The 144,179-nt window shown below is 37.3% G+C and overlaps 1 protein-coding gene and 1 long non-coding RNA gene across 6 annotated transcripts; both read left to right on the top strand.

Annotated features, from left to right (window-relative positions):
- Positions 1-39,112: 39,112 nt before the first annotated feature.
- LOC128144455 (uncharacterized) lies at positions 39,113-103,954 on the top strand. The gene is made up of 4 exons (XR_008236086.1): positions 39,113-39,353; positions 40,402-40,518; positions 100,881-100,929; positions 103,309-103,954. It is a non-coding gene; the product is annotated as an uncharacterized LOC128144455 (long non-coding RNA).
- A 6,006-nt stretch (positions 103,955-109,960) lies between these two features.
- TANK (TRAF family member associated NFKB activator) lies at positions 109,961-143,795 on the top strand. 5 transcript variants are annotated; one of them, XM_052792210.1, is made up of 11 exons: positions 109,961-110,081; positions 110,779-110,912; positions 114,801-114,947; positions 118,015-118,123; positions 118,966-119,078; positions 126,704-126,883; positions 128,204-128,280; positions 130,447-130,565; positions 132,194-132,777; positions 137,120-137,288; positions 138,684-143,795. In XM_052792210.1, the coding sequence occupies exons 3-10, from the start codon at positions 114,849-114,851 to the stop codon at positions 137,285-137,287; spliced, it is 1,449 nt and encodes a 482-aa protein (XP_052648170.1). In that variant the 5' UTR covers positions 109,961-110,081; positions 110,779-110,912; positions 114,801-114,848; the 3' UTR covers position 137,288; positions 138,684-143,795. The 5 variants fall into 5 exon arrangements, with proteins under 5 accessions (XP_052648170.1, XP_052648169.1, XP_052648168.1 ...); XM_052792209.1 differs by lacking the exon at positions 138,684-143,795 and adding an exon at positions 138,483-138,645; XM_052792208.1 differs by lacking the exon at positions 138,684-143,795 and having other exon boundaries at positions 137,120-138,645.
- The last annotated feature ends 384 nt before the right edge of the window (positions 143,796-144,179 follow it).

The raw sequence follows: 144,179 nt of genomic DNA, 5'->3' as shown, positions 1-144,179 counted from the left end.
ATCGTCCTTGCGGAGAGAGGAAAACATTTTGTAATGGCCTATCTGCAACATTTGGTTAACCTTTCTGCTCTGAAGAATTAAATGTAGGAACTTGATACCCTAAATTTAAAAAATTATTTTGAAGGACTTCTTTAAAGAGAAGTTGCATTTTATTTCTAGTTTTATGTGCTCATACCTCTACTTTAACAATCCCTCAGTCATTGCTGTTGAAAATCCAGCTAATAAATAAGAAGTATAGCAAAAAACCCAAAGAATTTCACTTACAAATCATAGTGCTTTTGGCTTTAGCCTTCAAGAAAAATTATATCCGCCACAAGAAGACATTTACTTAGTTATTGACTCTTCTGTGTTTTCAAATCATGGTTCAAACCTTTTAAAAGCCCTTGGAAAGATAAACCCAAGAATACATCAAGTTTAAAGGAAAAAAAAGGTGTGAGGGAGACTATGAATCTGACTAAAGCTACTTTGTTTGCTTGAAGATTGTTTTTCTGTGTCTATATTCTACCTGTGAAGGATAGAGGAATGGTTGTGGCTTTGACAAGCTCATTCATTTTTTTATTAAATTCAAACATTATTTGTAACTGAGCTTTTTTTTTTTTTTTACTGCTATGGAGATACATGTTTGAAAATATTCAGAAACTCCTGTGTCAATGTGTATACTAATTTCCATTGAAAAGCATTTACATGGTTTGTTTCAGTTTCCTTAAATCACTGGGTAGTCTATTAGACTGTGTCTAGTTCCTTTTTCTCTCTTCAGACAAAGGGGGTTTAGGATTCTTTGTAAGATTCTGCACCCAGATTTGGACAATAAACACTGCATTGATGTGTTAGTTACAGTTTGTACGCAACAGACTACACAATTTTTGTCAGCTTAGCAGATGGAGGTTAAAAACAACTGTATGCAGTCATTATCACATACTTATCACATTTTTTGTTCTTTTCTGCATATATCTGAAGTATCTTCAAATACAATTGAAAATATATACAAACTATATAGAAGTATATAACTATATAAAAATATTTACTGTATAAACAGAGACACTGAGGCAAGTAGGGTGAGGGTGAGATTTTTAGATGTGATGCCACTTCATTTCAAACTTTAGACCCTGGGGCCTTGCTGTTCATAGGTTCACAAGATGAAAGCTTTCATTAACATATGGAGTCATCATGTTCAGTACCTTTAAACATCTGTCCTCTTAGATGCTCCTAAAAACCAAGGCATTCAAAATTAAGTACATTATAGTCAGCACTCATTTGTCAAATATGAGCTGTAGGTCTCCACAAATTAAGTTATAAGCAACGTCGGTTACTGTCAACTACATGACCCTCTTATACCATTAACATCAGTTTTAATCAGTGTCCAGCATCCTCACATCTGATCTGTTCCTTCCCAAATCCTCCTGTTGATCTTCTGTCCCTCCAAATTTCTTCATAAACCTGAGGTAAAATTGTGTTCAGTTTACAGTAAGATCTTTTTCCTAATGGTAGTATTAATCCACTCTCCGCATACAAAAAGATTCTTAATGTCCTGTTCCTTTAGAGGAATAGATACCTTTTAGGCAAAAGGCCAGGATCTTAGCCCAGGTCTGCCTCTCAAGCCCCATTCTCACATGGAAAAGCAAGCAGCTCTTGCCTTTTTGCCTGCATCAGTTGCTGGCTGCCAGATTAGCTCCTGGAGGCCAGGGGCATCTGAGCACACTGAATTGGAACTGGATTGACTGTCAGCCAGCTTGAGGAGGAGGGAACCACAAATGTTTTAAAGCCTTTACTTCCTCTTCCAGTTTCCAGTCTTTTGCCAAGGGCAGCTCATTTAGTCTGGGGAATCTAGCCACAGGAATCTGAAATCTATTTAAAGACGTACTTTCATGAAAGGATAGTGATCCTAATTTGATCTTAACTCAAGCACAATTTTAAGTTTGACTTTACCAGGTCCTAAAACCACAGAGTTTTAGATTCCATAAACAAACCAAGCATTACTACCTGCTATGATGGAGTGAACAAAGTGCTTTGTTTGAGACTATAACTGCACTAATCCTGCAGCTTTTGATTCATGAAGAGTTTGCAGTTATTTGCTGTTCCTGGAACTAGACTTGCTTTGGGTTTGTTTAGAGGCCAGACTGGGAACTGTAGGAAGAAATCCTCACAGCTACAGCCTTCCTTTCTAGTTTCTGGGGTATTTCCTTTTCACTTTTTTTCAAGTGGGGAAAGATCAGGAAAGTTAGCTTTTTATTAGTGGAACAACCTCACTCATAAGCTTGGGCTGATAACCATAAAACACCAAACTTGTACTTAAAGTTCTCAAGTGGCCCTCAGTTTTAATTCTAGACAACAGTTGTAAAGTTTTCTGAGCTACTTTGATAACTAATTTTTATTACATGATTATATAAAAGAATATCTAAAACCCACAAAATTTACTTTTTAAAGTTTTCTGCTGTTAAATCATTTGAATAATATGATAGGCCAAATCTCTTAGCCGCTAGAATTATAATTGTAATGAGACTCAATTTAATTAATCCTGAAAAATATAATATTTAGATTTTGCTATGTTTATTAGCCCTGTTTTATATTACTTAACAATTTTAACTAGGTAAAAAACTGTTTGTTCTTCATTTAGGTATTTCCAGATTTAAAGAAAGTAATTATCATGTTAAAGTAACTTACATTTTTTGTTTTAATAATTCCTAAAATCCCTTTGTTTTCCTCAAATCATTTTCATTTCAATGAAAGCAAATATTAAATCAGAAAATTTACTTTAGTTTATAAATAAATGTAATGTCACTTCTATGTCAGAACCAATACCAGAATAACTTACAGTGTGGATTGCTTCATTTTAGTGCTTCACTTTTTGAAAAAAATAATAAATCTGCACTCTATTCTCAAAGATTAAGTAACACGGTCTTTCCAGACAGTATTTCATCAGTTCTCAGATCATTACAGAGAGACAGGCTCTTTGATTAAATGCCTAGGCTGGTGGTGTTCAAACACGCTGCATAATGTAACAAAACAAACAGCAGTAAAACAGTAATGACTGGCAGTAGCATTAGCACAGATTTTTAAATAGAGAAGGAATGTAAAGGTGATCCTTTGCAACAGACAAACAAACACCAATTGTTTCTGAAATTTTAAGTAATTATGGAGATTTTTACAAGTCCAAATATATTTCCAGTGCAGGATATCTCGAAAAAGCTTCTTGAGCTTCACAACATCAGGAGTTTTGATGAGCCAACTGACTACTGATTTCTTTCTCTTATGAGGGCATTCGCATGAAGTAACCATACTTAGATGAAAAATTCCCTGTAAGGTTATTTAAGGGAAAAGGCTCCAAAATTGCAAATGGCTATGGCTTGCTTATCTTTCATTTCCATTTCCTTAGTTTCTCTAATCAGTTTTTCTCTTGATATTTAAAAGGACTTCACTAGGTCACTGAATAAATTTGGCTGTACTAGATTAGAAAAATCTTTCAGAGTGGTTGGCTTCACTGGCCACTGTCTCCAAAGCCATAACTCGTCTCTCAGAAGGTCTACCTACAAAATACGAACATACATAATAACAACAGAGGAGTGCTGCAATGCCTGAACCTCCCTCACATTGTTCTACACTCTGGTTTTCCCCTATCTAGAAAGCCCATACTTCTTTTTCCCCAGCCTCAGAGCGAAAAAGAAATTCTGGGCTCTAATGGCCCAAATAACTTGATACGCAAAGTTATTTCTTTAATGGTTGCAGTAGATCAAGCAGAAGAGAGATGTTGCTTTGGCATACAATAATTTTATAGAACAAAATAAAATGTGGGGACTAGGATAAAGAATCTCCAAGATTTAAAGGCGGTTTGAAACCACTGTACATCATAAGAAGCTCCTATATAGTCAGTTCTTGAATGCCATAAGGATTCCTTCAGTGTCCTTAGCACTCAAAATTTCCTGAGCCGTTTTATACAAATTCAGGAAAATTGTCTGAATCCCAGTGTGAGTAGTGCACTTGCGGTAAATAGTAAAGTGAACTAGCCCATTTCTGGATTGCAGTGATTGTTCGAAGTTCACCAACACAGAAATACCAGCTGAAAAATAGTAGTAATGGAAACTGTAGTGTCTCACGTTTTTCCCAAAGTAAAATGAAGAACACAAAGCCAAACAGGATTACCACCAGCCATTCTCTACCACGAACAATCAATCAAAAGCTAGTACCATTTTCAACGGACATTTCATAGGAGAAAATTATTTTTTAAAAAGAAACATGATTTGCAACATTGCAAAGTTAATGCACTGTTCCAGGACAGAGCCATGCACTGTGGGGTCTCACGTAAAGCGGGAAATATTTGGCTACAGTTTCAGCCTTAGGCCTTGATCCAGAAATTTGATCCATGCGTGTAGACTGCTCAGGCTGGGACTTCTGCACCACTTGGATTCAATTGCATCAGACTTCTGCACCCTTTAAGAGAAGATATGGAAGCAGGGGGTGGAATCTGGCGGGGGGGAATGAGAGAAGAAAGGTACTTTGGGAAGTGATAAGAGTTGAGGAGATTGCATAGCAGATGGGTTGAAATGTTTCAATAGAGGTTAAGGGTTCTGTAAGGGATTCTTTCCCTTTCTCACCATACCCTGAACTGGGATCCCTCCAGGTTCCCCAGTTCTCTGGGATATGAAATGCCACCTCAGACTCCTTAAGCCATGTAGTCCCCATTGTCCACCCCCAAACAACTTCTGCTTTCCTTGTTGTTGTTTTTTTTTATTTTGTATCTTCCTGGGAAGGGGCTGTACTAGACCTGGGCCTATTGCTATCCTTACTGAAAAGAAAGAAGACCAAAAAGAAAGAGAGCTCTGCAGAGGTGGACTTTCTGGTCCTGCAGTTACCAGGATGGCAGCAATAACTGCAGAAGGGAGGACCATCTCCATTTACATCTTTCTTACCCTCTTACCAGCAGCAGTGGAAGAAGGGCTATGCAAACAGAAAATGGATACAATTTCTCCAGGTACTGGTAAAGCTAGCAGTCTCAGGTGCCACAATCTGTTTCTAATTACCTCAATAGAAGTATCAGCTACTTTCTAGCCCTATTAGCAATACATTTTGTCCTTACAGTCAAAAACCCCCAGCCCTGAACAGGTATACACAGTTTCTTAGAACGGTACCATTCTAAAGATTCAGTTCTAACTGTCACCAAGAGAAGAAAGCCAAAGCTTATAAATTTCCCCTTAATGTTTAAGTGATTCAGCAGCTGTCTCGCATGCTCTAGGAACCAGTGCCTTGTAGTGTATGTTGTTTACAGGACTCCAACATTTTGAGCCTCAGCTCAGATGTACTCTGCAGAAGACAACTATATGAACTTGTACAAGACAACTGACATACAAGTGTAAAGATTCTTTACCTCCACCTTATCAGTATCTTTGATAAAACTGCAATAGTACAGCAGGAATAAATGAATCCAAAAAACAGCCAATGGTTGCCCCAAATGCTTCTCCTCTCCAATAAATGACAAACTTGAAAATACAGATTAAAGCAAATAACACCAAATGACCAGTTCATAAAAAAACCAGCATAACTACAAGAATATGACTGGGCAAAAGAACACTGTGTTTTCCATCAATATTTTAAAAGTTCTGCTATTATATATTACCAACACTTGGCCATAATTTGGCTAAACTGAATGGGTTTTTGGTGTCCATCTCTTGTCTAATCTATTTGGGACTTATAAAGCATGCCTGTGCCTAAGTTCTTTATCCAAGTTCCTCAATGAACCAATCTAACAGTACTTTAGACACATAAAACACAGGATGTATTTCACTTTACACAAAAAAATCCACTTATTCAAAAAGCAGAAGGAGAAAGGAGACATTTTTTACAAAGCAGTGTAGAGAACAGCTAGAGAATTTGCCCAGAAAGTAGAAATCTCAGTGTTTCTTTATCCCGAGGAGGCTCAAATTATAGTTTCTGTCTTCTAAGAATGCCTAAATTCTTAGGCTACATGTGTTAAGCTGATATAGAGTATTCTGTGGCCCTCCTCTTGAAGCTGAGATGACATATAAAAAGGAACACTAAATTTGGGGGCCAAAGACAGAAAAAGAGAGGCAGCCAAACTAGCTAAGTGGGTTGATCGCTCCCACATGTTCAAGCTACAGGGTATTGAGAAAGCAAGTTCAACTAACCCAAGGTAGACTAGAAAGTACAAATGGGTAAGACCATGGATAAGGGGTTATGTCTGATGAGGGTGTCTGTAGACTTTCCTTTATCACAGTCCAGGGAGCTTAACTGACCTACAGCAGTTTTCTCTGTTTCTTCCACTATTGGGGAAGTTAAATGTAGTCATGTGAAGTTAACCCTGTGTTTGCTACTGAATAGATTATATTGACCCTGAATTCTGTCCCAAAATAACTTTTTGGAAGTATATGTATGTTTGTGACTTGTTTGGTTAATGCACTTTCAGTGGTCTGGATATTCACTTTCTCATGGTGCCATACAAGTGCCATTGTGACGAACTGCCAAGAAAACAGTAATCATATAATCTGTCTAATAAAGCCAGACATTTCTTAGTTCAGCTTCAGTGCAGAAACAACTTGCCACACCAGCAGCTGAAGCATGCTGTGTCAACAAGATGGAATGTAACTTATTTCATGCTGCAATGTGCATTAGAACAGAAATCAGGGCACAATTACTGCTTGATGTGTGGGGTTCGTTCAGGCGTAAGAGCAGCACTTTGAGAGTGTGCTATGATGGAAAACATCTGGCCCATTTGGTCCTTCACTTGCATAGCCAAGCTGGATATGTCCACCAACAATAAGCCAGCTGGTCATTCCTTTCATAAACACCAGTTAAATATCTGCTGATATTCATTTAGGAAACATGTTAAATGTGAAAGACCTAGGCTCTGTGTAAAGAGAAGCTGTCTTCAAGAAATTTCACCATCCTTTTCTGAATCTAACAAACCGCAAAACTAACACTTTTTGCTGTCAGACATGAGACATGGCATGGTGATGCCTTGGGCACAAATTTTTTTTGAAGCCAGAGGGAACAGGATATTCTGCAACAAAAGAAAGAGCAGAGTTTGCACAGGTTTTGATTAATTTCCCCTCCAATATTGCCAGATAATTTATAGGATAACCACAGGCATGGAATTTTGATAGGTTTTTTGACTGAGGCAAGGAGGGGACAGTTCCATGCAGGAAGGAAAAACAGAAGAATGAAAGTCTGTAGCAAAGAAGAAAACAAATTATGAAGCAAAGAAAAAGTCTCCAAATCCTAGACTCAGAACAGAGAAGGAGAACCTAATAGCTGGGGCACTTCTTGGCTATTTTCTTTTTCTTCATTTTCTTTTAAATTATAGTTTAGCATCTGTCCAAGAGGTTCCCTTTCTCTTCTTAAGTGACAAATCAAAATATTTTACAAAAAAAGGTGGATAAGAAGAGAACAGATATTCTTCTGCAATGTTTAACAACTTTATGAGAATGAAGTCAGGTTGCTGACACTCTATAGCTGTGTTTCCCATTGCAGTGCAGGTTTCTACAGCATTTACTACTTATTATTTAAAATTATTGCTTCAAAAAGAGATCTAATAAAGCTTTGGTCATTTGCCCATGCTGTTATTTATGCTGTTACAAGGTTACCCTAATATTTATACTTTAGTGCACCAGTATACACATATTTTGATTATTATGTGTGATATGGCTTATGACTTTCAGAAAACAAAAAATATGGATAAACATAAATTGTGATGCTGTCACATCTGGAGATTCACACGCTGAAGCACTTCCATCAGATGGAGCTAGAGAGGAGAAAAAAACATTTAGCAAGTGCACTATACCTCTGAAATAAAGCAGATGTGTTTTCAGTCAGCAATGTTGTAACTTAATGTAACTTTTGGCATGACATCTGAAGTGCCAGTGTGCTGTGTTCTGCTTCACAGCCACCCTCACACCACCAGAGATTCCAAAATGGGTTCTGACAGAATTTTTATCCTTTATTTTTGCTGTCTCCTTTCCTTCCCTCCTCATCATACCTTCCCTCTCTCTTCTCCAAAAGTCTTCTAACCACATAATCAAAAGGTAAACAAACTCTTGCTTACACTAAAAACCACACTATAAAATTAAAGAAGCACTAAGAAGGATATTATGGCAAAAAAACATAAAGATGTGAAGGGAAGGCAGGATCATCCTCTTTCACTTGCTTCATGGGAAAAGTGGGAAATAATAATAATAATAATAATAATAATGATGATGATGATGATGATGATGATGATGATGCAGAAAAAGAAGAAGCCATTTTCAGCATATGTATTCCAGTTCCATAAAAATCCTTTCCAGAATTCCTACTAGCTAACACCAATAGTTGCCTTACCAATGACATTGGTAATAACATATGGTGACTAAAATTGAAGGTTCATAAAATAGGTATAGCTATCTGTTAAATAAGCTCAATTGTTCTGGAATAGTTCTCAAAATCCTTTGATAAAGCTGCAGTCCTGTTTAAAAAACATCTGTTCTCAAGATGTCAAGAGGTCAAGGTAGAAAGCAGTTTATGTAGATGTTTTGAAAGGAGATCTATGACCATTTTTTTTCCTCAAAAGAATCATCTGAAGGATGATGAAAACTAGATGTGATCAGTAAAAATGGGTTAAAAGGAAGAGAAAGGGTGAGTTTGTTCAGTTAGAAGCTATAACAGGAGGTATCACCTCCAAGTACATCATTTGAATGCTGAAGTCAAAATCCTAACAATCACGTTTCTTCAATGAATTTGTACTTTCATAACAGAACTCAGAAATACATACTCAATCACTAGAATGTACTTTGGGCTACTGCATTAACAAAATCCCTCACTAGTGTTTGCATTATCTCGCTGGTGCTTTCAGACTCCAACTCTTCATTTGCAGGAAAATTCATAGGTAATGAACAGGCAAATTGGTAAGAATTACTATTTCTTACATAGAGGGACAACAATAGGAATATTTTTCACAAATATCATTTTTGGTCTACTTGTCTTCATGTCACTGTGTTCGTTTTTCATGAACATTATTTCATTTCAACATTATTGAAATCCATTTTAGGAGACTAAATTTTGGGGTCTTAACACAGGTTCGCATAAAAAAAGCATACATATTTTTGTCAAGAAAAAATCAATCAGGGTCACAGCAGAAATGGTTTATAGATACTACCCAATTCATTGGGGAATGGGAAAATATATTTGACTTAAGTGATGAGACAGCTACAATACTACTTGCTAAAGAAAACATGGTGAACCTCAGAAAGCAATTCCTAACTAATTGGGTGACAATTTATTATGTTCAACATTTAAATAATTCTAGATAAACCAGTATATTTGTAAAAGTAGTTAGTTGTTTACAAGTAATTTGGAAAGAATTAAAGATTCCAGCAGAGGAATCTTTAGATAGGGGAATTCTATCTAAATTGTTTGACCAGCCCTAAGGAAAAACTTGCAAAAACACTTTAAGTGCTTATAAGACTGAAGTTCCACTTCCAGGAACCTGAGCCCTTAGGAAACAGAAGACTGTTTTTATCCAAATTTGATGCACCTAGCTTAGCCAGCTCAGCTTCTATAGTCAGTGAAGAGAAAAAGGTTCTTCCACTGGGCAATTCAAGCACTTAAATTAGGTACTTGCCATGGATCAGCACTGGAAGAAAGCTATTTCTCTCCATTAATTATACAGGAAGCCTGAGGAGATTAGCCAGCTAATCAAGCTGGGTGAAGTTAGAAGCCTTAATTCAGTAGGCTGAACTTTCTGCTGTGTTTTCTGCAAGCTACTGGTACTTATGCTTTCAATATATGCCTTAACCACTTTTTTGAAGGGGACATTTTCTATACATGAAACATCTTTAGATGGTAAAGTTTTTGCTGGAAATATTTTAGGAACAATTAACTCCTTCTGAATTTTATATCTGAATTTTACATGCGAGCTCTTCTTTACAGCCATAGATATTTAAATGTAATTTGAACAGATCAATAAGACATTGGAATATGTTAGTATTCCTCCAAAGCAAAATATTTTCCGCCTTCCTATATTCACAGTCTGATGCGTGCTTTAGCATTTTGTGAATATTTTCTTAGAATGTATTGGGTTTGTGTGGCAAGGTTTTGGTAGTGGGGGGGGGCTACAGGGGTGGCTTCTGTGAGAAGCTGCTAGAAGCTTCCCCCATGTCCAATGATAGAGCCAATGCCAGCCGGCTCCAAGACAGACCCGCCACTGGCCAAGGCCGAGCCCATCAGTGATGGTGGTAGTGCCTCTGGGGTAACAGATTAAAGAAGGGGAAGAAGGTGCTGCAGAACAAAAAACTGCAGCTGGAGAGAGGAGTGAGAATATGTGAGAGAAACAACCCTGCAGACCCCCAGGTCAGTGAAGGAGGAGGGGGAGGAGATGCTCCAGGTGCCAGAGCAGAGATTCCCCTGCAGCCCATGGTGAAGACCATGGTGAGGCAGGCTGTCCCCCTGCTGCCCAGGGAGGTCCACGGTGGAGCAGATATCCACCTGCAGCTCGTGGAGGACCCAACACCGGAGCAGGTGGGTTCCCAAAGGAGGCTGTGACCCCGTGGGAACCCCGCACTGGAGCAAGCTCCTGGCAGGACCTGCGGATCTGTGGAGAGAGGAGCCCACAGAGCAGGTTTTCTGGCAGGACTTGTGACCCCACGGGGGACCCACACTGGAGCAGTCTGTGCCTGAAGGACTGCACCCCGTGGAAGAGACCCATGCCGGAGCAGTTCATGAAGAACTGCAGCCTGTGGGAAGGACTCATGCTGGAGAAGTTAGTGAAGGACTGTCTCCCATGGGAGGGACCCCACGCTGGAGCAGGGGAAGAGTGAGGAATCCTCCCCCTGAGGAGGAAGGAGCGGCAGAGACAAGGTGTGAACTGACCACAACCCCCATTCCCTGTCCCCCTGCGCCACTGGGTGGGAGGAGGTAGATAATTCAGGAATGAAGCTGTGCCTGGGAAGAAGGGATAGATGGGGGGAAGGTGTTTTAAGATTTGGGTTTATTTCTCATTAGCCTACTCTGGTGGATTGGTAATAAATTAAGTTAATTTTCCCCAAGTCAAGTCTGTTTCACCTGTGATGGTAATTAGTGAGTGATCTCTCCCTGTCCTTATCTCGACTCATGAGCCTTTTGTTATATTTTCTCTCCCATGTCCAGCTGAGGGTGGGAGTGATAGAGTGGCTTTGGTGGGCACCTGGTGTCCAGCCAGGGACAACCCACCACGTAGAAATAGTAAAGAATCTTGCTAAAGAGGTGCAGTAGATTATTTAGATGAAAATAAGTTATTGGCTTCCACTTTTTTACTTCCAAGGTGTGCCAACAGCAACAGAAAAAGGAGCAATATATTGTCCTACTGGAAAGAACAAAAACGCACACAAAATTCAGAAGAAACCACAAATTCGAGCCCTTATGCCACATAAGTCCTGAATCTCATCTCACTGAAAGCAGTCAAACTTCCACCACTGATTTAAATTAAACCATGTTTCAGTCCTAAATGATAAATCATCTTAAATGGAATTATTTCCTATTTCATGATAATACAAATAACTGTAAAATACACTGGAAATTTGAGGAAAAACAGCCAAGCTCTAATATTTGGACTTTTTCTGAGCAGTATATTACATCTATTGACTGCAGAGGCACAACTGGTTGGAGTGAGAATTCTGGAATCCAGCAGTGTATGGGAAAAAGGAAAAGAAGATGCAGGGACAGTTTCTAATTCATGATAAACAATGCTCTGCCGCATGGTGCTTCCACCAGTTACAGAAGAGTGAAAGAAATCTGTTAAAAAGAGCAGGCCTGTGTAATTTGAAAATAAAGAAACAACACTACAGAAATAACTGGGATACTTGAGAGCTTGGCACTGATCCAGAAAGATTATGCTTATACTAAATGACCAACTGAATGTGACCTCATTATCACCGAGAGAGCTGTCTTGTACACAGACACTTCATACATAAACTTTGGCAACAGCTACCTACCTTGTACTGCCAGTGACACCACAGAAACCAGCCTCAGTATTATCTATTCAATCAGAACATTTAAACAAATATAAATGGCTGACACTTCCACCTTGATCAAAACAGAGTGAACCAGAGTGTTCAGAGAAACACCTTTTGGTAAAGAATGCAAATAAAAGGAAGGGCTATACTTGGTAAATAAATAGGACATATTTAACATAGCATGCTAGGCCTTTATGGTGTGCTTGTTTTCTGATACTACCTGGTCCTTACAACAACATACCTGAGACTTTTAGCTTAGAGCACTGCTTAGAAACCTGACTGGAAAGTTAGGAGTGCTGGGAAAATCAAGACTAAGGATAAAACCAGTTTTTGTCCCTGAGAAGAAATACTCAGAGGCAACTATGATTAGATTAAGGTACCTGAGGTCTTTAGCTCACACTTGCTAAATTAATTGATTATATTCATCTCGGGTTTTTTAAGTTCCCAGCCAAAGTTTATAATGAAAATATTTAAAGCATAGGTTAAGGTTAGTCAATGTAGCAATACTTCCAGGAGTCTATAAAAAGCTTGAAACTGTAGAACTGGGAAGACTGAATTGCTGGCTTCATCCTAATAGACTGTAGTACTTAGTGCTCTGGAGAGACTTCACCAGTGGTCTCCCATCAGAAGACTTTTAAGCACAGCGGCAGATGAAAGAAATGGGGTTACCCATGTAACAACATACATTTTAGCTGTTGGTAAAGCCATTTCAGAGGCTGGCACTCTAGAGTGGAAAGAAACACGGAAACGGTTACCATAACAGAAAATGTGGCTGTGGTTCTCAGGGAAGGGAGGCAGCTCCCTGTAAGTGGTATAAGCAGAAGAGTCTCAAGATGGAACCATACAATGCAAAAATTGCTCTAAAAAGAGTAGAACTTTCATTCTGCTTCTGAGTTGGGACTGGGAGACTAGGCAGGGAGGTAAGCAAAACCCAAGCTAAATCCCTTCAGACAGCAGGCCTATATGTGAGAGAGGTCAAGAAAAAGAGCTGTTTAACGGGGTGTTCTATAGCTAAGGAGCAAGATAAAGATATACTACAAGAGCAAAATGAGGGACTTCAGTAGAGCTAAAGGTGGGGAAAAAATGACGGCTCATTTGGCTTGAGGATGACAATTTCCAAAGATGGAAGAAAGAGTCTCTGGTGAGACTTTTTGGGAGCAGACAACAGGCAGAGTTCTTTAGTTATGTCTGCTGCTTACTTGCCTTTTTAATTCAGGGAAGACTGGAATTTTATTGTTTGCTTGGAGACCAAAACAGAGAAAGTTGTATGCCACCCCAGCAATGAGAATGCGAAGTCAGGTTTTAGGCTAACATCTGCATTAACTTGGTGAAACTCTGGAGCAATATTCTGCTCTTCCTAAATAAGATGAAACAAGGTATACAGCTATAGGTAGGTTTTTTTATTCTTTTTTTTTTCACCTCCTTCACAGAAACTTATCTAAAGCATGGCAACAGAGACCTACTAGAATATATGCTATCCAGACACTTAACTATCAAAGCATCCAATTTATTTTCAACCACACTATAAAAAATAGATTATTCTAATTCTGTCTCACAGTTTGAGCTATATAGATAATATACACAATATTTGAATACATTTCTTGTACAGAAGTGACTGCAAAACAAAAATATTTTATTCAAAATATCTTACCTTTCACAAAACACATTCACATTTTCATTTGTTTTTCTTTTCTTTATGAATTATTATTGTAGGATGCTGATAATTTGTAAAAAGGGAAAATCCCAATAAGTAAATATTTGGTATATCAGATATATTAATACCAAAATATTTGGGTTTATCTTAGAAGTAATTTGTTTAAGTCAAAGTCAGTTATGTCTAATGAGTCTTCTGGGAATTCTAAGAATTATTTTACTTTTTCAGATGCTTCCAAGCTCTATGTTCCTCTAGATGAGGAATATATGTTAATCTTCACTCACATCCCGTTCAATGAAACAATCTGTGTCAGTAAGAGTTATGACTACGTTCTCTACTCAAATTACTTCTTTGACTCATACAGAGAATTTGCTCTACTGGATTCTTTCTGTTTTTTAAGATTATTAAATGCTATCAGACAACAGTAGGCAGCAAGACCTGGAGCTTCTAGGTCTACTGCAAAACACACTAAAATTAATTGGAATAATCCAGCAACTTTAATGAGATTTGGGTCAATCCTTTAAAACTCTATTTGCCTTCAGTGGTAATTTCTTCATACTGGCTGCAGTTTTAAAACATACTTCAAACCTCAGCTGGGGAGACCAGCATTTACATAGGGAATAGATTGCTCTCTGACCACTTTTAGAGCAGCAAATACTGTGGTCAAGCAGTGAAGGGTCAAATCATTGGGGCTGAGGAGATCTGAAGCTTACATTATATATTTTCCTTTTTTTTTTTTTTTTTACTTTGTACTAGCTACAGTTTAGACCCATTAACTGAATGTCCATTTGCAGTTGGAGTGTATTAGATGTGTTGCTATTATGTATCTTCCAGTTTAGTTTCATTCAAAAGGAATTAATTTGCACTCTGAGACTCATCTGCAACATGATGCAAAGTACAGCGAGTAGGGAAAATTGAGACATTCACTGCATTCCTTAACTAAAATGTTACAGGGATAAAAATCAACTTCCTCTTGCCACACATGCTTGTTTTATTTATCAAAGCAGGGGGAACATCCCCTTTTGCTCCAGTAAATGCCCTGACAAATAACATGTTGAGATAACATGATTTCCCACTATTATGCTTTGGGAACATCATATTTAGCAAAGCTCAGAGCTCTAAAAGGTAGGAGTTACAGAGTTAAGGGAAAAAACAAAAAACAACTAAACTGTTCATTACTGCTGCATTTATATATCAGAAAAAGTAGTATGTGTTAAAGTCACAAATATGGTATCCTCTTTGTGAAGGCAAAGTGATTGTTAAATTTTATACATGTAATGCACATTGTATATGTAGCATACATGTAGCGCTGCTTCTGGAAGACCAGCTATGTGTTTAGATGGGGTGTATCACCTAATAACAAATTTGGTGGTAGTTTGCCCTAGACTGGTTTAAGTATCCTGCTATAAGAAGAAGTAGACAGAATGTATCTTACGAACTATCAGAACAAAACTTAAGGAAGTAAGAATCAAGACTGAGATACTCAAAACACATTGTTAAAAAATATGAGTTTTGCTGAACTCTGTAGTTTTGAGAGGTGCAGGAACCTTCCAGGCAACCTTATGTCATGTTAAGCTGTTATTTAATTTCCATTGTTAAAACCAGAAATGTTCTTGGTGGCATTAGCATCCAATTCCACACTTTTGCTGCCATACAGATGTGCAGCAAATCTCTATAGCAGCTAGCAAGTGGTAGAGGATGCTTTAAACTTCCTGTGTGCTCCTTGTCTAAACTGTACATCTGGAGTATTGGAAAGCAGAATTTAAATGGATTTAGAAGTGTTTTGAGGACAGAGTCACTGAGCAGGAGGGGAAAGCAGAGAAAAGTTGGGGCTCATGAACTGACATTTTTATTCCATGGTATTTACAATACCTGAAATATAAGAGAGTACTTAAGATTTTCTCTTTTTTTCTCACCTTTATCCTACTCTCTGCATCTCTCTCTCTCTGCAAAAGGACCCTAACCTCTTTAGCCTACAGTCCAAAACTACAGCCATACTTTCTGAGCTCACATGATAAGGATTAGCCTAATCTTTCATTTTCTCAATATGTGGTTAGGCTGCCAATGCACTCATTCTAACCTGTATCTTTAAAAAAGATTTGTAGGTGGTCACTGAATGTAAAATTCTGTAATCCTTTAACTGCCTGTGAAACATATAGGTCATCAGATACATTTTACAGTAAGTATATAAATGCCATCTGGCAGAATCCTAATGATTTTCTAAGGTATGTGAAAAGGATGTATTTAAAACTACTTTCACATTTTACTGATAAATGTACATGTGCTTGTTAAACTCACATTCTATTTGTTTCCCATTTATATTGTATCCTTACAAATTGTACGACTGGGGATAAAATAAAGCTTTTTCATAATTCATGTGAATTTTTTTTTTTTAATGTTCGAATAAGTATTTAAATTTAACCACCCTTTACTTTTCTTAGAGGACCCATTTTTAATATCTTTAAAGAAAAATACTCTAAAACAATCAACTGGGACTTGAAATTTTTCTTTGGGGGGAATATCATAAATTCTAACCTCTTTTAGTGTTGCAATGGAAAGGAAACAAATACAAATATCACAAGAAAGTGCAGGAAAATACTTTGGATTAATCTAAATATTCCATTTTGATGTGACCGTCTTAAAATTGCATCCAGTAGGCAAACCAATGCAAGATGCTTTCAGAATGTTCTGTTTTGAAATAGTTGGAATAGAATTAATTTAAATTCTTAAAAGAATTTTCTCTCTAAAGAAACTTAGAAGTCTTTGAAAGCTTTCACAAAGCATCCTTCTTCTGATAAATGAGAATTTTCAATTTAAATATTACCAACTATTCCAGCTAACTCCAAATATTAATTTAGCAATAATAAGCTTATGTTTATACAGCCTTCCATCCCAAAGTATTTTATGTTCTCACTTATTGAACTTGTGCATATTTCCATAATTTAATTGTATCTTTGAGCCTTTGTTGAAGCCTTATTTGCATTTAATATCCCTAAATGTCCATTCTGATTTCAATCTATACTTATATTCTCTTTGAAGATCAGAGTTCCAAGCAGTATAATTTCCCTTAATATTATCTGGTTCCAATATCTCTCTGAGAGAAGACATGTTTACTGAAATCTTATACCATTTGTCAAACCTGAGCATTTCTGTGTTGATTATTCTTCCAAATACTAATGCTAGCAAAATCAAAGATGCAATCTTTATGTTTGAGAATGGCAAACACAGATCAGAAGGCTTTTCTAAGCATACAAAGTACATCATTGTTATTTGATGAAGGATATCAACTTTTGTATAAGGCACAACTGCTGAATTTCATGATAGATTATGTATTGTCTGTGGTTTTTCTGAATAGCTATGTATATAAATTAATAAAAATTAATATTCAAGGTGATACCATTATGACATTTTTTGCTTTCCAAGTAATTCCACTACAGAACTAATGCTAACAGGTTGGCTTCTCAGAAGAAATACAAAGAAATTATCATATATACAGCGTCCATTTTGCAAAGGTTTTGTAGACATGAGCATTTTATATTTGCAGCTCAGGAGTCTGAAACCTTAGTATAGTTAAGGCATGCTATTAAAATCCATTCTATCTATCAGCTTCATTCTGAATTGCATATAATGTTTAAGACTAGAATTTTTATTCTGTTTGAAAAATTCAGGTGCAGTAAGAGATGGGCTATGCTAGTTCTGTTCTGATTACTGATTTTAGTGTTATACAAGGAAATTCATTCCTCCCATCATCACTTCCATGACTTCTTACTAAAGCCAGGACACTTTAGACAAATTGCATACCACCCTCATTATATCTCTTTTTACTTGCCTGCCAGTTTACATCAGCCATACCTCAGTGCTTGTTAATATTCACCAAATATATATCAGATAGTCAGAACCTCGGAACCTAAAAGAATTCAAGGGTTGAGTAAGATGTTGAGATCATCAAAGTTACTGCACTGCCCAAAGACCAAATAAACTATCCCTAACATCATTTCTGACAGATGCTTGTCTAACTTCTAGTGAAGGGGATCCACTACATCTCCAAGCTGTCTATCCATGTCCTTAATTATCTTTATTATTAAAATAAATAATCTAACCCTAACATATTCTGAAGACCATTACTTCTTGTACTGCCCCTCACAAACGTGGGAATAGATTCTTCCTTTCCTTCACAGCAGCTCTTTATGTGTTACACTGTTACCAGGTCTCTTAGCTTTCTTTACTCCGGACAAGTAACTTCAGATTTTTCTGGTTTTCGCTTTAGGTTGTGTTTCTTGGACCTGAGCACCTCATTGGTCTCCTCTAGACGCTGACTGGTCACTATCTTTCTACAAGAGTCTTATCTACAGCTGGACACATTATTTCAGCTGTGGCTTTTCTGCTAATGCTTTCTGCTTTAAAGTTCCTTCAGCTTCTGCTGAGCAGAGCGGAAGAACTACTCCACGTCTTGAAGGACAGGATTCTGTTTTCATATCCCTGCATGATGTCTGCCTTTTTCAAACCCAAATGACTGTATTGACTAATATTGGTAGCGATCCAAAATAACTCCTTAGCCCTTTTCTATACAACTGCTACCTAAATACGCCTTTCTCAATCTGTATTTTTGTAGTTGAATAGTCTTTCACATTACCTTACATTTGTCCCTACTGAATCACATGCAATTCATTCTATCACATCTCAAAAACTGTGAAGACCACTTTGCTTTTCAGATGGCTATAATAAGTACTTGGAACTACAATGCTTTATATGGCCTATTTTTCACATCAGAACCCTACTGATAATATTGAAGAGTAACTTTGGATTTAACAGGTTTTGCAGCTACTTCGTGTTGATATCCTACATAACAAGAAATGTTCTGTCATTGCTGTACAGAGAAACTTTGGGTGTCTACTTACTTTAAGGTATAAGATGCAGAACACTTCACATGGGGTTTTTTTGTCCTGAAGTGGAAAATGCTAAACTGGTAGGTTTGAATTCTGTTCCTGTCACTCTTAGTGAATTGTCATGCTCTTCATTCATTTGCTGTACCCGAATTATTACTGAAAACCAATTGTACCTTCTCTGTAAGACCAATCCATTAATATAAAGTAGTGGGACAGATAATGTTGCAGGAATGGAAAATGCTAAACATTCTGCTTCAGAAAGGAATTTAAAATCATAAAAACCTGTAAAAACTCCAATTACTTTTTGGCATATTTTGAAAAGGAGTGTTTCTATTTATTGCTTAGTCCTCTACAGACAGTGTTGCTCACTGCAGTCTCTGTTCCTGTTGCTGAATGCATTCTGGTGAAATGTGACTTTTTTCCTGTTGAGGGCAAGTGTTAATACAAAATGCTATTCCATGAGCTACAGTTACCCACACTGCTAGTCAAGTAGCAGGTTTTTCTACAGCTAGATGTTTCCTACTGACACCTCAGAAATCCCTAAGTGAAAATTGTCTTTATGCAAGAACAAAACAGAACCAAACAAGACAGAAATGAGGTTTTGTAAACAGATGAAAAAGGGAAGTTCTGTCTTGGAAATCCCACAGTATCTAGACTCATAGCTCTCTGTGTTTATGAAGTTTCACTCAAAAGTTATATGTTAATTTGCAAGAGTGTCCCATTGAAAGATAAGGTATTTATAAAATCTTCAGATCACCTCAAATTTTACTGACCAGTAAGCAGACAAAATTTTATACATCTATCACAATCTGGATAGGCTGTCAATGATGAAGTCATCACATGAGGTAAGAAAAAAAAATCCCACAATCCTTCTTGTAGCATGTGGAAACAAAACATAACCAAATATTGGGAGGGTTGATTATATGCTGTAATGAGCTTGTTTACAAAACCAAAAAATACCCCAAAGGTCAGAAACCCACCACTTTTTCTTGAGTTTCTCTGAGGACCAGTTACATCTCTCAAGTGTGCTCTCAACCTGTTCCCATTCTGTACTAGGTTCTGACCAGCTTCATTTTTCAGCAAGATGACCAGGTGTGAAAACATACCATCATCTCGGTGTAAATGGAAAAAATATATGGGTATAAAATCTATAGTGTCCACTCTGGCACCTGGTGGTCTTCTGAAGGGTGCATTGTTGGAAGAGACCAAAGATGAAATGGTACAAATTTTACAACTCCAACACCATGCTTGGATCCCATATCAAGTCTGGGACCATTTCTACCCACTCCACAATGATACCCGATCATCACTGTCCACAAACACCAGACATGGGAACAGTTTAGATGACTGCATCACTATTGTTTATTTAGATCTTCTAGAAGTGCTAAACTTGCCTATAGCTGATCAGTAGAACTACAAGCTCCTAACACTGTTAAGTGCTTCTCCTTTCCATTTGTTTCACTGGCAAAATATATTATCCTAGCTCTCTAACATACAGCTTTCTATTCCTGATAGGAGAAGGGGAATGCCACAGTCCTTGCTAGAAGTATTAGCTTCCCTTCTGTCTCACCCTTATATTAACTGAATAGAAACAGGAGACCAAGTCTATAGGGCACAGTTTATGACTCGCAGCTATGGAATCAAAATTTAAAAATTAAGTACTTTACAATCTGAAGACAAACTGAAAGACATCTACTGATTAATACGACCTGTGTCCTCACACATGTACCAAGCGACTAATCTGCCTCTAGATTATATTCCTAGTTATCCAGGGTAGAATACCTGTCTTCTGCAGTGTTTGCAACATGCTTATTTTTTCCCTACCCCATGTCACAGAAATTAATGGATTTAAAGCCACAGACAGAGGTTACTTGTAAAAATTGCTTTCGGTCTTGTCACTATTTAATATTTAAACTTAAAAACCTTGCTGGAGACATTTAAATGTATGTATGCATCAAATAATTGTGTCTCTTAAGATTGTCATGTGTAGTATTGCATGCCTGCACTACATAAAAGACTTAAGGTTATGTGAGTGAGAATACTGTGACCATGTGATATTGCTGTTTCCAATTCTTACCCTATGGGTTAACAATAAAGGGGATTTTCTCTCTAATTAAGAAGCGGTTAAAAAAACCCCCAAAAACAAACAAATAAATGTTACTTAATTGTAATCTTATCATTTGTCTTGTTCTTTTGTAACGTCCAGATGGGAACAGCCACACAGCAACAAAGCAGTCAAGTCAGGCAGAAAAAACATGAAAGTCCTCAGAATTCTCCAAAAGCAACTGAGTCTGCAGACTCAGTTACTATGTAAACTCTATGCTTCGTAAGTTGTTTAAAGACTTAGTACAAGTGGCTTGTGGTTTAATCTTTTAATTCCATTGCTCCATAAGTTTCCTTGTAGGTTCATTGAGCAAGGAATTCAGACAAAATATTTGGGGCCCTTTTTTCTAAAAGGGGCTGGGTATGGAAAAATGTGCAGTACTGGAGCTCCTAGAATAGTCTGTGAACTAACCTCCAAATTTATGTGACATAAAAGCCATTATCTTTCAGGGATTCTTGTGTTTCAGACTGTGCACATTTACAACATCAGATGCTTGCCATAGGAGACACTCCCTATCAGTGAACATCTGTGGAATGCATTCAAGCAGTTACAGCTAAACATACAAATTTGTGCCACCAGGTCAAAAGGAAAATATGGCAAGGAGGAAATCACTTTCACATTTTTGAAGATGGTTTATAGATGCTGTGCACGGTTGTAAAAAATCTCAGATCCGTGTGCTGAAAATCTTAAAAATATGCACACATACATTCCTGCTTATTCTAATCAGAATTTTAACTTAGATTATAAATAACTCCAGAATTAAAGTAAATCTGGTTTAATGTAGTGTAGCCAGGCTTGGCTAATACCCTGAAGTTAATAGTTATGTATTGAATAACATGGTCATGGTGGATAGGATACATGAAGAAGAGAGAAACATCTACCATGTGGACTTGTATTTGCTTTAGCTTTGGTGAAGGAATACCTAGGCAGTAGCCAGAGGCAGACCACAGGCTGGCAAGAAGGAACTGATAATTTCTGCTTTTGATGAGATGTTTGAAATATATAGGGAAGTTAGTATGTTATATGCTTGAACCTATGTGCTGGGTTTGGCTGGGATAGAGTTCTTCATATTTTACTGTGATTTACATACATTTTATTTGCATATAATTTAAGTTTGTAAACTTGCACAAAATTAATAACAGTATGAAAAAACAGCTATCACAATTTTTTTTAAAGTCTTTAATATTGAAAACATAAGCATTGATGTATTTAATATGAAAAGGTACCTTAGTTTTATCCAAAAGCTGTGTGTCAGTGACAAAACAACAGAGGCTGAAAAGTCAAGATATGACATGATATTTCTCAGATCATATTTAGTAAAATTTTACATTAATATAAAATATTTTAATAAGATATTAAAATCTTTATTAATATAGATATTTAAATATTTTAATTTTGAAACTTTTTAGCCAGTAGAGAACCAACAAGCCCTACAGACTAAGAGGAAAAATTATGCTTTTTTTGTCTCTCTGGAGTTTCTGATTTTTTAAGTAACATACCATAAATATAAGTGAAGTGATTTCACAAGCCTAATCTTGTGCTGAATATTGAGTTTGTCTATCAAATAGATATCAATGCTGTAGTGAAGTCATGCACACACAACTTTGTGTTGCAGATGATACACTGTTCACAGCTGGATCATTCAGAATTAGCATGGCTAATTTTTCTCAAGACAAAATCCATTTCATGCAAGAATTTAGAATATGTCTTCATTTCAAAGTAAATCCATATCATTACTTTGGTGTGGCTTCTACCTAGCCATAAACTATGATTTGCATTTGGGTTATTTAACCTCAAGTTAGCCAAGTCCATGGAGAAGGTTTCATTTGATCTAGTATGGTGCAGACAGAACGTGGGCTGATCCATCTGAACAGCAATGAAGTACCTTCCCTCAGTTCAACTCTGCATGCCCAGAGGAACAGAGAACCTCTTCAAGAATTTTATTGGCAAAAGAAATGTAGAGAACTTTTTAAAATAGTTCACTAGATAGGTCACTATCCTTGTCAGGGTACATGGCATATGCTTGCAGAAATCCCAGTGACATGCACAGGTGAACACAGTATATGTGAAGTAACATAGATGTGCTCATATGTGCCACCAGTGACCTGAGGTAACTCTGCAGTGCGACATGCTCATTATTATGAAGCACATTTCCATCCTCTCATCCAAGCTTTCAGAAGGTAATCTCACCCACCTTCTCTTTTAATGTCACGTTCAACCACCTAAGGTAATTATACAACACTCTACTGAAGTGTAGAAAAGTATTCGTCTAGAAAGGTGGTATTCTTTAGTATGGCATGTTAGCCTGTAAGATAGTTTCAGTTATTATTTTTTTTCTTAGCCACAGTGCCAGTATAAAGTGCATCTTGGAATCAGCAGAGGCTGCTGGTTTTGGAAAATCTGATTATGGAACTTTATCTCTGTTAAATGGGGTTGGTTAGTGATGGTGAAACACTGTAAAAAATCTATGCTCTAGTTACACAGTACAGTTGAACATGCCAGGACAATCTGCCTCAGTGTTCAGCAATTGTTGCAACTGAACCACAAAATGCATGGCAAAGGCGATAAACTCTTACTTACATATCTCAATAAGAGGCTTTATTTTGGCTCTTTTTTGTCAGTCTGAAATATGAATTTTTCCCCCTCAAAGATGATGTCTTGCAGGGCACAAGCCTGTATTGTTTAGTAGGTGTTCATAACAAATAAAACCAATCACCAGTTAGAATATCAAAATGTTTTTCATTAGGTGTTCTTAATGAGTATTGTAAGTTAACGATTGTGTGCAGTTCTAAGATTGTTTCACAACTTAATTTATCAAATATCTATGACATTTTTCAAATTACACTTATCAAATACTTTATTTATATGTGAACTTAAGGAAGGAGATCAGCTTTTTTTATATTCCTATAGTATTCTTCAGCTCAGGATTGCAAAGCATTAACCAACGTTATCCCCAGTTTATAACTGTTAAAGTGGGAGCATTGTGAAGGGTAAATGACCTGAATAGTCGCACGGCAAGTCAGCACCAAACCCAAATCTTCTAAATCTCAGTTCCCTGGACCAGAATATCTCCCTTGGTTTGTGTGGTTAAATTAAAAGAACATACATATAAAATGTCTGGGCTATATCATGCTTCATATTGCCCATAAATTCATACAAAGTTTACAAATGTATCAAAGTTTACAAAGGTATTGTGTATTAAACTCAGGTTTAACACTGAGTTAGAATTCATTTTGCTAAACCCTGTGAACCTCTCATTAGAAACTCAATTGTCTTCCCTTTCCAATCACAGAATTGACTGTTGCTTTGCTAATGGATCTCAGATACCTTTTCCTAAACAATTAATAAGGAATTTCTCCAACATCTTTCAGAAATATGGGTTTTAGCAGTCAGCTAAGAGTCTGTCTTCTAGAATTTAGCCATCTCTGGCTTTCTTGATCTGTATTGTTTTGTACATGTGGTATGCAACCTCTCCTCAGCTGAAAGAAAACATCAGATATAGCTCATCAGACAAGGCACTCTTTTAAAACGGCGGTTAAATAAAAAAAAAAACCCAGAAACATTGTGTGGTGATGCTTTTTAAGGAGTTTGTGATAAACACTGTAGAGAGCCACAGAGCACCATTAGTGCCAAATGGTGTGAGCCATAAGTTCTGCAGCACTGTGCAGCATCACACTAACATTTGTCACTTGCATGTCCCCTTCACTGTTTTTACAGATATTTTGAAAAATGTGCCAATACATGCATAGGTTTCTTGTAAAAACATGCTTATGTATGGATAGTAAATTAAGTATTTTTTTATTTTACATAATTCACCTGATTTGGAAGCACATTCTTGTACATTCTCAGGCAAAACTCCTATCCACCAAGTTAGTCAGGCAAATATAAAAATTAATTTCAAGCCAAGATAATAAGACTTATTTTGAAATGAATTATGAAAACATTTGTTTCTGGCATGGGCACACATTTGTTTTCATGCTGTCAGTTTGGGTTTGACATTAAAATCTCACACACATACAGAATTAGGCTTCAAATATATTTTGTATTTTTCTTGGGTAGGTTTTTTTAAAAATGAGACATTCCTGTGAAATGGTTTGATTTCAACAGAACTGTATTTTTCCAACAATTAAAATATTGCCAGAACATTCTTAACTCTGCTGAGGGGGAAGCAAGGTGAGATAGATAACACTTTTATGTGAAACTTCTGGTTCTCAAAAACCACATACCAAAATACTTTTTTCCTGTTCTCTTTGCTTCTCCAACTGCATTACCACATAAAGACTAAATTCTACTGTCTTTTCCCTCAGAACTTGGCTCTGTGAGCTAAGAAGATTGTCTGTAGGACTGTGAGGCATGAAAAACAAAAAGTGATAACTCTCTATAAAGTGAGGGTATTATGGGATATAAGGATATTATTACACTGCAACCACAAGACAAGCAGTGCTTAGGGAAGTTGTAATGGCATAGTTTCTCCCTTGTGGGAACAAATGTAAGGAGGCTGCCATCAGGGAGAGAATTTTAATTCCCTAACCTTAAGACTACAGCGAATGAACCAAGCCTGGTCACAGTTCAGGTGGTCAGACCTGTACAAGCTTTAACTTGGACACATTGTGTTAGCAGGGAAGATGCAGCAAGAAAGATGTGAGAGTAGCCCAGCAATGCAAGTACATCCTACATTGAACTGTCCCCTTTCTATCGTTACTTCTAAATTAGACTAAATTAGTTCAAATAACAGCTCCACACCCTAGATTCATAGATCATTCAGGTAACAGATAGTCTCTAGAGAGAAGAAAAATTTAAAGCATTGTGGAAGGAAAGAGTAAAACATCTGGAAAATAAAGTAACAGAAGCGAGCCATTCAAATGAGAAAAAAAAATTTCTGTGAAAATAAAGAGTTAATACGAATAAGCAGCTAATCTTGGACTGCAACCCCCATGCTGAAGCTTAGGCTACATTTTACATTTCTGGAATGTATCCTAATTTTTCAAAGTCAAATAGGGAGACTTTCATTCTAACTGCTATATCCGTGCAAAAATCCAACCATAAAAAAGAGATTGCACAACAAGAACTTCATTCTCCACTTTCTGAGTTCAACAGAAAATATTTAAAGAAGAATTATGGTGATTTCATTGAGCTTTATCTAATAGAATTGTTGCTTTGAATTTTTGTACCCTAACATATTCTTTAAAAAATACAATGGAGGAGTTCAATCTGTACATATATTCTTTTATACATTTTTCACATTCACACTTTTCCTATTCATAGCAAAAGGAATTTACTAAACCAACAAATACAGTCTGATATAATTTATGGCATAATCTCACCCTACACCGGTAGGGTATAGAAATGCTGTCCTATCCATTAAACCTCGTAATTTGATGCCACAACTGACTAGTTTTCGGGAGCCCAATTTTTGAAAATATCTTTTCTTTCTTTCTTTCTTTCTTTGTCTGTGAACACAGGGAATGCAGAGTTTACTGTTCATTCAAATATTTGCTATCCTAGGACAGTGTATTCACATTTTTTGCAGATCTTATCTTTACCATTTATGTGACTGATTTGAGATATTTATGTGTCCCTGACTTTCAGCTGAGTGGGAAAGCTGAATTTCAGGATGCAGGAAATAGCATTGCTAGTACAGAAGGTCACCAAATATAATCAGCTCTCAATTACCAGTAGGGGATTATCTGGGTTGTGGATTAACTGTGCCACCCTGAAAGGGAACCTGCTATATGATACATTCACTAAGTCTAGCATGGAGCTGAGCCTTCTGCCCTATCATGCGGTCTCATGCTTCTGACCCAGCAGTAAATGCAGCATGGAATATTTTCCCCCAACTTAATTTTCATATTTTTTTCTGTTAGTTGCACTTTTGTATTACTGAGTTATTCCACCCTCCAGTGCCCTGGGCAATCAAAAACTGAGCGGCTATAGTACAAATTTTGGAGCAATCTGAATAATATCCTGACAAGAAAATGTGCCTAAACAGTATCGTGAGTCACCATAAGCCTTCTACACAATATTAGGAGGACTTTGCAAGCTTCTAGAAAGAAAGGTGGTTATAACTCTCTAGTAGGACATGAGCACAGTTATCTATGTCAAATTAATTCTATATTCAGAAGTATAGAAGTTAGGATCACAGAGAGTGTTAATATGGTTATAACCGTCTGTATGTCCCAAAGGTAAATAACATGTGCATGTGGTGCACTGACATTTTCTTGAGGCATGTTCTTCCTTCTCTGTGCATAATTCTCACCACTTCGGTTTTTCTTTGTAGCTTGCATCTGATTAAAAGATTTCATTTTGCGTAACAATGTGTGAGCAGAACCATAGGTATTACAAATCAGCATATTGACAGTGAAGGAACTCTTGCAATATACAGCCAAAAACTGAGTTCTGGGGTTTTTTTTCCAAGAAAGACGACTAAGCCATGTTACCCTGAAAGTGAGATTTTTCTTAATACTTATTATTCCTTTTGCCTTAAGCATAGAATTACAAAATGTATATTCTGAATTCCAGATATCTAACTGTTAATATGAATTTCAGTTAGATTTCTCCTTAATCTACCAGGATAGGTAGAAAGTGGAAATAATTAAGTCAAAACAGTGCCTTACATGTAGTTAGAACAATAAGAAACAAAAATGGAAGTAGTCTCGCTCAGAAATATATATGACCAGTACCTAATACTTATCACTTTTTCAGGGCAAAAACTGGTTAAAGGAATGAATGATAAATTTTAAGTTTTTTTCTAAAATATAGTCATAGGGTTCACCCATGAAACTGATACTTTGCATATAAAGTTAAAAGGCAGATTTACAAAATCATGTGAGTTACAGTTCTTAGTTTGACACTAATAGCATTAATGCTGAAAGCAAAATAAAATATCCCTGAAACTGGAAACACTACTACATAGAGACCACGTCTGCTTGAATAGGGTATTTTTTATGGTGTAAAGATTATATCAGACAGAAACATACTGATCTAATATCCAGTTTGAAGAGCCATAAAACGTTCTTGATAGTGTGGACAAAGAAAAGTTTATACTGCAAACAATACTGAAAGTTCCTGAATAATCTATGGCTTAGATATGAGTGTTTAGACATTACAAGATGGCTAAAAAAGAAAATAAATCAATAAAAGCTGTGTTCTCTGGCTCATGGTGATAAGATTTATTTACAGCCAAAGGAAGGATGATTCTTTAAGAGAAAAGAGGGGACTCTTGTTTTTCCTCACACTCTTCAGATCAATCCAAGCAACTGAATATCACATATTCATGAATTAATAAAAACTTTAAAGCGCATATCATTAACTTTTTCAGTTTAACAAGGAGTTTTAAGAACAACAACCATTGGCAGTTTTATAGTTTGTTTCTTACTAAAAAGCAGGTTGCTTTAGGCTAGATACAAGCTTTGACGCAGGACTGTTCTCAAGTATCATTAAGAAGAGGGATTTTTTAAAAACCATTGCTATTTCTGGGCAGAAATATTATTGTACATATATAGATATGTATGATATATATTTATAAATATATCCATAACATAACATATAAAATACACCTCTAAAAATATGAGACAGTTCACATGTACACATGCCTCATGTCCAGTCTTGCAATACTGAAGTCAAAGGGAAATTTTGATGGTTAGCGCATAAGATCTGTGGCTGCATATAGAAAAACAAAATTGCGGGTATTTTGTCTACAATATTTTGCCTGACAGTCACACTGTCACTAAGTGTACTTCAGAAAAATGCTTAAATAAATGCCTAACTTCTACTTTGGAACATATATCAGGAGCTGAGAAGTGGTTTCCATCCAACCAGCAATGTTCTGAACCTTGCCATATATGTACTCAGCAAGTGCCTCGTTGAATCAGGGGGTAGGCCAATAACAAAAGATTTATTAAGCAAGATCCTACCGATAATCACACAGAAACAGTAGATTTGTACCAGTGTAAGAGTGCAAAAAATGTCTAATTTTTAAATAACGACTTTAAATATAAGTAGGATCATAATTTATGTTTACATTTTGTATGTTTATATTTTATGGTATGCTTTTAAATTACAAGAGAGAATATGCTTTCTCATAACAAATAAAAATACGTTCTCTCTTGTTCCAACACCTCAATAATTAAAAGATAAACAAGTAAATTACAGTATACAAAAAGTTTTATTCTTACTTTTTGTTTAGTCAGGATTTATTGTTACAAAGTGCCATAAACCTCTGTCATATTATAACTACAAGAAAAGAAAGCTGTTTTTCAAAAGCCAAGGGTAGAAGCTAATCATACTTTTCCTTGTGTGTCTAGTGATCACTTTTTGTTGATATTGGTTAGCAGGAGGAAAACAGCAGAGAAAAAGGCTTTAATTTCATGCCAGCAGTGTTTATTTTGCAGTAGGGCTATAAGTTTTGTGAAGACTGAAAGTATAAAAGTGGAGTGGACTCAATGAACTGAAGAATGCAGTAGGAGGGGAGGTAAGACGAGCTGTAAAACTAATTGGTGTCCAACATGTTTTGGACTGCATTTAATTTTCTTGAGGGGAAGAGAGGTCAAGAATGGAATGAAGTCAATGAGAATAGGAATAAGAAAGTGGAAAGCAAAATGGCCAGCATTAAAAGGTCAGCGAATATCCCAGGGACAGGAAATGAACTTTAAACAAAAGTATAAGGTAGTATTTCTATCCACGTTTGGGAGTTGTTAAAATTAGTATTAAAAGAAGGAAACTTAAATAACCAGATGTTTCTTGTATGAAAGCTTGTTTTAGTCTGCTTTCAATTTATTGGAGGCCTTAGCAAGACCAAGATTTTGTGTGCTACGCAATTAGGAAATGAGTATTTCAGCACAGTGCTAATGTTATTTAAATATTTTAAAAGACTTAGATATTTTAAACTGACTTGCTTCCTGTTACACTTTTATAGTCTTTCTCTTGGAAGAAATCTCCATCCTGAATTGGGAAAGTAAACTTCTCACAAGATTTAATGCAGAATTTAGCCACAGCAGCCAGCCTGCCAGCATCTAGCTAATACAGAGACACTTTGCAGTTACCTTAAGAGTTCTAGGCTATATGCATAAATTCATACATGACCTGTAAAGTCATCAGTTCAGTATATTTTAAATTACCTTATTCAGAGCATCAACTTTTTTCCACAAAGAAACAGTGTTTCATTTGAAATCTTTTCTGCCACTAAAGTTTTGGCTAAAATTGAATCCAGGGGGGCTTTATTCCTGTTCCTGGTTCATTTGTGTGCACATCAGAGAGCAAGAATCTTTTCCCAGTATATTTAGGTTTTCATCCAAAGCCCACTAGTTTTAGCAAGAATCTTTGCTTTGACTTAAACGGGCTTTGAATCAGGATCTTTGTGTTCTGACCTGGCTGGACAGCAAATGTTTTTCTGCTCCAGAGTATGTTTAATTCAAAATATCCACTATTTTTATCACTCCACTTTTCTCTTTCCACCCCAGCACAGCAAGTGATTAATACATGCTGAAATCATATGAAGTAACTCCATTGAAGGCACTTTACTGGTAGCAACAAAAATGGCAGTGAATGGGCCACCAAGAAGCCCAGAAGAATAAGTAGGGTTCCTAGGGCATGAGGGACACGCTATAGCTGGCATCTGAGAAGTAGCACACCCAGGGGAGAATATTTGTTTAATGAACAAAATCTCCCTCTGCCATGCTTGTAAAATATAGGATGCTGCCAAAGCAGCCTCAGCGGTTGGAATTATAAGTTTACTAAGACTGCTTTGTAGTACAACCACCCAATGTAGAAAGCACTAGTCTTTGAAAAACACTTGTAGACCATGTCTGCTTTTATTCAGGCAAAATTTGAGAACATGATGTTACTTATAAATACATCCCCATTTTCAAGTGAAATTTTGATTTCTTTTCCTTTCAGTGAATATAAAACTCAAACCATTGGATCTGAAACCATACAACAGCTTTGAAAACATAATATCATGCTTCCTATAAAAGTTTAAATTACATTAGTCCTAAAAGCTGGGTGTCAGACTTCCAAAGTCTATTTCCTGTGTAGTATGAGCTCATGAAGTGACCTCATAGGGTGAGCAGAGTAATTTATTATCTTTTCTGTTTGAGACATTTCTGATAATACTTCAAAAGGATGAAGATAACAACAAGTACCATATCCAAGGGCTGTGTGGATTTATGTTTACATTCACATGGCATCTTCTCTTGGAGATTTTCCAGAAATTTTACGACAGTATTTTTGTGGAAATTTGGAAAAGCTTACCATGTAAGGATCAGTACCTTTTATGTACCAGTGATGCCTTAGTAAATTTTTTATTTTTTCATTGTGAAGGAAGTATAAAGCATTTGAATGTGAATAGGCCTGCACCAGATTATCTCCTGTGTTTTGCAAGATAAAATTAAGGGAGGCTTACCCTTTAGTCAGATCTGAAGTAAATACTTTATAAAAGGGCAGAAGAATAAGATATACAGCAAGAAACTGGTGAGGGATTTTGCTGAAAAGCATAAAAGGATTACAGTTAGCTAAAAAAAAAAAAAAAAAAAAGAAAACTTTGGAAAAATATTCCCTGCATAGACCTGAAGAACAAAATGGTATGTGTATTTATGGCTCTGAGTTAGTGGAATGTCATCTGATTCCCTTCCCTCTTTCCTCTTCCCTCTTCCCTCTTCCTTCCCCTTTTTCCCTTTTTTTTTCCCTCTTTTTTGACCACATTAAAGGCTTGCAAAACTTCACACAAATTGCCAAAATGCAAGTTGTCTTTTCCTTGGGACTGCTATAGCTCATATCTGCCCTCAAATGTCCCCTGAAGTCTCTTCTCAAATGTAACTCTCTCATGTAAGTATTTGAACCGTTCCTACTTGGTATCAAACACCCATATGGCACTGCAGATGAAAGCTGGACAGATCATTCTTCCTAGACCCGTAGTGGGAGGGAAAATGTCTAGATTTTACTTAATTTGTGTTGCACTTAAGCACATCACAAATTTTTATTACTCTACTATATATTCATATTTAAGTAAGAAGAAGAGTTAAAAGCAATTATTTTAAAAAACTAAATAGATACCTCATTACCTAGCATATGTATCTCACTCAGTGAAGACTAAGAAACCTCAAGGACTAATCTCTTATTAATACACGAGATGTTCACAGAATGCCTGCCAGAACTGGGAAGTCAAGTTTAGATGGAAACTTGGCATGGAGTTACTGGCTTGTCCCTTTGAGGGTTGGGAAGGAAAGGAAAAGAAAAAACTGAATAAAACTGTATTTGCATGCTTGCATGCATGTACATACGAGAAGACTTTTTAACTTCATTTTCTCATTAGAGAACAGTGAAACTGTAAAGATTCCATGTGTGTTCTTATAAACTGTGCTTTTCACACATCTTTTGTTAGACACATGGAATGTTAACTGAAAGGGCTTATCTTAAAAATCAGCAGGGTAGCTGGAATGCAATTTTACAAAACCTGGCTATCTTTCAACAAGAGTGGGTGGATTTTCAATGCAGCAAATGTTTGTGTATTAAAAAGTATTTGCCATGGTGACAAAGCTTGGAGAAACATCCCATTAGCCACAGACGGGAAGCCGTTGCAGATTGTTCTGATTATCCATGCCCAAAACTTAGTCTGGCTCTGTTTATACGGCATTTCCCGATAAAAAAAAAAAAAAATTCAACATACCCCTAAAACCTGAGCAAACTGTTTGCACTTACTTACACATGCCTTGTGCTGTATTTTCTGGCTCAGATTCAACACATGATTAGATTCTTACTTCCCTGGAACTTAAAACATGTGCTTACAGCTAAGCATATGCTTAAATGTTCTGCTGCACTGGGACCTAAGAGGATGTTCCTATATTCCTGGTACAGGCAGGACTCCTTGTGAAACAAATAGGAATTTTAGAATAAAAAGGCCTCTAATCTATAGCTCAATAGAGAGATGAGTAAAACAAGTTAGTAGCAGTTTGTGATGAGGGATGGTATGAGGGACCATGGGAGAGCATGTGGGCATACTTCATGTGTGTGTACAAACAACTTATCTGCATGAGTCTGGGACAGCTGCATTAATCATGGTCCCAGGATGCTGTTACTAAGACTTGTTGTGTTATATCATCATGATTTTGCTATAGAAACCTGGAGCAAAGTAAGACATTTAGCTGCTAGGGGACTGCCATTGTCTCGCTATTCTTACAACATAGCACTTCTGTGCATACAACATTACATTTTTAAGATCAACAGTTTGGGATGTCATACTTAGAGTACAGCATCTCACTGGAAATGTAGGAGTCTCCCTCACTAGAAACATGAAGTTCTCATTTTTGCTCCTCTTGACTAGCAAGATATGGAGCTTGCAGAAGTTAGAACTATCTGTCACCTGCCATAGTGAAAGGAAAGAAAAATCACCATGTCAAATGGTAGCCACTGGAAAATGCTCAATTCTAGCTATAATTAATATGTGCAAGCAGAGTGGTCAGAGCAGCCCTATAAAGTGCATGTGGGATCATTAGAGATGAGAGGGAAAAAAATTACGGGTCAAAACCAATCTGGAATACATGTAAGTGCCCAAGCCAGATGTGAACTCTAGAGGTTTGATACCTCTGGTTCATATGTAATAATCAGAGACGGATTAAAACATTCCAACAGAAGGGTGAAAACTTAGCAGTAAAATGGCTTTAAACACAATTGAAACTGCATATAGCCCGGTCTCTTGAAATACAACACAATGGACATTTTTTATATCGTATATACAGAGGTTCTTCTGCTAATATTCCTGCAGGAATTAAATTAAATAATGGACTTAAATAGTTGAAAGAGTATGTGCCACCTCTTTTATTCTTTTTGGAACATTCACCCAGAGGCATAACCTGGGAAGCTTAAAACGGACCCATTTTACTCCTGTTTTCAGGAACAATGTTTATAGGCAAATGATCTTTTATGTGCTGGAATGAATGACTATGCTATAAAACTAAGTATCCTACAGAACACTGCTTTGAAGTTATACTTGGCTGCCCAAGGTAGATGACAGACAGTGTCAGGAAAAAGGATAAAAAAGCTTAAAGGTCATAGTAAGGTCAAAACAAATAGGTCACAGCAAATTAATCCTTATCATCTGACCAGTGTGGAGCAAGAAAAGAGCAGTGTTCAAGCTCAAATCTGCTAAAATTTAGTGGAAAGGTATAAAACAATTAGTTGCGACACTGACTTCTTTCTTCTCTTCGGTTGCTGCAAATACAAGTTCCCCTTGTGGATAAAAATAAATATAGTTTTAAAATATTCTACTTAATGATTGATGTATCCAGAAAGTGTTTTTTCATCACAGATAAGCTCAGTTGGTCATTTTTTACTTCAGTGCAAGTTTGAGCTGAATAAGAAACACAGGACAATTGAAAATATTTTATTTTTTCAGTGCTAATTTTCATAGAAATTTTTACTTATTTTCAAAATTTGGGTCAAAACTGTGCCATTCTAAGAATCAAATCAATACGATCACAGTTAACATTGGCTTTTGATACGAAAAAATTTAAGAGATTATAAACTTTTCAGAACTCCTTACAGCTTAAACCAATACTGATAAAATGTTACCATTGTTCAGAGTAAGGCTATGATTTTTATTCAAAATGCACAGTAAATTCCTCATGTAGTTTTGAATAAATCTAATAGAATGTTTTATCAGAATATTAGAATACCTAGCCACTATTTTGTAACCTTGCATGTCCATCCCTACTTGTTTTTATCAATGTACTTAGATGTACAAAGCTAAGAACATGCATTCTCTAGATTATATAAGTGATGCTCTTTAGAAACAGCATAAAGGAAATATTATTCCTAAAAATACTTGCACCTAAGCTTAAACTACACAAAACTGAAACTGCAAGTTGACAGGGCTGTAAAGCTTTCTGGAATGGGAGGGAACTGTCATCAGAGTCCTCCTTTCTAACCATACCATCCTCTAATGCTCTCCCTGACTCTCTTTTCTGATCATGCCCACCAGCTGTGGAGGAAAGAGAAAGGAATTTTTCCCACAACCTCCCTCTCTCCTAGGTCTCTGGGAAGCAGGTGGGACTCAGTCTAAGTAAGCTGGAGCAGAACAACAGCTCTGGGTAAAGCTACTCATAGCTGAGAGCCCTACTATGTCAGAGCTTACTCTGCTCTGTTGCGTGTTGCCCCCTCCCCTGTTATCAGACACACTGTGCATACAACCTCCTTCGAACTGCCCATGCCTCTCCTCTCATTTTTCCTTTGCTCCCTTTCTAGCAGCCCACTCAGTTTGTGGACAATTGTTCTCAACCATTTTCTTGCCTGCGGTGTATCTATGACTTAGGAATACTTCAATGGCAGGCCTACATCTCTTTATGCATCTTATAATGTCCACTTAACAGAATGTAATACTCAAAATCCCTCCTGAGCTGAACAAGTACAAAATGAAGTCCTTATTAGCCATTAAATTATCCACTATTACTAAAACCTTCATTAAGATTAACCATAAGTGATTACCCGATGATCTCTTAAGACATGCCAAAGTCTGGAAGAACCAGTCTGGGGACCCTGACATCTAAAAGATTTCGCACGCTTTCAAACTGGCTTCTACCATGCCTACTGCTACCCACTGCAAAGTTCTGAATAAGACAGAAGTCTGTTTGAGACCAGTGAAGGGGTAGTAGAACATCCCAGGTTGTTTAGCTGAAATGGGCCAGCTAGAGGCAGAGTAGATAGACCAGCAGGCATAGGTGGTTCATATTCTGAAGAAAAAGACAAATATAAGCATGGGAAAAGGACACACAACTGAGAAAGGACATTAAAAAAAAAGGCATTCATGTAGTAAACATATCAATCGCCAATCTGATCATTTACTTACATGCTATAACTCTTCCTCCCCAACACTGAATTCCAGAATAACTATGCTTTTTGCTTAATGTATCTCCTAAAGCTTGTAGATATCCCATGAAAGAAGAGAGTTTACATTATTTGTATTACACATTCCTGCAATACAAATTATCAGCTGAAATCTACAGCAGAGCTCCCACTGGCTGAAGAGAGAGCAGACTAGGTCAAACTTTTGAGTAAATGTGAAGGCAGATTACCTTTGGAAAAAAACCAACCACCCCCCAAACCACGACAATTCAATAAAATCACAAATACTCCTTCAAGATTATAGCATTCCAAAGTGGTATTAGAACTTAATTTGTTTTCTGAGAAGGACTTTACATTTATCATGTCTCTGTGATATTTTATATCTGCCAAAATAAAACTGAGCATAAGAGGCTGCATACCGGGAAGTGATAACTTGTGGTGTCACATTTCAGTATATAGTGTCTTAAATATTTATGTGCAAAAGTCATTTAGCTGTAAGCCTGTTTCCTGTTTTAAACCAGATGCTGTTGCATAAGCTAAAAATATTTAAGAAAAGGTCTAGAATGATAAAGGATTTCATTTGTAAATGTACTCTGTACATGGTGTCAAAGGACAATTCTGTGGACTCTTGAAAAAGGAATTAGCTACTCTTGTGTCTGCCTCAGCCTTGACTGAAGGCTGGAGTTTGCTATATGATATTAAATTGGAGCAGGTTAAAGCTCCTCCTAGAAAATATAGGTCTAATTTCAAATGTACAGAATTTAGTCTTAACAATCAATTAAAACAATGCAAAATCTGTCACCAAACAAAATTAAAAACAGCTTTTTCAGCCTTCTGTATCTCAGTATGTCCCTTCAGTTGGGACAAATAAAACTTAAAATCAAAACAACTATGAAGTAGGGCACAGCAGACATTTCACAACTCAAGTAAACTATCTACAATAAATAAAAGCCATCACATTTCACATTGCTGTATGTACACTCTGACGATATTTCTAGTTTCAACTACAATTAACTGCAATGTGTGTAAAGAGAGGCAACAAGCTGCAACTAGGGAATATTTGACATGTGGTAATATGACACTATGATATTAAGGCACTGCCTGTATCAACACTTCCATTTATCTTAGGAGCTACTTTTTTTTTTTTTTTTCTTTCGCACACAAGTATTTGACCCTTACAGCTTCCTCTTCTCCACATTCTGCAGCCTGTTCAGGAACTATGCATTTTTGACAGGAACAGGAAACTCCAGATACACTCCTCTCACCTGCCGTCCATACAATCACAGGCAATAAGATACTCTGCATATTGTGCTTCCAGGAGAAAACAAAGTACTTGCTTGCCCTTGTTGGTACCACAAAATTTCCTCAGCCTGCTGCGGTTGCTGTCCACCTTACCACTATGTCTCAAACCTATAGTCACACACCTGCAATCCCAGGTGACCTACAAATGTTCCCTTCATGGGTGTCATACAGGCCACCCATGTGAAGGAGGGAAGTATGAGCGCAGTTCAGTTTGATCCTACTGTATTTGTAAATCTTTCCTGAAATTAGGTATTATTTCTAGTACATTTTTAGAGGTACAGTATGCACTGGCCAGCTGTCAGTTCACAAACATTTACTACCACTGCCATACCCTGGCAGCTGGCTTGCTGAACCCAGACTGGTTTGCAATGCACCAACAGTGTCTGAAGCAGCCAGAGACGTGAGTGCAATCTCACCCCTTTGATACTGGTATTAGTTCCTCTGAAAGTTTGCTCTGAAATGGAAGATAGAATAAGTTTTTCACACAGTTTCATGTAGAAACTCTGCAGCCAGTTCTGGTCATCCTGTATTTGTATGCAATCCTAGAATGGCACGTTTGTTATCAACACAACTGTTAAGGCCTCCAGAAGGCAAGCTAGCTTTATGTCCTCCTATCTTCTGCAACAAGTAACATCTCCACACCATAAGTATCTCTAAACAACTCACTGAATGTCTATTTTGCTGTATAAACAACTCCTTTGAAAGCAGGAGCAATTAATTCAAAGAATCTGTGGCTTTCTCCTTCATTAGAGGGAAGCAAGAAGATGCAGTGTAAGATCTGCTTCAAAAAAAGTGTGTTGACGAGCTAAGCCTCTTCTGCACATGCTTGTTTAGGTCGACAAGCTCTCCTCTGAATCAATTTTTAAGGCTGCTCCACTTGGTAAAGTGCCAAGAAAAATCACAGAAATCCTAAAGCCAAATATGCCTGGGTTCAGTACCACTGGACCTACGGGAGGGGTGGCAGGGGGGAGAGGGTTGCAATTTTTTTGCCTTTGTTTTTTTCATTGTGTTTGGGGCATGCAATATGTGATGCTCAGCAACCTGAAATCTTGGAAGCAAATTGCATAACATGTGCCTGCCAAGATACAGTACAGTGTAGTGTTTATACATGTCATATAAATCTGATTTGTATAATTAAACCAATAGAAGCTTCCGTACATGGGCAAACCTTAATAAGCTTTCTCTCCAGACGTTTGGCCTTCCAAATGAACATTACAGTAAGGCAAGCTCCTATGTTTAGCACTTACAGAATATAGTATATAGAGCTTACATAGAGCTTAACAGTGTTCAACAGAAGTGCAGAAAAGCTTTAGTATTTTTTATTCAACTAGTTTACTATTTCACTGTCTACAAATACTGAAGCAGCAGAAGGTCCAATACACTCAAAAACCAAAGGTAGCAATTCATGTATAATTTAATTTTAAAGCATTTTGAGACGGTATTCCTACTTTTAAAAATATTTTCATTATATACAGTGTATAGAAGCCTCACGTTATATTATTTCCTCATATTACGCAATGAACAAATTCTTTCAATCAAAATAAGCAACAATATTTTTTTCCTAAAAATAAATATTATTATTCCCTTTTACAAATAGGAGACCAAAGCATGGGGGGATTCAGTCAGCTGCCCAAAATCACTGAAGAAATCTGAAGATTCCTGAACCCTGATTTTGAGTCTGAGTAAAATGTTTTAATAACAATGACATCTTCTCATTTTAAAGTTGTTGTGTCTTTTTAAACTAAGCACTCCATAACAATCAAGAAAAGGCCTGGTCAGTAGCAGATGTGGGAGAAAGGAAAAGGGGATTATGGAGAGCAGCAGCACAAACATTTGCTTTACTCAGAGCAGATGCGTAGGAGTTTAGAAAGATTTTTCAATTCTAAGGCCATAATGAAGTCATAAAACAGTAAAACAGTACAGCTTTTCTTGAAATTTCCAAGTTAGAATGCATTTGCCTTCCTTGGTCTATATTGTAGACCATAATCTTGTAAGCAATAAGTCATTCCCGGTAAGCATACTGCCCATTGCAAAAACAGACTGCATAGAACTTTTCTATGAAGTTGTTAAAAATAATGCAAATAATCATATCCAGAGGGAAGAAAATAACGCGAAAAGCTCACACACCAGATTTGGTTTTTTTTATAGAGTATTTCCAAATTAAGAAAATCTTAGTGAAAATAAATCATATCTTTATGTAAGAGGTGGTGCTTCAGTACATACTGCTCCATGCCTTTTCACGTACAAGAAGAATTTAACAACAGTTCACCACGATATGAGTCTGTCTTGCACCTCAGTGAATTTCTGAGCATTGAGCCTGCTTCTACAGAACTTCTATTGAACCACGCAAATATTTAATCAGCCACTAAAGGCTGTTAGAAAGAAATACTTAGAGGCAGTGTTTTCATTTTGTTTCATAGCACTAATGAAACAGGGAGGAACATGTTTCTGCAGCATCCTTCAGTTTGATGAAATTTAAATTCTCAGTACTTATTCTTGCAAGTGAGGAAAGATCTAAGGACTAGACTCCAAGATTTTACAAGTTGTAATAAAAAGGATTTTATTTTTCTGTCTTTTATTCAGTCAAAGGTCTATTAAAGGCAGTGGTAAGTATACTTTTTTCTGAATAATGATAGCAATAGCCTTTTCAACTATCTCTACTTTGCTTTTATGTATGTATCCATTTACAATATTAAAAAGAACTAATGCAAAATGGAATAGCATATAATGAAGAAATTAAATGTTTTTAAAAAGGATCATGCATTTTAGTCATTATGTCAACAGTTCTCAATATATGCATTTGAAAATCAGAAAATCCTCATCATAGAACAGTGGATAGATTTTAACTTAAATGATACTCTTCTTTGTACGTCTGAGATTTAAATCTGGACCTGTGTCAACTCAGATGTCAGTAAACCATGAGCACTCTTTTAGTTTGTGAAGGTCTGGGGGAGAAGGAAAAAAATGAAAAGATCTACTAACTACATTCACATGAAGTTATTTTTAAGTATATTGTAAATAACTAAAGTGAACCTAACCATTTATACTTGAATCAAGAACAAAAGGAAAATAGAAAGACTGCAGTGTAAAGAAATTTTGAATGTGTGTCAGAACATTGCTTGAAAACCCTGAAAGATCCAAAAGATTTGATCTGTGAAGGGAAATGAAAGAGGAAAAGTCAAAAGCTGTTATTGACAGTTAAGAATAAAAAAATTAAAACAGAAGAAAAACACTGAGAGAAAGGAATGAGTATGACTGATTAAAGCAAACGGTGAGTTTATATTAGCTTTTAATTGCTTCCAGACAAATGCCTTACAGTATATCCTTCAAAGTAATCACAACTCTTGGAAAACACCTTTATACCAATTGATCTTTATATTACATAGTGAGAATTCCACCAACTAACATTAGGGTTGCTACAGAATGAGAAAAATATCAGTAAAGCATACCATATATTGTACAGTTAACCCTCAAAAACCCTAAAAATAAGATGTTTTTCCAAAGATAAGTTATGATCACACAGAGTACAAAAAGATTCTGTGAACACAGAGGTTAAACTACAATAGTCCCAACATACCACAAATTTTGTCTGGTTTATAGCACTCGGAACAGCAGTGTAAGGGCTGTGCTTACATCTGTGATTCTCCTTTCTAGGTGGAGAATGGGGAGCACTCTATGCCCAGCAATGCTGGGTAGACCTGCAATGAGAAATAAGCATGTGTCATGCAAGAGGAAAACCCTAGGAGAATGTTTTAAAGCAGTGTTCCTAAGGTATAATAGCTTTTTCTTGAAATTATATGCTTACATACCATGGCATTCTTCAAGGGAGTTGTGACAAATTTATCAGCTGAAGAAAAAGTTTCCTGCACTTAGCAAACATAATTGCAGGTTTGGTACCTAATGTCAGTGTATAAATCCTTAATTTCTAGCAAGAATGGCTTACACAGGTGAAGTTCACACAAGAAGGCATGCTGGATTTGGGGATTTAATATCTAGGGTTGGTGTGTCCCTTCAGGTATGCTCTTGAATACATAATGGTTCTGAAGGAGATAGGAAAAGAAGGTGTTTCAAGACCTGTTTTTAGACACAGTTTGTTCCAGGGACAGAAATACTACCTGCTTGACTTCAACAAATAGACAAAGCAAACATCTATGTTGAATGAGAATTTCAGTCTTGTTCCCTTTCCACTTCTGCTGCCATTTGCTGTGGAAAGTTTCTTCTGCATTTATATAAAGGTGATGGGATTTGTTTTTCTTACAAACACGAGTTAAAATTCTAGAGCTGTTACAGGTGCTGACGTGGACCTGTTTTAAGAATACTGGCTCTATTAACTTTTTTTTTTTTTTTACTGAAATATCTTCATTTTCCTTTGGCTCACTTATTGTTTCTAAAAAGAATGATTTCGTTTATTTGTACATTCAACAACGAGTGAGACTCTGAGGTGTCACAGACATAGGGCTCAGAAGCTTTTTGGTCACTACCCTTGTGAATAGGGACCTGAAATTCTTAATGGTAAGATAACCATTAGAAAAATCGGTAATTGGAAGAGGTCAGGCACGAGTACTACATTTTGAAAAGACAAGGTCTTAACATTCTCCAGGCATTTTCTGAGAATAATAGTGCTTTGATGAAACTTGGCTATTCATAGTAAATTAAACTGTAGTACCACATCTGTTAGTGTTGTGTGCCATGAAAGTATGGTCTCATGTCAAGGCAGAGAATGCTACAAGGAACTCACTCCAAAGCTTTAGCTTTCTCAAACCATCTCAAAATGCAGGTTTCTGTGCAGTCTCAAGTTCCATACAACCTGCCTGCTAGTCAGATATAAAAGGCAATGGGTCAACACCACTCAATCAGAAGTTGTATTTTGCAGAGATAATCCTTATGTAGGCATTTCTGTGGCATCATTAGTTCAGCAGATCTAAGTTGCTTTAGTTCTCCAAGTTCACCAGTTTAGCTTGTATAATTTTTTGGGCTCGAAGTAGAAGTGCGTGAGACTAAACAGTCCAACACTACCTAGTCAGACTGAGTGTTTTAAAATATTTTTAAAGTAATGCTTTTTAGAAGTGCCTGGATTCCAAGGGTCAGGTAGATATGAAAACCTTCTGTTGAGAAGAAGCAGCAGCTCTTTAACTCTCCATTTAAATCTTTCTCAAAATCAAACAGTGTTTGGATACTTTTAAAAACACATTATAGTCAATTATGTCTATTTAGTGTCCACTGAGTTCAGTAGATAGATTACCACTATATTCAGCAGAATGTTTTTCTGGCTTTTTGTAACTGTTAGTCATAGATTTTGAGAGAAATGTGGTCAAACTTTTTGAACCTTGCAGGACAAATTATGTGTATTTTTTAATTCAAGAACAAATCTAGAAATGGATTATAGAAGACTGTGAAATAGCTGGTCTGTTAAAGCAGCTTTGTGAGAACCTGTGTACTTCCTTTAACTACTTTAGTGTAAGCTGAGTTTTCATCCACTTAAGCTTACATGGTCTGTCCTTCAGAAAGTTACTCTATTTGGCTTTTCTTAGATGTAATCAGAACTGTTCTGTGTTTCCCTAATTGCAAACACATTTCTTTCTCCATGCAATATCCCTAAGTATGCAGCAACCATCTTCTTGCCAAAGCTTTCTGGCATTTTTATTCCAGTTAGAATCCAAATCTACATTTTTCTGTGAGAAAAGCTGTAGGAAAGACTGTAAACAGGATAATTATGTAGCAATACGGTTTTAAATGCAAGTTTTACTTGCACATTATTTTGAATGTAGGGGTTTTTACTTCCTAATGAGTTGTGGAGATGCAATGCTATTGTTCCTGAAGCACATACGTGTTTTCATTAATGTAAATTGCAAGAATTCTGTAAGAGATTTTAAATGGAAGGTATGAGGAAGATAAAAAGATGTGCAGAATGTCACAGAAGTTATGCACAATCATTGCAATCGTCTAAAATCTCTAATCTGTGTCAATTTCATGTGGCCTACTTTATCTCACCCTGTGGAATAGCTCTGGAAAAGAACCAACCAACCAAAAAGCCCATAAAGAATGTAGCCTAGTTTTCTGTGTCCTTTACAGATGCTAGAAGCACCTCATGTTAGAAGATTATTTTCAGAGTTTTGGAAAATATTCATAAACATATTTTCAAGAGGTGAGTTACATCAGAACTCAATCAATAACTGTCACTAACTTTTGATATTTGGAATTAAAACCTCCAGTGATATGCTAGAACAGAGGAAATTTTTTTGCCACAAATTTCCTGGGAGAGTTTTGTAGTCCTCAAGAAAGCTCAAATGGAAGTTAGTGGAAAAGTAGTTGGAGGCTTCCATGTTTTCCTCTTCTTTTGGAGTTATTAAAATATTGATTCATAGAAAGAGAAGAAATCTCGATCATTACATCAGCCATTGCTTATAGAATAAAACTTACTAAGTGTTTTCATTCATGAATCATTTTAAACAACACTCATTTACCTATTAATTAGAGACATTGAATTGAGTGAGCTTCTTATTATCTGTTCCATTTGAAAGGAGAAAAATACAGTAAAACACACTTGAATGTGCATTGTTCAAAGTTGTAAACCAACTGCTTAAAAGTCTTAGCTCAAATTTTGAAATAATACTTTCAAAACATTTAGACTGTTTACTAAACTTGATATATCAAATAAGGACACTCAATTTCAATGGCAAAATTTAAGAGATGATTAAACCCTTTCCTGGTTCTCAATGAGGAACACCTGCAAAATAATTTTAGGTGAAAAATTGTGAACAAAGTAGTTCCTCCTTACAGCTCACAGAATGAAAATGTAGGTGTTTTTGAGCAAAATTCGTCATGTTCTCAGCTGTTCTAATGCCTGGCCAAGTCTTCTTGGATCTGTGATGCTACCCACTAAAAAACATCCTCCTTTTGTTCAAGTGGGTAAACGGCCTTTGCTTTTGAAGTGAAATGATCTGAATTACATTCCACCCCAGGCATTAAGTGTCTGGAAGCTCTGGTGTATAACCTAATGATAAATACTACATTACTGGATAGCCCTTGTGTTAACTAATAACTGAATGACTCCTGAAGGATCAAATTAATACTCTCTTGTTTCCATTAAAGTATTTCCCAAGAATAATGATCAGTTAATTTACTTTTCCCTGAACAAGCCATGATTATATCCAAACTTATCTGTTTCTTCTGGTAAATTCAGTTTTGCATATAGATTAACAACTATTTGTATTTTGTCAGAGAAGCACTCACAGGACTATCTCTCATGCTGCCCAGATTAACTGCTTATGCACACATTTACAGCTTTAAAATTAATTTAAGTACTTATGTATTCTTATTAAATTATGCAGTCATTGCACATCAGTGAAATGAATTGTTCATATCAGCATTAGCAGAAAGTAGTATCATATCAGCAAATAGCAGAAAACTTACTAATAAGTGACTGTGTACATATACAATTTTAAACAGCATTCATTCACCTTTCTTTTAATTATAGATGTTGACTAAGAGATCCTACATTTCTTTTTCTCTTCCACTTGAAGGAAGATAAATAGAATATTCTAACCTCCAAGAGAAAAAAATTAAAAATATTTATCTTCTTTCATCTTGATCCAAGACAGTAAATGTTGAAATATTGTAGGGAGAGATGTAGTTTTATGTACAAAACTATGTCGAAACAGGTCTGGAGCCACTAGCATCTCTCCAACAATACATGTATAAATGTCACAAGGATATTTTTCAAATGTTATTCAAATGTTTTCTGTTTGTATACACTTGCCAACATACCCCAGAGAGGCAGACATGGGAATGAGGATTCGGCTCTATGGGCACAGCTGCTGGCTATAGATAGCCATGAGAACAGAATTTTAAAGATGAACCTAGAACACAGCTATATCCTGATTCTGCTACACTAGACAAACTTTTCCTCACGACTTTTCTATAAACATGGATTCCTGTGTCACACATAACTGGCAGGCAACTGGAGGGAAAAAATCAAGTGGAAAGATAATCTGAATACAAAAGAAACCACCAAACAAATTCCTACACAGGTGAAATATAAAAATACGACCTATATTCAATTCAATGGACTTTACATGGCATTTCCACAACAGAAACAGAAGCAGCTCTTTAAATGCCACAAAGTATATAGAACACAATAAAATGTTTCCCAATACTTAGTATAGTTATTTTGCATTTAAAATGCTGTAGCTAACATGCAAGCCTTGCAAAGCAGTTTACAGACCCTTTCCAAATCTCATGTCATCAATTAGGTAGCTGCAAAACTGTCCTCTTAAATTGCGGGTGTCTAAATAGTAATTTGCAGAGAAGCCACTTAAGTAAGCTGAAGAATGGAAAAGAGAACTGAAGAGATCCTGATCTCCAGTTCTTTCATCTGTCTCCCAGTATCACAATAAGAAATATTAAAGGCAATCAGAAAAAAAGTATTCTAGGTATTACAAGAACCTATAGCTTAAGCTCAATGGTGAAAACAGCTATAGACCATAACAAGTTTCAGTGGTTAAGCTGAATGTATGGAATGTCCTACCAAAACAGATGAAGTTTTATAGATGTAGTTACTTTTTAAATGACAGAGAGAAGCAGCCATTTAAGCCTCTTTCTTTAGATTCAGTATTTCCATTACAAATCAATTTTTTATACATCTTTAATACTTCAACATGTAACTTGGCAACATTGGTGCATAGATCTTTTTTCCAATTAGTATGCTCTGTAGTACAAAAACCTGTACAAAACAAAAGCATTTTGTAACAATATACAAATACTCGTAACACAATCTACTTAGTATGTCAGCTGTACTGAAAGAATTCATGTATTGAATGAACAACAGGGGTTGTTCTCAACTGGGGGTTAATTACACTCTGTATGATGCCTGAGGAACCTGAAGTATGAAAAGACAACAACATATTTAGAATTACTACAGACCTATTGAATGTACAATTACATATTTTCAGTGAACACAGTGAGTTTCAGAGCTTACAAAGTTTTCAGTTTTCTCAGTGATACTGAGAGACCTTTGCATATTCAAGTTTAATGCAACCAGATGAATTAGAAGTACATAGAATGATTGCTTAATATTTGCCAATATTTGAACTTCTCCTACTAGAACATATTTAAACTGCTTTTAGTTTAGTCTGCTTTTCAGGTGTGGACTGATTTTTTTGGGTGTGGGTGCTTCAGGGAATGTCAAGTGTCTTCATAAGAATGATGCTTTTCTTGTTGTGCTTGATTCTTTTGTTTGTTAAGTTGTCTTTAAGGCAGTACTGGCAAGTGAATACATTCTTCAGCCCTGAGCCAGAAAAGACTTATGAACACAGTTAGGTTTATGTACTGTGAGTGGCCTCATTGACTGGTGATTTAGTGCAATGTTTCACAGACTTTTTTTTACTTACGTCCCTTGAGAGGATGTAATAATACAAAACTGGCTTACCATAACTTTTTGCTTTGAAACGAACAGAAGCAAAAATATATGCTCTTAAAACTCATGCAGATTGTATATTCTGAAGGTAAAGTAGTTAGAAATACTTATTATTAAAACAATTGAAGTAAGCACAAAATAACAAATAAATAATACATGCATCTTGTACTCTAGAAAATACAGTGGTTTGCCATCTGTAATTTATATTCACACACCCTGAGTGTAGATACACCCCCATTTCTAGGTTATCCTTTGAGGAAGGGATTATCATAATGTCTGGCTAAATCAAGACCTAGAGGATATTGCTCATATGGTGCATAATGATAACTAAGTGGAATTTTGTGTTCATTTTCTATGGACCATATAAAACCCACAGGAAAAGCTTTCAGTAAGTATGTGGGAAAGCGTTAGTCCCTCTCCACTCAATTCTCTACATAAAAGCAGATTACTCAGAGTTTTATAGGAAAGGAGTGAATGCTGAAGCGTTGCTTGAAATGGCATGAGGCGTTGTATTTCACAATAACAGTCAATTTGATAACAGAAAAGCCAACAGCCAGAGGTGATCGTGACAGCCATGTTACTGTGACTTTAAGTCTACTGGAACTGGGTTTGCTTCCATCCTGGTAAAAATGATGACTCCATTGTCATACCTCTTACCTTTCTAACAAATGTCATTGTTAGCAGGCCAAGAAAATAACAACTCTTTACTGCAACACCTGCTTTCAAATGTCCTTGTTTGTTATGATTCTGAAACATTATTTTCGTGTTCACTCTTGTCTAGAGTGGGGGAATCTAGAAGGGTCAAAAGTCTTACCATCTGGCCTACCCTGGACAAGTCTCATTGTTGCATTTCCTGTACAATATTCACTTAAGTTCTTAGAAAGCGTTTGTGAGTGGCCTGAAAATAAGGGGGGTGTTATGCTAAGTCCATAAGAGACTTCATTTCTACATTAATGAGTAAAGGAAGAGATTAAGGAGGCAAAAGCAAGTGCAGCAAAAAGAGGTGAGGTTCTACTACAACTGCAACACCGTTGCTGCAGTAATTTGACAGTATTCTGGAACTTATCAGATTCTTGCACTGTGTAAAGGATATGTTTGTCCTTGAAAAATACATCACCACATTTGCAGCATTTTTTTAAACAAGTCTTCCTGTCGTCATTATTTCCTTTTATTCTCTGCTTTGAGATGTAATCAATTTAAATTGCAAATGGAATATTTTTACAATTTTTAAATAAAATGTATAAAAGATTTGATTCTTCAAGGTCCTGTGACAGAAGGAAAAAGAAAAAGTTTACATGCAAACTAATACAGGAATAAGAAACTAACTGAAAAAAATCTCTGCATAGCCCATTGATTGTGAGGCTTCCATTCTAGGTGGAATTACTGTACTGTAGTTCCTTTTGTTATGAAAATAGGCCTACAGTATTAACAATGTCTGTAGGGGCTGCATCTAGCAGTTAGTGCTTGCTTTTTATTGAATTCTCTCTCTTCCACAATACTTCAAGAATTTCCTTAAAATAGAAGAAAACTGGAAGTTAGAGACTGTCAAGCTGCTAGAGCATTGCCGCCACCACCACAGAGGAAAGTAACTGGGGGAGCAATATCACAAAGAATGGTATATAATGAACAAATATGTGATTCAATGAAGAGCAGAGTATGTATGGCCTGAGGATGGTAGAGAATCAGACATTACATGGACCTAACTGATAAAGCATTTTCATAATCAAAGAAGCAGTGTTGTACCCTGTCTCACTCATCTTCTCCTTTCTTTCTTTTCCTTTATCTTATTCCTCTCTAATCTGCCATAAACTTTATCATGTAAACACCAGTTAAAGGTAGGTGGAAGACATGTAATGAATTAGCTGCATGATGCTAGTAAATAGCATAAGCAGACTTAATTTAAAGTTCACTGGACTTGCAAGTTCTTTACCGAGTGCAATGTCTGGTAAAGAGTATTTGATGTTAAATGATTCTTAGGAGCTATTATATGAAACTCATAAAAATCTGTCCCTCCTATTGGTGGATAGCAAGGGTGCAACTTTTTTGCCAAAATGGATTTAGGGTGGATTCTGCAAATTTATTTCTTTATTTGGGGATTCAAAATGTTCTTATTTACCAAAAATCCAGAGTAAAAAAGAACAATGACTCTACTACTGACCAAAAGTACTGCATCTTTCACATGGGACAGAAAGCCACGGCTAAACACAGAAATAATAACAGCTCACATTTGTTGACATTCCAGAGCTTGATGTATCAAAATATCATTGGGAACATTATAAGTTTCAATTTGACTATATGCTGTTCCTCCTCTGACAGCAGGCACTCCATCAGTCCTATGGCACACTTCATAGCAAACATATTTCCTAACACCTCATGCTATTGCACTAGTATAGAAAGAAATTACACAGACTTCCAAACTCTTTAATTTTAGAGATTTGGAGGTGGCGTAATAGAAATAGACTTCAACCCTCTAACTTTCAGTGCAGATACAACCTCAAAAACTTAAAGATTCCTTTTCTGTTTGGCTGTCTTTCAGAGCACTTTGATGGTATTTTCTCTTTTGTTTCCACTTCCCAGTCAGCCACAGTACAAAATTCAAAACAATTGTACTGAAAACTAGTTATTTTACTTATATAGACTGATGACAAATTTCTTCAATACATATGGAATACTATTGCTATATGTAATCGGATGTAGTTTAGTTTCTAACTTGACAGTAACAGATATGTAAAACAAATAATCCTGTAACTATATTAAATAATTCAAAGTTCTCAAAAATTTTTAAGATCTCAGCTTGGCCCTTGTTTCTTTTTTCTTAAATTTGTTCATTTTAATTTTGCCTTTAATTACAAAAAGCAAAAGAGTTAAAATTGTCATCTAGTACAATCCAATTTTCAGTAAAATCATGGTGTTTAATTGATTGAAAATCTTTAAAAGCTTTTAAAATATTTTAATGGACTCAGAATGGCTATCTTCAAGAAAATTTACATTTTAGTGAAGAAAATTATATCATTATTGTAAAGTCTTTAGAAAAGATCTGTAACAAACCCATAGGAGACCTTCTGCAATAAAAGAGTAACCACTCACATTATATTTTTTTTACATACAAAAAAGTTATATACTATCTGCTTTCCGCTGACACGCACTTACAAAAATGATCCCACAGAAGTCACTGGGACTTATATATGAATTAGTAATCAACCATATTAATAAGGACTGTACAAATTCAGCTCGTAGTGTATAAAAGCAATAAGGAGATCAGGTTACATTATGAAAGATTTTTTGCTTTCAGGATTAGATAATTGTAAGAGTGCTGCCGAATCAAAAAGATCAAGAACATTGAACTCTTAAGGAACAACTCCACTGAGTGAAAAAGAAAATTAAAAATGAGATACAAATGTAAGGAAGGCAAATTTGTCAGATTATTAATGCAAAGAAGGTAGATTTAGTTGTGTCAGTAGAATTGCTTTTATTTTGAAGAAAAACATATAACTTTCCCTTTTAAAATGGCAGACCTGATCTATCTGCTGAATAAAATCTACAATCTCAACATGGCAATGCTATTTACTAGATTTTTCAAGGAGAGTTCTAATATGTACAGAAAGAACACATCATGATTCAAGTTGACATGAACACCCCAGATATCCTTTTTAATTAACCATATAAAGCACTATAGGAGCAATTCCATACTGATGCCATAGCTCCACCTGAGCTTCTCAGTGATCTGATGTGACAACTGACTTACTGATTTTATCTCACATCCACATTGAAAAGTATACTGTAAAAAGTCAGCTTCCGTAATCCCTTAAATGGAGACAACACAAAGTTTTGAAAATTTTGTTGAAAAATCAAAAATCAAGTTTTTGATAATCAAATAAATAAAATATAACACGGTAAATTAAAATACTTGGAAGTAGCTTACATATACTTCTGAAGGAGGTGGATCAGGACTTGGGGAAGAAATTCCCAGTAGAGCTTCTCTAAGGCTTTAAAACTGGAAACTAAATCTCAGTCTCAATATTGCCCTCTGTGCTGACTTTAATATACTTGATAAAGTATTGTTGAGCCCAAGAGCACAAGTGAACCATGTAGCATTATAACAACTGCCTTCATCCTCCAGAGGCCTACAAAGTGTATGGCCATCCTTTCTCCTCCCTCCCTTCCTTTCTCTACATTTACAGAAGAGCCATTAGGAATGGTGAAGACATGAAACACCTTCATTGTCAACAATGTGAGAATGACATGTCTCCAGTAAAAGATATCATGAAATAAATGCCATTATATATTAATACTACCAGGACTGGAATGAATAGTGGCTGGTTCAAACTGAAACTTAAGCAAGACCTAAGTGAAGCTGTGAGATTAAACAAGAGATTGTCTTTTTCTTTTCCTGAAGGAACTCCATCGTCAAATTGACTCCATTGTCAAATAAGCTTTGTGGGTCAGAGCAACACAGTGGATCAGGTTTGCTAAATGCCAAATATTTAGATTTGAAAAAGGGGTTGAAGGGTGAAAGATGTCTTCTCTTGTCTGTGGGATGCCAAGAAATGATCCTTTTTCTCAGAGGAGTCACCTCACAATGACTCATGCAATACGTTCAGAGCAGGCTAGTGATAGCTGGTAATTAAAAGAGAAGAAATACAAAATCTCCACCTTCTATAAAATAAGTCAGCAGCTTATGACCTTACCAGGACACTTGAGAAAACAATACGTGTATTATTTCATACCTTTCACTGGCTTCCAGTTCACATTTAGTGCCAGTTCAAGGCCATGAACCTACTCCTTAGTATATTCACCTGCTTGATGCCTGCATTACTGACAGACTCATGCTCTATTTATGATCCAGCAAGACAACCATATTCCACTGGCACAACACAATACTGATTACAATTAGTGGCCTGAAAATTTTGAGACATAGTTCAGAGACATATTTGCTGGTTTACTTTTTTTCTCTATTATTAACAAAAAAACCCAAACCATCAATAAATAAAAACAGACAAGCCAACGGGTGATGAAGACTCTGCTAACATCATCTCAGCAACATTCTTCATTACTTAGTAAACACTTTTCTATTATAGCATGCAATCCTTCAGAAACAAGTCTGGCCAAGTAACCTGACTATATATGAATTTACACAAATAAGACTCAGGTTGAAAAACAGAATATGAATGAACCACAATTTTAGAACCATTTTTGTCTTTAACATATAGGTATTTTCCTCTGAGCACACAGCTGCTTCTCTTATGAAGCAAGCTCTCTGGACAGTGGCATCACAGCAGTGAGAAAAAGCACTTACTGTTTCTTAAGCAACCATGTAAATAGGATATAGCCTTTAGGAACAATTTAGGAACAAATTAACTCTGATTCCACTGTAGTATCCAAGGTATGTTTAGTCCACAATAACAGAAAAATTATTAGGAAGTCATTCAGTCAATTTTCCTTCAGAATTATTCTTTACAGCATACTGAAGGAATTTTGTTACTTATTTTCCTTTTATTTGTTTGTACTACCAGTATGGCTTCAATCATTATTTTTATTCAGAAACTATTTTACTAATTGTCAGATTCTCCCTGGTACTCAGCCCAGCATTACTCCTCTGAATCTACATTAGGGTGAACCTCAAAATGTTGGCTTAAGGTAAACTAAGAGTCAGGAACTTATCCAAGCATACCTGTGCAAAGCTTCTGTGGAGTTAGAAACAACCCATAGTCACTTGAAGCTTACAGCCTTTCACATGAGGTTTCAGGAATGACCAAGATTTAATACACAGACATTGATGATTTTTTGTTTCTGCTGAAGCTAGGAAGTGCACAGGAACACAAATTTTAACACAGATTGGTTACAGTCTTCCTAAATTTGGATTTATATTTATTTCAAGCTGCAGTTTCCATATTTAGCCCGAATTTTGATTGGAATTATGTAAATGTAAGCTCACCAGAGACAACTGAGACAAGGAAGACTACAAAAGGTTGCCATTCCCATTTGCAGACTCTTCCCCTCCTAATTTGCTGTTTTCTGGAACCGGTAAGCAAAATCTGACCAACAGGCTGAGCACCAGCGGCTAGGTAGGTTGTGCACCACTGCCATCTTCGGTACAAAGGAGGAATCGCTTATATGACGGTCATTCAAATGAAACGTTGCAATAACTCATTTAAATATAATCAGATGGTTGAAATTTGACAGCAGAATGGAACAGATTTTTCCACTGTTTGCAATGCTACAGAAATCAATAGACACAGCTTTTCTGTGCTGTGTGCATATTTAAAAAAAATATTTGGAGATTGAAGATCCATGCACAATAAATAGGAAAATTAAAATATCTCATATTACATTGCCAAATGATGGGGTAATAGACACAAACATATTGTTCTGTAAAAAACTGCTTTAAGAAGAAAAAGTATGAATTGATTCATTTAGTCAAACACTGCTTGAACAGATGGTGTGATTAACAACTAGTATGTTAGCCATCTCAGGAGCTTACAGAAAAAGTAAACAAATGCCTTTAAAACATATCACTTTATTCCCCAAAAGGTATTTCCATTCATTTATTAGGAAAATGTGAAAATTTATATATTTATGATAGAGCTATGAATGTTTGGAGTATAGTAATCAGACATGGCTGGCGGTTAAAATTATTAAGTTTTGCTCTTAAATGCAGCCTTGAAATCTTGCAAGTTTTGGTTTTCATCTGACCAGCTGAACTTTCACACTGGTTACAATGCACCAATATCTGGGGAAAAAAAGTGGAGGAATATTAATCATTCAGGCCTTAATGAGTGGTCTAGTACAAATCAGTAAGTATTGTATGAGAAGTTGTTCAAAATAGTCCTGGTTTTCATGTAAGGAACATGTTGTGTCATTTTAACAGGGTAAAAGCCTTAAAGACAGCCTGGAGAGTGAGGTTACACATGCACAGAAAATGCCAAAGTCTTTTTTCACCACCAGCAGGAGGCGGAACCAGAAAAAGTTGTTGGCTCATGCTGTCCTTCAACAATTCTCAGGTATTCATGACAGTCAGTATAAATGAGAACAAGCCTTTTGCTCACTCAGATGGACAGGACTGGAAGAGTCCTTCTACACTGTGTTTGTTAGAAGTGTCTTGGACAGTTGGTATATATGAGCTTTGTCCTTGGGTCAGTTTTCAGTGAGGACATTTTGAAATAGAATAAGAAAAAAAAAAAAAGAATTATACTAGCGGCATAGCCGCACTGGGGAATGATACTAACAGCACTGAACAGGAGAATAGAAACAGAACCAGAATTAGTTTTCATTACCATCTAGAAAATGCATCATATGCATAGTTATTGTATTCCACAGCAAAGCAGGAGTCAGGTCAGATCCAAAGGCCACGTGACCTTGTCAATGTGTTGTCAAGTCCAAGCTATGCACTGCCCAGTAGCTCAAACTCAGAGCTGTGCTAGTGCCATCACTCTGGTTTCTATAGAGCCTGAAGAACTTGTTATTGGTGCTTGCATTTGGGCTCAATCTACCATAAACAAGTTCAACATAAAACCATGTACAAAATATTTGAGGAGAAAATTTAAATGTCATCCATAAAATTAATCTTAGAGCAACATATCTTTCCTTCAAGAATGAAGATTGGGTCATCCGTGGCTCAGAAAGGAAGTTGGTCACATTCTTCTGATGTCTCATTGGTTCACAAAGACACCTCTTGGTTATATTATTTAGTCACCCAGGTAGAAAAAGGGAATGTCAGTGTAATTAATATTCTAAGTTACTGCCAGTCAGTTCAGTTTATATAAATGTGTCAAAATTAGGGCCCATAAAGAATGATTCTGTTAACAGAAAAAGAACAAACAATTCTGAAGTAGTTACTAAAAATATATTTGCTTGATTCTAATGTAGCTGGCATGTGAGAAGGAATCACATTATCAAAAACATTTGGAAGACCAGTGTCTGGTAATATTGCCTAATTCTGGCAATACATAGCTTATTTCAACATGTTCTCTGCTGAAAAATGAGTGAATTCATTTAAGGTTTCCTTGCCCTCTCTCATGGTCTTTTCTTAACATTTGCATCAGCCAGAAGATCTGTTTCAGAAACAAAAAGTTTGAAGATATCTTTGTTGTTATTCAACCATAACTGAAAGTTTTTCAGAGAAGACAAAAAATACAGATCAGTGCATTGGGTTGAATTGTCATTGTTTTTATTTTCACAGATCAGCTGTAGAACAGCGATGTGTTTTATGCGGAAAACACAGTAGTAACAGGAATGATGATTCTGAGTATGTGTAAAATGAGAGTCATAACCCCCAGAGCGAAGTTCTAACTTAATAATGGATGATCATTTACTGATAAAAATGCCCCACTAGCTTCACATCTTTCAAGCTGTCCTTTGTCTTGATGCCTATAAATAGATCAACACTAGTGGATTGACAACTACCTCACTTAGTAATATCGTCTTATTATTTCTGTGGTTTTCCCATTTTTTCCTTTCTCTCTGCTGATTTGAACTTTTAGCTTTGGGGTGCAGGGACTACTTCTTGATACATGCTGATATGGTACAAACCCAGAGAGAATGTTTGTGTAATTCTGAGACTCTCAGGCACTTCTTCTATAAATTCATGTCTTAAAATATGCAGATCTAGAATTGTACCCAAAATGTGGGTAGCACAGATGGTGGTATCACATAGTAAGTCTAAAAACAATATACAGGGGAGCTAGAGATGAAAAGCATTATCTAGATTCTGATCAGAACAGGCAGAAGACAGTCATTGTGAAGTGGTATTAAAGTTTCTCATACTTTATACAGCTAATATTTTTTTGGTTTTCCACTGCTGCATTTTTACTTGGTAGAATGGGATTTTTACTGCTGTGTGATACAAAAGTGCTTGCCTAAATCTCTGAGTGCCCTTGGTAGTCTTAAGAATACACTATTAAATAACTGACCCATCAAATGTGAAGCCCCACACAATAGTTTACCTTTACTGCTCAACATTGCACATCAGTGATGTGCAAAGATGAGGGAATAAAAACCCAAACATTTTCAATACATAGGCAAGCAAATGCACATGGTTATAGCTCAAGCAGCATGTGAAGAAATCAGTCAGAGATGCAAAATTCCCTACCAGCCCTCAACTCCATTAAGAAAATTTCCAGTTAGAATGTTTTCAGTGGATTACAACTGCAATAGCTCAAGTAAGGAGATGGGTAGTAAATAATTTACAACAAATAATTTGCAGCTTTACATGTTAAAATATGAAATGCTGATAACTTGGTACAGGTGTAATACTCCGGTTCACAGGGCCAAAATTTATTAATTTTCACGATAAGGTAGTCTCCAAACCTCATTTATGTATCAGGACCCTACTTTAAAATGAATCATGTAAACTGACACAAAATTTATTCTTCCTAGAGTATATCAGTTCCAAAGTGAAAATATCGTGATCTTGTGTGTTTGGGCACTATCATAACTTTCTGAGGTTTTAAAAAGTGGGGAAAAGCTGAGATTCATAAACTTCCACATACTTACCTACTAAGGAAATCCAGCAGGCTTTTCATATGCTCTTTTGTAGGATATGTGCCAGATATTGGAAGAAAAGAAAGAAGGAAAGTTATAGAGATGGGAAATTATAATATCATTCACTGGCACTATAAAGAATCAAACTTCACCCTTGCTAGCCAGATCTTCCTGGGCTTTCTTTTTAATCATTGGAAAATTAAAAACCTCCCTTAGAAGTGAAGGCCTTTCTCTGATTCTGGAGGAGCATGTCTCTCTTCACTGTCTATATAGCAAAGCCGATGGGATTAGCCTAGCAAGGGCTCCACACTTTGGCCCACGCTTTACCATTGAAATGTTTGCTTCTTCTAGCACTTTTCTATCCTTTGTCAAAAAACTTTTCCAGTTTTCCTTGTTGTGACACTTTGGAAGCATAACTTTGTCCCCCCTGCCTCAGCTTCCTTCATTTGGCAAAACAGGAAATAAAATTTTCATTTCTGAGAGCTGAATTTGTGTTCTGCAAAGTAAATACAATGCAGATTTCAAGTATGTTTATGCAGTAGTTCTCAACTCCTCTCTGACCAGGACTTCTTCTGATTTCTTACTATGATCTGAAACTCATACCTTGCTTGCAACAACCAACTAACACTCAGACTGGCAATCATAGCACAGGTAGGTCTGCCAAATGGTCGTGGAACCTCACCTCCCTCCTTGAGATAAATGTTCTTTCCGTGAGAATTCTGAACCTCTGAATCTGAAGTGCACTTACAGCTTCCTACTCCTACCTGCATTCCAGGCTTATAACGAAGTGTTCTGTTGAATTGGGTAAATTCACTTCAAAATCTGAAGTGTCATTTCATGAGTATGTGCTGCTGACAGAAAAGTTGAGCCATAAGCAACAATCTTTAGTATAATATTATATTAAAGCGACTTAAAAAAGGAGAAGGTTTCAAAAATTATCTTGTTTGCTCAATGACTGTAGTTTTTCCACTTTATTTTGACAATGAGCTAAATTTCATCTTTCTTTCCCCTTCCCTAGAAAAATGTACTCTATCTAAGCAAATGTAAGTTACTTTAAGATGAATGAAATAAAATAAAATCAACAACCTCGCTTTAAAATGCAGTTCTTGAAAAAGCCTGGAGTCAGAACAACACTACTGCTAAAATTAAGAGGAGATCTCTTTGTTCCAGCTTTCCGTATCCCTGTAGTTCACCACCACTCTCATGTGCAGGGTTTCTAATACCATGCAACACCTTCTCATGCTTGTATTTACACAGGAGAGGCAGCACTCACTAAACAGTTTCTGCAAGCCTAAACCTTGCCTGAGAAGCTGCGCAGCACATGAATCTTCTGGGCCAATTTGTGAGTGACAAGGGACCCCGTGTTACTAATCCAACACATCAGTTATCGGCTGCCCCCTAGTGCAGATTTTTACGCTACACTCCCAATCTTCAAACCCTAATTCATCTTTCACACCTACTGCGTATCCTCTAAACTAAACTGAGAATAAAGCACGTTTGCTTGCTGGGAGCGAATTATCCCAAATTCCCTTTGTCTTGCTTCATTCTAGCAAAAAAGTTCAATGCATATGTATGTATGAAATGGAAGAGCTGAGAAATCTCCCATTAACACAGGTATTTCTCTCCCACCTTTCTGCTTCCCTTCATAAATCCAAAAGCCACTTAAAATTTAAAGCCAGATTGTTTTCCCCCAACACAAAACAAAAAAGCAAAATACCAATTGCCGTATCATTTTAAAAAATCAAACCATTCTGTATTATCCTTCTGAGCATACCGGAATCATGCTGGTTGCTTAGTTCAGGAGTCAGCTGCTATCTGCAAAGGGAAACCTGATCCCTGATCTCCACTGTTAAGCTTAAACCCTCTTCCAAAGAGCTGCTATTGCAAATAGACACCTGCAGACAAGCGTGTAAGCTTGAGGTCAAATTAGATCCAGTTCTAACTTAGTGCAGGAAGTTTGTCATGCAGTTTAAGTACACTAGATCACAGACAGATGTTTATCAAATTCCACAGGAATTAATTATAGCCAAACATTATAGCCAGCTTTACCTCATCTTCTTTGTCTCTACTTTATGACTGAATCTGGATGAGTGATACTGCTATAGCATGTGTGTTTGGCATCACAATCAAGTTGATCTACCATTCTTTCGGACTTCTGAGATGACAAAAATACAGCAAAGCTGTAGGTATGGATTCAAGAGCAGTTACAATTGCAAAATCTGCTCACATGAAATTCAGGATCACAGATAACTTTCCATCGGCTAGAAGCCATACTAGAGTTCAGTGACTCCCACACAACAGAGCACAGCAGATCAAACTCCTGCTCTGGAAGCAAAAGCAGTATGTCTGCATCATCATGGCACTGAGCTGGAGCCAGGGCTTACTACTGGGAGTCAGATTTTACTGAAGTGCAAAATCATGCTAACGCAGCTGGTCGGTTTGTAGACAGGTCAGCACTAGTTCAGGGCTATCTGCACTGCATTTAATTGCATAGCGCAGACATTCCCTGAGGAACCTCCCTTCCCTTTATTTTAAGTCCTTTAAATTTACATCTTTGAACATAGCAGGATCATACAGACACTTACTGACATCCACTTAACCATCCAATGTGAAGAACTGCCCTGTCCCACAATGCAGTCACCAGATATGAAATTCATATAATAAGACTAAATGAAATTTTTCTTAAAGGGAAAGCGATTTTAAGGAAACTTGGATTAGCTATCTGTACTGTAGACCTGTAATTACTGAAGAAATAATGGAGAAACTGACAGTGGTTTCACTGTTACATCTCCAATGATCAATAAACTAGATTGCTCAATGGCAAAAATGACTATACAGCAAGATTGCTACTTTACAAGAAATGCTATGCCACCATCATGACTGACTAAATGCTACTTAAGCACAGCTAAAATAACAGATACCTTTCATGAAGACATGGAGCACATAAATTCTCAGATACCAAAAAAGAGCATAATTATTATCCTGGTGGCATCAAAGCTTGCTTTGAGGAAGACTGTCAAGGCTGCTGGTATTGTTGAAAAATACAGTATGACAAGTGCAAAAACAGTGACCCATTCTTCCTAAATAAATATACTTAATATGATCACAGGCCTTCAGATTCCAAGTAAAACCAAAATTCCCTAGACATATTCCCATTCTAAAAATTGGCAGTGATTGATTACACCACTTCCAGGGTAACATCAGCATCACTCTATGGGAGGAGGATTCAAATGTCAAATTAACTGATCTGTGGGAAGTCTGACATCCACATCAAACTAAGAAAAAGCTTTGGAATAAGCTAAATTTCAACAATTTTAAAGTTAATACTGTAAAATTGTTGCTGTAAAACCAGCATTTTGAAAATCGGTGGAAAGCCAGCTGGGTACCGCTACTGCAACTTCCTGTGATGTAAAAGCTGACTGGAAGTCTGTGCAACTTTGTACACCCTGAACACCTTTGAAGCAGAATGGAAGCACTCCAGTGACACTGTCTACACCACTTTGAATACCCTGGACATCTTTGAACACATTGGACTTAACACTCTGGAAACATCAAGACTAAAGCAATGAAAATGTAAGAGAAACAAAGAAATGAGAAACACTGTCTAGACACTTAACTTGGATGATGCAAGGTGCCTTAGCAGAATCTGGCAGAGCAGGACCTTGTGCAAGTAAAGACCATGGCTCCACATCAAATGGCAGCAGAGAATTTGCAGAATGGTGCTGCAGCTGCTGCAGGGAATGTCAAAGCTCTTCTGAGAGCAGGATCCTCCCCAGTATGTTCTCTACCACTGTATGGCTGGGATCTTCATAAAGATTTTGTTTTCTCATCCTACTCTCCAGATACCACATGACTGATTTCAAAAAAGCATTTTAGTTCTCCTGTCTTATCAACTGGAAGAGAAGGAAGAAGACATTCAGTTTTGGCAGTTTTCCATACTTGCCATTCCCTCACATGGTAGCAGCCAAAAGTGTTGCAATGGAATAATCTGCATCTATGTATTAACCAGGGGTGGAATTCATTCCTTAAAAGAGGCTCACACAGGTTGTTTTCAAGCCATGAACACTGTTTTTAAGTACCTTAATCTAGGTAGAATTACAGTTTAAATATCTTCTACCAACATTGATAGCATTGACTGTAACTGACAATCCTTCCTATCTCTAAATCTCTGTAGACATCACATTATAATGCTTCACTCTTGCCAACGTTTGCTCTTGCTACATTTTTTCAAGCTAGCAATCATCACACTCTGTTGGGATGAGAACCAAGGATATTTGATTTATTCAATAATTCATAAAGAAAAAACTTCTCATCCAAAGCAAACTTTAGGTTTTCTATATTTACCCCCTAATCTCTCACTTACACTGGCAGGAAATAGGTATATTTTTGCCATCAGAAAACAGCAATGTCAAAGCAGAGCTCAGATGATACAGTTGGTGCCTTTACAATTGCTTTTATACTGCTGTTTTAAAAGTTGGCTGAACCATTGTTTGTATCATTGCTTTGATGCAGGGAATGATCAAGACCTTGCTTTTATAGCCAAGCAATGTACCCCACAGAAGCACATTGTTGTATTAGAACTGTGTCAATTTGCTCCCTTCCAGGGATGCCCAGGCGGATTAAACTCTTCCATGGTATTTTACTATGGGCATGTTACAAAGACCAAACCATTTTTGTTGTGCACTGCAGCTCGTTAGGCACTTCAGAGATCTAAAAATATTTTTTTTACAGCAGCTGTTATATTTTACATATTTTTTAAAAGAATTGTGTGTGTAAGTAACATAGTCAAATGAAAAACATATGTCCACAGTTAATAGTATACAAAAAGAGCACTATGTATATCACCGAGAAATGAATAACATAAGCTTTGGTTATTGGCTTAAATGAGTACTTTACAATCATATTCCCCCATAAAAGGTGTGAACTCTGAGGGAGGGGGGGGAGTACTGCTGGGAATGGTGCCCTCTCTCATCTTAAAATGTGTGAGAATCCAAACAGATTATTTATATGCAGCTTCTTGTATTGATTACATTATGCTACATACTGTGCGATTCAATAGGACTCCTAAAAATATATTTTATAAGAGCTTATGGTTTGTAATGGTAGAATAGCAAAAAGTTCAGCTCTCACCATAATCTGAAGGCTCAGGATTTACACTCTAATTCTTGACAACTCAGAAGGAAGGGTTTGCAGCACACACAAGTACACATGTACTTGGGGTTCTGCCCTGAAGGTCCTTTGCAAACCAAGACAAAATGCTGCCAAGATTTAAGTCTCTGATCTCCCAGAGCCTGCAACTTTGCAAAACAGGAATTCAAATGATGCATAAAATGGACAGAGATGACTGAGGAAAGGAAAGCACTTTATTCTGGTTCTCTGTGCCACACTAAGGATTTGTGGAACCAACACTGGCATCGCATCATGGGATGGCAAATACTGGGTCCATTAGCTATATAGAAAGGCCCCTCCACCTACCTCCACTGGTAGGGGGGAGGATCTCATCGTTTCTTCAGTGAAAGACAGAAGAATCACTAGAGGGCTCCCAAACTATTTAAAGGGACATTCTCCTTCCCATAATGTGCATAGGATAACATGAGTTAAAGAAAAGACTTCAAGGATTCTCTTTTTACTTCTCTCGTTGGCTGAAATATTCCATCTTTGTGTTCAAATTCACTCTTTCTGGAGGAGAGGCTGCAAAAATCACTTTTAGGGTGATATAAAGTAGGAGGGGGGAAGCTTTCGGATAGATTTAACAACTGGGGGATTGGCACTGCTGTCATTGGCTGAGCAGAGAGACAGGAATGAGAAATGTGACAAGGACTCAAAGTTGGAAATGTAGCTGAAGGCTGAATTTATACAGCTTGCAAAGAAAGGACAACAGCCTGTGGGATGGGACCACCATAATTTGGTAAACTGTCCTATTTCTAACCCACTTTCCACCCACTAAATTCAAGCACCTTGATTTTCTTCCGCAATTTCCGAGGAGTCAAGGAATCTCCAGGAAATACACATTTACTTGTACTTATATGTGTGTGTATAAATACATATATACATGTATACACACACAGACATATATATATAAAAGTGGTCTTCAAGGGAATCACTGTATTTTGGAAAGGACTGAAAACTACTGACTTAAAAAGGAATCACCTAAAGATTTGTTCTTCACTAACATGGCCTGTCACCTGTTCCCTGTCAACTCATTTGGGCAGGAGAGACCTTGCTTCCTGAAGAGCATCATCTCTTTCTCTATGAGTTGGGTTATCAGCAAGAAAACTTAAGTGGGATTTCTTCCAGTGCTCCAAATAAGCAGTGCTTATTCTCTCTCCTTCATGTGCCATGTTGAGGTTGCTGCCAGACAGGGTCTTTTGTCTTGACTTGCAGGAATTTTGTCCAAATTGTCAGTCATTTTAAATGAAAGTCAAAAAACTACCTGTATTTTCGGACTCTTGACACTTGATAAGAGAGTAAGGCAAACAGCTAACTGTAAAATAAGCAGTAGGAATAAGTTGTCTATCTCCTGTGCATAAGTGAATTGAGCAGGAAGACTTTAACTGTTTTGACACATTACTGTTGTTATAATTGTAAGAGATGAGGTGAGAGAATTGAATTTTTGTCTGTTACTACATAATTGTCACTGTTCCAAACATACCCATTCTGGAAAGCTAATACCCCACAACTTAATAAGTCTCAGCTTTCTGAAGCTGGGGTCTCTTCACACTTGTCTCTCTAGGCTATAGCTGTGTGACATTCTTCCTTATCAGCAGTCCAGTTTTGCTGGATTTTTTTTGAAAGTCTCAAAATGATTTCTAACTGATACACTTTGACATAAATATTTAAAGAGTTCCTTATAAAAAGATCAGAGAGGGGGAAGGGAAGTCTGAAGCTATCAGACTTCTCTTGCAGTGGAAAAACAATATTATGACAAGCAGACATCAAAGATCAATGAGCTGTTTAGCTAAAAGTCTAGGAATGACATCTGAAAGCAGCAGTTTTACGTTTGACTCTGAGATTGTCCCTTGTGCCTTTCTGCTTTTGGACATTCTGTGGGCTCCAGCAGTATTTTTCTAAGTACTCATTTAAGATGAATGAAACATTAGTACATATCAAGTAAGCTCAACAGTAATGAAGTGGTGCTGTAATGGATATATCTGGTAAATGATTCAGAAATGGAACAGTTAACACTATTAGCATTAAAGTTGTCATAATTATGTTTTGCAGTTAGTGCTCCATTAAGATGAATGGGAAAATTCACATCTGTCTTTGATGCCACTGTTTCAAGCTATCTAAATGCAGACTAACCAAGATAATTACATTCTAATTTTCTTTTCCATTTCCTTGAAACTCTACAACATCCTCCATTCACTTTGTATCAGCTTGACAACAGTAATTTCACTTTCTTTTTTAATTTCTGCTGTCAGTATGTTTGTTCTACGAAAGACAGAATGGCTGACTTGAAGCACAGGGAAAGTAGACAGTTGCCGACCACAGTGAGAGGATAAGGGGCTGGAAAATAACAAATTCAACAACATTTTAACAGTTATTTGTTGTAGGAAATTGTTTATTTTTACAACTGGTATGCTGGTGAGAGTCATGCCTCTAATTTCCTTAGTATTCTACTGGGGAATGAAGAAGTCAGCAGAGTTAGCTGGTAAATAAAATATGCATCCAGTGCAGGTAAAAACCTAGAACTGTTTGTGTACACATGCATGTCCTCTGCATCACTGTGTACTCTTCAAATGTAGCCTCCCACCATATACACTGTTTATTTCTATGCTGCAATATCTATTTTGATTGTAAACTCCAAGTATCTTGGGGCATAGTTTTTGTGTTCTTTGTACAGTAATGAAGGACACTGACAATCTCTATAATAATGCTCTGCTACTGAATACATTTCTAAGTATTTAGGCTGTTTAATTCTCTTGATTTATAGCCTGTGTTTCTTTTGTGCATTCCTTTAAATGCATCTAGGTCCAAGATTTTCTGGACTGACCATAATTCTGTATTAGCTCATAAATGCTAATTCAGAAGATTACATTCTTCCTCTGCAGTTCTTGTAGTTGTTACCTCTTTGTGTCAGCTCTCACTTGAGGTATTTGTCTTCCAATCACAGTGTATCTCTATAACCTTTTGGTGATTTCAAGAGCAGTTTCATTGCCACTGAAAAGGAAATTATTGACAATTCATAACCTGTTATAGTTCCTGCTCCACCTGCCATTTTCTAACTCCTTAGACTATTGTGAACTTCAAGAAGACTGCTTTTTAAAAATCTTTTACCATCTGCTGTATACTGCTTAGTGCTTGATATCCTGTTAGGGCTTCTTGAACCAATTTTTGCAGACTAGTTCTATTTGCATTTTCCAAGCTGAGCCAAGAGACAATTAGATAGCAGACAATTTGTGAGTCTCAGTCCTTCCCTACTGAGTTGGGTATGTCATGCTTAAGTATTCCAGGTAATCAGGGAGGCTTTAGTTCTTTCTAGTCATTGTCTGCAGTTATATGTCTTTGCCGCGTGATTCTGACATTTTGCAAAAGTAAATTTGTGCCATACTTAAAACTGACTGTGCCCGGTATGATTAATTCCTTTTTCCATAAACCTATAACACTGTTTGCTGAGACAATGTGCTACTATTTTCCTTAATTTTGAAACTATAAGAACTCTTCATTTTCCCTATAGTGTCAAATTTACTTTCCATTGGACTTTGAATTTCAGACTAGCCATGTGCAACATCATTGTATGAAGATTAATAAATAGCTGTTTCTTCCAACTCCAATTCATCCAAGTAATAATAGAATTTGTTTCATAGTGCACTAGCTTTCATTCCAAAGTGTCCTGCCAGATACACACCACAACAGTCAAGACACTGTAGGGATGTGATTCACAAGTGGGAATGGCTTAAGTTGAGGCAGTTACAATGTTTCACAACCCTCTTTTTTCTTGCTTCTCTTAGAGATTCCTACCTTGACTACAGAGCTGGCTCTGCTTCTCGGAAAGCAGTAGTTGAACTGCTAAAGTTTATTACACAAATGCCAAGCTCTTATTTGCAATTCTGTAGCTGCTACATCAGTGTCTGAACTGTTCCTGCAGTGTGGGTAGGAAACTACTGCAGCCATCCCAATATAAGACATCCCATCCTTGATCATGACTCAGTCCACAGCCATTTCTAGTGAAAAAGAGTGTCAGCTAACACATTTCAACCAGCAAGAGAGCATAAATTTTCTCGAGGAAAGGCCACATAGATAAAACAGAATTTGGCTTTTTATAGTAGCTCATAAAGGATCACTGCTGAGTATACTGCATGGAATCTTTTGGCTTGGAAAATTGAAAACTGACTTGATTATTTATACTAGGATTTGATTATCCAGTGCCAGAAAACTTAAAAGGCTCTGAGGCATGTATAAATTAACAGGACACTGTTCAGTTTAACATCAAGACACAACCTTTCGTACTTTCTAACACTGACCTGTGTTTTTTCCACATGTAGATCTTGTATTTTATCCCAAGTTTTGTTTGCAGTAGAGACAGACCATCACCTTGACTCTTAACCATCTGAGACTGACTCTCTGACTCACCAGAGTCTTTACAGGAGCAGAGAACTACATACGGGAAAGTTAATAATACATCTTCTGGTATGATGCTTTCATTCTTCACCCTCCCAGCTTGATGAACAACTAGTGTAGGGCCAGGAACTACAGTTTCCTTTCACTGAACATATAGACCTTTGGGTGTATTGGTGCATGCGGTACATTTTAGCATAAAGGTCAGTCTAGTCTATAAACACTTATATAACACCTAAAGACAGGAGAAAGTAACCAAGAAAAAACCCAAACAAATAAAATTACCATGGCAAAACAGCAACCAGGAAATAGGGTATCTTTTCAGGGAATGCTGTATGGCTTGCAACTGGGAATATGAATATTGTACCTTGGTAGTTCTGACTGAATACAGGGATGATCTCTATGTAGTCATTGTAAATCAATGGGATTTTTTGAAAGAAAACATGGTTCATCTGGTCAGATTGACATCCTAATAGATATGTGCCAATGAGGGCCAGAATATTGGCTAGTCATTTTGGCTATAAGTGTATTACCTAGTTGAGAGCTGTACGAATAATGGAATTTGCAGATTGACAGATGAATCACATAATCAGAGGAATAATTAATTTTGTGTTGTCCTAAACAATTTCAATTGTCCTAAACCAAAACATTTTTGCTCCCTTTCAGGATTCTTCCATTTTAATAAATTTTTATTTAAAACAGTCCAATTTTTTTTTTAAATACTAAGATAAAAAATAAATTTAAAAAATTTTGAATATATTAAAAATACCCTTCGCTTTTCTCACTTTCCCCTTTGCCTTTTCCCCAACTGTTTTTTTTCAAATGAAATTGCTTACTGAATTTGACTTACTTTTAGGAACAGTGTTGTCACCCCCAAAATCATCTCGATGAGTTATATTCAGCCAGCTCCTCACCTGCTCTGAACTGGGTTAGATTAAAATGCTGGAAGTCAGTTATAAAGCTCAACCATTGCACAATGATGGAAATGTTTTTGGCAAGTGGTGATAGTGTAGACATCACCAATAAGTGCTTCAAACTGGACGCTTTGTGTCTTAAACCCCCATTAACACTCATCAGTATTTGATACTTATTTAGCAGGATTTCTTTCTTTCCAAAGTACCCGATCCAAAGCAATAGGAATCTTTGCTTGACTTCTGTGCACTTTGGATCAGGCCCCAACCTCCTGCTTCCTTTTGGAAAAATAGAAAGGCAATATGAAAACAGTATAACCTTTCTTTTTTTTTCCTAGCCTTATCTTTGTTCTCTATTTTTTTAATGAAGCTAAATAATTTCTTCTCAAAGTCTGCCTTGTTCCTCTTCCATATGTTCCCTGCCTACGTAAATACCTTTAGCCTCTTTATTAATTCTTTGACAAATGTGTTTAGACCTCCTTCTCACTGTTCCTTTTTTTCTAGCAGGTTTTAATCTAATCTAATGGTATTTAGTAGCCAGTTCAGATCCAGCGGAAGTTTGTGCCACTGTCCTGGCATTAGTGGAGCAATATAGCTTATTCTGGGTCTTGGTTTGACCCTCCCTTTCTCTACAGTTAACACTTTCTTTCTGCAGCTCTCCTCCCACCAAAGCTTGAATAATAAAACATGCTGCAAAGCAGTGGTGTTCCTGAGAGTTAGCATTTGGGGTAGCAGATGGGGTGATAAAGAAACTGTTTGTGGGGGTGGGGTATGGCCCCTATTACTCCACACCCACTACATGTATTTTTAGCCATTAAATATAATGTGGAAATGTAATGCATTTTAGAACAGTATTTTATCAATATATTATCCCCTTAAGTGCAGTACTTTATAAATATTGATAAACTTGATTATAAACAAACTCATTGCTAATTCCTGGAGAGCAGTCATTATGATGTGGCAGTGTTTACTGAAGTGGCGATTGGCATGAAGCTGTGTTGCAAAGGATATATTTCTCTGGGTTAACGATTTGATAGAGGACATATCTCTGTGCATATATTCAGTTCAGTGGGTCTGTACAAGTATATGCAAAATAGTATTTGACAAACAAATGCTAATGTTTACATAATATCCTGTGTAAGAGGTATGCTAGAATTACTTCTAATCCTCAGTATCTGTACTTAAATCGAGAACTAGTTATGAGAATAATATGAAGAAAAATAAACTGACTGTCCCTCTCAAAAATATTTCTTAGTGAAAAAGTGCAATACCTATTTCTATAATTTTTATTCATATTAGATCCAATTCAGGATTAATGTAAATTACAAGACACATTAAGTAGAAAAAGGGTGCAAGATCCTACCGTTATGATTTGGTATTGCCTTACAGTCAGTTTTAGTCCTTTACAGTGATAATGCAAAGTGAACAAAAAGCAGCCTTCGAAATGATTCCTCACCCCATAATGAATCTCTCCCAGCAGAATGAGATTTCCCACCAAGCAAAATACAGGTCAGCATGGGAAAAACACAGAACATGATCTGATAAAAACAGAACCCTGAATAAAATAAAATGCTAGTCACAGGAAAAATCAGAATGCTGTAATAGTTCTCACTTTCACATTTGTTCCATTAAAAAAAAACCACTAGAAGTTCCTTCCTTTTTGCTTCTATATTGCAGAAATTGACATCCTGGTATTTTGTTATTTCTAATAACTTTTCTGTATCAGCACTTATACTCAAATATTTTTATTATCGAGGAAAAAATCCTTATGAAAACAAAACCCTTAATATTCTGTTCCTTCTTTATTTCTAAGTACACTTTAATTTCTTCTGCAGCTGAGGGAAATTATTTTCCTGAGAAGAAAACTGCTTGGAACTTAAGCAAAATTATCAATAAGCAGCTTACTGGTTTTTTCCCTCTGTGTTTCACTTTATATTATATTTGCAATTAAAAACAATATGATATATTTATATATTTTACTTTCCATCAAGTGGAGACCTTTCATTTAGAGACTAGTGAACCACTGAGATTATTTTTCTGAAAATTCAAAAAATATATGTGACAAAGTATTAAAGTGTTGTAATTACCTGCATTTCATCTCAATAAAACAGGTTGCAGTTTCATATGTATTATGTCTTTGTGTTTCTGCACACAGTATGGACACAGGAGACTGATCTTCAGACATGAGCTATGAAAATGGTTAATGTATTTACATAGCAACATTTTTCATATAATAAGGGGCTATTTGTTTCATTTTTTCACACATCTGATTTTTGAGGAGAAAAAAAAAGGAAAAAGAAAACAGAAAAGCTTTGCTACATTGTGCAGTTACTATTGTCCTATTGTTATCTTTAGAGATGGACAAAAAGCAGTAAGAACACCCTTCTGCATGCACACAAATGAGGAAAACAGATTTGTTTTGACAGGCTATTATACTACAAAAATATTTATGAATGTAAGCTGCAGCAAAGTGCATCAGTCTTAGAAAATGCAAACCCAGTATACTATATTCACTAATATTATAGAAAGGCATGGAGAAGTGAATATAAAATATTCTTTTTTTTTTTCTTTGCTAAATAGGCATGTAGCAGGATAGCCTAGCAATTTAGTATTGAAAGGATTTCTTAAATGTCATAATTTTCACAAAATTATAATATTTCTTGCATACACTGTGAAGTGACCACCCTTTATTTTGCAATCAGAGAGCAGAGCTGGCAGAACTGAAGTGGTTTGGCAGCTGCAGAGATGAAACTGAACTGAACAAACAGTTTCTTAAGTGATGCTTGGATAGAAGAATTTGGAAACAGTTCAGCTTTTTTTTTTAAATTCATTTAAATGTGTGAATCCTGCTTGTTACATTCTTGGGAATAATTTCTATATATATGGCACAGTAGTTATTATACCACTAAGGAAGAAAAAGTATAAAAGTATTAGAATAAATTTCTGTTGCAGAAAAAGTACAGCTCTATTTACAGAGGTAACTATAGTTAACACATACATGCAACAACATAAAATTTTGGCAATGTTTTTACATACCAAGTTACCAAGAACAATCACTTCTTGTTTCTTTTATTCCTACCCAGTGACACAGTTCTGCATAATAAAGAAATGTCTTTCTGTGCTGGCTAGATTTTGGATCTCTAAACACCTGTATTCAGCAAAGATGGCTAGGAAGGCATGTTGAGAAATGCTTGCTTTGTGAGTTTTACATGAGTTATCCATCGAGGGCTACGAGTGACAGCCTCATCAACTTCTTTGCAGGACAAACTCCTGAATAGCATAGAGCTCATCCAATACAAAGAAATTTCATACTACTTTCTGCAATAGGAAATACCTAATGTAGTTTTCAGTGAAGTCAGTATTTCATAGGGTCAAATGTCTCCACAGTTTCATAGCTTCAGTGCTTCAGTTTGATCAACTTCAGTTCTTCCAAGTATGCACATTCTGAGCTTTTCTGATCTCAAAGGGACAGGCATACTTTATTGCTTCAATTTTCTGTTCTCTTGAGAGTCCAAAAAGAAGAAGATGAAAGTGCTTGCAAAGAGTATCTCTATCTCAACAACAGCTTCTCATTCAGCATGAGGCCTTCAAAGCAAATGAAGATTTTGGTTTTGCCGGTATTTGGTCACCCTAACCAAGGCAGCCAACTGGCTCAGGTTTTAATACATAAAAGCTTCTGTGAGTTTTATCTTTTGCCTAGATCCACTATATTGTTTGAAAGGAAAAAATGGCTCTTCAGATGAGGTTCATTAATTTTTAGCAGCAATGTTATGGATTTTATTTGTGTTATGGACTGGGGACAGTTTATCCATCGTCCGGTACTATGTACTCATGAATAGTGTGATTCTGTGATTCACAGAGATAGACTGCATATGTTTGCCTATCCAAAGGCACTGGTAATTAACATAAAGTCGACATGAACCAAAGGTCATGGAAAATGCAGGGTCCAAGTTTGCATTTTTTTACTTACACAAGTCAGTGAGTACTTGGGTGCCTCAAAAATATAAGTGCAGGCCCAGCAAATGTATTTTATCATGTGCTGTCTAATATGAAGTCATTGTTCTTCAGTGAAGATATCTTTTTTCACTACCTCACTATTCATGGATTATTGATCACCATGCTTTCTGTCCCATCTTCTTCAATATAAATGATCCTAACTCTTCATACTTTCCTTTTTCATCAGCAGAACTCACAAGTGATTCCTTGTATTCCAGAATGTATTCTCTGGAAGTCTTCAGTAAAATTTAACTATTATTATTATTGTTTCCCACTGATATTAATTTTAAGTAGCTCTGTGAATATTGCATCGCTTTTAAATTTAATAGCTGAAGGACAGTTATTTGGTAATTTTGCTCAGGAAGAATATGTTACAATCCAGACTCAATCCTATATACAAAAAATGCTTTAAAAGAATTCTTCCTCTCAGTTTGCTGGCCTTTGTACAATCACATACCAAAAGACAGAATCAAGAAATTTATAGCACAAACAAACAAACAAAAACAAGCAGGCATAAAATGACTGACTTTGAGAAACTGCAGAAAAAATGCACCAGGTTCCTGATAGTCTTGAGGCTTACATGTGTGCTTACTTTTAAAACAGATACTTCTGTTTCTGCATGTCTGAGCTGTTGCGTATCTTGACTTTTCCATCTCAGTCAAGTACATGTTATATAGGTTTGGGATGCGAAGACTGGCAGATTTGTTGTCAAGGTTTTCTGATAATTCTGCCATACTGTATCTTTGCATGTGTACATCTATTGGTTTAGTGGAGGATAATAATTTTCAAAATGAATGTATTAATTTTCAATAGCACTTCATAAAATACAATATAGTGATAATATTAAACAACAAAAAAAATATATATATATCATAATGAATGATACATAATGAATAGGTACCACTAAACTTTTCTGATTCTCCAGGAATCAGAACTACTGCATGTTGGGCCATGTGTTGCTTTATTATATCTAAGACCGTAAAGTAAGGAGGATCCATACCCACTCTCTCTGCTGTGCCATCAAAGACTACCAAGCCCCTAAAGACAATGCTGCAGTACTAGGATAGCAAGGACAAGTTGAACAAAATACCCTCTATATGCTCCTACTTTAAGAAGGTGGTAAGGTGGTACTTCTCATAACTAAGAGTGGTTAACAGTTGAGATAAGAGGGACACAACAGTAAATTAGAGCAAAGCACAGTCCCAGCCCCAGAATATGAAACTGAATCCCTGATTACATTTTTTTGCTAGAAAGCATTTGTACATTGAGGATCTATTAGAGGTAGTTCAAAGAAACTTTGAGGAAAGGAAGTAGCACAAGGAGCTCTGTTATGTGTTAAAAGCTCATTGCTGTATTTCTTATAGTAAGGGGGAAATTGGGATTATTAAAACTGGAATTATGACAATAGAGCTACTTTTTAGAAGATGATGCATGGTATGGGATAAGCTTATCATTTATCGAGAAGCCGTATCACTTCCAAGACCCTATTTCATTCTCCTGACCATGCATGATCTAAAATGGCAACTGGTTAAGACTAAAACATGAACAAATCACAGAGCTTTCCAATTCTGAAATAATTATTTGAAACAAATATTAAAGGATCATAGGTTCAGTGACCTGATGTTTGTCTTTGCAGTCTCCTTTGTAACACAGTCACACCAGCAGGAGGATACAGGTTTATAACGTCGTTAGCATTAAAGCACTGCTCCGGACACAAGAATTACAAATCCAAATGGCTATACATAGCAATAAAAATCTCTTCAGACCTCATTATTAGACTAACCTAATTTGTTTATAATGTCCCCCCCTGCTCTGGAAACAACAGTGATACATTTTTCTCTGTTGGTGAAGGCTCTCTCTGAGCTTAGCATCCACTTCATGTTTGCTTGGATTTTCTTCTACAGCTGGCAAAAGAAATTTACTCTTTAAGAGGAGCCTGACTGGTCATATTCCTGGGTAGGAAAAACCTTATTTGTTCTCAGTGTTTGGTCCCCAAACTCTCCTGTTCATTCTCTAGATCCTTTGTAAAGGCAATGTGATTCATTCACTCGATGGAAAAGATGCTGCTTTCTCCACTGGCCTTTTATTGCTTGAAAGAGTGTTAGAATCAATAATCATAAATGGGGCCTTGGTAGACTTTCCTTTCTCTTTCATTCTAACTTGGCTGTAGTTTTTATTTTCATTAAACATGCATCTAACTGTGACCATACTATGCAATAGAATCTTCTGAGCAGGAAAGAAAAAAATAAAAGTACTCAAAAACGTCCCGATGTTTACTTAGACACTTCGAAAAATGCCACCATTCTGAATCCAGCATTAATTTTTTTCAAAGTTGTGCCAAGTTCTGTATGATTCAGCACAGTAAATGTAGTTCTCAGAACTGGATATTCAAAATTCAAAATCCACACCCACTGTTTGACAGTGGTTAAACAAATAAGACACTGCCTACTGTGAGTTAATGTTATTCTTTGAAAAGAAAAAGGATGTTCTTAAAGACTGTAATAATTAAATGTGTTCTAAAATGGCACAGGCAAATTTATTCCACCTAATCTCAAACTGCCTAATATTGGTGTGAACATAATGAGATCTGTATTCAGTTTAGGCGGTTTCCTAGAGAAAATACAAAGTGAAAGGAGAAATCAAGGATAATTCTATAGAAAACCAAAACAAATCTGTATGTGATATTCAGGACGATGACCTATGTCAGTGTGACTTCATTATCTTCTTCTAGAACCACAGCTTTCTGGCTTTGTCTCTCATTTTTAAAAGTATAATAAGTAGCCAATAATCAAAGAAAATAGCTGCGCAAGGTTGGCACCATCTGCCACTGTCATGAATATGCTTGGCTTTTTGTTCTCACTTCTGTCCTTTTTGAATGAAATAAAGGAAATATGCATTTTACTTTTTTTACATATGCAATGAGCTAGTCACCTCCTCCAGGCTGCGCCATTATCTCCTACTTGATGAAGGAAAGCAGTGTAGACAGTAAAATACTGGATAATATATGGCTGGCAGAGTTTCTTGAAAGTTACTTTAACAATCACTTTTTGGTTACAGGCAGATTTACTATAATTACTGCTTTTCTGTACAATTTATGTATATCATTATGCAAAAACTCTCACTTTTGCTGTTATTGATAAAAATTATAGGAAAAATTATTTTGTACAAGGAACTGGTGATCTGTTGCATGTCATGCAAGAATGACATGTGGGTGGATGCTGTAGTTCTAACGTTGAAATAGCTTTAATTAGAACTGCTGGGACTTTCCCTCTTGTGTTTCATTTACAGTTTCTCCTTCTTTCTTTCCTCTTTTGTTGTTTTTTTTAATTTTTTTCTCTCATGAGCTCTCAAATGTCAGTTTATATTTATTTCAAATTACAGAACTAAAGGTTTGCTTTCTTTTATCTTCTATTACTATTATTATAATGTATGATGTAATACACATTATATAAATTTATAAGCATTGTTTATTATCCAAATACAGTTATCAAAGTAAAAACATGATTAAATCATTGTACTAAATGTTCTGAAAAGTAATATCCATTTCACCTATAATTTAATGTCAGTGGAGTCAGTGCTGCACTAATCATTAAACAAATACTGCATTATTAACAGAAGAACTATGTCTAAAATTACAAAGATATTAATGAATTAAGATGACTTCTATTATATCACTGCAGTGTGCACAGCAAATTTTTTTAAATTAGTTTCAAGGCTGTTAAAATATACATTAGTTCTACCTGCTAACTGCTTTTCCTTAGAACATTTATTAAACAACCATCAGACAGCACAGTTTCAGGAAAAGATTTTAAAGGTCTGTCACTATTCATATCAATTGCATTATTTTGCAGAAAGTACCGCTTAGTAGCTGTTAAAGATAAAAATTTGAGACTAAATTTGGTTTTGATTTCGTGACCCCTTAAGTTCATGTTCTGCAAAACTCAACACAGTTGTTTAAAATTTGAACCCTTGCAGTTCCTAGGTTAGACTGTGAAAGGTAAAATAATTCACATACTTTTCTTCGTCTATCAAAGTGATGACATGCATACTTCAAAATTTTAATAAGAACCGTTTATCCAGCCTAATGATGGAGTATCCTTAAAAAGACAACAGCATTTTGCAAAACAATTCATTTAGGAAACAGTCACATGATCTTTTTAACTGCCTTTAAGATAGCAATAAAATTGGCTCAGTCAGCTAGCCCTAATGAAGAAGACAGAGGAAACATCAACCTTTTTACCTTTCCTCTAAATATAAACAGCATTGTCAACTGACTCCAAGATCAGCTGAATCCTAATTCACCTCAGACACTGTACCATAAAAGACAGTGACAACTGCCAAACTAAATGTTAAAAAAATAAAAAATAAACTGTAATTAGTGTCTTAACTCTTCAGTTTTCATTTAATTTTTTCTGCTCTTCATAATCACAACTTTTTCCTTAAGAGTTGTTTTCGGGCTGAAATTTTCCAAAACTGGGCACATTTTAGCAAGTCTATATTATGTGTCCCTGAAAATGAGCAGTCAGTGGGATGGTGAAATTCAGTGGGAAACAAACAGTGATGACTGTGGAGCACATCATTTAATATCTCTTCCAGTGATCTATGGAATTATTAACTTTTCTTTGAAAATGGCATCTTCTTATGTGACTAGATAATTTCTAACTATATTTTCAAGAGCTTCTTCAAGGACTGTAAACCTGCAAATATTTAAATGAATGCCTTAATTTAATTCCATATTGCTCTCCTGTGCTTACATAAACTAATAGAACTATTAATATTACTAAGAATTGTAATTATTTTAATGACTGGGTTCTAAATCTTTACAAGTTTTGTAGCTGTAATATTTTTAATATTAATTAATGGAATTGCCATATGCAGAATTTATACTGGCAAATAAATAGATTAGCTAGATTTCTAGCTATCTAGGTGGGGCACACAGCTTCATGGTTTTTATTACAAAACTGTATCTTTCATAGCTATTCAATGGACAAATTTGTAAAAGCTGAAACCTTTTTCAAATCTTGCCTTACAGGTGAAATCCTTAGTGCTGGCTTTATTCTGCATGACCAATTCCCTGTATTTACTTTAACCTATATATTTATATCTAGTACAAATATCTGTATCATACAAAATCAATCTTAACATAAGACAGCAATTAGAAATGTTAAAAAATGTACTTATCACCTTCCAACAACATTTTGCTTTATCACTCGTACTTAGCATCTATCTTAATGTAACATCCAATGAATCCAATTAGGGCTTCCACATTTACAAGAAGAACATTGCATTAAGACATAGCTCAGTTTTGACAAATAGGCTTCTTGTTTATAACTCCAGATCTAAAAAGAATGGCTTGTTCTAGTTCTGATCATTAACTGACTAGCCCTATAAAATTTAGAAATAGGTTGCTGCAACTCTATATGGTTTCATCTCATAACCTTCATTACTTACTATTACTGTAATGATTTCTAACTTTAGATTGCCATCCTCCTACACTTTCATTTGCTGTATTTTTCACCCATTACTACCTGAATATCATTACAGACTTTCCTACGTGTCATTTCAGTGATGCAAATCATCCTCCAGCGGGGTGATACTTCTAATTTCAATTTTCATGATTATGCAGATAATGTAGAATGACAATGAATCTAGAAAACGATGCTAAAGTGGTCATTGTTCTCTAGCCCTTGCAAGACTGAAATGAAGGCACTTACTTGAGGGAAAAATTATGGTAACAAAGAGGAAGGCTACATTTTCAAAGTTATTACCACTTCAAAGTCTCCCTGACAGAGTCATCTTCTCTGTATCTGTCATTTCAGAGTCCATTTAATTGTTTTCAGATTTGATACTGACTCCCAGCAGACTTAATTTGTACATAGGTTATATTTTCACAGCAAAACGAGACCATAGTTTGATGATACATTATATTCAACAGTATTATTGGCTTAATATATCCGCTTTCTAAAAGAGGCAGATTTGCCCTATAACATAATCCACAACCAACTGCATTGGCACAACTGAGAGATTTGTATGTAGTACAGGAGCAGAAACAGGAGCAAGTGATGGGAAATGGTGGGGTCAGAAATCAAGCTAGTATTGCTGCCCAAGGCAACTGATGCTCAAGTCACAGTCTCGGCTGTGATGGAAATACACACTACTGTAATCTGCTTCTGTTAACCATGCTACCTAACAGAAATGCAATGGCAAGGGTCCTATCCTCCAGCAGAAAACAGATTACAAAATCTATGGGGATTTTGGGTGGCTAACACATACTAACACTTGTTCTGCTGTGTTTTCACCACTATTGTTACCTCTGCAAACTAACATCTATGGTAACAAGTACTACCTTCATTCCGCTGCATAAATATGTCCCCATTTTTGTTTACCATCAAGCTCATAAATTGGTTGGGATTTCTAAATTTTAAAAAATAGAGTAAGAGTGGTAATAATTATTACTTCAGGCAATAAATGGTCACTGACTATTCTTGCGCTTCTTACTGCTGAGCATGTCTTGGTTTGTAACAAATAAATAATAGCACACGGAAAGAGAATGAATTCACAGTGAAATCATAAAATGTACATTTCTTACATGAATTTATGTGAGAGAGAAGTTCCTTTAAAAAAATGCAGATATAAGCATTTTTTAAATTAAGCACACTTTTTAAAGTGTGCATTTTATATGGATCAAAATGTGTCTTGGTATTTTTAATCTTAGACCAAATGATTAAAGATATTTTGACAGGAATGTTTCAAGTGTGAAATCCTCCATATAATATCTCAACAATCTCTACTGAGTTAAAAAAACTGATTTCTGTAATTTAAGATGTGCAATATTAAACTTTATAGCAACAAAATTCTTATAGATGCAAAGATCTCTAGATGAATACTGGCAGCAGATACTTGTGTCAGTATCACAGACACAACTAGTAACATAATTTTGACCTGAAAATAAAAATATTTATAAATTAAAATCTTAATCTTCACCACAGGACAGATCGCACAAAAATCTTATGTAAGCCATCGGTTTGTTCCTTTTTTCTCCCCCCTGTAGCGTCACTTATTCTTTGGCTTATTCTTTTTAAACCAACATTATAGCACAAATGAATTTATATGGCATTATTTTCACGTTACATGTCATGCATTTATATTAATTTCTAAAATCATATCTATCAAATCATATCTAATCAATCATATTGATTGTAAAATCAAGACATTTCTAATTATTTTGTTTTGGTTTTACAGTTTATTGCATTGTCTCTTCTAAAAAATCTTGTGAGGTACTTAACAATAATGGAAAAAGCAGAACTGGAAGTGAAGAGAAGACACTTTGTAGTTAAAAGTGAGAGATTCAAAGCAGAGAATTTCTTTGCTGTGTGCCTTCTCATAGTTCTCTAATGCCAAGTAAAATCACAGCTAAGTATCAGGTAAATCCAAGTTTCTAAACGCTTACTTCCAAAGGAGAGAATATACGTTATTCAACACTTTTTTTTAGTATGATGATTCTTTTCAGGTAGGATATATTATAAGAGGAATGAATATAAGGATCAAATCCTAGCATCAGATAGAAAGGAATTTTAAGATAATAACCAAAAGAATGACTATGGGTATGTGAAACATTTGTTTGCAAGATACAATGATGTTTTAAGCACATACCTAGTGCTTTCTCCACACGCTGAGTAACCAGGCTAATTAAAAAGCCCATACAGCTCTTGTTAAAATCTGTTCAAATTTTTGGAGCACCTGTTATAACAGAATGCCCACAGACTTGATAGTTTAGAGCCAAGACACCTGCTACCTTATGTCTCACAGTATGTTCAGTTTTATACTGATAGTAAAAAAAAATTCCACTTTCTGACATTTAACAATCTCATAAATGATAAGAAATAAAATGCAAAATTTCGTAATTTAACCCTTGACTGTCACTTATCTTTACCTATAGCTTCTTGTGAGCAGGAAATACAATGTGTACTTTCGGAACTAAATTCTTTGTTGCTAAATTTTTTGCATGTTTTACTACACTGAGCACAGTGTCTAATTTTTCCTGTGCTTTGCTCCATAAATTTTAAAGGTATGACTAATATATAAGTAAATATAGTTTATCTGGAAAAGAGAATGTGCTTCACACCTGCAATAAAATCCAGCTAGTCTGTATTTCTGTCTCCTTTAACTGGACTTTCTTCTCTGCTACAGATCAATAACTAAAAATACACTGATGAAACAATTACATTTTATTCCAAAACTTTGTTTAAATATGATTTGGCAATATTGATAGAAATGTACCTCAGCACACAATTTTGTTAGTAAACATGCGTAAGCACTGATCTCTCTAGAGAGGAAGTATATTCCAAAAAAGGGAATGAGTTACTAACAAGCAGTTACCAACGGGTGTAATAAGTAGTGAAAGATTTGGTAAAAAAAAAAAAAAAATTATTAGCACAACAATAGCCTTGTGACAGTGGCTCAAACTTTGTCAACATTTATATATATGGCTAATTTTACACAAATGTAAATACAGCCCATGAATATCTGCAGGATCATAGCAGTCACCTTTTGTGGGTATCTGAGTCATGCTGGAATCACCTTATGTAACTGATTTCATTGGGAACAGGATTTCATCTATGGATTCTATAAGAAGCTATTGTACTTATGTAGCCATAGCTACTGGTTCAATTAGAATTTAATATTTAGAAAGACATTAGGAACTGGGTTCGGTGAAGACACTCCACAAGCACATCTTGAAGTCAGCTGACTTTGGTATTCTGCAGCTTAGATCTAGAAAAATATGGATTTATATATGTTTTCATATAATAATGTTTTCAGTATATTGATGAACAGAAATACAAACCTCTCAGGTGCAGAACTACATTTTCTTAGATGAATGTTTGAGGCCTCACACACCGAATACTCTACCAGACACCAAGCTATTCCCATATTAGAATATACTACAAACTTGGAGAAAAATGTGAAAAAACACCCATGGGAAGCACGTTGTATACCTCTGCTTTTGTTAGTTAATGTTTCTACTGCAGTACAAGTAATAGTGAATGAAAACCTGGGCCTCAAAGCACAACATCAGAAAAAAAATATAAAAAAGCAGAATGTGAAGCAGAAAGGACAGAGTAATGAAAACAATAGCATCAGTTCTTCAGCAGGTAGATTTAATCCATCCACAATACTGTACAAGTACTGCACAGTGAATATTTTGCCAAGGATAATAGCCTAATACTTAAACAATTATTTAAATTCTTTAAATATTTCTTTGTATTTCAAATTTCCTTTTCATATAGCTTTTCTCTGTATCAAAAGTAGAAATATTGATGTTTTAACACATCCCATTTCCATTTAGAATTTATTTTAGTTTAAGCCAGGAAAACTAATTGGTAACAGATATTAAAAGTTCTTGCGAGTCCTGTAAACTGTTAGTTGTGGGAATGGCATTTTTTCCATACTCAGCCTATTGATTTGCCATTGAGCTAAAACGCAACAAGAAAGCAGGTGATAAGCCTTTGTTAATGCCTCTGGGATGAAATGCTGGAGCTACAAACTACTGTTGATAAACAGATTTTGAATTAATTAGTTCTGCATAATTATCTGAGTTACCAAGTCTTAAAATTGAATGCAACTGGTCTTCATACACTTGTTTATGCACCTCCTGCCAGCCATGAAAAATGTTTTTATTTCCTAAAAGATCACCAATTTAAAAACCTAATTTTAAACAAGGTAATAATAAAATATTCTTCTACTGTAAGATGGCATATGGCAGAAGAAATATTAATTGCAGTTATTTTTGTTGAATTCCAGCGGCACATAGGACAGCTCTGCAAAATTCAGGTCAATCTGTTGGCAAACGAAGAGATGGGCTCTGTGCTGATAAATTTTTCAGTATATGTAGTAAATTCGCTTTGCCTTTTGGGCTTTACATTGATAAAGCTGGGCAACTAGACATCAAAACTGAAGGGAATTGAGAGGCACTCTGTACTTTCCTATGTCCACTTGAAAGTCATGGATTTGAACCACCTCAGATGGAAGCAATTTTACAATATTGAAACATTACAGCTATATCACTCATATTGCTTTGAAAGATAAGGTGCTTGGGGATATTTTGGATTTATTTATTTTTCTGCTAAAACCTGAATTCAAAGCTCAGGATGACTCTTGCCAAAGCTTAGAAGGCTGCTAATATACAAAACAAGAACAGAAAGCTGTATTCTTTAACTATAATCTGCATTTTAAATTGCTATTTTTCTGTTTTTCTTTTTTTGTGTGTCAAAGACAAAAAGTTCAGAAAAAAATTATCCTTGTGTTTCTACCTCCTGATCTTTGATTTTGCTGGAGGACTTCTTACAAAATTTGCTTACTCTCTACACCATTCTACACCTCTGGCCAAAAAGTACATGTTGCAAATAAAAATTCCTTCATTTAATTGTTCCAATGTCACTCTCCTGTGATACCAACATTTCGCCAGTTCTCCAGTTCCTAACAAGTCCTTGGGCGAAGACAAACTTTCAGGTTTTTAGGCTCTAAAGGGCAGTAATACATTCAAGCTTGATTACATTTTCCTTTGCCACTTACTGTATGTAAAGCTCTTGCATCATTTATTCCAGGGGGAAGCTCATGGGATATAAAGTCCTGGCAGATATAAACAAATGATATTATTTTAAATATTTAATTTATAAAGTGTATATTGTAATATATACAAATTAGATGTCCACTAATAATTAGGATTAAAATCCTGTATGTTGGAACAGCATTTCAGTTCTTCTTTGATATGTCAGAGAAGCAAAGTCTTTACTCGAGCCTCAGCAATCTCAAAAATTTCAAGGAACAAATGATACAAATAACCATAACAAGACAGCAACTTGCATTTAATATCAGTAAGCTCCGAACTTCTCTTCAACACTTCATACAGAATTTGACCAATACCCATGTACAGCATATCAAGAAAGAGGAAGCAGTATTACTTTCACCCCTCAAATAAATGCAAAGAACAAAAACATGTGATTTGTGATTAAAAATTTTGACAGAACATCATATCCATTCAGTAAGAAACAGAGAGTTAGATGTACAACTTTTCTGTGGACCACTTCACACCCCATCTCCTACTCTCAGCTTTCCTTTTCTTCTAATCTCATTACATTTCCTTTCCCAGTCCACAATTCTCCCACTTACTCCAGCTGTTGCTTCCTTTTTCATTCAATTTTTCATCCAGTATTTTCTCCCCTATTTTTCATGAGGATAGTAGGTGTTTTACCTGAACCAAAAACATCATAAAAGGAAGCTGGCTGCAGCCAATACGAAGTGTGCTCATCTCAGTCCAGAGTGTACTGGCTTCCAACATAAATAGTCATTTTGTGTGGATGGTAGTCTGGTCATCACAAAGAGACATGATGCCAGAATCAGCACAGATTTAGTTGATGTCTAGATTAAACAAATTGATTTCTAGATTAAGATGTATTCAAATATTTAAACCTGCTAGAATGCTTCAAGGGCTTACAACTAAACCAGAATCAGGATTTTCAGAGGGATGACAAAAGCAAATCTATGTCAAAAAGTATAGTTTCAGTCACATTCTCAGTCCTTGCCTTAATTCATGCTTCATTTCAGCATCTCAAATAAAGGTTATTCCATTCAATTTAGAAGGAGAAAATTATGTACTTTTCCCCTTGATTTATTCTGAGAAATTACTGTTGTTTGCAATTTTTTTCTAAAGAGTTGTGAAAATGTAGGGTTTGCAATTTTTTTCTAAAGATTTGTGAAAATGTAGGGTGAGGAAGATGCTCACTAGTTAAGTGACTAATAGTTAAATCATTAACAGTTGACATTATGAAAAATTATAAGCAGCTAGAAATAGATCATATACAGGAAGTTTTGGGGGAAAGTGATTATTAGGCCAGTACTGTCAGCCCCATATATTTGAAGAAAATAATGATTTTGGTCTCTCCAGTGTAGAAGCTTCACAAACCAAAGAACTTAATGAGAGCTATAGATTTGCCAAAGAGAGAGAGATTCAGAGAGCTGGTCACATCCCACTCCATCTAGCCTTGTGTAGCACTCATTTGTAGAAGTCCCCTGCTCTGTGACCAAATGTACCAGATGTAAGTGACCCATCTCATCTATGATCCCTTAATTTCTAATCTCTCTAGAGAAGCTGTGGTACTTCACTAAACTACAAAAGAGTTTGTGCTCCTTAGCAGGACCCTGTGCTCAATGAAGTCATACTAGAAGGTACATCCCACAGCAGCAGCTTAGTATTAGAGCTCTTTTTCTCCTTGGTGACTTGCTCAGGTACAACTCCTATACCCAGCCCTGAATCATATGACTCCAATATATGAGGTCTTGGACATAAGGGGAAAAAAAAAAAAGACTTGAGATTTTAATGGGTGAAGATGACAACAGTTCCTACAGAAATCCCTGTGACAACATAAACTGGCTTTTAAATCCTTCTGTATTTTTAAGGCTACATCAATTTCTTTAATGAGCAGGGCCAAACACCAGAACCCTATATTTCAAAATCTGCTGTGATAACTTGACATAGCCCTCTAATGTACCAGCTATTTCCAGGATATTTTTCCCCTCTTCCAAAAATGCAGACATAGTTCCCCAGCATTACTTTCAAAAAACTGGACTTTCCCAGTCTTCAGAGGAAATTATTAGGACACAGTGATCCTGGTTCACTTTGTCAAGTAGCAGAAAAGATTTGTACCTTAATGCGGGTGATAGTATTTGTCATTCAGTGAGATAAAAACATTGCATACTTGGTACATTTTATGCTCTGTAAGTAGAGAAGCTGGACATTCCATCAAAGAGATTTCATTGTAAAATTAAGAAGAGCTAAAAAAAAAAAAATCCATTGAAGTTCAGTATTTATGCAACATATTAGCAAATACAATTCAATTTCAACTATTTTTATATAAAATTTCCACATTATATTTTATCTGACCAAAAACATCCTCTAACACAGGGTGTTCTTAGTTATTTGGGTTTGTATTTTACATTTACTACATTTAGAATGTATGCAACACTGTGGTCTTCTGCACCATATCTGAAAACCAGTTAAATACTCTTGTCCAAGATCCTGTGAATAGTCAGTCATATCATACATATGAGCATCAGTTAATGAGAAGAAATACTTAAATTAGAATTAATGATATATCATAGTTAGAAAGAAAAATGAGTTAATTAATTGTTAATGAAATGGCAAATTTTATGTCATGGTTCAATTTACATCATATTTTGGAACATAGTTCACCCCATTTCCACAAAGTTGGTCTTCAAAAACGTGATTAGCTTGAAGTAGCTAATACTTTTTCAAATGCTTTTCGAGTTGCCTGAAACGGCTGTAATGTGATTATATATCGGGTTGATAAGACCGTTTGTCAGACTCAATAAGAATTTTATAAAAAGATATACCTGAACATATTCTTTTCCTGTCTTAGTATGTGAATACAAAAGACTCCTTGCCCAGTTCCACAGAATGACTTCAGCACTATACAGCCTATCTACTTAGCTGTTATGGGCTATGGACTCTCAGAATATATCCATGGTTAGGCCGGGGCTGGATTTGATATACAGACACAAACCACACACAACAGTCAAGGTGAATCAAAGCCAAGAACTGGAGGGAACAAGTGAAGCAGCAGTTCAAAGCAAAGAATGGTCAAGGACAAATACAAGGCCCAGTTTGGGTGCTAGAGAGCGCACATTCATTGATCCAAATGGAAAAAAGCAAAAACATGCAGAAGTCAGTCAAGTCAACTAGAAGGGTCCAAGGTGAGGAGCAGGCAGAAATGTAATAGATCTAGGCAGGATGATTCCAGTAGGAATCATAGCTAAAAGGGAAGAAGGTCAGAGCTTGGATTCCAGGATCAGGGCTGAAGAGAAATCAGAAATGGACCAAGATGGTGGGTCTTCCCCTCCAGGAGTATTTCTTTAGACCAATTTCATTTCCACTGAATAGCTGTGAGGTTTGAGCACAGACTCTTGAGCTACTGCATGATTCCTGCTGACTACAAGTTTCTAGGAGCCAGTAAAGAAAATTATAAACAAGAACCTGATTTGAGACTAGTGATAAGGGCACTTTTTGGGAGAAAGGAGACCTGCACTCAGGTCCCTGATCTGCATGACTTCTTTTTCCAGTGTTTGCACACAGTAAAACACAGAAACAGGGCATAAGTTCTTGGGGAGGGGTAAGGAGTGGAGGAAGGAAGGTTTCTTTGAGGAACTTTGGAATTTAGGAACTTTGACTATCTAAGCTCCTAACATGGTACAGGAGGGAAACACCTAAAATGTAGACACACAGATTTTTAGACAACCTTTCTCTTTTGGCACATCTATTTGTGTAAGCACACCATCCCCTTCTTCATTATTTTGCATTCCAAGTGTAGAGTGTCTCAGCTACTGTGATTGCCATTGTGGGATCTGTGTATGGTAGAAAGTTTCCCCCAACTTCCAGTTCTTAGAGCTCTCTGAGAATTGAGCTAGCTAGTAGATACAATACATTAGCATAAACGTCTGAATTAGTAGCAATATGTTGAGTCCTGAGGACTCAATATTGCTATTAGGAGCTGGATCTTGGGCAAAGACACACTCCGGTACGCAGCACGCGATGGCAGTAGCTTGCTCACCCAGTACTTCCTGTGCAGATGCAAACCGAGTGGGAGGGCAGTGGTTTCCGGGGATGCTGTGTGTTAGGCAAGGCCTCAGCACTTCCCTTCACAACTTCTCTGAGTCAGAACAAGGAAAGTGGTAAAAATAGGTATGTGGGAGGTGGGGAAAATGCATTATAGTTCTACTTTGATTACAAATGGATCATTCAAGTCACGGTGCCTTTACAGATATGCAGTTTGGTATTGTGCAGAAAATAGCAATGGGAGGCTTAATGTACTGCAGAAGCTAGCAGTGTTACTAAATGTGGGGCAATCCTAAAGTGGGTGGTATCTAGGGTGTCTGCATGATGTCAAGGGATTACAATTTTTTAACAGCTATCATGGTGGTCACCAAGCTGATCTGATCTGCTGGGTTTTTTCCTCCCTGGAGTTTCCTCTCACAGACACATAAATAAAACAAGCAGAGTAACACCATAAAATTGATCAATTGATTAAGTTCAACCTTCTCTTGAGCTTCTATGTGTCTGAAGCTCATCTGAACTACCTCTGAAATATATGTGTTTCTTAAATTACATTTTGAAGGGAGATCGTCATTTTGGATTTTCCAAAGTGGGGGAAAAGGTAAATCAGTTCTTCTGAAGTATACTGATCTCCCACCATTCAAAGCTATAGTCAAGGATTTGCTCACAGTAGCTGGAGCCAAGCCAGAACATTTTATGTTCTAGAGCTATTGCAGGTGCAGGAGGTTTCTCTTTACTTTGTAAAGTAGCTATTTAAAAATCTATTTTTTCCCTTTTATTTTAATATAAAATCTAGATAAATGCTGATTTGTACTGTGTATACAAACTAGAAGGCTGCTGTTCACTGTAAGATGATGGTATTATTCATCATTTGTATGTGCTTCAGGTGCATAAAGAACATTGCAGTACAGAGTGAATTATTTGGTACTGAAGAATTCTCTATTTAAATTAAATTGAGAGCTTAAGTGTGAAACATCAGCCAAAGGAAAAGCAGGACAAGGGCAAGATGAGGAGGAAAACAGAATTTTTACAGGGTCACATGGTAAGTCAATCCTGGTGCTGGATAGCAATGAAGACTTTTCCTATTTAAAAAAAAAGAGATTATTAATAGCCTGTGGTGACAGTATGACTATTCAAGCTCTTGGTTTCTCAAAATTACCTCTCTAGCATGTCTAACTATCTATAAAAATTACCCATAAAACTCTGTTGGACTACCTAACTGAATCTTGTAGAAGACAGCTTGCTTTTTTCTTCCAAAAAGCTCACTGAAGTAAGAGCTACTGAGCAACAAACGCAACATTTGAACTGTGCAATACACAAAAGCAGTGTGAGATTTCCATGCTGCTTTCTGAATGAAACTTGCATACAGAGGAAGACTTGTGCAAGATGAATAAGCAACTTATATCTATTCAATACCTAATTCTCACAGTTAAGTGCCCAGGTCCCAGCTGGCATTCAGCACGGTGCTAAATTTCTCCTGAGGGTCAGTTACACATACTGGATTCAGTTCTCATTTAGTCTGTCCCCAGAGGTATTCTCACCTTGATTTCTAATACATGACTGTTCTTCAGCCATACCTCTGAAAAGACCCTCGCTCACCTCCTATACTGACACTGAAAGTGGAGTCTGTGTGAATCTTTACCCCGTGACAGACTGATTGGGGAAGCATTTGTATTGGTCATTCTTTCAGGAAACTGTTTTGCCCAACTTGAACTTGTCTGAGTACACGCACACCTACAGCTGAACACAAGGTATAACTGAATACTCGTGACAAAATTTTCAGAGCAAATTCAAATCATTGGTATTGTCATAGGTAATATTAAAATATGAATGTCATTGTAATGGCTATCATACAAAAATAATATATGTATATGAAATTGCAGCTCAGTTCAGTACTCAGCAATAAAAAGGGCATCTTAGGGTATAAGTATGCCTGCCATATGCTACACTTAGGAAAAATGATGCTGATTACTTAGGAAAGACATATAATTGTTTCAGACCTCTGGGTACATGAGATACCTGCTTTTTGCAATAGGACTAGCTTTGCTCAATTCAGAAACTAAAATAGTTTCAGGTGTGTAACCTCACATGCTTAAAGACATAACAATACAAAAAATCAGAGTTGAACCGTCTGTCAATACAAACAAGATCAGTGCATGTCTCTGATAGCCAGTCTGAGGGACATTTCTATTTTAGAACTCATTATTTATTTAGGCCAAAGAATATGCTTAGTGCTTTACAAAATGGAAAATGAAAATGTTCCTACTTGGAAATAAGCAACGCATAAACCTTGGTAGCTGGAAAACAAAAGAGCTGACACAGAAGATTTGAAGTACCACCCGCCTAATCACGTATTCATACCTTTTTGGCAGAACTTATCTCAGAATCAATGTGAATTACACTTATGTAAAAATTACAGAATTACCTCCCTACTTCGTTATCATGATTATTACTTCAGTTCTTATTTCTGTTATGACACCACACTAGAGGTCTCAGACTTTGAGAGTTCACATACTGTACAAATACACAGAAAACAATACTGCTGTCCTGAAAAACTTAATCTGATTTGAAGAAACTGTGAAGAGAGGACTGAATAAGAAAGAGAGGGTCGTTTATTTATACAGACAGAGGGGCAGTACTAGTATACATAAAGGTATCAGTATGTGGCTTCTATTTTCATATGACCATAATTTCTATGCAGAATGTACTTCTGTTTCTTGTAATTAATTTCTTGTGAGGAATCCATTTTTTGACAGTTTTGGGGGAGGATTTTTGTTTGGGTTTTTTGTAAGGTTTTTTTTAGCTGCAATTATTCTTTGAATTCTTACTGATGTAATGTGGTATGTTATTTCTCTCTGCTTTTTATGTCATATACATGTACATTTCTAAATGTTTTGCACACGAGGATAGCCTCTATTTTTGAGGGAAAGTTAATACAGCATATTACAAAGGAGTCATATGCAGGGATTTCATTAATGCTTTTGTTTTCTGTTTAGTTTTTTTTCTCTTAATTTAAAGGAAAATTAATTCAGACAGAATGTCTAGAGTTGATCTTTGGGTAGGGAAAAACATGATTATTATTCATGCAGCAGTGTTTATTTCCATCTGTCACCAAAGCAGTTCTTTTAATAACTTATTATACAATTGGTTCAATAGCCTTTCTGCTCCTTTTCTACCACTGCAACATGGAACTCTCTTATTCCTATAATGTTTTCACTGTTCCCATTTTACTATCCATAAGTAAATCTATTTTGAAGGTTTTAGTGGTATGCTGATTATATTTGCTATGTAGTTTCTAAAATGAATCTCCTAAACGCTTTTAGAAGCTACATATACAAAATACATACAAGGCGAATTGTGAGAGAAGAAACCAAGGACCATTTCTAGAATCTAATGAAATAGTACTTACATCTCAAATTAAAAATAAATTTTACACCTGCAGAACTTCTATGTATTTCTTCATGAGGACATGAAGGCTCCCATTTCATCTTCAGGGAGGTGGTTGAGCTCCTTCAGATCAGCAGCTTCTGGAAGATTCACCAAGGAAAACCAAAATGCATAGGCCTTGCAGTCCTTCACAACCCCACAGGCTTAACAGGAAGTTTTATAGCAGAGAAAGGACATACATGGTAGGTTTATATTTATAGAACCAGCAGACAGTCCCTTACCAAAAAAAATCCAGAAAACAACTGAGTGAAATGTTATGGGGAAAAGAAGGGAAAAGTTGGGAGTGGAGGGGAGAAAGAACAGGAGACCAACTGGCTAGATAGCATCTATGCAGAAAAGGACCTGGGTCCTGGTGAGCAAGTTGAACATGAATCAGTTGTGATTCATAGAATCACAGAATAGTTTGGGTTGGAAAGGACCTTAAAGATCATCTAATTCCAAAGCCCCTGCCATGGGCAAAGACACCTTCCACCAGACCAGGTTGCTCAAAGCCCCATCCAGCCTGGCCTTGAACACTTCCAGGGATGGGGCATCCACAACTTCTCTGGGCAACCTGTTCCAGTGCCTCACCACCCTCACAGTAATGATTTTTTTCCTAATATCTAATCTAAATCTACCCTCTTTCAGTTTAAAGCCATTACCCCTTGTCCTGTCAGTACACTCCCTGTTAAAGCATCCCTCCCCATCTTTCCTGTAGGCCCCCTTTAAGTACTGGAAGGCCGCTATAAGGTCTCCCCGGAGCCTTCTCCTCTCCAGGCTAAACAACCTCAACTGCCTTAGCATCCTCATAGGGGAGGTGCTCCAGCCTCCTAACCATCTTCATGGCCCTCCTCTGGACCCACTCGAGCAGGTCCATGTCTTTCTTATGCTGGCGTCCCCAGAGCTGAACACAGTACTCCAGGTGGGGTGTCACAAGAGCAGGGTAGAGGGGGAGAATCACCTCCCTTGACCTGCTAGCCACACTTCTTTTGATGCAGCCCAGAATGCAATTGGCTTTCTGGGTGCAAATGCACATTGCCAGGTCATACTCAGTTTTTCATCTACTAATACCCCCAACTCCTTCTCCACAGGGCTACTCTCAATCCACTCATCATCCAGCCTGTATTTGTACTCAGGATTGCCCCGACCCATGTGCAGGACCTTGCACTTGGCCTTGTTGAACTTCATGAGGTTCACACAGGTCCACCTCTCAAGCCTGTCAAGGTCCCTCTGGATGGCATCCCTTCCCTCCAGCGTGTCAACCACACCACGCAGCTTGGTGTTGTCAGCAAACTTGCTGAGGGTGCACTCCATCCCACTGTCCATGTTGCCGACAAAGATGATAAATAGTGCCGGTCCCAATACCAACCCCTGAGCAACGCCACTCATCACTGCTCTCCACTCGGACATCGAGCCATTGACTGCAACTCTTTGAGTACATCCAGCCAGCCAATTCTTTATCCACCGAGCGGTCCATCTGTCAAATCCATGTCTCTCCAATTTAGAGACAAGGATGTCAGCGGGACAGTATCAAACACTTTGCACAAGTCCAGATAGATGATGTCCATTGCTCTTCCCTTATCCACCAATGCTGTAACCCCGTCGTTGAAGGCCACCAGATTTGTCAGGCACAATTTGCCCTTAGTGAAGCCATGTTGGCTGTCACCAGCCACCTCCTTATTTTCCATGTGTCTTAGCATGGTTTCCAGGAGGATCTGCTCCATGATCTTGCCGGGCACACAGGTAAGACTGACTGGCCTGTAGTTCCCCGGGTCTTCCTTTTTTCCCTTTTTAAATATGGGGGTTATGTTTCCCCTTTTCCAGTCAGTGGGAACTTCCCCATACTGCCACAACTTCTCAAATATGATGGATAGTGGCTTAGCCACTTCATCCACCAGTTCTGTCAGGACCCATGGATGCATCTCATCAGGTCCCATGGACTTGTGTACCTTCAGGTTCCTTAGATGGTCTCGAACCTGATCTTCTCCTACAGTGGGTGGTTCTTCATTCTCCCAGTCCCTGCTTTTGCCTTCTGCGTCTTGGGCAGTGTGGCTGGAGCCCTTGCCGGTGAAGACTGAGGCAAAAATGTCGTTGAGTACCTCAGCCTTCACCGTGTCCCAGGTAACCAGGTCTCCCATTTTCCCGTTGTGGTGATGAAGGCTGTATTTAGCAAGGGCATAGCTAGGAGGTTTAGAGAAGTGATTTAGCACTGGAACAGGCTGCTCAGACAAGTTGTGAAATTCCCTTTTTTTTGAGAATTTTGAAATTCAACTGCATGAGCTCCTCAGGAATCACATCTAACTTTGAAGTTGACCCAGCTTTGAGCGCAACGTTGGGCTAAATGATCTTCAGAAACCTCTTCCAACCTAAATTACTCTGTGATTCTAAGTATAATGTTATGGAGGTGCATCTCTTTTCTTCATCATATCTCATCTTTTTGGCTAGGTCTGCTTGGTTAATATTGCCATCCCTAGAGGAGAAAATATGAACCTGAGAGTTGACATGATCAGTTCTGTTCTTAATTTCCAACCCATGTATCTCTAAAGATCTGATAACCAGAGGATAATTTCCTGCAAAGTCTATCTCACAGAATTACAGAGAAAAAAGTATAAGAATTTATTAGCTAAGGAGGAATGTTGTATTTCTATTTGTTTAAAACATGGGGGAAAATGTTTTTTATATAAATGTTCTAAATGATCACACTAGGCCATGAGATCCATTTAAAAATCTGTTTGAAATATATAAATACAGAACAAGTGGACGAAAAAGCAGTTGTGACTGCCATCTGGTAAAAAAAATAAAGAGGCCAAGGACATCTATGGCCTGTGGAGATGCAGATGAACAAATCCAATGAATAAATACTGATATTTCAATAGTTGTTATTTCAGTAAAAAAATACAGAAACCTGTTAGTGAGTGTTGTACTGCTGCTTATTACTTCTCATTGTAAGGCTAAAAAAGCACCCATCTGCCATTCTGAAACTTTAAACAGTCTCTGAACAGGAAATGTAACTAAAAATTTTATATCCGATGATAGTACAAATTATAGTATCACAGTACCAAAGAACACAAAGCTTTACAGTTTTATATCTGTAGTAAGTTGTACATAGATTTCTGCAGTCCTGGAAGAAAGAAAATGTATTAGTATTATTCATTCTGTTAGATACGTTCTAGAAATGGTAACAGGCTTCTAAGTGACTCTATGGATGGTCATCACTGAAGAAGTCAGAGAAGAACCAGATAAGCTAGAAGTAGCAAAAAACTTGCTGGAATTTTAAATCTCTCATGGCTACCTGGCTTTAAAGCATTGTGCAAATAGTAGTAGCAACCAGTATCCCTCAGCTTCTGCCAATACTTCTGGTCAGCCAGCTTTTCCTGAACTTACACTGTCCTCACTCAGTGTTTGAGAAACATCCCTTACTTGCCTCAGATGAATGCTATGGGATAGGTATGACATTCTCCTCTCTCTCTCATAGGTCAGAACATGACACCTTCTTAAGCTGCAGCATACTGCTGCAAAGACATTTCTGTTTGTTTAGTTCAAAACAATTCAAAACTCATGATCTAAAATCTAAATATGTTGAGAGATGAAAGAAACTCAAATAAAAATAGGCATGCTGATAGAAAAAAAAAAAATATATATATATAATGCCTAACTAAAAAGGCTTTCTTCCTGCTGTAAAATGAAGATAACCAGTGTTGTATAGGCAGCTGGTAGCCCATATGCCAGATCTACCAGATCTGAGTAGAGGAGTTTGGACTAATCTAGTAAGTGTGCTACGGGAGAAACAGGGGGAGGTCCTGCAGCATTTTATTACATCAAGTGAAGTGCCAAGAAACAGAGCTATTTTGGCCTGAGCTGAACACATCACTGGGAAGAAAGAGACCCTGACCATAAGAAACTTGGCCATCACCAAACCACATATCATTTTTTTCATATAATCATAGAATCATAGAATTGCCTAGGTTGGAAAAAACCTTTAAGATCATCGAGTCCAACAGCCAACCATGCCCACTAAACCAAGTGGTTTAGTCACTCCTCTTGTCAGACACGGAACCTTTTCTTTCTTGTATCTCACAGGACCTCAGTTCTTTTTGCTTTTTCTGTTTGTGGTTTTTTATTATTTTTTTGTATTCAGGATGTTAGCTTTTTTTTCCATTCAAAGTATAGAAACAAAGGTACTTAGAGACATGCTGTTTCTGAAGAAATAGGACAGCTTCTTATGAAAATCCATGGTTTATCATAGAACCTTTCTCTATTAATTATTGCCTTTGTGCAAATATGTTTGGATTATAGGTTTTCTTTCTATCACACCTCTTCCTGCAGAAGTTCCTTTCAGCATATACCCACACAACTGACTTTCCACTGTAGCCGCCCACCCTCTGTGTTAACTTGTGCTGAAAAAAGGTACTTTTGCAGTGCTAGTAACATTCTTTCAAATACTCACTGCCCCTATACCACAGTGTTAGACTGAGGGGAAAAAAAAACCAAACACAACTGTTAAAAGACAGCTTAGGTATTTCTGTATTGTATCAGTTAGGAATTTTTGACAGCTAAACTTTATTGGCCATATTTACTACATTCAAATCTGAAAACTTTCCTTATCCTTCCCAACAAACTTCCAAATTTGTGACCAATCCAATAAATTGCCTATTAATGTTTCATTCAGAGTTTATCATAATGCAGTGTACGGTGCATGGTTCTTCCTATTTCCAGTTATGAAATAATATAGAAAGACAACTCAAATCTCAACAGTACTTTTCTAATAATAGATTTTCACCTGAAAAACTGATATTGCTACAGCTGGACAGAAGCTTCAGCAAAATAAGATTCATGGAAGCAGTATAACTTCAAATAAGAAAGATGTTCAGTCTCTGAACAACTGATAGATGTCAGAGTTCCCTGAGTTAGAACACACAAATGTAGTTGTAAAACATCCTTCGTGACTATTCTAATACAGAGGGCCCTAAAAATCTCTAGTTCATTGAAGCTGAATTAAAACTGGTACATAAAGTTCTAACGTTACAAGCACAATCTAGTGAATGACAGATGAGGAAAGAATACCATATGTTTTGTGACCCATGTGTTTTTCTCTTTTAAAAGAAATATACACGTGTGTATTGCTCACAGCTTTGTAAATGTAGTATCCTTTCTTTACGTTTAGCTCACCTGGGAAAGATCACAGGATCAAGCACTTTGATAGAACTAGACTGTTTAATATTTTAATTAACGTCACAATCCCCATGGCTTGTAAATAACTGATTTGGCTTCAAGAGTAGGTTGCAGAAATAACAGCAGTATCCAGGGGTACGTCATGAATAATCAGTAAGAGCCTCTATTATAATGTGCATAGAAAGGTATTTGCAAATAACAAGAAAGTTCTCTAAATGTCAAAATATAAAATGATATGATGACTTGCTGTATTGAGGAGAAATTATAAATTGACATGTAGAATTCTCTCTACAGTATAATTCATATTTAACAGACGAATCTAAGGCTTGATGAGTGTAAAGGAGATATTTTCAAAAGCACCTTAATTAGTCAGCAAGAGATTGCACATAGCAGGCAAACTTATTATACAATAAATTTATAACACCATTATCACCTATCTTGTGAAGTCAATCATTCTAGCTTGGACACTTATTTACAGCACTATTTTGATGAGGAGTCTTTTGAGCAGGCTTCACTGGTACAGGGGAAAAAGACCTGAGGAAATCAGAAAGCCATCTGCCTGAAGGCTTCCCTGCTAGTACCAAAGGTGCAGGTCAGATGATAGTGATGATGGGGGAACTTGGTAAAAACTACCTATTTTTGAGAGGGCCAAAAAGTCAATGACAAATGGTGAACAGAATGTTCAGAATGTTTTGATTCCCTTGTAAATAAACCACAGACCTTTCATTCACAGTGTGCCCAGGAGAAGAAGTTATCATCACCAATATTGGTAGGGTGGCCATAGGCAAAGCAAGCAAAGAACGTAGCAAGCATCACAACAGAGTATGGTACAAAGCAGGGATTATAGCCGTCTACTGTTGCATATTAAATTACAAGAGTAGAAGAAGCAAAGAGGAATAGAGAACTTCTGTGTTAGTTGTGGGGAAGTGGAATCTATCCACATTTCTGTGCGCTAGAAATGTTTAGGATATATTTATACTGAAAATCATAAAGCCATCAAGCCTGTGTTTGATCTGCAAGCAAACACAAACCTAATTAGAGTCAGGTAATTCTTGGTTACCCTAATTGGAAGAAGCATTTTAATGAGACAGCTAGAAACTATCATAGAAACAAATGACACTAAATTGTTCACAGATCTGATGAACAGTGATGCTATAAGCCAAGGTTCCTCTTTGGAGTGACTGCAACTTTAAAAAGAGCAAAAAAAGGGCCAGCAAAGCACAGGACAGTCATGTGCTAGACCTTAGAAGGGAGTCAAGGCAGCTACTTTGGGGAGCAGGAGTAACTGAGAAGTCAGACACAGAAATTGTTAGCAAAGAACTGTCTGTTGCTGTTTATTCATAAAGTATTCACTGAAAAAAAGATTTTGTATTACCTGACCAGAAAACAAATCAAAGAACCCCAAAGCATTTTCAACCATTAACTCATTCATATAGCAACAAATCATACAAGGTCTCAAATGCTGGCTCACTTCTTGGGCCAGAGAGAAATAGTAAAGCCTTTTGGTAAGAGCTACCTAGTTTTGAGAAGTCTAGAATACCAGTTCAAAGAATTTAAAAGAAAACATTCATTTAGTCATCAAGCTCAACAATATGAAGCTCACCATAAAGCACCTTAGCAAGCCCAAGGCTGTCTTAGCTCTGAAGAAAAACCACACAGAATGTTGCCAAAAGAAAGGAAAGCTAAACTGAGGTTGCAGATGCTGCTCTACCCATATGGGGTTGGTGAAAAAGAGGAGTGCAGAAAAGGAGACAAAGTAAACCAGGGTCTATCACCTCTTAAGTAGAAGGAAAAATGTAACTCTTTTTAAACCAAAATAGAACCTGCTCTCTCTCCTTGCTAGCTCTGCTTTGTAAATATTAAGCCAAATTCCAAAATTAAATTGTGTAACTTTCTTCTGGACTAGGCAAATGATTTACCGAACAATGACAGGAGCTGAACCCATAGTTCCAAGCTCAAGCTATATCCAAGCTGATGCTCACCTGATGGTCCTCAGTTTGTAGTTCCTGGCCATCAATATTCTGTGGAAAAGACTCAGTGTGGGAGTCAGCTGTTGCGTGGAGACATTTTCAAAAGAATTTTTGCAGGAAGAAGTATGATAGAAAGAAAATCAAGACCACAAGCCTATTTACTATAATGCAATAATACAGACTTATGAAAATCTATGGTTTAGAACAAATCATCCTATCTCTTTAGAAATGACATGTTTATAAATACATTGTTCCTATACTTTGGGTAGGAATACAGGTCTGTAGTTCACCAGATCCTCCTCCCTGCCTTTTCAGAAGATGGGCATAATATTTGTCATTTTGCTAGGCATCAGGAGCTTTCCCTAATCATCACAACTTTTCAAAAGATTTTTAGAAAGGCCTTACACAACAACAAGCAACTCCTTTAGCACCACCAGATAAATCCCATCTGTCCCGTGGACTTACAGATGCCCAGTTTACTCAAGCTGATTCTGATTCAATTGTCCGTTGTGGACAGTAACTTTTTCCCCCAAGCTTTGCTGCTAGGAACAGAGACCTGCAAGGCCTGAGAGCAGACCTTGCCAATAAAGACAGAAACAAAGACAGCATTGGTGTCAGCCTTCACCCTCATTATTAGATTACTTGCCTCGTTCATCAAAGGGCAATGTTTTCCCAGGTCTCCCTTTTGCTGCCAGTGTACCCTCACAAGTTTGTTTGGCATTTTTTTTTGCTGTTCACATCCCTTTTAGTTTCAGCTCTAGCTCAGCTCTGGTCTTTCTAATTCCATCCTTGCATGCTCAAGCAATGCTTCAATATTCCTCCTTGATAGCCTGTCCATGCTCACACCTCCTATACACCTTCTTTTTGCACTTGTGTTGCCAGAAGGAAGTTATGGGATTGTGAATGGGTAGGGTGATCTGTGAAATTATGAATGGACAAGTGATAATCCAAGTTACAAAACTGTATTGATGCAAAATCTGATTAATTTGAGAACACCTTCCACAGATAAAACTTACAGGGCTCTGTGTTATTCCTTATCATGAAATAACTCTGGGTTTCACCTGGAAGTTCACCATTGCCTCAATGACCTGACACAAAGTCTTGAAATCCATTAGATAACTTAAGAGAATTATTCAAAAAACTACAAACCTAAAATTTTGTGAGCAATCAAGGAGCACCATCTGTAATGTTCTGTTCAAAGTACATTATAAGAAAAAACTGTTGAGGTGGAATCGCTATCGTTTTGATAGTCAAAAACATACGGTGAACCCAAATGCCAAACTATGTATTTAATGAATCATGCTGTTTTATTATACACACGTATGAAAAATATGAAAATGAAGGTCATAAGAGGACAACATTTTTAATAATTTCCCCAAACACCTTTTGTATTTGACAGCATTTCAAATCTTCTAGTGCTTTTGTATTTTCCAGTAACCTATTTTTATTCTTTGTATTATTTATGTAGCTGCTAGCTGAGACGTGCTTACTAGCAATGTATGCATGCTCATCTTCAAGCATTAGCAAGAGAAAAGTTAAAAATAATAGGGAAATGGTACCTGCAGCACAGATGGGAAAAATCCCAAAAGAGCTGGATAAGCTTCAGGTAAATGCCATATTTTTTAATTAAAAAAAAAAAAGTTCAAGTCAGTTCTTGTTCTCTTAGAAGCAGTTCAATCAATCTTAGCCAAGCTATTTGTTGGGGGGTTTTTTTAACATTACCCTAATGCCAAACACATTCAGATGTCAAAATGAAATAGGGCTGGAGATAAGGAAGATAAATAAATCTGATAAAATAAATAAGTCTGGTAATATAATCATTGTATATTCATTACCCTTGCTGCCAGGCTGACATTTGTAGGGCCTTCAGACATCCAAAGAATGTAGATAGATGTCTGCTTTCAAGTCAATTTATTTTGAAAACTTACAGGTTTAAACAGCAAGAACAACAATTTGGTTAAAAACCCAGTCTAATATACTCTGAATGATGAGTGGATTTAAAGATTCAGTCTGAACATTACCCTGAATGTTGTGGAGGGGGTGAGATCAGACAGTGAAAAATGTGCTTGTCAGGGAAAAGGTAAGGATGGCTAGAGAGTTAACTAGAACTATGCAGGCTAGGACCCAAGTACTCCTCTATTTTACCTTCTACCACTGCTAGAATTTGCTTCAAGACTCTGTTCTTTTAATTTTCCATAATCCAGTGTCCTTTGTTATTCTTACAGTCATGAGCAAGCCCGCATCTTGGCAAATAGGATTTGTCTTTTTACAACTGCAGCCGCTCTTTAGAAATAACTCAAAGCTGACAACAGTCATGGCTCCTTCCAGGTTGCTAGTTGAAAATTCGGATTCATCATCTAGGTACAGATGACCTCGCCACATATATCTCAGTCTGTACTTATGAATCCCTTGTTACAGCAATGTTTTCTCCATCTCATCATTTTTCTTCCTCTTTGGTCACGTCTTTAAAGGCAAGTGAATTCCTGCTTTCCATACTACTTTTTCCACTACTTTTCCACTTCATGTATTTTTCGACTGAAGTATTAAGGCAGCAAAAGAAAAAAATCTTTTTGTGTCCTTATCTTAAGCAGCTGGAAATCTTCTTATGCTGCCAGTCTATGGGGCTGGTGTTTGTCAGGCCAGAATACATACGCTAGAAACATATTCAAGCCATTGTGAAGAAGTCTCTAACTGGGAAAAGTTGTGGTGGCCATAGAATTCAAAGGCTGGGAGGCTTCTGAGGTATAAGAAGCAGAATAGGAAGGAATAGCTGAGTTGGAGAGAGTTGGTGGAGTCTGGGCAAAGGCAGAGCAAAAACTGAGAAACTCTTACAAGCCATGCAGAAGCAACAGAGGATGAAGACAAGAGGATCTAGAAGGAATGGAAACGATTCTGGGGGAGAAAGAACAAACAGAAAGACCAATGCATGCTGAAAGACAGTGTCTGGCTGAAAGAAAGGAAGCTTTACCTTGCATTCCTCAGTTTTGTTGGCAAAAATTCCCAATATACAGGACCATTCCTAAGATGCTTTGCATATTAGTTGGCCGCGAAAAGTAGGAATAGGAGTGAAAGCTGTATTTACAATGTAACAGAACACTACTATTACAGATGAAATAATTGGTGTCTGACATCTCTCCATAATTAACCTTTTTCATTATACTGTATACCCATCTCAACCTCTTGTCAGCTACTGTTTTTTTCCTGTAGTGTGACATTACGCTCTCATTTCTTTTAATATAAAAGAGGCCAAGAGATTCATTATTGCTGTTTATTATCATTGGTGCTAATGATATAATGAAGTATTACCCATGGTATTTTACTGTATGTCTGCTCAAGTAGATTGGGATTTGCAGCAAGGTACTGTTTAGACATTGAATGAACACAACAGTCATGTTTAATAAGTCTTATGTTCTGTCAGAAAAAGCATCTCATTACTAATGAGATGTATTGTGTTATTCAATACCCAAATAAAACTGTATTTCTCAAGTATGCATGCCTGGGGCACAAATCTGACAAACACTTAGGGAAGCAAAATGCTGTCCAAAGAGACAGTGATTAATAAAGACCAGTTGGGGGGAGGTTGTTTCCATGTTCTAAAATACTGGCTTTGCTATACTTATTTCTTGGAGTGAATCCAGTCTGAGAGAACAGTGTAAGTATGCTAGGGAGAGCTTCAGGGAACCGAGGAATATTCACAGGGTCTCTGCCTACTGGCTGAAATGCTGACACCTTATATGACTATGTTGCTGGAAGCAAGAAGAAAGATTTGCTCAGTTACTAAAGTGATGCCTGGGCATCTTCAGCTTCTTTAGTTGGAGTTTAAGGATAAATAAGAATTATGGTGAACTAGCGTTACATTTTGCATTACATTTGCATAACATTTTAGCCTGGCTGCACACTATGGACATGGCCTTTACTCAAAGAAAATTCGTATCATTCAATTAGCACAAAACACTTTTCACAAGCTACACTATGGAAGAAAAACCATAATTGCTCTCGTCCTCTGCTGGGCTACTAGTGGTAAAACCTAAAACCTGATATGTATATACAAGGAGCTTACCCAGCTTTCTCACACCTGGGAACAGTCACATCTACAGAACCGATGGTACCCAGTGCTAAGCCACAATCACCTAGTCTTTCCTTGCTTACTTCCACATAAGTAGAAGTTCCTGCATAAGAATGCCCTTATTGATTCAGAGACAGCAACTCAAAGTGGATGCCTAGGGAAGTGAGTTCTATGTGCAGAAAATTCTCTGAGTAGTTTACTTTACCCTTTGTACTTCTGCTCCATTTTATTTAAAGCTCACCTCAACATACCTGCCAGGTGGCCAGAAAACATAGCAAAGCCCACACCAGAGAGGAGTCAGAATACAGCAGAAATATTTTGAGAGAAATACCCAGTTGGTGTAATTATAGATAATATTTATTTTCAAATTACTTCCATGTAAAAGCAAAAATTCCTACAGAATTTAAGAGAAACAGATTTTTGTTATATATTCTATAGCAGTTACAAAAAAATTAACAAAGCTAGAAAAATGCTATAATCTCTGTTAAATGATATGAATATACAGAATTCTCTCCTATTGAATTCCTCTTCAGCAAATTCTACAAAAATTGTCCATGAAGCTTTGTAACTTCGTATTTTTCTCCTATGTTTCCTAATTGTTTATGAACTATTCAAATACATTTATATATTCCAAATACAGATGTAGTTTAGGTTTTTCCTTGAGACTGTACTTTTTTTTTTTTTTTTGAAAGAACAGTTAATTTTAGCATTTATTAACCTTGTTATTTATAATAAGTATGATGGTATTGACTGATTTAAATATTTGTATTGATATGACAAGGATTTTAAAAATAAATTAATTAAACCATACAGTAATCTTAAAATGGCTGGCATTCCATTTGGCACAATGGAAAAGAAACACAGTAACTATGTTTTTGCAACACAATTGATGTATTCAAATATAAGGCTTATGATTTAATAGACAATACATTGTCTTTAAGTGACTTTGTAATGGAAAAAGAGGTTTAAGCCTCAAGAAAGGGAATACAGTGATACTTGTTTCAGTCTGGTATTGTCCAGATATAAGAAGGAGCTGGCCTTTGGAATAATCAGTAGGGAAAGCAGTCTGGGCAGAGCATAATCTACTGGGGAAAGAGTAAGGAACAGGTTGTGCCTATTTGTGCTGCTTTTTATTGTTCCCAAATAAATGAATGTTAATTGAGAAGAAGTGCTGTTACATATTTTATGACACTCTGGGTGCGTGCTCTGAAATCCCATGAGGCCTGGTTTAAATTCAAATTAATCCTAAACTACACTTAATTAGCATTGCTGTAGTTGATTTTGCTTTTTCTGTTCTAAGGAAGAATTTGATATCTTACAGTTTTGCTGTTTTCAAATGTTAAAATATATGATGGAGGTGAAGAAGTGATTTGGTAGCTGAATGACTTCCTGGCAGGAGAGAATCTGACAGGATGGCATTTTACTAATTAAGAAGAGTGCTGGACTAACCAGATGGGAAAAATACATACTGAAACTTTTTTTCTTTCTTTCATTCTTTTTTTTTCTTCCCAAGACAATGTAGAAATAAACAAGGACAATGAAGGGCACGCAAAGAAGGACTGGTAAGTAAGGCAATTTGCTAGCACAAAATAAACCTACACAAATCAGATAGTAACCAAATAATCCTGCTTTAATCAGATAAAAAATGAGGCAGGAATCAGAAGCCACTGATGTGAGCAAGACATTTCTGTGCTTCAGACCTATCTCTAACATAAATGTATACAGTGTGACTTCTGGCAAATCAGTCAGGACTAGATCTATACAGACATTTTAAGTGCCTAAATCCAGTATGCAGACATCATTATGATCCTTGAAAAAACTAAATCAAGACATTTAAGAGATTGTCCATCTCCTTTAGAAAAACAGGAGATAACATAAACCACCCCAATGCTAGGGACAAAATAACAAATGTGCTTTAAAAAATCCCAACATGCTAAATAACAGTAAGAGGTTTTTTTAACTACCTTAAGCTCAATAAAGTTTCTACTTTCTATGCTCTAAGTTAAATTACCGAGGAGTGTAAAAGAATAATGCAACAATGTAAAATGATGGCAAAATCAGAAAAGTCAAGGCACAAAATGGGATAAATAGCAAGGCAGAAGAGATGTATTCTGAGAATGTATCTGTAGCAAGACAAAGACAAAGGAAAGAGAGACCCAATACTCAGTGGAGAGAAAGGACAATTAGAGATGGTATTGAAAAGGCTTATACCTTTTTTACTTTTCTTCACTAGAAGGGTCAACCTCAATCAGCTGGCTAAAATAATTAGTATCAGTGACAAGGGGAGAGAATACAGGCTAGAATGATAACTTAGATAAAATATTTTGAAACCAGCTGGGCTTGAAGAAATTCCTCTCAGAATACTTAGAGAACAGAATAAAGACATTTTGGAGCCATTAGCAATTATCTTTGAGAACTTGTGGAGAGCAGATGAGCTTCTAAAAGAATGAAAAAGGAGAGACGTCATGTTTATCTTTAAGATGAGAGAACAGACGAAACCAAGGAATTACATACTGTTCTGCTTTACTTTCATTCTGAGAAAAATACTGGAGCAAATAATTGAACAAGCTTAAGTTTTTGTCCTGTTTTAAGGATATAAAACAGTCAGCATGTATTTGTTGAAAATTATGATGGAAAGTCTCAGCTGGAGCATATTGTCCAGTTTGTTCATTGTACCTTGCGGAAAGTGTGGTTCAACTGAAGAATAATTAGAGATTTAGAAAAAAAATCTGTAAGAAAGAACAGAAGGTCCCTTGGGAGGCTGTGAAATCTTTATCACCAATATAGATCTTCAAAACAGGCAAACATATGTTAGAAATGGTTTAGGTAAAGCTGATGCTGCCTTTGGCAAGGATGGTATCTTCAGAGGGCTGGTTCTAGGCACCAGTAAAATACAAAATCAGTCAGTAAAGCTGATTGTTAAAAGCAGCGAAGTGGGAATGACCTACTGCCTATTGTGCCATAAAACATGCAAACTTCGTTAGAATGGAGGCTGGAACCCAAAGATTGTTGTAGCTATGAGACTGGAGAATTATAATCTCTGTGATCTGCCCTAATTAGTCCATGCAAAATTGAATTTTCATCTCCAAGAGATGTGACTAGAAGGGATCCAGGACTACAGAATATTTCCCAGAGACAGCAGCTCTACTTAAAGTATTGCTTTTCAGCAAGCCCCATACTTTGTGTAGGAAAGAAGTTATATAGCAGAGGCTGTAGCAGCCTCCATGAAGCTGCTGGTACCATAACCCTAAATTTGTTTTGTGATTCTTGTCTTTAGCTACTCTATTATCTGTCAACAAAGTAGGAGTATATTGCCTCTGAAGAACTTCGAGAAGAAATTTGAGATCACTTCTATAAGGTCCAGGCCATAGTGTAGATCAAATCTAAAAGAGGGCTTTAGAGACAGCTATCAATTTGGCTGTACTTCAGAGTATGGATGGAAAGGTAAAGCCGAGCACCAGGAAAGGAGCACCTCTGGTACTTAATTTTCTTATTCCTAACTAACCCAACATCTATTACTTTCTTTTTCCTGGTTTTACTCCCCATATTAAAATCTAAATATGCAATCTAAAATGCAGTGGTTGCTCACTGCTGCAGGGAATGATTTTTCAGTTCTGTATAGAATTCTCCTATTTGATTTAATACACAATAAACTGATTGCAGTGCAATTTAAGAGCACTGGCAGGTATGTGGTAACACTAAAGCAATGGTCAAAACCTAGTCAAATAAGTGTATTTCCAATGGCACAGACAGAAAATAATGTGAGCAAAATACCACTTAGAACATTTAATTCTCAGTGTGTATCTAGTGAAGGGAATTGGTAATTAATACAGACAAATTAACATATAATAGCTTTATAAGAGTGTGGCAGTTTTGAGTTATCCCATGCTTATTCAGATCTGTGATACAAGCCAAAATTCTCTTACATCTTTTGCTTCTAGGAAGCCAACAATAAATGGATACAATGCTAGAAGAGCAGGTGTGTTTTCACTCAGAGGAAGCAGCTACGGATATGAAAATGACTTAGCAGCTGGTGAATAAGAAGACTGAAGCTGTGCCAGACGAAGGAAGTGAGCGTGTGTGTGTGTGTGTGCGTGTGCACGTGCATTTTGCCACTAATTATGCAAAAAGGCCCAAACCCATTGATCATGTGTTTCTCTCCCTACTTCACCAGGAATGAATCTTAAAGTGTGACAACTCTTTCAGAAAGTCAGAGTTATTACCAGTGATGTATTTTCTGTATTAGAACTGAGAACACTCAATGAATTATCCTTTTTTTTTTTTCTTTATCTTTTTGTACACATATTCCTGTTTACAACATGGTAAGAACAAAAATCATTTGCAAGAAGCTGGTCTGCATTTTTCTTTATCATTTAGTCCTCTTAGCTTCACAGACAACGAGGCTGTATTCAGCCAAGCACGGTGTCAGTACGTTGTAGGCCACTACACAGCACATAGCTTCAAGCTTTCTTTGCTTAAAGTTGGGGAAGATTTACCATAAAATGCAGCAGGCACAGCTGCTGATTTATCTTTGGTGCATGTAGACACCAAGAAATTTTAGTTAAAACTTGAGCAGCCTGACTGCTCAATGACTGCTCAAATCTTTTTGGTTTACTTGGGTAAAGAACTTCACTGCAATGGTACACTGTAAGATTTACAGAAACACTCATCTGAGCATCTTATTTTGTCTTACACATTCTAATTAGTCAAGCTTAGACCCACCAAACTCTCATAGGATGACGATGAGTAAGAATCAAGAAAAGCACTCTGTTGAAGTCACAAAGCCATCTTTTAATTTATAAAACAACTTAAAAATTAACATGAGGAGCTGGAACAACTATATAAACAAGAAAAAGACTGCAGAGATGAATCATTCCAAAATATTTTTTCACTGTGCAGAGAAACAGAACTATTTATTTTCAAATTCCACTATAACATACAACCAAATCATGTTGAAAGGAAGTATACCAACTCCATGTGTCAGGGAAGTTATAGATATATTTTCAATTGCTCTGTCATCTTGTAAAAATAATTAAATGGGATTTGTGTTTTCCTTAAAAAATGGAACAGAATCAAAGCATTTTACTAGCTTTCCCTATAAATTTTGCTTTAGGAGGAAGCCTGGAAAGTTTATTCCATTGTACAGCTTTTAACGAGGACAATATTAACTGGCATATATGAAAACCCAGTTCAAAACTCCTGCACTAAATAAATTGCATTAAATAGTTAGATGCTGTCACCAGCTAAAGAATGGAAAAAATCACTAACCACTACTCTTTGTGAGGCCTTTTTCTCAAGATCTCTTTGCAGCCCCCCAATCAAGAAGGTTGCCTTGCTGTGTATTTACATAGACATACCTTCTGTTAAGTTTTGTGTGCAGTTAGAACGATTACTAAGAATGAAAGCCATGATATTATGCAGCTGATCTGTTGGTCATCACAATTTAATTGTAAACATAGTCAAACTACACAGAGTGTCTTTTCACAAACCAGATAAAATTCACTGACTGATAAACCTGCTCAAAGGTTTTATCTTTCAAATGGATATTTTAAAATAATAAGAAATAATTCTGAATGGATGTTCCAAGATCTTTTGGAGCTTCTGCAATAGTAATGTTCCCTATCCTTTTACAGTATCCTGTGTTTTACAGGAGATTGTTTAATGTAGAGAAATTCCTACACATTTGTATCAGCATGAAGTCATTAACATAAGAACATATGCCACATTGGTTCAGACCCATCTTCTCTTCAGCAGTGGCTAGAAATCAATGCCCTGGGAAGAATAAGAACAGGGCAAGCATATGTAATACTTCCTCAGAGTCTTCTCCCAGCTGCCAGCTATTTTCAGGTCAGAGAACTTCCTGAGATTGATGCTGCCTGTCTCTTTAGTTTCCCTCAGTGAATCTCTCAAGTACTTACTTGCCCAATCTCCCCTTGAACACTTTCAAAATTTTCACATCCTGAACAGTTTTGACAAGAAGTTCTATAGGTATACTAACACAGGTCCATTAACTTAATGACTTTGCATCAACACCTGTCTCTTCCTTTTCCCCAAACTCTGGAATTTTATGAGACTGCAGAAACAAAAATAATACCATGGAATCTGTGATCTTGCTTGCACTACATAGTTCCGCTTTTTGCAGAAGAGGAAAAGAGGTCATAAGATTCCAGAAATGAAACGTGTTATTTCAAATACATCTCTTCTTTGACTTCTTCCACTCTTACTCCACACTGACAGCCTGAATAAGGGCTTGGGATCAAACAACATTCAACAAATAGTGCAAAGGCTCCTTATATCAATCATGTTTTTTAAATTAGATACTGAAAATAATGTAGCTCTATCTAAATCAGCTACCAAGATTTACTGAATTTTAACAAGGAACAGAGGGAGAAGGCCTATGTAATGCAGTTGATATCAAAATATCTCACTTCTTCACATTGACAGGTCTAAGGAATTAATGCTTATGTGTAAGATCTCCTGAATACTTGTCTCTATGGCAAAAAGGCACTGATGCTAGAGAAAACGAATTTTCCAACGTAAGTGTTTTCCCTACATTGTTCTACAGAAACTCAGCTTCACTATACAGTGATCGGGGGGGGGGGGGGGGGAAGGGAGGAAGACACGATAAGGATAAAACTTAAACAGAGCACAAGGGTCTGCATAATTAAGTTCCTCCAGAGCTTCACTCAGAATCAGTGGATGGCTATTCTCTAAGAAGTATTTCACCCTCCATCTTGTTGCACTCTCTCTATATGTAACACAGGTTACATTCTATATAGATGAATAGCATTAGTTTTACAAAGCTGTTGCTACTTTCTATTGGTGTCATTATCATCACTGGCTTTTTCTTCACAATATGTTAAAAAGTATGTATTACATTCAGTACAATAGTTGCTATGTATGTTAACTGTTCCCAAGCATGCACGGTTGCCTGTTCATGCACTGCTTGCTTTTCATGCAGGGTAACCTTTCCCCAGGGTAGTGAGTCTCCAGAAATCATTGACATCACTTACAGAAATAAGGAATGTTGCACTGGGTCCAAAGCCAGTTTGCAGGCTGTTTCTGCTAAAGTCTTTGCTTCAGAAAATGACTGTGTGCTTGCAGTTGCATTTAAGGAAGTTCCTCAGTTGGGTATTTCTCAGTGGAAGTTCCCAGCTAATATTAGTCATAGGCAGTACTGAAGTACAGAACCACATTTCATAATCCTGTTGACACTCCTCCCAGGCAACATAAAAATTGCCTATACTGTTACTAAAGAGATGAGAAAAGAAAATCCAAACCTTTGGCTTCTACACTTTGTGAAGACAATCAGTAAATTATACTTACCAGCTTCTGCATCTAGATATACAGAAAAAGTACAAGATGAGCTACAAACTTTATAATTGTACTAACACTACATTTATGTTGCTTATAGTGCACCAAGTCTGTATATCTGCACTTTGATTAAATATTCTTTAGTTAGCTTCTGGAACCCAGGTTTTGCCTGTTACAACCTATAGGCAAAATACATACCTTATCGGCCTTGCATATACTAAGGTTTCCACAGGCTCATCAACTAACTACTCTTGCTGTTGGAAAAAAAATGATTCAGCCTCACCTTCCTTCTTACTGTGGAACAACAACATTCGGTCAAATTGATCCACAATTCTCCTTTTCTGACCAGGAAAGGCATTTCGAGAGCAAAATACGGGTTTTATTTTGTTAAAACAACAACAAGCTATTGAAAGAACGGAGAAACACCGTAGAGTAGCACAGACTCTTTCAGAGCCACAGATTCATTTGGGACCACAGTTTAAAAGTTCTGGAAAAGGTTTAAACATCTGACGTGAGCCACCTAGTGTCTGAACGCATGGCTACATTGCAAGAAACATTTTAACCTCTGACAGCTGGTAGAAGCCAATTTATAAGCTTAAAATTGTATGAAGGAATCAGATTTAAACCTTTACTGAAATACAGCCTTTTGGCAACTGCTGCACCAGAAGCCTACCTGAAGAGCGATCAGTTCCTCTCGACACTTCAGCACAGTTTAACCAACAAGCACACTGGTAACACATCAGTAAAGACTAAGTAAAATTCCTGTTAAAATACCATTTCATAAGTAATGTCAAACAGTAAACTGTATACAGGTGATGTGAGGTATTTAAATAGACTGCTTGACCTACTCAGAGCAAACTTTCAAATTTTCACTCTGAAAAAGTATCAACTTGCTAACTCCGCCCCCCCAATGTTTCTAAGTACAATTAGTCAAGACTCTCTCTGAGCCTGAAGAGAAAGCGAAATAAAACAATACAGACATGAGCCTCTTCACCACCACTTCCAAACTCTAGATAAGTGGTGTGAAACTGTTTTGAAGATTAGTGGATTCCGAAAATTTAAATAATTTTTAACTATACTGATATATGCTTGTTCTTCCCAGTTATCTTGTGAAGACTACATATAGGAAAACAATTCTGCTTTAACAATGACATAGAAATGTGAAATATTGATGTGGGATGGACATACAGAAAGCTGTTACTGGGATAGCTATAGGGAAGCAAATACAGAGACTGAAGAGGAGGAAGCAGAAAAAGAGAAAGCAAGATGAGGAGAAAAAGGACAAAAAATAATTGACTGTAAAGCAGAAGCCACTCTAAAAGATCAAAGTTAGAGATCAAGTTAGCTGTACAATGTAGGTTTTATATTATTTTCACAGGTATTTTTCCTTTCTTCTATTTAACAATTTATTCAAAGGGTTGAAAGTCTCTAAGAATGTCAAGATGGGTTACTGTAAATCTTGTAATAGACATCTTATTGTATTTGGGGAGGAAATGTAGTAAAGAAAAAAACACTAAATCATGAAGATAGAGGAAAGACCAGCTTCTCTCGTGCTTTATTGTGAAAGAATATCACTGATAAAGTACTAAAAGAATAATGCATGTGATTTGAAAAGGCATGTTTGTAGACAGTTGTCAGTTTTGCTTTGTCGGGTTTGAGACCTTCACAGCAAATTTACATTAAGGGCATTTCTAGAATTTAATAAACAAACTTTTGTTTCCTATAACAACTAACTTGCAATGATAGTGTTTCAGAGATGGTATATATGTTATGGTTCCATTCAAATTCAGGTAGCCATAATCTTAGTTGATATATGTTTATCATCAGGTAACACCTACTTGTACTTTTCTGCATATTATCTTTTTAAATATAGCGTCAGTTAAATTATATTTACATACATTGATCTGAATTTAATAATTGCAGGTTTTATTTCAGTTACTAACTGAGATATCCATTACCATTTTAAATGCAGAACTACTTGGCAGGACTGAATAAAAATAAAAAATGTAGAAATTAAAAAAGAAACAATAGCCTCTTTTTGTCATCCCCTCCCCCCTTTTTGTTAAAGACCTGGTTGAATGAAACCTTAGCTTGGACATCTCAAACAGTCAGTCTCTGAAAGAGGAAACTGAGTCCCCCTTTCTTGGAAACATGCTAACAGAGCAAACCCTCTCTGAACCTTAATAGTTCATTAGAACCTCAACTAAAGTTCTTAAAAGTGGCTAACCAGGAAGTATATTTATTGGCTCATTAAACTATCTGTCTGTAAGTCTCTTTAGTCTTAGTACAGGCCAAAACAGACCAAAAGAGTTGTTAAAGACTTAGCGGGAAAGGTAAATTATAATAGAAATAACCTTCAAAAGAGTACAGAGAACAACACCTGGCTACTCTTCCGTGACTACGTTTGAGCTCAGTCCTCGAGCTTCCAAGTGCACACACCCGCGGTAGGTAAGGTTGTCACAGCTGAAATGCAGGTTCTGATCTGTGAGTGTGCAAAGGGAAAAGTTCTGCTCTAGCAGACGAAACACCATGGCCTGGCTGCATGGTTATGTTCACTGGGGTTCTGAGACAGCTGAGGCTATAACTCAAAATCAGTAATACTTCTCTGCCGCTAGCTCTGTGACTGTAGCCTATGCAAGTATGTAAGAAACACCTCATTTTCTCCCATTGCTCCCACCCTCCTACACACCTTCAGGAAAAAAGTTGTACTCATACATGTGACCTAAGGAGAGAAGGGCTTGGAGCAGCAGCAAAATTAAAACTGTGTTTCCACTATATTCTTATCTATAAAATTCATTGCCTGCACGAATTAAATGCAGGGGAAAAAATGCCACCTTAGTAACCTACAAAAGTAAAAGGCCCTTTAGACAGAAGGTACTCTGGGGGTAAAAAGTATAATTACGTTACAAGTATAAGTACTGTTATTTACAAATCACTCTCAATCATGGAAAGACTGAAATAGGAAGGGGCCTGTAGAAGTCAGGATCAGCACAGACCCTGCTAGAGCGGGGTGCCTGACTGCAGTCAGGCGAAAAAGGCATCGCAACACAGACGTAGGAGAGCCGAGAGACGCCGACCCTTGCGCGGGGCCGCAGAGCCCAGCTTCGTTCCGCCTTGGCGGCGAGCGGCGGCGGCGGGGAAGGCGCCGTGCCGTGCCTGGGCGGCCATCCCGGCGCAGCCCCCGCCTACTAGCGGCGCCCGCCGGCTCCGGTGGCCGCTGCCCCGACCCGACCCGACCCGACCCGACCCGACCCGACCGGCGGCGCGCGTAGCGCCGCGGCGTCCCGCCACAGGGCGGGGAGAGGCACAACAGGAAGTCAGTTCTGGTTCCTGGGTTAAGGTGCTGGGGCAGGAGCGAGCGCCCTGTGCCGGGAGCGGCCGTGGGCTCCGTGAGGCGCTCGTAAGTCTGAGTCGCTTCTAAAACCGCTCCTCTCCCTTCCGCGGGGAGCGGCGGGCGCTCGGCCCAGGGGGCTGGGGCGCGGGCCGTGGCGCCTGGCGGCGGGCTCCGCCGCCGCCCCTGCCCTCGGCCCTTCCGCGCTTCCGCCATCCGCTCCCGGGGACGCCGGTTCCCCCTCCGGCGCCGCTTTGCCCGGTGTCGGGAGCGGGGCAGGGGGCGCGTAGTTGGCGCGCGGAGGCGCTCTCGGTGCCTGCGGCAGGGCCGGGGCGGGGGGCCGCCGCCGCCCCCCCCCCCCCCCACCGCCGCTCCGGGAGGGCCGCGGCAGCGAGGGCGGCGGGGGTAGCGGGCTCGCTCGCGGGTGGCGGTCGCCCGCGGCGGCGAGCGGGGGAGCAGAAAGAGGCGTAGTGTCTCCACAGGCAGGAACGGCGCGGCGGGGGGGGGGGGGGGGGGTAAAACCCCAGCTCTGCGATAGTCACCGTCTCTTTCCCTGGGCGCAGAGGGGCTGTCTGCGCCCCGGGCTGCGACGCCGGTGTGGCATTCGGGGCTCCTGCTGGGTTTCCGACTCTTACCGCAGTCGGGCGAAGCAGGAATTTTGTCCGTTAGACAAAAACAACAACAACAACAAAACACTACCAAAAAACCAAGCCCAAAGCGAAAGTGCAGTGAGCTTTCAGTCTCTCACGAATGATTACCTCAATAGGTTTACAGTTCCCAAGATGATGGCAGTGTAACTTACAAAATATTTCCATTGAAGAAGCTGTTTTGAAAGCAGAAATATGTAAAGAAGTACTCACTACTGGATGGCGTCTATGTTCTCATATGAACCTATGAGAGGTAGGCATGTGTATTATGAGTGAATGTGTATATACACATGATTAGCTAAAACCTCATTTTTTCAGAATATAAGGTGTTTTCTGAGGCACTATGAAAACTCAAAATGTGCCTCTTTAGTGATCTGTGGAGCTGGGATTTCAGGATGTATGCAGCAGTATGTTGCTAATCTTTGTGTTGGGGCTTTTTTGGCATTTGACTCATAGAAAATTCATATTACTGCTTTTTTTTTTCCCACCTATATCAGCAAAATGTTTCTCGTTTGAAGCAAGTACTTGAAGAGCATCCACAGGTTTCATTTGGTTTGTTTACTCAGAAGTTTCTCTTACAACATTTGCTATACCCAGTTGTTTTCCAGTGTTCAAGTCTTTACTCAAAGATGAAATTCTCGTTCTCATTGCCCTAGCTCTGGCAACACAGCATTCACAGGTACATTTGCAGGACCCCCTCATCAGACAAATTCTGGAGCTAATCTCTTTCTCTAATTCTGTCCCTGTTAGAATAAATGCAACATTTTGTATTGCTGCATCTGTTCTGGCTACATATTACTGTTAATAATTGTGAGTCTTTAGGATCGAATTAATATCTAGAATGTCAGTTGCTAAAGACCAGGGTTGTCACCTTTGGGCTGACTATGTTCCAGTTGCTGTGTGGATACAGCATAACTAAGCCTGGTTAAAATAGTGGGGATATTTGTTTTGGGGGCTGGTTGGTTTGTGTTTGTTTTTTTTAATTTAGGGTGGTTGGGGTTTTTTTTCCTCCTAACTGCATGTAGGAAGAAGAGTAAATGACAAGGAACAGTTGGCAAATTCCCTGATAAATATTGATGCCTATGAGGAGAAGCAGGAAAAGGAGCCAGTTTTTCTAACTGCAAGGAGTTCTGGATATGAGATGGATAACATAAGAAGCAGTTATTTATTCCAGCAGCAGGCAGTTCAGGGTGTGACTACGGAGCAGTTTAATCCAATCTAAACCTAGACTGCTGCAGTCCTGCCCACAACTAGTCTCATGTTCCCACTGTCTCCTTGTGTTGGTAGTAGTGCTCCAGCAGCCTCGCAGTGAGCTAGCTCCAGCTTTAATTTTGGGGTTGTTTTTTTATGGGGATTGTTGTTGCTTTTTTGAGGAGGTAGGGAGCTACTTTGGCATACTCAACTGTGTAGCATAAAAATGCTAATACCAATACAAGTGGCAAAAATACATGGCCAAAGATGGGGGAAAGCAGGAGTATGCTTTTCTGTGGCAGTGCAGACTTACATCACTGTTACATAACCATGACTTCATGTTACAATTTCAAAGCCAATGCTGCCATTGAACACAGGAGTTCTGTCTGCCTTTTGCTGATGTTTTCTGCTCCTGTGCTGGTTTCCTTGTGTTATCATGCCATTTGAAGTGGTCTGTGGAGCTGATCTGCATTAAAACTAACACAGCAAAAATACCTTTAGCATTTAGTTTTAAGCTGGATTGGTTTGCTGATATGGTTTACAGTAAGGCTGCTTGTGCTGGAAGAAAGGGAAGGGTGAGGTGGAAGCAGAAATGAGTGTCTAGCGTATGGGGGAATATATGACCAATTCTTCTAGTTACAGTTCCATCTAAAAGGGTCACTAGTAGTGACTTCTATTGCCCCTTTCTTACTGCATGGAGTCTGGATTTTAGGGAGCTACCAGGAAATTAGCTACATTTTCCTTATTTTTCCCTACCAAGTAGGAAATCAGGTCCAGTGCTACAATTCTGCCTGTTGGATCCATTACTTTTGGTACCAGCAGTCTAGATAAGAGCAGAACTCTTTGTTAATACTCCCAGTCTCAATCAATCAGTAAGTAAAATGCTGCAAGTTAGGTATAAATTTTAAATACTGTTTTTCAAATTGAGATTTGAATTTGCATGAATGAAATTAATGCCTTCATTTTCTATGAACTGTGAGTCATACGAAGCTGAACCCCATTCCCTCTATTAGAAGCTGAACATAGTCTTTTAAATCCCATTGCACTCATTTTTTGAAGTTACCTTTTATATGTACAAGACATTGCCGTTTACTATGTAAATCGTTAGAAGTGTCTCTGGAGAATTCCAGAGTACAAAATCAACATCACTGCAAACTCTGCAATTTTTTAAAGAATATGAGAGCACACTTTAAATCACTTTCAGCCATAACAATACCCTTCTACAATTTAGTACCCGCCCCTGCGGTCAACTGTAATATCTGATTTTATTCATTGAACTACATAAAACAGTCCTTCATTTGAAACTGAAAAAAAGCCTACCCATTTCTTTAAAGATGTGCTCCAGGTATTAGAATGAATATTCCAGTTAGTGGAGGGATACTCTCTGGGGAAAGAAGGGGGTGGATGAAGTAGCCTGTGTTACTAACAGTGCTTTGAGACAGTATGCATGGACCTAAGATTATGAACTACTGAACTGGTGTTTAGCAAAAAAAAAAAAAAACAAAACCAAAAACCAACAAAAAAAACCAAACCAAAACAACCTTTCATATGAAACAATGTAGGTGTTTTACACAAAACTTATAAACTTGGATTTAATACTTGTTACGTCAAGCGATCCCTAAATGATTCCAGGCACATAAAGAATTCACTTTGCCAGTACAGCCATGCCGGAGTTGAGATACAATTGCTTTTGCAATACACACACATCATTAAAATAAAGTTTGCAGGACAAAAAGGTGTGACATCCATACAGTAGTCTGTTGCACCTTCTAGGAAAGTCAAACCACATTTCTGTATTCAGGCTCTATGATACGGAAGATATTCAAGAGCAAGAAAACACGAATAAAAGCTTCAAGCTGCGATCCTTAGAATTTTGACCAGGGTCCAAGGCAAGTTATCCTCATACCCTTCTTGCTTGGCTTATCCTCTTGTGACTGCACCACTTTCCTTAATAGTATCTGTGGTTTATGCATAATCCCAGAAGATAGTGAGAGATGATTGTGGCTGTCCATACTGTGTACTGTGAGGTAACCATACTTTAAATATCAGGACAGGAGATGTGAATTACTGATTTTTTTTTTTTTTTTCTCCTTAATGCTGGTACTTTGGGGGTTGTTTGTTTGGTTTGGGGTTTTTTGAGACTTCACTAACCTGTCCTCTACTGTACTTAACATTATGATAAATTTTGATCTTAAAATTCATGTCATATATTACTAAAGAAGCAAAGGACCTGCGTTAGCAAAGTTCACTCTGTCTTGAAATTGAAGTCTGTGACATTTTATAGTGTTGTAGTCTTATGTGTCATGAGCTGTAGTTTCAGGAATTGTTACTGAAATTGTTCACAAAGTGTAGAAAGTAGTATTGTGTGAAAATGTCTGAGTCTTGCTAATTCTTAGTGGTTGGTATTACTGATTTCTAGATAAAAGATGTTTTGATTCACCTTGTAGTGTTGCTTGTGTTGCCATTTTCAAATATGGCATAGAACAAGATATGTCCATGTGACCTAATGTTACCGAGCTTTCATCTTTTTATTGCTTAATGCCGAAAGCTGAGTTTTGTTTTGGTTTTTTTTAATGCTATCTGTTAATTCACAACTAAGTAAACATAAAGTGTTGAAAATGTCTTAAAATCTGGTAACTGGTGATATGCACCAATTTTAAATCTCAGTCCTCAAACACTGTAACTACACATACATTTACACATTCTGTACATCCAGAATTAGATTCAGAGTTAACCTGCTTTTATTTGGCTATTGTTTAAACCTATCCCCGGACATAAAATTAAATGTTGAGGTGAGCAGAGCTATAGTTCAAACTACTATGTGAGTTAATGCTCAAACATACTGCACATTACTTGAATTTGATATTAATACAAGTCATGTTATATATGTTTTTAGTTACATACTTCTGTTTCTTAGCATTCTCTCTTTTCCCTTCTGATTACTTTTTAGGTCTGTTAACTTGAGCATCTTTTCAGTGATGAAACAACATTGGGAATTATGGACAAAAACATCGGAGAGCAGCTTAACAAAGCTTATGAAGCCTATCGACAAGCATGCATGGATAGGGACCATGCTGTGAAAGAACTACAGCAAAAAGTATGCATTGGGTTCTGAATTGTATCTTTAAAGGCATCCTTCCCATGGAGGACGGTGGTACATGTAGAATTCTGTTTCACTTTAGCTGTGCGCACTTTGGTGCATCTGTTAAAGTTGGAAATTGCCGTTATGAAACCAGACCAGTACACTGCAGAGTAACTCTTTAGGCTGTGAATATAGTAGATGGGTTTCAGGTTTTCGACCTTTAATTTTTTTGTAGTTTTAAAGGTGAGAAAAGTGTTGTCTGTTTTGGAGGATTAATGAAGTCTTTTAATGTAAACAGCAAAGATGTATATAAAATTTACCTAGCTTTAATGAAGTACTTTTTGAAATTTAATTTGCTTTCTTAAAAAATTACTTTTTAAATTATTAATGTAAATAGCTAAAATTAAATCTTTTTTGTTAATAGGCAGATACGCCATATGAATTACTAGTTTACTTGATGTAAAGGTCAAAGACTCTAATATGTTAAGCACTGTGCAAACTATTAGGACAACAGAGTTTGTGTGTTGAAACATTTACAGCAAACTTTCCTTAAAATTATTAGACTAATTATTGATTTTTAAAAAACAATCATCTGTACAATTATTCTTTAATTATGAAGTAACAGAAAGATTCTGGAAGCATTCTGACCAGTAAGGAGCACCTTTGAATTTTTACTTAGTCTGTTGTAGAATACATTACTTCAGCCAAAACTCTTCTAGGACTTCTCATCGTGTATGCCAGCATATTGCAAAGCTATCAGTTTTGGGCATTGTCATACTAATTTTATCGTGCGTATTCTGCCCAGCAGTGGAACCTCTGTTACAGGAAGGCTTGAATATTTTTGCTGCTACAGGACTTTCTGATACTTCCATAAAACTGGTAGGCTGGGACTTTGTTCGGGGGCAGATGAACCATACTCAGTGTCAAGTTATGGAAGCAGTAGTAGAATTGAGAGCGGGGAAAGGTCTAGTAGAGAATATTCTGATATTTGGGCACAATTCCGCTGTCCCCTTGCATAGCAAAATAAACTAGCCAGGGCACTGCAGAACAGGTGACAAGTCAGTCATGTGTGCAGTCACCCACTATGCAGTCAATCTCCATTCGTAGTCTGTTGCAGCAGTGCTGGTGCAAATCTGTAGTGTTTTCTGTACTTAACAAGCACAAGTAGCGTGTCAATACATTTTGTGCTGAAACTGCAACTAACTTCATAAAAGGCAACACATTTTAGAATGTTTGGGAATCTTTTATATTTTGTATCTTGTGATGAACAGTTAATTATTTGAAGGAAAACCAGTCAAGTTAATTCTCCTGGGTCATGTAACAATACATGAAAGAAACTTCTGCCCAAGAAACACGACGTCAAGTACAAGGTCAGAGAGCCCTTCTAAAGTCTATGGAAGAAAACTAGAGAAGTGTGTGAGATTATCAGTGTTAAGTGAACTGAATGCTTGCAAGATTTCTCTCTGCATTTTCTCTGGTTCAGAAATTAAAACTGAAAGCCTTTCATAAAGGATTACTACCAGCTCAAACCTTTGTCCTAATCAAACTTTCAGTAGTTGGATTTCATGACTTCAAAAGAGAACAAAAGTATTTTTTTCAAGAAGTGTTGATACTATAATTAGTTGCGGGGGGGTGGTTTGTGTTGGTTTTCATGTTTTTTAACCAAACTCCTGTTTTTTTAATGACCTTTGTACCATGCTTTACTTTAGTAACTTCCTCTGTTCATTGTGTGGCCTTCACACGTTGTTGGATTGTCCACCATTCTGTTGTTAACAGTTTACTACTTAAGTTACCGATAGGCCACTTGTTTTGCCAGTCTCTAGAGCTGGGAGCCATGTCAAGCACACAGAAGCCAGAGTCATCTCGGCCAGATGGTGTTTGATACAGATGGATGGTTGGTTGTCATGCAGATCTTCTAGTTGGTAACTTGTTGCTGCCATCTGACTCAAGGAATAATTTGTGCACACTGGCTGTCAAAAGCATCTTCTCTTCTGTCTGTTTTAGCTGTCATGTCTGTGCTCTGTACAGAAGTGTTGACAAGACATTGCTGTTGTACATTTTCAATTTGGTTCTCAGTGATTTTTCTGCTTCGTGAGGTCTCTTATAGCTGCTGGAGTGTACTGCTCTTTGATCACTTTTTTTTTTTTTTTTTTTAAATAAACTCATAAACTCTTATAGTACAACTACTACCTGGCCTTTTAAAATAAATTTTGCTTGTAGATTTTTTTTTTTCCTGTCTGCTTTACAGACAAACACATTGGGCAGTAGGGGGGTGTGGAATTTAAATGTGACTGAGATTTGAGAATTAGATTGGATAGTATGGATAACCTATGAATAGACGTGAAAACAGTGACTAGTCTTGTCCCAGGTCGTGACCTGTTCAGTAATAGACATATTCTTAATTTTAGAAAAATTTGGTGCATTCCTGTAAGTTTCCTTGCTGGGACTTCACAAGTTTTCTTGCTTGTCTTCAGCACTACTGTAACTGCAACATTAGGCATGTGCTAATGAAATAATAGGTTTTGAATATTAGCATCTTCCTTCCCACCTGACCATTTGTTCATTTAACTGGCTGTCTAATAATATTTATACACTTTGGTGAAATGTGAGCAGTCATATTAGGCTCTGTACGGCCAGTTTATAGCATGAGATGGAGTATAGTTAGATGAAGAATGGGGCTGCTTGCTTGCTTTTCCCCCCATATTAGAAAATCTGGGGAAAGAAGTTTACATCTTTCTATAGATAAACTAACTGACCAGCATTCTGAAGAATACTAAAATTCTAATTTTAAACCTGATGTATTCTATGGCTATGAATGAAGAATCCTAACTTAAAAGTTATCCTATCCTTTACAACTGCCACAGTTGAAACAGTTACTGAGAATCAGGATTTCCTATAATACCTTTTCTAATCAGTGCAGTCTCAAAAATACAGACTTGCCAAAGGTGACTGTAGTTGGGTTTTCAAGCATAGATCCACAGCTACAATTATCTTTAAAAATTAGAGCTGCTTTTTATATGCCAAATAGGAGACCCGTAGTCAAAACAGAATAAGATTAATGCTAATTAAATTATATTTGCAGACAGAAAACTACATGCAGCAAATACGTGAACAGCAGGAAAAGATAGAGCTTCAAAACAGCATTATTGCAAAACTGAAATCACAGTTAACTGCTCGGAATGCTAATAGAGGTATGTACTCCAGTTTGCATGTTATTTCTTTTTATGCTGTGTTGCATTGATGAATAGTTCTGACTTTGTTGCTTCAGTTTTTACAATATACATCTCAAAGCAGTATCTTACTTTTCTGTGAACGCGAGAGTTAACACAAATGTGCAGTTTCAAAATCTATTTATAAAATGCAACACTTCTGAGGTCTCTCTTTATCCTCTTCAAGAAATGGTGAGATTTTCTTTAGAGGTAAGAACCTGCTTACACTGAAGCCAATAAAAGTTATGAAAATAATGGGTTTAAATCATTCACTAGAACTAAAAACAAAGTTGTTACATATTAATTTTACAATTATCTATTAATAAGTTTGGCTCAGGTTGTTCTAGATGTGAGTGCTATGGTTATACGTCTTTTATGTTAGATGAGCCTTGTGATGCTAATCTTAGTGGATAACCAAAGCTTTATAAGCAGATAATTCTCTTTCAAATCAAATAGTCATTGGTGGATAATTTTCCACTGTTTGACTGTATTACACAAATAAGAGAAAAGAGTCAAAGTAACCATGTGTTAATCTGCCATGCTCATTAAATATTTATTCACACTAGCCTAACACTCCTGGTTTTCATAAATACTAGCAAAGTGGTTGGCTTTTATTTTTAAGAGTACATGTACATTCTTTATTGCTGGTTTAGTCTTGCATTGTCTCTAAGCACAGAATTGGGCTTCTCTTACTTGTTTATGATGAAGGCTTGCTCAGAGAAAATAAAGAAGTTAGTATAAGCCTAGCTTCTTTTACTTTTGCTTGTACTTAGAAGCTGGCTGGGGAGAAATGCAGTGACAATCAGCTGCTTCTTTTCTTTAAGGTAATGCACATCCCTACATACTGATGCATGAAGACTTTGAAACCTCCAACTTATCTTTCAGCCAGCTCTCTGAAAAACTGAACGTAGCAAAGCAAAGAGAAAAACTCTTAAAGGTATGGTCACCTGCAGTATCTTTAACATCACATCACATTTGTGCTGTGATTTTACTAGGAGAACCTATAGAGATAAGTGAGATTTTATTGGTGCCTTTGAACTGCACTTCTTCTAATACAACATCCTCACCTGAAGTGCATGAGTGTTGTGCCACTGCAGTCTACTTAGGTGAACTAAGCATCTATCTTTGATCCTTCCCAGTGCAATCGCTGTTTGGCCATCGAGCTCCCTAGAATAGTTTTGATCATAAAGTAGGAACTTACTTGCTTATTTATTTCTTAACCTGCCAAAACCAGTGGTCAAGAAGGGGCTTTCTCTTTCTCTCACAAGAGCTTTTCACACTGCAACCAGTCTGTGTATTTTTGCAAGAAATGGAGAATCTGCACTCAAAAAGTGATGAAGTGGAGAGTGAACTATCCATTGCTCTGGAGACTCTGATGATTTGTTTGGTTTTTTAAATAGCCAGTTTTAATACGATGTCTCTTCTGCCCTTCTTCGCTGAAGTAATACCGAGATTTTCACTACAGCCTGTTGAGAGTAACAGGAGTAAGAGTAAAGCAACAGTGCAGAATAGATGGGAAATAGCTTGAATGGATTTTGCATATTGAGAAAAGACAGTGACAGAGATGCACAAAGTTGCACTGTTCTTATCCTAAGTCATCCTACTGTGTTTTTTGAGAACTGTCTTGTAACATAAAATCTCTTATTTTTGAATATGAATCTCCATAGCAGGGATCTTGTAAGGGTCATAAAAAGACCCTTATACAAAATCAAGCATTGGATTTAAAAATAATTAATTTGTTTCTTAAACCTGAGCTATAAAAAATTAATTACACTGAATTCACAGAAATGCTTTTTTTTTATCAGAAATGTTAATTTAAAAATAATTTAATTGGATTACTGATGCTTGCTTAATTATCTTGAAGGAATCTGATTTGAGACTTGCAAACATTTTAAACGTACTGTTACCAAAGACTTACATACGCTCCTTTTATTTAAAAAAAAGTCTTTATATAATTTTTCTATGCTAGAATCTGTAATCACAAGATGTCATTTCTTTCCTAGTCTTTGCATTTATTTGGAATACAACACAGCTAAAGGGTTAATTCTTTGATGGAACATCTTTGCATATTTTTGCATTTCTCTGTCTTGAGTTGGATAAAAATTATGTCTTACGGTTGCACATGGAGTCCATGTCCATTAGACCAAGCCTAATATTTCATACCCTTGTTTCTGAATGCTTGCTCAAGGACAATAGTTTTAAGTAACTTAGTCATATAATGAGTAGGAGCTGTGTTATCTGCTCTTCTCATGGGGAAACACTGAGAAATGATGCAATCTATACAGAAGATTACAGGCAATGCGTGAGAAGCTGGAATCATTATTTCAGGGGCTATTTTCTTAATGGAATGTAAGTTATTTGTCTTTATCTGCATTTTTTTTCTGTAGTCAGTTATTGCAGTGACCTCTCAGCAATAGGTAGTTTATCTAGATTTTGCTTCATCTGTGTGTTACGGAGGTGTACCTGCCACACTGTGCCACGAACAGAAATATTTCTGATATAACTCCATGCATAATCAACTATTAACTATACAGTCTGTCTGCATTTAAACCCAGGCACAGTGCTATACAAATAAGATCTTTTCAGAGGGGATCAGTAGAGATCCCCAGAGTGCCAAGTCAGGCTGACCCAGCCTATTCTATGTTCCTGTTACTGGGAATGTAGTAGCTCCCTTACTCTAAGTGTTGAGAGCATGGACCTTGAGGAAAATATATTTGACTGGACCAAGGCTGGCTTCTGCAGAGGCACGTGGATATCTTTGCACCATCCTTCCAATATAAGGAGGACCCTAATGTTTGGTGTTGTGCCTAGTAAGCTTCCACTAACCTGGCAAGAGTGATAAAAGATGTCCAGACAGCACAGCAGAGGTATGGACAATTCTATTAGCTCTGGCTGTGTCTTGGCCATGCCATTCATGGGCTGGCTGTGAGTGGAGATACACAGCAGTCTCTATACACAAGTCCTCATTTTACTGAATAAACGTGGGGGAGGAGAACCATATAACCCCAAATTCCTGATGAAGATGATGGAAAACTAATTGTATTGTCATAAATGCGTTATGTGTTTTTATGGCAGCTACCAATTTTTGCACTTTTTAAATGTAGAACTTTTGATGTATGATGGATAATAAGGTAAACTGCATGGAATGAATGTATGGAACAAGTTGGGGAAAATGAACAGTAGCAAATCACCAAGACTACATCGAGTTAACCTAAGAGTTCCCACTTCTCTATCTTTCTGAATAAATGAAGTAAAAGTTAAAAGTTTAAAAAAAAAAACAAAAATCATGTCCCATGTTAAAAAAAAAAAAAGGCAAAAGGAGCTGATTCTTCACAGGATAGATAGTCAACCAGTGGAACTTCCTGCTTCAAGGGAAAATTGGACAACTTCATGGAAAAGAAATCTGTTGAGAGTTAATAAATACATAGAAACTATTACTAAGAAGGTCTGGGAATTTATTAAAGGATGCATCATGAGTGCCTTCTGTTTTCTTGTACTCTTCCCTAGACATCATATTTTGACATCTGTTAGACCAAAAATCCATTATCCTGTCACTGACCCAGTATAGTTTTCTTGTATCTAATTCAATGAAGTATTGGCTTTTTCAGCTGTTGAAATTTAGAAGCTCGAATATTCTATTTGAAAGCCTCTATTTTTCTAATCATATTCTATCCACATTCTGCTCTAAACCAAATAAATTATGTCTACAGCCATTGTCCTCTACTGCATTCACTGCTTTATTCTACTTCTCCACCAAAAATTTCAGGCTTGCAAAATGTACAGTTCCAGATAATAAATTGTGATTACAGTTTTTAAGTTAAAATGTTGCTGTTTCTTCCTGTCTTTCCTTGAAACTCAGAGTCTCTCCTGCAGCTGGAGGTGCCTGGGTTTATCGATACCTATTGAAACTATCTTTTGCTAAGTCCTATGGAGTTTCTCAGTGGACTATATTCTGTTCTCCAGTAAAGTTAATAGAAATCCTGGATTAATTGTAGTAGGTGCATAGTTAGAGCTTAAATTTCAGACGTTTAAAATGAGGGAGGGGTTAGCTTTTCTGTGTTTCCAATAGGTGGCCATACTTGTGTATTTTACCTGCTGTTGTCAAATTCTGTTGCCAGTGTGTCATAAAATGCTTTGGGTTTTGTTCTCATTCATCTTCACTGAAAGAGGTGAGTCGACCAGATTGGCTTGGTGGTCAGTACCAAACTATATATAAGATTATCAGATTTTTTTTCAGTCCCCTGCTTAAGGAGACATAAGGGACCTAAATTGCTGCCTGTTTGAGTACAGCCTGGCTAAACTTTATTAACTAGGAAGAAGGTAGATCCAGTTACTGTTTCAGAGCCAAGGCTGCTCAGCAAACAGAAAACTTTAGTAAGCGAGATTAGGCAATGTCAAGTAAAGCTGCTTCTGCATGCTATTTTTAGTACAGAGTCAGACATCAGAATCCTTGTAAACTCCATAAAACGTTAAGCTAAAGTCAATACCTGTGACAAGAAAACATGCTCATGTTCATGTTTTCCTGGGTCAAGAACCTCAGAATTTCTTGTGCCATGAAAAAGAGGACGAAACTGTATGTCGGGAATGAATAATGCATTTGGTATACAAAACTGTTCATCCTGCAATAAATGTTTAGGGGTTTTTTGTGCAGGACATAAGCAGAGGAATGGCAGATTTATGGTAGTCATCTTTGTGCTCAAAATCATGGTGCTAAAATGACTTACATAACTAAGAGCAGCTACCGCAGCAATCTTGTACAGTTGTGTGTTCCAGTCAATACCAGCTTCTCTAGTGTCACTTTGTTTCCTATCTTTGATGCAAAGAAAGCTGTACTTCATGATTTTATGCTGGCTGACAATTTTATGCCTTTAGCTGTTCTTTGCTGCTGGTATGATGTATGCGGTAGGATTAATTAGGCCCTGCTACCTGATATGAGAAATTCTGGTATTGATAGCCTTTTTTGTTATTGCTTCATCTGTTCAAGCTATCTCTACCCAATAATAAAGAAGAGTTTGTGATTAAACTGTTAAAAGTTACAGTTAATATTCTCTGAGACCACTTACAGTAGTTCATCAGCTGAATAATATTTTTCCTTGACACCATATGACAGTGTGTTTATTCTAGGAAGCCACTGAAACAGGCCTTTATAGCACACTTCAGAGAAAAATAAAAGGACCTGCCTTTGTAGCAGTACAGTCTGGGGACTGACTGGTTGTGGAGCAGGTCTGCTGGAAAGGAGCTGGGGTTTTGTTAGACAGCAAGCTGAACGTGAGCCAGCAGCGTGTCCTGACAGAAAAGAAGGGCAACAGCTTCCTGGGCTGTATCAACAGGAGCACAGCTACCACACCCAGGGAAGCAAGTATCTCCCTCTGTTCAGCATTCATTGGGCTGGATCTAGAATACTACATCCAGTCTGGGGACCTCCAGTATAGGAAAGACTAGAGTGAGTTCAGCAGAGGCCTCACTGAGATAGTTGGGGGCTTGAGGACATACGCCATGAGAAGAAGCTGCAGAAACTGGACTTGTCCAGCCTGGAGAAGAGATGGCTTCAGGGGAAGCTAATAGCTTTCCAATACCTACATCGAGGTTATCAGGCAGATGGAGCCAGGCTCTTAACGGTGGTGCATGGCAAGAGAATGAGAGACAATGGGCAGTTGAAACATGAAAGGTTCAGACTGGACATAAGGGAGAACTTTTCACCATGAGGACAGCCAAGCATTGGAAAAGGTTGCCCGAAGAGGTTGTACCGTCTCCATCCTTGGGGAATTCAACACCAAACCAAGTAACCTGATCAGACATAGTAACTGACCCTGCTTTGATCAAGAGCTAGAGAACCCTTGAGGTGCCTTCCAACTTGAATTGTCCTCTGATCCTATCAAGCCTCTCCAAAAGAGAAGATATTAATCTGTTCATAATACAGATAGAACCTCTTTGCTGGCTGCTAATAGCAGCATGCTTAAAAGATCCATTGTATGGCCAAGGACTTAACTGAGCAGGTATGACCTGTGTGACATACTTATTTGTCATGGTATTAGCTTTATAAACTTCAGCCAGTTTATAAATGTTACCACATTGTTGCAAACACCCAAACTCAGTCAGTATTAGAAACTGTAAGATCATCAAGCTATGAAGGGCTGTATTATTGAAAGATCCCAAAAGGTGTAAGTGTTTCTCCAGTGTTTTTCCTGGTGTGGTATCCTGACGGTGTGCAAGAATGATGATTTACATCGGTATGTACTGATATATCTTCATTGCAACATGTTGCATGGCTCTTCTCACATTGTTTCCCATGTGGCTTTTCTCACCGCTTGCTTAAATCTTGTCCCCACTTCCTGCAGGAGAAGGTAGGAGAAATGAAAGAGAACTACTGGCCATTACTACAGTGCTCCCAGTTATCTGAAAGCTTTTGAAAGCCCACATGTTATTTGGAGCTGTAATAGTCCCAAACAGATAAATTCTGTGTGTGCAGACCAATGCTGTATCACAGGCTCAGTGAAAGTTATTTTACTGTCTTTAAGATGGAGTTGTTCTTCAAGGGCAGGTGTTGTCTTTGACATAAGCTTTTTCATAGGCGTTTGGATTTCCAGCAAATCTTTTTCAAAGGAAAATACAGGAGAAGCTGCATCCCATTGGCTTTTTAAAAGGGAAATGGAATCTGACCATGGAATGGTCAGAGTAGATATAAGGAAGAAATTTTTCACGGTGAGGGTGGTGAAACCCAGGATCAGCTTGCCCAGAGAGGTGGTAGATGCCCCATCCCTGGAAACATTCAAGGTCAGGTTGGATGGGGCTCTGAGCAACATGATCTAGTTGAATATGTCCCTGCTCATTGCAGGGGGCGGTTGGACTAGATGACCTGTAAAGGTCCCTTCCAACCCAAACTATTCTATGATTCTAATGTTTGGGAACCCTGTGACCAAATAATGGCTCAGTAGTAGCTTGGGGTCTGTGAACCCACACCATAGAATATCACCGCCTTCACATTCCTGGAATGGCAAAAAGCAGTTCCCCATACTATAGCTACTGTGACTTTGTAGTCTTTAAAGAACATGGAAAAGGTATATAGTTATAAAATTATGTTCAGCATCTGGCCCTGCTGTAACTTTCTTCAAAGTATTTTCAGATCTGTTAAGAATACTTTTATGCATGTCTCCATCTCCTCTTAACATAAGTTGGTTTTTTTTCCCCACATCGCCAGATAAGATTGTCTTTTCTCATTCATCAGATACTTCCTTAACTTGCTTTGAACTTTCTGTGCCTCATAGTACTGTAATTCTTCCTAGTGTTCTTCTTGTGCCGTTTGAGAAAATGAGATCTAGCTACTGTAGCATCAGTTACAGAAGATGATATGTGGATTCTTTAGCCTAAAATCTTCAGTCTTCTTGTTTGGTTGTTTTTTTCCAGAACTATATAAAAAAATCTTTCTCCTTTTTTTCTCTTTTGCTGCTTGGGTTTTTTGGTTGTTTTTTTTTTTTATAGGAGTCAATAGTGTGCCCTGGCAGTCAAAAGGGCCAATTATGTCCTGGGGTGCATCAAGCACAACATAGCTAGCTGGTCGAGGGAGGTGATTGTCCCACTCTACACTGCACTGGTGCAGCCCCACCTTGAGACCTGTGTGCAGTTTTGGGCACCTCAATGTAAGGAGGACATCAAACTATTAGAGTGTGTCCAGAGGAGGGTGACCAAAATGCTGAAAGGCCTCGAAGGCAAGACTTACAAGGAGTAGCTGAGGTCACTTGGTTTGTTCAGCTTGGAGAAGAGAAGGCTGAGGGGTGACCTCATCGCAATCTACAATTTCTTCAAGGGGGGGCAGCGGAGGGGGAGGTGCTGATCTCCTCTCTCTGGTGACCAGTGATAGGACACGAGGAAATGGAATGAAGCTGCATCAGGGGAAGTTCAGGTTGGACATTAGGACAATGTTCTTCACTGAAAAGGTGGTCGGTCACTGGAACAGGCTCCCCAGGGAAGTGGTCACAGCACCAAGCCTCTTAGAGTTCAAGGAGCATCTGGACGACACTCTTACTCATATGGTTTAGTTTTAGGAGTCCTGCGAGGAGCAGGGAGTTGGACTCAATGATCCTTATGGGTCCCTTCCAACTTGAGATATTCTATGGTTCTGTGATTCTATGATTCTATTCAAGGGTCTGCTCGAAAATTAAGGTAGATGCAGAGTATCACCTTCTTCAGAATTGTTCAAGATTGATTGAAATTAATGAAATATTATTTTATATATTGTACATACAATATATTGTACATAAAATGTTAATGTAAATGATACAGTGAGCGAGCCAAGAGAGTGTCTTTATTTTTTATAAACACTAATAGGACATTCAGAAATTCAGAACATACAGTTGTTTTGAGTAATCATATATGATGTGTTACATCTATGTGTAGTCGTAGAAGGTCTTTACTATCAGTTTAAAATTAATAATGTAATAAATAAGACTGACCCTTACTTATGTTGCAAAAGCTTAATTTAGTTTATTCCAGACTGCTGAACAGTGATATTCCACAAGCCTCAATTTTATTAATTGTACTGGTGTTTCTAAAATTATTTTTTAGGAACAGTTAGAAAATGAGAGCATGAAATTGAAGCAACTTGAGGACAAAAACAATCAAAAGGAAAGGAAGCTTGTATCTATTATTTCCAACCAAGAAGATAAAATAAGAACTCTGAAAAGCAAATTGAAAGAATTAAACGAAGCACAAAAGGGTATACAGATGCCAATGTATAAAAGGGAGGTAAGATAAGGTATACAGATGCCAATGTATAAAAGGGAGGTAAGATAAGAAACCAAGTAGAGATAAAATGAAAAAACCAAACATTTGTAAATTATTACTTCTTTCAAACATGTTTATACTAATTATTCTAAGAAACTGTTTTTAAATTTCAGCATTATATAATTACTAGGAAGTGATTAAAGTATATAAAGCACATAGGAAACACTGAACTATTAAATATATATTGATTGGTTTGTGTGTTAATTATATTATGTTATGTCATTAAAATTTTAGTAATTGTGAAAACTCCAGATTAGCTTTTCTGGTTTATAATTTTCAGTTGGAAGTTCTTACCAAGACTGAGTTGCTTTTTTCACTTTTATGCCACCCTACATTTGTTACAGAATAGCGTGCAGAGTGCTATTCTGTCCTTGTGGGATAGCTAGAGTGCAGTCACGGATGTGAATCTGACCGTGTAAACATATTTTAGCTAGCTAATTTAAAGTGAACGTAGGTAAGGGTAGGACCACAGCAACACATAACTTGTTGCTATTAAACTTGCCAAGCATTGCTTAAGTTACTGTGGCGAGCATTTGTAACCCGCGTTGCTACGAGTAAGGCAGCTCAAATGTGTCTACAGGAGCTGCAGTTGCAGTTTAGTGCAAGGTAAGACAAACCTGTATGCTATGGGTCTGTGATTATAAACAATGTATCATTGAAATCAGCTGATTTGGCAGATACATGATCAAGTTCTGTGTCTGATTTGGAGCACATATGAACTACCGAGGCCATCTGGTAACGTAGATCTAGTGGAACTGCAGCTTAATGACTGGTTATTATAAAAACTTTCTTTGATGCCTCGCAGATTTAAAACTATGTAATACTAGAGTGAACCACAAGGTGGTAGTCGAAGTTAATAACTTATTTTAAAACCTGCTAGAATGCTTGAGGTACTAGCTTGTGATGTGTTCGTTGAAAATTTCAGTGAATAAATTAGTTTTTAAGAGCTAAAATAGCTGGATACCTCACTAACAAGTTTATACATAATACATAATCTTACCTTATACATGATTGAAACAGAATTACAGTCAAGCAATATTCTTAGAACCAGTTTCCTTTCAAGGGATTATGAGCAGAGGAATGCCACACTGGGTTGCTAAGTTAAACTAAAAATAGGAATTTCACACAAACAGTAAAAAGCTGCTTTTGTCATTTTGTGAATGTTTTGAGAGCTTCCAGAAGGAATAGGTGAAGGATCCCATGAAATCTTTATTTATATCAGGGTGAAGAGCAAAATTAATGTGTTAACCTGGGATCAATATTTTCATATTTTACTTCAAGGTGAAAAGTAAGAAAGTTGTTCCAGATAAGCCTGAATTATCTCTAGGGATCTCTGGTATTTCACCTATGCCTGAAAGGTAAATACTTTTGCAGCATTTTTTAAATTTGCTTTTAATTGTTTTTTCTGCCATTAAATAAGACGAGCCATTTCCCTCTTTTCTACACAGTACCTTAAAAAAGGGATGGGGGGAAGGGAGGAGCAGGAGAGGTCAAAGAGCCGGTGTGGGAAGGTAATAAAGCCAGCAACTATGTGGAGTCATAGCTGGGGCTTTGCAAGTATGTAGGGATAAGTTGGGAGGAAGAAAAATAGCCACTTGGTTCAGCAGGAGGTTGAACTGTGGGAAACAGCAGTGGATGTTAATGCTGGGTTTTGGATAAGCATTAACTCTCTTCAGAACAGGAATGTACAACCCTAATGGATTAACTGATCCAGGAGGAGGTCTGGTAGTCAGCATGAAGAAATAATTCTTGGCCTGATCCATCCTAAATGAGAGAGTTTAAAACCAGGTTTATCTGTAAGCTGAAGCCAGCTAGCCCTTGCTATGATGAAGAGACCAAGAGCAGTATATTTCCTAAGCAAGTATTCCCTCTTCTGTCAGTGTTTTGGCAAAAATATTGACCAAAGTCTTAGGTTTGCATTTTTCACAGGATAGGCAGTAATACCACTTTTAACAATTTTGCCGAGGTCAAGTAGAGGATTCTCTAAGGTGAGGCTACGAGAATATTAGGGAAAACTATCATAAATTCTTGCTGTCGTCTTATACTGTTGCCTAGGCATCTGCTTTTGGCTACTCTCGGACATAGGCTAGGTGAACTATGTGAATCTTTAGTCTGACTCACTACTACTGCTTTATGATAAGAAAGAGAGGAAATAAGACTGTGATGTGATAAAGACTTTTTTGTCTTTACTACTTTATATCTAAAAAATGAAAAACCTTTACCTGTCTTCTGTCTCCCTGCTCTCAAGTAGCTCCCTTACTTTACTGTTTTCTTGGAAAGAGGTATGTGACTGGTAAGATTACTGGTAATCTTACACTAGTAAGATTGTAGTATCACAAATGTCTAGCAAATTAAGATTGATTCATCTAATCATATGTATATTTTAAAGCTCTGATTAGAAACTTGTGTTAAGAATATTTTTTAATTTATTCTTTATCAAAACACCTGAAAAATGGTCAGAATGTAAGTATTAACAGTAGCAACTTTTAACTCCTGCTGTAGATTGTTTTCAAATGAGATACAAATAGACATTATGCCTTCAAAAAGAGAAACACAGCAGAAGTAGGAACACAGCTCATGACACTCCTGATTGCTATAAGAATAAGCGATAAAAAGGAAAACAATTCACTGGATTAAAGAAAAATTTGTTTTGAGCTCTTTTGGTACAAAGATGCAAAAGAGAACACAAATCCAGTTTGTCACCAACTTCACTTTTTCATGCTTGAAGTTCATTTTATAAAATCCATGATACTGTGCTTAGAAATATAAATTACTCAGCAAGCTTATCAAAACTTCACAATGGAATTTTATGGATGCATTGATAACTGAATAACATAGTGCCTTTGGGCAAATAAAACTCATGTCAGAATAAATAACTATTTTTACCATTCTCAGTGCAGATAACTAAATATCAGATGTCCATATGATACTCTGGAAAAGATACGATTAAAAAAATCCCTCAAAATAAAAGGAGAAGTCACGTGATATTGTATAAAACAGAAGAAACGAGTTCACAAGCCCCTCTCCAAAATGTCAAGTAGAGAAGGAAGGAGCAGTAACAAATGCTTGTGTGTTCCTTCTCCTGCAAAGTCTGAAGTGCACAGAAAGCAATGGAAAATAATTAATGTTCACAGAAGCAGCATCTTATTTTCCCTAGAATGAGATGGAAACAGTACCCTTGTGAAAGATAAGCTGTTCCACAAAATACCTGAGGGAACTGAAAGAAATGTAAAGGCTGGATTTTGGGGGGCGGGGGGGGGGGGGTGTCCCTGCAGGGTCAGGCCCTAAGCTCAAATGTATGTGTGTGTGATATGACTAAACAGCTCTTTGACAACATTTTCTTTTCCCTTTTCTGCTTGCTTTTACTGAGGAGAACAAAAATACGTATACATATGTTGAAGAACAAGGTATCCAAGAAAAGTAGCTTACACTATTGTTTTTCTCTGGTTTGTGGGTGTGACTAGATTAAAGGTCACAACAAGCTGAATTGGTTGACTCTTTAATTTACAATTTTGATCTTCCAGGGAGAATCTGGAGACTATTTTCCAGGACATGAAAGAAGAGTGTCATCGAATATGTATGCTAGCCAGAGAACAAACAGACCAACTGAGTAAATTTAAGATAAAGCCAGAACCTGAAACTGGTAATATCATACTTAAACTCTTATTGTGATTCAACTGTTTGAAAGCTTTGCTTTATATTTGAAAATACTGTAAATTACACATACATAGAAGTAGTTCTACTGTTTACCATCTGCCTTTTTCAAGTCTGTTCACATGGTGCTCAGTATTTCACCAAGAAAACGCACCGCCAGTTTTGGCATTCTATGACGAATGCTCCAAATCACATGCTATAAAAGACAGTCATCACATCAATGGCTCTTGTAATTGTTTTGTCCCTTGGAGTGAGAGGCAGGCATTTACTACATGTGATATCCTATCATATTGTGTGAATGACAGCACTTGCTTGCTTTTAATTTAGCTGTCAGTTCAAAAGATGTCTGTTATGAATGTCTCTAGCCCCATATCTGTTAGAGGAAAACTGCCGGACTGAGGACAGTCAGAGGACTTATTTTCTAGACTTCCTTGTGCAGAGTTTTGAATACTGTTTTGTTATATGGGACAAGAGCTTAATCCAACACTTCCTGAAAACAACAGAAAGGCTTGATTTTTATTGCACCTGGAAGAGATCCTGAATGTCTGGTTCTCTTAATGCTTACATTTAATATAATGTTAATATGGGTATTCCTTACTAGCTTTTCTTAATAGGAGGATCAGACTTTTAAGTGATTTCAAAAAACACCTGTCAAACTTACACAGTTGAAGCAAAAGACACAGATTTCAGCACTTGCTTCTAATTTAGGTTATGCCATTACTGAAGTTTTGTTACATGAAGTGCTAATGGGTAGCTTGTGGCTTCAAATTGCTATTTCTGAACTGTATTGTTATATTCTGATTGTACACTACTAAACTTTATTATTTGGGGCTGGGAATTTTGGGGGATGAGTGCTTGGGAACTTACTTCAGAATGGATTTGTTTTTCTTAAATAAGTGCCTAACTCAGCTGTGTGAAAAGCTATACATGATATAATTGGCTTGATTTCTGTTACTTCTGTGGCCCACTTTACTACAATATCTGAGTGATGTCAGAAGGCTGCTATACAATAAATGTGTACTGAAGTTATTATCTCACCTGATTAGGAGTAACCATATATATTATTACCATTTTTGTTAATAAAGTGCCGAAAATGAAGGAGCAGTTCTCAAAACAAAGGGAAAATATGGTCCTACTTCTGAATAGTTATTGTTTAAATATTTACCTAATTTGGAAACCTAGTGGGAGTTTGGTACCTGAATACCTTCTAAAATCATGCTCATGGTGCCTAGCATGTTCTTGGCGCCATGTGAAATGGTTTTGGTTCCAGCTTCTATTTCTGCCAGAACACTTCAGTTAATATATGCAAGTATGTGTTAAGAGTATGGGACAACATAATTTTCAATAAAATGAAAGTGTTTATAGACATAAATCAAAGAGAAATAGAATTATTAGAACAGAATTATTTCCTTTTATTTCTGTTCTGATAGTTTTTGTGTCGGAGCTAATGTTTTTGAAAGAGAACTATGCCTCAAACTGATTTCAAAGAGAAAAAATAAAGGTTAAAAAGCCAAGAAGGAAGATCAAAAACCGCTCAGGAAAAATACCTCAACACCACACCTTTAATAACTATACTTCAGTGGACTATTTAATGTTTTCTTCATTCTTTCTTCGCAGAAATACAGTTTTCCATGCCGATACAGTGTACTGATAAAACTGATGAACAAGCAGAAGAGCTTTTTAAGCCTCGGGTTATAAAGGATATAAATAGAGGTGCATCATGCATCACATCTATCACACCAAGAGGAGTGGGCCAAGATGAGGACAACAACTCTGTAGAATCACTTTCTAAATTTAATGTCAAGTTTCCACCTACAGACAATGACTCTGCTTTCTTGCAGAGCACTCAGGAAAAACCAACAGTTCCTTGTACTGGTATAGCTGAAAACATGCTTCAAGATCATCATTTTAACCTGGAGCACAGAGACCGTGCTGTTAACCTCAGTAAATTGGAACCTAACTCATTTGAAGCTCATGGAGTTGATCTCATGACCTCAGCTTTACAAAGCTTAACTACTGTTGACAAAACAAACCCCCCAAATCATGCAAACATGCCCATAGAAAATGCCTGTGACAAAACATGTTTAAAAACAACAGACACTGGTTTCACATTTGTACCTAAGCACACAAACCAGGGTGTACCTGAAGTAATTTTTTCTTCTTTAGAAGCTGCTGGGACAACCATCAGAGGTCCTCATCAGGTATCTTTCTATAAATACTGTACATTTCAAAAAATGGCAATGATTCAGACAACCACTTTGCAAGGATCTTTGAGACAGGATTAATATATTCTATGAGGTATCTCATCAGTCTTTTTTTAAGACAATACTTCTTGACAGTTCTTCTTCCTGACATTGAAGTATGTGTACAAGGCACTTTTCCCGTGAAAGGGCAGGAATTCAAGCAGATGTAAGCACTGGATATGCTTGCACAAATTTCAGTTCATTTAGATATTAATTGTTTCTATATCTATTTCCAAGCTGTCATTAATTGTAAGTTGCCCCCTAGATTGCTTTCTTTCTACACTTGATCTCAGTTGAATAGGACACATAATTGTTTTAATTGTTTTTAATGTACAGCAGAGAATATCACAAATGGACTAATTAAAAAGCTGAACAGATAAATACTTCACTGTGGAAAAATGATCTACTTTTTATCTCAGTCTGAGGTATAAACAGCACCCTATTCCTCCCCTCTAAGAAAACTTGAAATTTTTTCTTCATAGTTTAAGCAGTCAAGGGGGAAAGCATATTTATTTTTTCAAATGAAAGGAAGCTCACTAAAATACTTTATTTTAGGTTTATGTAGGTACTTCAGGCTTGAATTTCAGTTATAGCTACTTGAAGTCCATGGGAGGTTCTGAAAGCAAGGCCCAGTTGCTGTAATGCAGAAAAACATTTCAGCAGGTTCCAACAATGACATCTCTGAATACTTTGCTTCTTTTGTGTAACATCCTGTCTCAACTGAAATTGCTTGCAAAGTTATTGTGGACCTTTATAGACTGATTTTTTTTACATTTCTGTGGCTTCTCTCACACCTTGTGAGAGGACAGCTTTTCAAGAATAAGCAAATAGCAATATTTAGGAATTCTGTGAGGGTGGATTTGGCATATTTTTACTATTTACATTGATGTGTTTTTGTGTTCTTTGGTAATGACAAGGTACATGCAGCAGAAGAGCTTACCTCTCAATTTGGCCACTGCATGACATGCAAAACTAGCATTTGGAAAGTGTAGGACATGATAGCTTTGATGTTTTCTTCTCCTAAAACATATCCAGCCGAGTTTAATTTTCTATTGCAAACCAGTTTTGGCTGAAGAGTTTAAAGCATGGAAAGTCTGCTGTTCTTCATCGTTGTATTTTGAACTATAAGCCTGATTTTTCAAAATGCATTTTAAATACCTATTTGTAATGTAGGAGATCTCAATTTTATACCAACTTCCTAATCACAGTTTTTATTGTGCTTTAGTTTTCATTGGGTCCTCAGTTAAAGTTGTGACTGAGTTAAGCAAATGAAACCATTTATTTTATCACTGGTAGAATTCCTGTGGAGCTGTGAAGCATTCACTCCATTGCTTGTTACTATCCTCTTTTTCTGTACTTGCTCTCCAGCTTGTTCTTTTACTAGTTAGTCTGTGTATTCATTTTTCAATAGATGGCACCCTGCATTGTATATTACAGCAAGTGAAACAGCTGGTATGTGATTATAAATTGATAGGGGAGTATGCAGCTTAAAAAGTAGAGAAGAATTACGGTTGAATAGCAGTAAGCCTTTGGTTTGATCATTGGTATTTCTGCAAAATAAATTAATTCGGAGCCATCATTTAAAATGTAAATTATCTGCTTTGTGGCGAAAAATGTAACAATGCTAACACTTGGAGAAAAGAAAGCTAATGGTGAACTGTTTCAGTATTTGTAAGTCATATCTACAATAGCACTGTAGAACATATAGAACATTGAATAAAATGTTGCATCTTATCCAGAAGCTTGTTTGAAACAAGCCAGTATTACTTAAGAATCCTCTGTATATCCATATATTTAAACATCAATCACCTTTATTCAGCTGCCTTCAGAAGAGGTTAAGCATTTTTCCCAGTGAATTGGACTCAGCTTTAGAGGTTTTTTTCTGTTAATTGTGCTAAAGATTTGATTCACAGATAATACATATGTAGATTAAAATACTAATGTTTTTTAAAAGTTACTTGCATACGTGCCCTTTCAACTATATAAACCTTAGCAAAGGTTTATGCATAGACTTGTTCTTAGTTACACTGCTTACAGCTTTCATCATCCCTGCCACTGGTGAAGCTCCAGTAAGGAGGAATTCTATACCTGATTTTTTTTTCCCTAGTGTAGATAAAACTTTCAAGTATTTACTACATATGTTAACTTATAAAATGGAAAACCCCATAAATGCAATAGATTTGGCAACAGTAAGTTCTTGGAACTGCTCTCAGTTGCTGTAATAAATTTAGCTCTTTCCTTCTATGTGGATACTAAAAGTGAAAACTCAATACTGTTTTCTTAGGATGTAACTTTTTAAAAAAAACATGTGACTGAAAAGAGCAGCAGATTAAAATAAACATGGGTATTAGTGGACCTAGGATTTTACAGACTACATTTAACTGAGACTTGCATATAGATGCATGTGTTTATTGGTATTCACAGTTTGAGGGGGTTGTTTCTACCAGAAGTATTTCTAAGAAGGTTCATGATTTTAAAAGCAAATTGATAGTCGATTGATCTTAATCTGAATATTAATGTTTTTGAAATGGAACATCTGCTTAAATATATCCCTATTCTGAAAAGCATATCAAGCACATGCTTAACGCTTAAAGAAAGAAATGGAAGTTAAGTGCCTGCCTCAGTGGATTGCTTAAAGAGTACCTCCCCTTGTGCTTCCAAGATTAGAAATCTTAGTATGTCCTTTGTGGGGCTTTTACAATACTATTTTATCTTTTTTCAAATGGTGCTTTACATTATAAGTTATTAGAAACAAGTAATTCTAAACACATTTCTGCAGGGATGTTTAAGTGTGTCAGTGTCTAGATAGATTTAATATGCAATTTACACCAGCAACATACAATAAGTAGACTCTTTGAGCTGAAAAAAGTGGTGTGATTGCACTTAATTACTAATTAGTCAATTTAATTATATGGATTGCTGACCATAATGAAAGACAGTAAATCTGCCATTGCTATCTCATAAGCTAAACACTGTTTAAATAGGGAATGGACAGGAAATTGACTCCAAGAAGTTTAGCTGGTTTAAAAAGAAGGTTTAACTACTATGAAAGCCAGGTTAGTTGTACAGTGAGTTACCATGGGAGGAATAAACAATAGATTCTAACTATTTGGCATGATGAAATTTGAATAAGAGCTGAAAATTAAAATTCTTGGGTAAGTATCGATAGCAAGAAATCTAAAACTTCTCAAGAAACTACTTTCTGAAGTATTCTTGCTTGCCTTTCCATGTTTGAGTGAAGCAAGAGAGAAGAAAACTGAGCCAAAAAAACTGTAGGGCGCTCTCCTCTTCTAGGTTCCATCCCCACGTAGAGCTTATACCAGCTTGCTGCCATTCTGTCTACTTTGCAGTCACAGCAGTATGCATTTAGTTTTCAATTTACTCAAAACCTAATCATCCTGGCCATATAACGTAACTATGTATTTTATCTTGTGCTGCTAACACTAAAGTAATTAATTTTTAACTTTACTTTGAAAACTGGTAGAAGACTTTTTGATTCTTACCTGGTATGATGCTAAATAATTAGTGTGCACTCTGACTTAAAGTATGTATGAGGCTGAAGTCCCTTGAACTCCAATGTCAGGTAAACAGACTTGCTGGCTTTAAACTAACTAGCTCAGGGACCAAGAGCAGAACAGCTGCTGAACCAAGTTTAGCGTAGTTTACAGAATTGCCTGAATGCATGGATAGATATTCAGATGGTCCCATTGAGTTTGATGCTGTCATGGCAGAAGGAATCCCAAAACAGATTATTTGAGACACAATTACACTAAAAGGCAGAGCAAATAAGTAACTTAAGCCATATGACATTGGTTCTAGTCATTTTGTAAGTAAACTGAAAACTAGTTATGTGTCAGTAAGAATAGAAATAAAATATTCATATTAACTCTGTACAAGAAACATTTTATTCTAAGGTAAAAATGTGTTTTCTCATTTCTGTTAAATGGCTATTATGTACTACTAACTTCTACAGTAAAATACTGAAATGCAAAGTTAAAGAAAAACCTTAATATGTATCAGATTGATATTACAGACTTTTGCTCATAGCAGTATTTATCATTATTAGATAACAAGGCATTTTAAGTGTTTGCAAGGATAGTATGTTTATAGAACTTTAAAAAAATCAAAGTCCTATCTTGCTTTTCTTAAATGAGAACTCTCTAGTTAATATTTCTGGCCAGACAGGTGTAAAGGACACCTAGTTTAAAGAGGCAGGGGTTTTTAATTTATAAATATAAACCACAACATAATGTAAACCACATTGTAAACCACAGCAATAATCATTTTCTGTTTCTTTTAGCTCATTTGGCAGCCTCGAGACAATGATTTGCTGGCACAAGCTTATACAGACTCTGAACTGAATCAGTGTGGAATATGTGAATTCTGTCGAGAAGTTTTCCCACCATCTATAACATCTAAGGAAGATTTTCTTCGGCATCTGAATTCCCACTTTAAAGTACAGTCTTAATGTATGAGAATTCAATGGATCACTGTTTCTGCATACATTTGATTTTTTTTATTCAATAGATATGCTAAGAATTTAAGAATTAAGACTTCTTGTAACAAGAACTCATGGCTGAAATTGTCAGATAAGCACATTTTTAATTGTCCTTTGACAAGGTAAAATGAAACTGTCAGTAATTCGTATTATTGCTTTTTATGCTTCAATATTACCTTTGAGAATGATGTTAAACAACTTTTTTTGGTTGGGTTTTTTTTTTTTTGCAATTAATCATTGCATGAATAGGCCCAAAGTCATGATTATATTAATGAGTGTGTACTTGCAGGATTAATGCCTTAATCTGGCTGGGGAAATTGGTGTAATGCTAGGATTTTTTTCTCAATATCCGGTGATGTGGTTATGTTCTCCTTGAAGTAAACAGGAAGAGAAGTAGGTTCTCATTTTTCATTTCTATTATAAAATTTCAAAATTTAACTTAAAATAGTGAACCTCTTAATTCAGATTCTTCCAAAATCATCACAGTAACTGAATGCCAGGAGTGCCAAAATTAGGATAGGCTTGTTCACTAATGTAACTGAATGGTTGACTTTCCCAGATGAATTGTTTACTAGAGAGTAATCACACACAGGACATAAATGACCCTTTTGCCAAAATCTAATGGTACCAATTTTATGGATTTCTGTTACACGTTATAAAAAATAACAATTTTGTTCCTGTACCTTTCTATCATTAATAATTAGTAAAAATACTTTAATGGAAAAGGTTATATTAGTATGAAGGATAGAGCAAGAAAAGGTTAAACTTTCCCTAAAACTAAGAATACCAGAGATTATTTACCTTTCCTTCTGGTTTGCTATGAAGGACTACTCAAGTGTGTTACAGCCTAGAAAGGAAAGGGGAAAACCTTATCACCCAAACCTCAGTGACTTCATTTTTAACCTGAATATGCTTAGTGGCTTTCTCAATGCAATTTAAATTTGTGTTTAGGTGAAACATTGCTTTCTGATAAAGTTTGCACATTTTCTGGATTTATTGGGATCAAATTAAAGGGGGGGCTTTACTAAGTAATTTAAATTAATGATAAAGGGCGACTTGGAGCTTTTTTTTGCATTTGAACTGAGTATAGGTTTTAGTCCTGATATTTGATAATTAGCATTAATATTTTTATAGCAACAAAGCACAACAGTTTCTCTTTTTAAAGATCAGTTCGCAGGTGACCAATTGCTAGAAGAATTAACACCTGCATAATTTTTAGAAGTGGATTTTTTGGCAATTATTTTCTCTATCTTAAACATCTCATGTTTGTGACTGGCTGTCAACAGAGTGTACTGTAATAAACAGCAGTGTACAGTGCATGTCTGCTACATGACCTGGATAAAGAGTTTGTTACTATTAACAACAGCTCCGAAGCCCCGGCAGTCCCCAGCGCTGAGGAGGATAGGTTCATCCCTGTCCTCGCCGTGCGGCGTGTGAAGTACCTCCCCAGAGAGCACGGCGGAGGGTGGTTCCTGGGAGAGGCAGAAGTTCCAGGATTGGGAGGAGAGAAGGGGATTCGCACATCTCCAGCCAGCCCGACACAAAACCGACTTGTCCTCTCAACCGTGAAATTCGAGCTCAGGAGCTCGCGTTATTAAGAGCTGAACAAACTGCGAATCACCTTTAAAGCAAATAAAGTCATCTGTTCCTCCGCACCGCCTCCCCATGCACGGACGCCTTTCCCCCATGAGCTCTTCGGCGGGCAGAGAAGGCAGCCCTGCGCCGAGCCCCAGTCTCCGCACTGGGCCGCGGTTCTTTGTTGCTGGAGGCAGCCTGGCACCCCGGCCCCGCCGGCAGAGCTGCGGCCTCCCCTGCAGCCAGGGCGGGGCGGGGGGGGGAGAAAGCGGGTGGGACACGGTTGTCCAAAGGCTTTTGTCGACCAGCAGAACCCATCCGTCTCCCGCTATGGAGAATGGTTGGAATGTTTCCTGTCCACTAAGAGAGCTCCTGCCTAGTGCGGCGTCTTAGGAAGCTGTTTAATTCTGCGGGCTTAAGACTATTGCTGCCTGAGGACGTCCAGATAGGCTCACCGATCAGACCACTGCGAGGGGCACCAGTCTGGTTTAAAAATAACTAAATAAATCTCAGGCTAAGCAGTTGTGAGCGACTTGAAGTGGGAGGTGAGTGCGGTCCCTAAGTGGGCCGGCCCCACTCATACAGCTTTCCTGGAGGAGGCTGCTGCTGCCAGGAGGGACATCTGCTTTATTACACTCACCAGAGGAGGCTCGGTGTTCCTCCCCTCCGCTCCCCCTTCCGCACAGGCTCAACTCAGCAGAGGAGGTTGAATCCAAATGGGAAGTGGGATTTCATTAGAAATAATAATAATAAATCTGGGGGGAGGAAGCGGAACTCGAGAGAGCCGCAGGCTCGTGCCAAGGCGTACTACCGAATTCCTCCTCTCCCAGGGCTAGCGGAGTCCTTCCCGGGGTAGCCCCGGGGCTGAAGCTGCTTGCAGGGCTCCCGTAGGGGTTCTCCTGTCCCGCTGCCCCGCGCCGACGGTACGCGACGCGTGAAGCCCCACGCTTACAGCCCGTATTCGCGGGACCTCTAGTTCTGACTTGAAAGCAAGGAAGCAAACCGCTCCCCTTGCCTATGTGGAGGTTTCTGAGGGGCACGCTGTGGCGCTACGGCTGCCTCAGCCTGGCGCAAGGGCTCGGTGCCGGCGGCCGAGGAGAACACATGTAGCTCCTCTGCCTCTCCGGCTAACTCGACAGCTGCTCGTAGCTCCAGTAATTAGACTGTCAGTGCTTGTTAGAGGAGAGGAAAACGCTCCTATGACAGATTCCACGAGTCCTCTGTTTTTTAAGATCTCACAGAAATCACCAGAGCATTAACTGAGGTCTCTTCTTTCTCTGGAATGGGAAGGGAAGAAGTTCCCTCTGCCATCTCGCACCCCAATCGGAGCTCCCTTCCGACTCCCATGAAACACAGTGAATTCACTCTAAGAGGCTCAGGAGAAGTTACCTTCCTTCCCTGCCTACCCGGGAGGAAGAGAGCGCTTCCTGGCCGTGTGAAGTTACTTTTAAAATCACCTCCTCATATTGCTGAATTTAACTAAACAGATAAGTCAACAGAAATGCAGTCTTTTCTCCCTTAACTGAGCGGAGGAGTCGCTCCACACACGACCCTTCCCCATCCGAGATAATGTTAATTCAGAGGATGCTCAGGAGAGGCTGTTCCCCCTTACGAACAAAAGCACTGGAGGATCAAGCCGAGATGCTCCTACCCCCACCCATAGTTCACTCAGCAGATGAGACTCGGAGGCGATTTCTTCTCCTCCCTACCGTACATTCCCCTTTCCCCCGCAATCATACAAGGTTAACTCAACAGAGGAGTCTCAATCCAAATGGCAACTGGGATTGCATTAAAAAAAAAAAAAAACTGAAGGAAGGGGGAGAAAAAAATCAGAAATAGGGAAAGAAAAGAGAAAAAGCAGCAGGCTGATTACGAGGTGTCAAAACTGCCAGGAGCAAGAAGGTGATAGCAATCAGGGGTGAGAAGAGTGCGCCATTCGTGCGGGGCAGCTAATTATCCGTCTCATTTGAGAAGAGCAGCATTCGAGGCAGCAGCGTTCGCCTGCTGAACGGTGACAGATTGGCGCGGAGGAGAGGGGAGGTGTTAAAACAATGGAGCCGGGCTTGCGAGCGCTGCTGCATGCTAATCAGCCCGGCCTCCTTCCTTCCTTCCTTCCTTCCCTCCCTCCTTCCCTCCCTCCCTCCGCCTGCCTGCCGCGATCCCTCCTTCTCGCTGGCCGCATGGCAAGCCCAACACAATCAGGCCCCTCCGTAGCAGACAGCACCACACCCGGCAGAGGTGGTAACCCAGAGAGAGTCCCGGTGGGACGGTGCGGCGGGGCAGGCAGCACCCGGGGAGATCTGGCAGGCTGGTGGGTATTAGTGGTAGATCGCAGACCTCGCCCTTGGGGCCAGGCTTCCAGGAGCCCGTCAGTATGCATCCTCGCAAGGGGCAGAGGCGAGGAGGGAGCTCTTCGTACACGTCCTGTGGGTTCTTTATACTGACATCCCGGCTCCCCCTTCCCCGCCAGAGGACAGACAATAGCCGGCAGCGCAGTGGTGTTGCCTGGTAAGAGACAACCTACCGCCGAAGCCCCAGGCCAGGCCCGCAAAGGTGAGGGAAATGCAGAGCTGTGCCAATTACTGACGGGCTCCAGGGGCTGCGTTGCCCTCTTAGCTCTGCACAGTCACTAGAGTCCGGAATGCTAAACATGTTGTAAGCAAGCCGTACGGCCTCTCTTGGGCCTTTTGCCTCTCGGATTGCTTGGCCTTGCGAGCCTGAATGACCACACATACTCAGTTTGCACCCTGTGAGGAGGTACAAAAAGGGCTGGCCCTCCCTCGGACCAGGAACAACCCTTCCCGTTTACAAAAAGGGGCGACAGGGTCTGCAGAGAGAGGAGAAATGCTTTGTGCGGGATCGCTTTGGCCCTAGCTCTCCCAGAAGGTCCACGCTCGGCGGGACTCAGAGGGCAAACCCTAGTGCTGGAGCAGTAGCAGCCCAGCGACAGCGAGTGCTCTGCTCTGCCAGGGAGAAGCAGAGGAATGAGCGTTGGAATGTTTACTCTCCAATATTTCTCAGTTTCCATTCCATCCTGCCCTGAAAGATTTCTGATTACTATACACTTCAAAATAGTATTTATTACAGATTTACATAATCTGTATGTTTTATGTTAAGGGAATAACACATTGATGCTGTACTACTGAAAGGAGTTAATCTAAACTACATAGTGTCTGCTATAACAGAGTTCCAAGTAAAACATACCCTTGTTTCCTGGCACTGACAAGTAACACATATCCAGAAGGACACTGCCCGGCACATTAGGTAAGCTGCCAGGTGAAGCCACTGCTCCACTCCTGAACCTTCACTGGGTTATGGATCAGCACTCGGCAAAATTAAATTATATGCGTCTCTGTGTAACCTCCCATTTAATTTAACAAGTGTTATTTCAAATAGCATGTGCCTGTTTTACGACAGGATTCATGTGGGTAAGCAAACACTGAAAGGGATTAAACTGTTTTAGGCCTGAGGTAAGCAGCATGATAACTCAGGTTGAATGCTATTTAAAATAGATTTGAGTGCATGTATGGATAGGCTGTAGTAATAGCGCTTAAATTTTGTTATTCTAAGTCTGTCGTTGAGTGTACTTGATGAGATTGTCCATGAGCATACAGATGGTGAGATTTTCATGCTTCTGTGGCATACTGACATCTCAGGCTGTAAAAATAAATTTCCAGATCGCTGCAATACCTAAGAAGCAGAAAAATGCAGTCCACCTTAATGCTCAACATTCGAGTGCTCTATGTTTTAAGAGATTTTATAACACTAGATACACAAGTTTGTGCAAATCGGGAATACTGATTTAATAGATTTACAATATAAAGCAAAATTCAAGATAACCTTTGTGCCCTTTTTTAAGGAGCTTATTTTTTCTGTGCTTCTGAATTTAGACATATGGTGGATGGAGATAAAAACATGCCTTTCTTTGCTGTTATCCGTAATAATTTTTTTAAACTGTACATAAGGATGAAAGGAGGAATCGACTTTTCATTAGGTCAAGTTTAGTTTTCATTAAAAGATTCTTGGATTGTTTCTTGATTTCACATAATTTTCCAAACTGGTAACAAATTATTATATCTATTTTGATGATTTATGCTGCATCAAAAAGGTATTTGCGTCAAAGACGAATGCTGAGATATCTTCTCGAATATAGTAATAACTTTTTTTCCTGCTTATGAAGCCATAGTGTGGACTGAGCTGTGCATCAGCCTGTTCAGCCTGGAAAGCAACACTGATGTTGCTCATAAATAGCTGGGGTAGGGCACCCCTATTGGTTAATGTCTGGCCGCAGACAAGGTGCTGTGCTTATCAAGGTCTCTAAGCTGACCGAATTAAAATTTTAAATACATATATATAGCAGGGTGATATGGTGAAAATGAGCTAAAAGAAAAACATTTTGCAGAGACAAGTGCATACTTTAAAAAGGTTTAAAATATTCAATTGGTGAAAAAAATAACTACTTGTAAAAACGTGTGTATTTTCATTATGCTTAATTTGCCATTCAAAACAAGTTTTTCTTAATAAGCTCTATTGTTTCTATCTGTTTTGTGAAATGTAATACGTGTGAGACAGAAAGCAGACTCGGAATGTGAATGAGTCTTGTTTTCTCTTTCTCTCTTTCTTTCTATCGTTTTTTAAATAGAACTTTATTCATATTCACAGGCATCTTTAAGTCGAGAAAAGGATTAATGGAAGTGGCATGGCATTCCTGAGGTCATGATCTGAAAAGATGAAACACGAAATCTTATCTGCTAGTCTTTTCCTATATCTTATTTCTGTGCAATATAAAAGTCTCCATAAGCAAAACACTCTATGGTTAATAGTTATGTTTTCGCTCTCAGCAGTGACACAAGCTTTGTCAGGTTTTCGCTGTTTGCATAGTTCATTAAAATACTTCGATAAATGACTCGGTTTTTTTTTAAATCACCACACTATCACCCGAGTAAAAACATCTATATCCTCCCAATCCTGCAGTGTCAAAAAGTATAGTCTCTCAGGGCAAAAGGTTACGGAGCCTTCATAAAGGTTTCCCATCTGTCATCAAGCGCGACTTCAAGCCCTCTAGGTGCTGTGAAAATTATTTTCTGCGGAATTCTCCAGCCCAAAGATGCCATCCTCTTAATTACAAGCATTTGAGATCAGGAACGCCACCGAATTCCCCGGAGATTCACAGAAGATATGCAAAAATAATCTCTTCTCTTGCTTGCCTGCCAGGGCTTCTGTACCTGCCCACAAGCTAGTCGGCTCATTTGCTAGGTAATGATGGATGAACCCAGGCAGCCCGTAC

This window comes from Harpia harpyja, chromosome 7, assembly GCF_026419915.1.
Source record: "Harpia harpyja isolate bHarHar1 chromosome 7, bHarHar1 primary haplotype, whole genome shotgun sequence".
In the NCBI taxonomy this organism is placed as follows: domain Eukaryota; kingdom Metazoa; phylum Chordata; class Aves; order Accipitriformes; family Accipitridae; genus Harpia; species Harpia harpyja.
Note: the sequence above shows the minus strand (reverse complement) of the source record. Positions and strands in the feature narration are given on the sequence as shown.

Excerpts from the sequence above, each read along its gene's own strand:
- TANK (XM_052792210.1), top strand. The coding sequence starts at position 114,849 with ATGGACAAAAACATCGGAGAGCAGCTTAACAAAGCTTATGAAGCCTAT. Across the intron at positions 118,124-118,965 it reads TGCTCGGAATGCTAATAGAG|GTAATGCACATCCCTACATA; the intron begins GTATGTACTCCA and ends CTTTTCTTTAAG. Across the intron at positions 128,281-130,446 it reads ATTTCACCTATGCCTGAAAG|GGAGAATCTGGAGACTATTT; the intron begins GTAAATACTTTT and ends TTGATCTTCCAG.